The 113,476-nt window shown below is 42.0% G+C and overlaps 1 protein-coding gene across 3 annotated transcripts; it reads right to left on the bottom strand.

Moving 5' to 3' along the window:
- Positions 1-5,051: 5,051 nt before the first annotated feature.
- si:dkey-34d22.1 (discoidin, CUB and LCCL domain-containing protein 1) lies at positions 5,052-97,170 on the bottom strand. 3 transcript variants are annotated; one of them, XM_039739764.1, is made up of 17 exons: positions 96,918-97,168; positions 96,473-96,614; positions 84,175-84,399; positions 77,321-77,458; positions 62,469-62,520; positions 57,016-57,088; positions 50,624-50,757; positions 44,011-44,048; positions 40,423-40,617; positions 38,009-38,130; positions 32,870-33,038; positions 31,266-31,361; positions 28,685-28,783; positions 21,914-22,004; positions 18,231-18,268; positions 17,846-17,974; positions 5,052-6,415 (listed from the first exon to the last, which is right to left on the bottom strand). In XM_039739764.1, exons 2-17 carry the CDS (start codon positions 96,549-96,551, stop codon positions 5,946-5,948), a joined length of 2,148 nt encoding a protein of 715 aa, XP_039595698.1. In that variant the 5' UTR covers positions 96,552-96,614; positions 96,918-97,168; the 3' UTR covers positions 5,052-5,945. The 3 variants fall into 3 exon arrangements, with proteins under 3 accessions (XP_039595698.1, XP_039595700.1, XP_039595699.1); XM_039739766.1 differs by lacking the exon at positions 84,175-84,399 and having other exon boundaries at positions 96,918-97,170; XM_039739765.1 differs by lacking the exon at positions 96,918-97,168 and having other exon boundaries at positions 96,473-96,749.
- Positions 97,171-113,476: the final 16,306 nt, after the last annotated feature.

The following is a 113,476-nucleotide window of genomic DNA, read 5'->3' as shown; positions in this document are numbered from 1 at the left end:
CACAATCCTAATATCGGGCTGACCTTATTCAGGAACTACTGGATGGGAGGACTCAAAAATGGATGGAGGTCTCTCATTGCCAGCCAGAAAGCTTGTCGGAACATTATTGGTATTACATAAACTGGCTAAACGGTACAAGAACTACCCCTGAGTCCTCAACATTTTATAAACAAAATATCGTTTAGGCTGTTTGACTTGGAACATGATTGTATGGAGGTTATTTATATTGTTTGCTGCTGTTATTCATTTTTACTACCATGAACTTATTGGAATAAGTATTGCTTTGCTTTTAAACGTTTACCGTCTGCACCTCTTGGGTAATTGAGGTCAAGGACAGATTGAGACCCCCACAGGCCCCTGAGTGACGTAGCTCCTTAACAGATAGTCGATCCTGCTTTTAACAGTGCAGCGCGTGGACACTGCATCCCAGGATTTCGTTCTTTTGATTTCGTTGACATCATTTCGTCTGGCAGGTACTAAATAATTTCATCGGCTTGTTCATGGTCATTGCAGCATATGGATAAGCAATCTTTTAATTTGGGTGTTGTTAGTAGTTGGGCTGGAAAAAAGGCTCCTTGCTGCCAAGGTACCCTGGGTGTATACATCCATGAATACCCTGATGGTGAATCTGCCCTGAATGAGGTAAATATAGGGCACCTAGTTGTTGTCTTTGAGCAATGGAGTGTTTCCTGCCTTATGTTTTTATTTTCATATCATTTGTCATATTTTGTTAATTCTGGTGAATTATTTTTTATGAGTTTTTGTTCTTCTTTAGTTATAAGCCATAAAGCAGGTCTTTCGATCATCAGCTCCTCCACTGTACTCTGTCTTCTGCTCTTCTTTTCATTTCTTGGTATGATTTACTTTCTTTCAGATAACATAACATGATGTATTGTCTTGCCCTCCCTCCCAATTTCTTTCCCTCCAGTTTATCTGCCAGCACTATTTTCAACATCTACATCTCTTAGCAGACGTCCCATCCAGTTTTTATTGCCTTTTTCTCACTGTTTCAAGCATGCTCCTTTTTTCATCAGTCATTTCCACCACTTTTCTTTAGATAATTTATCCAGTTAGCTGGTCATTTCTTTTTCTATAGTCACAGTTCAAATGCTTGCGTTCTGTTTGCATCCTCTTTCCTCATTGTCCATGTCTCTGCTCCATACAGTGCAACACTCCATATTACTGTTTTTATTATTCTTACAGACATATTGAGAGCATGCCTTAAAAGCTTAAGTTTCAAGGTTTCTTTATTTGCCATTTGTGCATAAAACCAACAGTCAAAGCACATTGGAATTCTTGTGCAGAGTTTTTTCAGAGTCATCATAGTAAACATTTTAAAAAAGGCCTCCGTAAAAGGTTTGTATTACAGTATACTGTCTTACTTTGGTGTTTGCAATAGTCAACCTAGGAAACTGGGTGAGAAAAGATGTTGTGAAACAGAAGGAGGGTGGTTGACAACGGCCCTGCGTGCAGTGCATGGGTGGCAAAGGCTACTCTGAGAAACAATGGATTCTAACAGACACCAAAACCACCCCATTCTGCTGATCTGGCTGCATCTGAGTACCACGTGCTGCCCAGTATGAGATTCTAATTCTAATATTTTATCCAGATGGCATAGAACAGGTTGGTGAAAGCTAAAACAAGTGTGTTAAATGTAGAAAAATAAAACCTGTCCAGTTTTACTGGTGTTTCTTTTAATGGTTTAGTCTAAAAATATTTTACTCAGCCTCTATATACAGGCAGTATTGCAAAGTTGGGGGTTTGCTTCAGACCTCTGGCTTACTGCGCAAGTCCCGTGCACTACATTTTCTGCCATTGTAGTGGTCTGCTCACCAGAAAACATTTCAAATGCATCTTAATTTTGAGCACTCCCTTGAGTAAATGCATTGGCTAAATAAGCAGTAGGTGCTTTGTAAGCTGCAGTGATTATATTTATAGGTCTGTGGCTGTGATTATAACCTGCATTCAGAGACATGTGCTATATAGTATATGAATAAACTACACTGAAAATATGTGACAAGTTAACAAATCATTTAAATGAATGTGTGGGTTGGGTTTTTGGTAAAACAAAAAAATCCTTATCTTCATCAGCTACTCACAGAAGCTAAAAGAAACCCTGTGTATGACCCTTGCAAATCACAGGATACACCCTAAAGCAGTAAGCCTGTCAACTTTCAACAAGTGTGTGTTTTAGCATGGTTGGATATCACAGCTTTTGCGCACAAAATTAATTTGATGAACACAATAGACATTTTGAACAAGTGTCTTATTTAGCATACTGGGACAACACACTGTGGATTCAGAAAGTATTTAGACCCCTTCACTTTCGGCACACCTTACTGGGTTGTCCATTTCATTTCAAATAGATAAATTTGCCATTTTTGCCCATCAATCTACACTTACTGACTCGTAATAATAAAGTGAAAACGGTTTCAGAAAGGTCTGCAAATTCCTTAAAAACCCAGAACTGAAATTTCCCTTTCATATTAAGCATTCAGATGTTTTGCTGCACACTCTGAACTGTGGTCAAGTCTATCCTGTTTGTTTTATTTCTCCTTATGACGTGTCTAAAACGTGGCTGGAGTCCATCTCTGGCAAATTGAATTGACTGGACATCATTTAGAAAGGCACACTTGTACCTGTGTATAGAAAGTCCCACAATTCACACAGCATGTGTTATCAAGTCCAAGGAGCTCTCTGTAGACCACCACGATAAAACTTTGCTGAGACGTAGATCAGGGCAAAGGGGATAAAACCATTTTTAAATCTTCTGAGTGTTCCTAGGGGCACAGTGGCCTCTATGATTGTGAAATGGAAGACGTTTTGAACCACTGGGACTCTTTATAGAGTTGATGTCTAGCATTACTCAGTAACTGGGCAAGTAGGGCTTTGGTCAGGGAGGTGACCAATAACCCAACCCAACTCTAAGAGAGCTTCAGAAGTCCTCTGCTGAGATGGCAGAACCTGTCAGAAGGACGACCATTTGAGCAAAACTCTAACAATCAAATGGTACAGTGACATGACGGAAGCCACACTTCAGGTGACAGTTTGTTTGGACTCTGACAGCATGAGAGAAAAGATTCTCTGGTGTGAAGAGACAAAAAGTGAGCTCTTTAGTCAAAACTCAAAACACTCTGTATGACAAAGACTAGGCAATGCTCATCATCTGCCTAACACCATCCCCATGGAGAAGCATGGTAGTGGCGACATCAATCTATCCTCATAGGCAGGGACAAGAAGACTGGTCGGAATTAAGAGTAGGAGGAATGCAGCCAAATATAGAAAGACAGGTCCTAGAAGAAAAAAAACTGCTCAAGAGTGCACTCCACCACAGACTGGAGTGAGAGTTCACCTTTCGGCAACAATAACCTGAAGCATACAGCCAAAGACAACGTTGGAGTGGCTTCATGACAAGTCTTGACTATCCTTGAGTGGCCCCTCCAAGCCCAGACTCAAACTACGTTGAACATCTAAAGATGGCAGTTTGCAGGTGTTTCCTTTACAATCCAATTGAGCACAAGGGGATCTACAGGCAGAATGGAATAAACTACCAGGCGTAGAAAGCTTGTAAAGACGTATGAAGAAGACTCAAAGCGGGAATTGAATGAGAGATTTTACTTATTGATTTTTAATAAGTCTGAAAACCTTTCTGAAAATATGTTTTCACTTTGTCATTATGGGTTCTTGAGTGTACACTGAATGACATTTATTCACTTAAAACTAAATCTACAGAATAATAGAATGGCCAGAAAGTGAAGGGGTCTGAATGATTTCTGAATCCACTTCGCTTTTAACTAAGAAGCTTGATTGTCTCCTCTTATCTTTCAGAACTCTTTTGTCCTTAATAGCAATGCAAAGCTGAAAGGCTGATCAAACTGTGGACGTTGAAGAACTGCCCCGTACTCGCATACCCCAAAAATGTCTAATGGATAACGTCATCTAACCCACCACTGAAAATGTGTTACACTGAAAAGATCTTGGGGTATACAGGACAGTTCATGTTGCCCACTGTGGTCACTGTGTGGCAGTACATTGGACACATAAGGAATTACTGAGATTGTCGTGGGGGCATGTAAGTTCTTTTAGGTGACCAGATCTCAGAATGACAGAACTTTCACTGACTCCTTCTGTCTGGTTCAATTTTCTGAATCCATTTCTTTAAGCATTAGATCATGAGAAGTTGGAGTCCTCAGTCAAATTAACTCATAGTTTTAGGACTGCGGAAGGAAGATGGTAGGTTTTTAGACTGTGAATCCCAAAGATCACACATACCTGTAGAACATAGAAAACTGCACCCAAACACTGACTAGACTGTGTGTGTGAGACAACAACAATAACTGCAATAAAAATCCTCTACTTAACATCTCCTTCAAATTAGTATGGAGAAAGAGCGTTTTGTGCTGGCACACTGGGCACATCAGTTAACTGATTTTTTACTTTCTTCTATACAAAGACTAGAGAAAGTATTGTAATCGTCCAAAGATTCAATGTCAAGATTTTGATGAATCTCATCGTTTTAGACCTCCCCAAGTCTGAAAATACCATTTTTGGAATTATGTGTGTGTGTATGTAAACACAAAAACTTGAGTACGCTTTCACTTAGGTCAATCAAATTTTTCATAGAAGTATTAGGTGCAAAACGTAGATTTCTATCAATGTTTGGGCTATTCCCGTTGACCGGAAGTGGTACTTTTATTTCATGAAGGCCTCCCACTCAAGTTGGCCTTACTTAGCGTCCAAGGTAATATTTATGGCATCCCAAACATCATTTCCTAACATCTGCAGATCATATAAAGTGCACATATTAAAATTATGTCTTCTTAATATTAAACAAGATTTAAACACAGAAAGTGCAACTTGGATTTAACGTCTACAGGTTGGTTTGGCAGTCCAGACCAGCAGCTCACACGCCTTGCCATCCATTTCTTCCCTCAGCACCTCTTTTTTCCTTCCCAAAATGTAACAAACCTTTCAGCACGTGGCCGTCAATTCTTCCATTCATTTTCTAAACTCAGATCGTCAATGACAGAATAACAGTCTTCAGCGTCAGATGCAAACATGAAACAACCCCATATTTATTTGTTTGATTGTCCGTGCTTAGTGAATATTCTTTCTTGCAATGTGTGGTGCATTTATTAAAGAAGATTTCCTTTTTTTCAGGTGTTAAAAATAATTGTGAGAAACAACCATCAGTTTCCAGTGATGGTGAATCACCTCTAGGGGGCAATCAATCCTAATTCAGATATTATAGTCTCAAAAAGGAGGCTGACACTTTCTTTCCAGCTAAATGAGAATTCAGTCTTCTCAGTAACCTCAGGTTGGCACCTTTTGCGATGACATCTTACAATTTTAAAACCTTTCAATTACACAAGACACAAGCACACGCAACTCTAAGGTGCTCTTCATATTTGAACAGAGTTCCTAATCCAGTCTGGCCAGATCCCCATTCCTACCTTGTGGTCACTGTTTTTGGGATTAAGATAAAGACAGTGAAACCTGACAGAACAATAAGACATACGGGATTCTAAATAAAAACAAATCTGAGCAGTGCAATTGGAACTCACTGCACTGATCAGCCGCTCCCCATTATATGTCTCCTGTACTCCCACTCCCTTGTAGCGAGCTCCCCGAGAATTCCAAATCCACTTGCACTAAAGTGCTCTTTTTTATTTTTTCTCTTCCACATATAATTGTATCCAGAGGGCTAAAATCTGGATGTGCCGAGTTGATGCTGATAAAACTTCAAGTAGCTTTGCCCTTGCCGGGCAAATATGAAGGCAGGCAGCCCATCATTCTGTGAAATGTGCACCATAGGGCAAATGTACACCTGAGTCATTAGACGTGTTGTTGGGCTGCAAAGTCTTCTGTCCAAAAATGAGAAATAGCAGATTATGACTGGACTCCAGATCCTTTCAAGGTTCTTTAACATGTCTACAACTAAAGTCTCACAAAAGCACATGGTACATGTGCTCTGCAGGGTCCGTGGTCCTCTGGCACTGGGATTCTGCCTGTGGCTCTGCATAAATCACACTGGCCTTTCTGGCTGTGCCCCCAGAGGCCTGGGGCACGTTGTAGTCCACCTGTTCTCCTACGCACTCCAATCTTTGAATGGGGAAGTCGTACTGTTGTGCAATACTGTTGCTTGCACCTCCAGCCAATGTACCAGAGCACGGGGGCGCTATTTTAATCATGGAAGTTCCCCTTTTTCCTTCTCCACTGCCCGAGTCCTGAAACTGTTCACTGAAAGGGGTGGCATACTCCGGCTCAGGCATCAGGGGTTCAGCATATTCATGAAACTTTCCAGGAGTGTCATAGTGGTTGAGGATCATTGGGATGGTGTAGCCATCTTCAACAGTAGGCCGAAAAGTAGAGCTGGCTTTCTGCCCACCGGGAATTACATCAGCCTCTGCATACACTAAGGACAAAAATTAAAGAATTATTAAGCATAGGTTTTGTATACATAGGAATGCATTATTATCATGTGTGTTTAAACACTTGAAAGATCAGAATCAGATGCTACAAAAGCAGAAAAGATACAACAGTCACCAACCATGAGAAAGCATGATGCCTTTGCACTGCACCTAGGATGCAACACTTTGCTCTTAAAGAGAGCTGCAAAACACAAAATCTTAGACATTGTAGACAGTCCAAAGTTCTCTTTAGTGCAATAATGTGGATAACTGTCCCAACAGGACTCAAAGACTTCCAATTAAGTGTTCACCAAAGAAAAAAACTATGCTAGAATGTTGGTTTGAGGGCACCTTCATGTTTAGCATATGTCTTTTGCTGATCTGGTTCCCCCACCTCTGATGCCAGGGTGCCCGCAGCTATGGGTATCACCCAATTTCCAAGGCACTTAGTAGTTCGTAATCGAGGATAGATTAAGGCAAGTGAGGAAACAACGATGAGATAAAGGTGAAATGTGCACAGTTTGTATTCATTAAAAGCAAACAGTATCCAAAAGTGCAGTGCAAATAGATGTAATCAATAAATAACAGTTTATGAAAACGCCACAAGGTAGTGAATTGAGGAAAAATGAAGTCCAATAAATAGATAAAATCTGAGGGTTTAAATCTGTCCAAGAATTGGACATGTTACAAAACCACCAGTGCCGTTATCTCTCTGTCTGACCTGCTCTCTTATTAAGGCTACAACAGGCTACAAGATATCAGTGAACCGGGTCCCCTTTCAGCTCTCTGTCCCAGCCACCTCCTTCGGTACCAACTGGGTTTCTTCGCTCATGGCTCACTCTTCCCACCACTTTCTTCAGTAACCCACAGAAAACTCTCGAAGCCCTCAATCGCACCTACTCCCTCACACTCAAAAGACTAGAATGCCTCTGGAATAAATCTCCCTGTTCACTCAATCAGAGCTCCTCCCAACCAGTTTCCTTTTCTTCACTCACTGTATTCCCCTGTCGATTCTGCTTCCTCTTACCTTTTCTTTGTTTCTTCTTCTTTAACTGAACCACTCAGACATTTTATAAGCTAACGAGTGCAGGTGTCTCTTTCCCTTTCTCTCAACGGGCCGCTGAGTTGCTAATGAGGGATGGCTGCGTTGACGTCTCTTGCGCACATGAATGGCTAACTGCTCATTCCCCCATCAAGTGCTCCATGGCTGCAGGTCCTTCCCTACACATGTAAGTCTGAGCTGCACTATTTTATTAAATAGACATGCACTTCCCTGATACTTCCTTGACAACTTTCAAAAAGTATAAGCGATAACACAATTGGATAACATAACTTTAGCGAACACAATGAGTGTGTCGGACTTCTCTTATCTTTCAGCTAAGCTGAGAGGTTGACCAAACTGTAGGTGTTCAAGGACTGCACCCCTGACCACTTACCCAAAAAATCTCTAATAAATCTCACCTCACTCGGCCCTGAAAATGCGTTAGGATGAAAAGACCTTGGGGCATAAGGGACAGGTCATGGTACCCACCATGATTTCAGCTTATGACAGTGCCATGTTAAAAGTCACTGAGCTCTTCAGTACAACTCATTCTACTGCTTCTGTTTCTCAATGGAGGTTTCAGAAACCTGAAATCAATGATATGGAGGGGTGTCCATGCATTTCTGGTCATGCAGTGTCTAAATAGTTTGATAAAAATAAAAGAACTGTGTATGTAAGAAAATACTAACATAGGTTTCACACAACATTGTGCAATACCCTGGTGGCTGTTGATTTTCCTTTCAGATAGATAGATAGATGGATAGCGTCGGAGATGCCTGGGGTGGCGACCCAGCCGGGACACCTAGAAAGACTGGAAGAGGGCTTACGCTCACCTCAGACCACGTGGGGGCGACCACCCTGGTTCCTTTGGGGGCCACGGGCACAGAGCTTTGAAGCTCTACCCTGTAGAGGCCCGTGGTCACCGCCAGGGGGCGCCCCGGTGCCTAGAGAGCCCTGGACCTCAGCACTTCCGCCACACCCGGAAGTGCTGGGGAGAAGAGGATCGGGGACACCGGGTACACAGCTTCCGGGTACACAGCCGGTGCTTCCGCCACAAAGGGGCGTGTCAGCGGAAGGTCGCTGGAGGACACCTGGAGCACATCCGGGTACATATAAAAGGGGCCGCCTCCCTTCAGACAATGGCTGGAGTCGGGAGAGAAGGAGACAAGGTCTTGGAGGAGAGGATTGGAGGCGGGCTGAAAAAGAGAAGAAGGTACTGTATTGTTGGCCAGGACTTTGGGGACTTAAGGGTTGTGTGCACTATTGTAAATATGGACTGTGTAAATAAACTTGTGTTGGGTGACATTACCGTGTCCACCTGTCAGCACACCACCGCATAGAAGAGGGCACTTGCCACAACCATCTGGTAGAACATCTGCAGCATCTTGTTGCAGATGTTGAAGGACCCTAGCCTTCTAAGGAAGTATAGTCGGCTCTGTCCTCTCTTGCACAGAGCATCAACCATATTTTTAAATTGGACAGATATGCAGTTCTATACATTATCATCATTTGTATGGTGCTCTTTTTACTTTCTCATATATGAAGTATGGGGAAAGTATTGTAATTGTCCAAAGATTCGATGTCGAGATTTTAATTAATTCAATGTTTTAGACCTCCCTGAGTCCGTAAATACCATTTTTGGAATTATATGTACAGTATGTGTGTGTGTGTGTGTGTGTAAACCTGATAACTTGAGTATGCTTTCACTTAGGTCAACCAAATTTTGTATACAAGTATTAGGTACAAAACATAGATTTTCATTAACTTTTTCTGCTAACCAGAAGTGGTACTTTTTTATTCATGCAGCTGCAGAGTCCAGTTTATTCAAATTTACTTTTATAATTGTTCAATATATTATTAATTTGGTTTGATTTGTTGTTGATGGTTCTTTAATATACATAATATAAAAACAGAATCATTGTCTTGCAGTTTAATCCTTAAATAACCTTCCCCATATCTCAGTATATGAGAAAATGTAGTTTAGAAGCCAAATGACAAATGTCACATTTATACAGAAAGTATTCAGTATAAACGGCAAATAAATCTTAAAGGAATAATTAAAAATGCTTAAAGGAATACATACATTTAGCTTAAAGGAACACTCCAGCCAAAAATTACTTATATGTTGATTTCCCCATATGGTTTGTAGAAATACACTGCTCACAAAAATTAAAGGAACACTTTAAAGAAACACATTAGATACATCAGATCTCAATATGAAGTTGGATATCTATACAAATAACGACAGGGCAATGTCTTAGGAACAAAAGGATGCCAAGTCTTTTAATGGAAATAAAAGTTTTCTGCCTACAGAGGGCTCAATTGTGTAGACACCCTAAAATCAGAGTGAAATGAAGATGTGGCAGGCTAGTCCATTTTTTCAAAAACTTAATTTCTGCTACTCAAAATGCTTTTCAGTATTTTGTGTGGCCCCCACGAGCTTGTATGCATGCTTGACAACGTCGGGGCATGCTGCTAATGAGACGACGGATGGTGTCTTGTGGCATTTCCTCCCAGATCTGTATGAGGGCATCCCTGAGCTGTTGTACAGTCTGAGGAGCAACCTGGTGGCGCCTAATGGACCGAAACATAATGTCCCACAGATGTTCTATTGGGTTTAAGTCAGGGGATCGTGAAGGCCATTCAATTGTTTCAATTCCTTCATCCTCCAGGTACTGCCTGCATACTCTTGCCACATGAGGCCGGGCATTGTCGTGCATTAGGAGGAAACCAGGACCTACTGCACCAGCGTAGGGTCTGACAATGGGTTCAAGGATTTCATCTCGATACCTTATGGCAGTCAGAGCACCATTTCCTACGCAGTAGATGTCTGTGCGTCCCTCCATGGATATGCCTCCCAGACCATCACTGACCCACCACCAAACCTGTCATGTTGAACGACGTTGCAGGCAGCATATCGTTCTCCTTGTCTTCTCCAGACTCTTTCACGTCTATCACAGCTGCTCAGGGTGAACCTGCTCTCGTCTGTAAAAGTACAGGGCCAGTGGCGGACTTGCCAATTCTGGTGTTCTTGAGCAAATGCCAGTCGAGCTCCACGGTGCTGGGCAGTGAGCACAGGGCCCACTACAGGACGTCGGGCCCTCAGGCCATCTTCATGAAGTCTGTTCCTGATTGTTTGGGTAGAGACATTCACACCAGTGGCCCTCTGGAGGTCATTCTGTAGGGCACGAGCAGTGCTCAGCCTGTTCCGCCTTGCACAAAGGAGCAGGTATCGGTCCTGCTGATGGGTTGAGGACCTTCTACGGCCCTGTCCAGCTCTCCGAGAATAACAGCCAGTCTCCTGAAATCTCCTCCATGTTCTGGAGATTGTGCTGGGAGACACATTAAACCTTCTTGCTGCAGCACGTGTGGATGTGCCATCCTGGAGAAGTTGGACAACCTGTGCAACTTCTGTAGGGTTAAGGAATCGCCTCATACTGCCAGTAGAGATGATTACTCAAGCCAAAACTAGCACGAGTGGAAAACCAGCCAAAAAAGATCAAGAGGGAGAAACTTGAAATGACCTCCACATGTAAAACCAGTCCTGTTTTGAGGGCTTTCTAATTGTTGCCACTTTAGTGCACCTGTCGTTAAGTCCATGAACACCAATACAGCTGAAAGTGATTAACAATGACCTCAGCTGCTTAACCAACCAGAAAATTATCAGACAGGTTTAATTGATTTCATGCCAGGCCCAATAAAAAAAGTGTTCCTTTAATTTTTGTGAGCAGTGTAGCAGAAAACAATTTTAAATCTGTTTTCTTATTGAATTGGGATAACGACATTTCTGATAGGACAGGAGTCTATGGTGATAAAAAAATGTCCATGAAAAACATCTGATGTTATTCGTGTATCATAATTCAGTGTTTCTTGAACTTTCTGGTGTTGTGACTCATTTTTTTCTCATGTAAGTGTCTTCACGACCCACCACCAGCTCCACTTAGTAAATCAAGTGCGATCGTCAGAGTAGGGGAGAGGTAGGTCGTCCCCTTTTGTGAACTGAGCAGGATTGTCAGACTCTTTCCAAGTACCATCACTGGAGCTGCCACCTGATATGACGTACTGTGCAACTCACTCATGACCCAGCACAATCCATTTAATGAACCACTACCATTTTACACAATAGTAACTCACAACCTACTGACGGCAGCCCCTGAACCACTCAACCCAGTGATTTGAAAAACACTGTCAAAGTCCACGTGCCATCCAGTCGTATGCTCACAGCTTGCAATATGCATGCATTTTTTTGCTGAAATATTGTTAACTAAACACCTCTGGAAACTGAAAGTAGTTCACAAACAGACAGGCGGTTCACATGGGATCACACTTTTGTATTGAAGACATGACTCTTGACCAATGAGAATGTTATAAGTCAAGTCTCAGGGGCAGATGTGAAATATAAATCAACATGTAAAGGGCAAGTGTAAAAGTTAACCTGAAAATAACCAAGTGTCTGGGTGAGAGGGAGGCAGGATGGAGGTGTGCGCCTTGCTGGTATATCAAAGAAATGTGATTTGAAATCAAACACATGACTTTTGTGTTCCAACTCATCACTGTTATTTATATGTATTCATCATTTATTTCTTCAGTCAATCAAACACTTTTTTAATTCAAGTGATCCTTTTATGGTCGAAGATGGTGGTTCAGAAAATTGGCAGGTTCAGACTTGTAAAGTTTGTTTCAGCCTTAAAGACAACAACATGACCGAACTGAATTGATTTTGGCAAATGCATAAAGACTGCAGTGCGGTTAGGCAATGTGTGGTGAAACAGACTTCTGTCAGCATGGCGAGGACAAGCAGAGACAAAGGAACTCTTACAATTGTGTACTTCAGTCTTCTTAAGTGTATGGAAGAGCCGCTTGAGAGAATGTGTGTGATATGCAAGACTGTAACTTTTATCAGCTAATCCTAAACCTGCCATGACTCTCTGGCCTTTTCACTGAATTTCTACTGAACTTTTTTTTTTTTATTTATTATTTCACTTAAAGTGTGAACCCGTTTTGAATTTTCACTTTTGTTATTTTCTGAATGTTGCATTATTGTTTACTAGCTGTGCTACCTGTCTAAGACTGGCTGAAATCAAAGTAATCAACGTAGACCTCAACATTAATGTTTGCAGTGTGCAAAAATGCATTGTATTTGTCATTCCAACAGATGGTGCATCAGAAATATTTGTATTAACACACTTTATCACTACAAATGTTTGTGATGCATATGTCTCTGTTATATGCCATTTATGTCTGTGCGTGCACACTGACTTTTAGCAGTAATATAAAAGTTTATTAGGAGGACAAATGGTAATTGTGATATGAGTCAGCAGTCACCACACTGCTTACTAACAATTTGAAATAATGTCAGGGGAATCCAAAATGTGGTCAGGTAGCCAAAAGTTGGCCGTCTACCCCAATGTGATGGTGGCACTGGGAAGGCAGTAGAGGGTTACTGTACTGTATGTAACAGATGGCATCCTGCTGTAGGGTAGGCAGCACTTGTATTACAACATGTGTGATGTCCTTTAATTGCATAGTGAGGTGGATGCCAGGAGAATCTGGGGGACAAACAGATAGAGTCCCATTCTGGAGTATAAAGTTGCCTTAGTGTCACAGTTGGACAAATGATCAAAAAGACTGGAAAGCCATGTGTCCAGAATTTGACATTAAAGAGAGGAGAAGAGCAGTGATTGTGCATGTGGCTCAATATGGCTGCCGGGTAAGTAGATGAGCCACGCCTTAGCACAGCAAGAGACTCCGCTCCGTTTAGTTATGGCCTCGGGGGGCAGATGGGACTTTCTTTCTGTTAATTGTTTTTTTTTTTTTGAGTCCACATATTATTTATCGATCTCTTGTGTGTTTTGTTTTTGGTAAATTATTATTTTTGATAAAGAGAACAGCCTTTGGCTTAATTTCAATTAAGGGACACACACATATACAGTACATATTAAGAACCACTGGTCACGAACGTTTCGGAACAAGCACAAATCGGGATACGACCAAAAAGTTTGCCAAAATTTTGCATCTGTTCACGACCACACGCTCTGGTGGCGAACAAAACCACTGGCGGCCAGTTCCCCTATGTGCATTCGTAAGCGCCAATGATTTCCCATTCTCCGTTTTCCATTTTCTTTTGTTTGCGTATACAGGGCCTAACAAAGCAGCTGATGCTGCAAAATGAGTTACAGTGTTAACCAAGCAGAGGCCTCAAGTGCTGGAAGAGGTGGAAAAACTGTTGCTAGTGTGGTTGAACGAGAAGCAACTTGCAGGGGATAGCGTAAGCGAGGCGATCATATGCGAGAAAGCCAGGAAGATTCATGACGATTTGCTGAAAAAAAATCCATCTTCGAGTGGCGAAGGTGAGGAATTTAAAGCCAGTAGAGGATGGTTTGAAAAGTTTTGCAAGAGAAGTGGCATTTGATTTTATTCCCTGTGCTTAAAACTCATAAAAAAAGTGTTTACAGCGAGCGGTTCATAAGGGTCTAGCGCAAACTCTTACAATGTTAGTTTTCTCTGTTGTTCAAGGTTTTCTCAGTGTTATTCAATGTTTTTATATTTAGTTTACTATTACACTGTGCATTCCATGGTATAATTAACTATTTTTGCACTTAAAAAAATTTGTACTTAAAAAAATATATATTTACATGCAGCTTGTATGGTCTGGAACAGATTAATTGTATTTACATACAATCTAATGGGGAAATTACGTTTGAGTCACATCCAGAGTTTTGGAACAAATTACGGTCGTGACCAGAGGTACCACTGAGAAGCTGCCACTGAGACAGTGTGTTCTAAAAAGTAAAAAAAAAAAAGGGAGTGCTGTGGAGAGGGGCGGGCAGAGACACAACTGCCACTCTTAATAAGCAGCCTCTGGGGCGCTGGGCAGGAGGGACTTTTGGAAAAGGAGGTTCAGGTAAAAGAAGAGAGAGTGTGTTGGCCTCGTGGTGTGGGATGGTTTTTGAGTTCAGTGCTTGTTTTGTTTGTCGGCTTGTGAAGTCAGAAGAAAATAAATAAAACCATTGATTCGTTTTTTTTGGACAATTACCACCAATTGCTTGCGAGATTTATTTGCCCACCTGGGAGGGGATATTACAATATATATATTATATTTATATACACACCATACATGGTATGTCAATTCTTAATTAATTTTAAAATAGGCCTCCTCATTTTGTTTTCTTTTCTTCGAATACTCAGGAGAAAAAACCCCTTTGGCATCACAGGAAAGTCAACTGCTGGCCAAGAGGACGAGTAACTCATTTTAATTACTACTGGATAAACCCCTTGATTGTTTGTGCACTGGCCCCTCTGTGCTCGGCTGTGTATTTAAAGTATTTGCTTCCTTTCTCACATAAATGCTTCTATAGTGTTACATAAGCTGTGTTCTCTACTAGCGTAGGTCTGATGTAAAAAAAAAATAAATAAAACAAATAAAAAAGCCTTCTGTACTATACAAAGAGAATAAAGAAGCAATGTTTAAACTGTGAGAGAGAGAACTGAAGGCAGCGAAGCAGAATGGACGAAGAGCAGAATCAACGGGCTCAGCCACTAGGCAAGGGCCTTCTCAAACGCTGCCTTGTCTTCCACAACCACACAAACGTAAAGCGGCCTCAAGATGACCTCGTCATTTGGTCTCACTGTCCCCTTTTCATTAATCCAGGACTATCGTTCCCTCTGAAAAGCTTGTAAAGTAGAACCATTCATGGACCCTCAAACTGCAGATTTACCAGAGGCAGTACCTACATAAAGAGAAATCTGCCTGCACTGCTTATTGCCACATCTCCTCTAATGTTTCCAGCATTTTTAAAATCAGATTTTGCAACATAAATGAGGCTGCTTAGTGGCACAGTGGTGTGCGTGAGGTACATTGGTGATTCCATTTAGACCCCAGGTGGAGATGCACATGAGCAGGCCCGGCGATGAGCTGGTGCCGCATCCATGTCTGATTCTAGCTTTGCACCTGATGCTGCTTTGGCCACCTGATGACTGTGAACTGGATTAAGCCGGCCTGAGAGTGTTAATCTATATAAACAAAACTACAGTCTGTTTGTTTGCCTGTTTGTTTGTCTGCCTCATTCAAGAACCACTGAAAATTGTGCATGTCGGTTTGCCATTGTGCCAACTTAAAACATGTGCTATATGGCATATCAGGGAGAAGTTTATAATGGGGGGCAGCCCAAAAAACGGCACTAACACAGGGACTACAGTTCCCAGCAGGCAGATGGGAGGGCACTGTCATCAGCAAGTACGAACTTTTGAACCAGCCAAAGCGGGATCTCATCGTAGACTACAGGGACAGTTTTTAACCAATCCACCTTAATACAACGAAAAGTGTCTGTGTGTCTATCCGGTTGCTATGTCTCTGTCATTCCAACAGATTGCTCATCACAGACATTTGTAGTAATAAAATTAATTGAATTTGTCATTCCAACAGATGGTGCATCACAAGAAAATTCATTCATTCATTTTCCAACCCGCTGAATCTGAACACAGGGTCACGGGGGTCTGCTGGAGCCAATCCCAGCCAACACAGGGCACAAGGCAGGAACCAATCCTGGGCAGGGTGCCAATCCACCACAGGACACACACAAACACCAAGCACACACTAGGGCCAATTTAGAATCGCCAATCCACCTAATCTGCATGTCTTTGGACTGTGGGAGGAAACCCACGCAGACACGGGGAGAACATGCAAACTCCACGCAGGGAGAAGCCAGGAAGTGAACCCGGGTCTCCTAACTGCGAGGCAGCAGTGCTACCACTGTGCCACCGTGCTGCCCACCAAGAAAATGATTACAAAATGAATGTTTCTTACCAAGAATGTATTATAAAGTGTAATTGAATTGGTATGAAGTTTCGACAAGGCAAAGCTGTTTTGTGGATTGAAGTTTGTATTGTGTAAATAAAATGTACATTTAACATAAAAAAATCACAAACATTTCTAGTAACACATTTTATTACTACAATTATTTGTAGGGTGGCACGGTGGCGCAGTGGTAGTGCTGCTGCCTCGCAGTTCGGAGACCCGGGTTCACTTCCCGGGTCCTCCCTGCGTGGAGTTTGCATGTTGTCTGCGTGGGTTTCCTCTGGGCGCTACGGTTTCCTCCCACAGTCCAAAGACATGCAGATTAGGTGGATTGGCGATTCTAAATTGGCCCTAGTGTGTGCTTGGTGTGTGGGTGTGTTTGTGTGTGTCCTGCGGTGGGTTGGCACCCTGCCCGGGATTGGTTCCTGCCTTGTGCCCTGTGTTGGCTGGGATTGGCTCTGGCAGACCCCCGTGACCCTGTGTTCGGATTCAGCGGGTTAGGAAATGGATGGATGGACAATTATTTGTGATGCACCATCTGTTGGAATGAAAAATGTGTTTTCTTACTACGTACGTTACAAAATATATTCTAAAAGATGTATCTTGTGTGTCCATCCAGTTTCTATGTCTTAGTCATTCCAACAGTTGGTGTATCACAAACATTTGTAATAATAAAATGAAGCCCAAAGCTGCACTTTATTCCAAAACTGTTGAGTCAATCTTCATATATTTTTTCATGTGTAATAAAGCTGAGGCAACCTAAAATACAGGCAACATGGTGCTTCAAAAATTAAATTGAGAAAGGTGGCTTTAATGGGGGGAGAGGAAAATGCATCACTTACTGTAAGTTGACGCTCGTGAAATGTTGCATGTATTACTATCTCAATGTTAAGCCTTTCAAAAGTTCCATCGGGTTGGGATGGGATTGTAATGCCGGGGGCAGCAAAACCAAAAACCACTTTGTCATACAAAAAAAAACGGTTGAGCTGATTGTAGTGAATTTGGCACATTCTTTAAGTTTGGCCCCACTCACAGTGAAAGCTACATTTTACGGCAGTGATTTCATTGAAATGGTGGGTTAATGGGGTCCAACACAAAAGTGGTCCAGCACTCAAAAACATCTGTCTACCTTCACAAAATTTAGTGTTTACAATACCATTCAGGATAAAATATAAATTTTAAAGAATTTAATTGTTGAGTCGTAATGGGAGGTCAATAACCGTCAGGCAGTGTGGTGTAGTGGTTAAGGCTTAGGACTTTAAACCCTGTGGTTGAAGGTTCAAATTCCATTGTGTGAATCTGAACAAGTCACTTCACCTGTCTGTGCTCCAATTGGAAAACCAAAAGAAATGTAACCAATTGGATCATAAATTTTGTAAGGCACCTTGGATAAAGGCATCAGCCAAATAAGTCAATGTAGATACCACTAGACTATGCATTACTCCAAAACAGTTAAGTGGATGTTCATGGAAGTTTATACATACATTACAGTTAACTTGACTTAACATACCGAGGTTATGGAGTTTCATCAAGATTCGGGGTCCAACAACACACAAACTGTTAGTTTTGCCACAGAATGGCCACTTGTTCTCTTACCTGTCTGGGGGGTTTCCATATAATCACTTGGCCCGATCCTTTCAATGGAGTAGGGTGTCAACTCTGACTCTAAATGGGGTCGATTTTCACAGCAAAAGCTTGACGATTTTCCATTTGAGACCTTAATTCCTGCAACAAATCAAAGCCAAATCATGACTCATTACAGCACTCACATCTTTTCATGACTCTCTGTCCATAAAGTAGAATTTCTACAAAAGCCATTATAAAGATACTAGCCATGTTACCTGCCTGCAGTGATAATCCCTGTGATACCCCCAGGTTTTTAATGGCTACTTACAACTATTACATTTTCAGAAGGCACATTGAAGAAACCAACTGCTATGTTTCTTAATATGAAGGTAAACACTGGTGCTGAAGATCTCACCTCTTTGCAGGGGACATTGAAATTCCTTTCCATTTTGCCTGCCAAAAATATAGTAGACAACCAATCAGTTAAGTGCACAGAAAAAAACGACAAACAGACACACTCTTTTGGACAATGCATGCAAATTAAGATATTACTATGTATTATAGTCCCTGAATCATCAAGTATATAGCACCTTTCATAGGGAACCCTCTAGAACAGTGCTTTAATTAAAATGCCCTTGCAGCTACCAGACCACCCTGTGACACACTCAGGCAAATCAGCAGATGTCCAACAACCCGACTCCCTAACACACATTGACCATTATGATACTCAATGCGATCCACGATGAGTGCCGTGTGATGATGCCAGTCGCTCCTGCCTGAATGATAATGGCCTCAAAAGTCCAGTCAATAATAAGCCTGTAAACTCCACTTTCCCAATTATGCATTTAACTTTGTGTTTCCTTTGGCTTGTGGGAAAGCAGAGATAAATGCCTCTAATGGCAGTTAAAAATGCAGAGTTCCACCCTGCACGCTGATAAGGCAGGATAAACCCTTGGGTTCAAAACAAATGGCATTTGTGCCGAAAAGAGAATTTCACATTTTTAAATTGGAGATCTTATACAAGGCTCCAGAAAACTTAATTTCAGGATGTCTGTCAGTTCTCTTACAGCTAACATCGGTTCAACTACAATAATGACTGAAAGGAACTCCCACTTCAAACATTTAAAAATATTGCTAATATTTTAAAAAAATGACACATTGTGTATATTTATATTGCAATGATAAAAACACTTGTACCTAGAGACAGCGGCCAAAACTCCACAAAAACGATATACATAACAGGTGATGTGTGAGTAAGAAATGGTTAGAAAACAAGACCAATGAAACACCTTATTGGTCAGAAATGAGCTATGTGTGGGGGTCAGGAGTATCAGGTGCAAAAGGCCATGTACCATGGCACAGGGCATGCTGATCCCAAATGCTGTTCTGTAACACATTCGGTTGTTCTTTCTCAGAGCAGACACCCAGAATGCAAAATCCATCCATCCATCATTCCATTATCCAACCCGCTATATCCTAAATACAGGGTCACGGGGGTCTGCTGGAGCCAATCCCAGCCAACACAGGGTGTAAGGCAGGAAACAAACCCCGGGCAGGGTACCAGCCCACCGCAGGGCACGCACACACACATACTGGGGACAATTTAGAATTGCCAATCCACCTAACCTGCATGTCTTTGGACTGTGGGAGGAAACCGGAGTACCCAGAGGAAACCCACGCAGACACAGGGAGAACATGCAAACTCCACGCAGGGAGGACCCAGGAAGCGAACACGGGTCACCTAAGTGCAAGGCAGCAGCGCTATCCACTGCGCCACCGTGCCGCCCGAATGGGAAATCCATTCCAGACCAATTTACAGAAACACACCACGTGACAAAAAATAGCCTCTCCCAGAAGAAGTGGTCCAATGTCCATGAAAACCATCCCAGGTGGTCAACATGGACAGCAGTAATATATAATTAGCCTTCGCACAATGACTGCTAGAGGTTCATGCATTGGGGTCACCAATTTGATGGATTACATCTGAGCAGTAAGTGAATGGAGTCAGATGCTCTCTAGGAGCTACATTATTGCAGACAGGTGCTCACAAGTGTCCATACAGGATCAGGTGTGTAAAAGAAGCTGTTGTAGGTTTGCCCCTAAGGTGTCCACAAAGAGCTGCCTGTGAGGATTTGGACAGGGTTCTGGTCCTTTTACATGTCATTCACCAACAGACACTCCTATCTGTGATGGTGGTGTTGCCTCAGCATTGCATTACATTACTTCTATGACGGGTCTTATTTAGTGTTTTCAGTTTGTGCTTATTGACTTTATCTTTTGCGGTGGGCTGGCACCCTGCCCGGGGTTTCTTTCCTGCATTGCGCCCTGTGTTGGCTGGGATTGGCTCCAACAGACCCCCGTGACCCTGTAGTTAGGATATAGCAGGTTGGATAATGGATGAATGACTTGGCCTGTTTGAATTCGGCCTTGCTCTTTTGTTCTTGTCTCAGTTGAAGACCTCATGCCCGCTTCTGGATTCTGTTTGCATATTTCTTCTTTTGGATTTTGTTACACCCACTCCTTCTCATTTTTGAGGACTCTTTTGGATTATGGACTTGCTCATTAAAGCAGCTTTCTTTACTTTATCATCACTTGTCATATGTCTGCTTATCCAGATCTGCATTTCTGCCTGGATTCAGGCTGCCAGTTGTGTTTCACAAAGCGGTGCCCACTGCAGCAGTCATGGCATTTTCTGTAGAGAAGTCAGTGCTAAGGAGCTATGCTGCACATATTCTCTCCCCTATAAGTGTCAAGATACTTACCACTGCGTCACGTTTTTTCCTTGTGTTTATTTTTACATTTTGAAACAGTTCATAGTTTTTTTTTTTTTTGTTCGCCGCCATTTTGTGTCACATCTATACTTGCCACGAAGACCAATCCCAGATGTTACATGGGTTATATCATCAAAGCAATAGCATAAAGCTCACTTCTACAGAACCACAATTACCTGAGTTTGATGGATTACAACAAAAACCATTCCGCATTTATTTTCAATAGATTTCTCAGTTCCTGACTTTTTGCTTTAGTATTTCAATTATGGTGTTTTGAGTTATGACTTTGGGTTTGACGTTCATTCTATTAGCCTTCTGGTTACAATTTCTTGTTTGATCCTCTCCTGGTCATACCAGTAAGTTTGATGGCAGTTTTGTGCTGTAAGTGGTGGTGTGAAGTAGGGTGTTGTGTATCAAACTCTAATGTTCTTCTAATGGTTACTAGATAAGATATTTTGGTCTTTATGAGGCTGGGTGATCAATACAATTTCCAATATGACAGTTACATGAAGACTGACTGTTGGAAAACAGGATCGCCTGACAAACACTTCTTAGCCTATTAGCCTATCTGGAACTGTCCTCTTATATCAAGGTTTCAAAATGGGTTGTTCCTATCTGCATCCTAAAGCAGACATTGCTCACTTTGTCTTATAGTTTCTGTATGATGTACGGTCCTAGTAACTTTAACTCTTAAGCATATGTACTTGTCTATTCTAAAATTGCAATATAAAGTTTGTTTGTAAAATGCTTTGCCTATTGTGAAAGCTGCTCTACAAACTGAAGCCTGTTGATTGGCTTAGGAGGAAGCATTTCCAACTGACAATGCACATTGAACCCTAGTCTGATCTCGGGTCCTGTGCAGAATGTGAATGTTCTCAGTGTACTTGTGAGAGTTTCCTCCAGGGACTCAGGTCTTCACATACTGTGCAGTCCTAAGATGTGCTTCTGCGCTGCCACCATATTTGGCAAGTCTAAACTATGTGCGTGGTGTGAGGTCTGTGGTCCTGTTCCTTATGACCTGGACCACTAGAAAGCATGTAAAAAAATAATAAAAAAAAAAAAACAAAGAAAACAAAAGAAGCAGCATTAACTCCAGCTTGCATGGATATGAGACTTCCCACCAGAACAACAACAACACAGAACCCGGGATTACTTCATTTATCAATCATTCTTTCATACAGCATTATTATTGAGATAAAGAAAGTATTAAAACTATTAATATTGGAACAAGATGGCAAAGTCTACTCAGAACTGACCCATTTCAATTTCTCTCTGCTTAGTTCAAATGACTGATTATAGGTTTATTCTGCAGTTGCCAGACACTTACCTCTTCTTCCTGCAGACCCATACCAACAGGGCTAATGCGCACAGGCTAACCACCAAACCCACCACAATTAGAATCAGCATCAAACTGGGAGCTGCGGAACACAAAAGAGGATTAAAACTCAACTTGCTTGTCATCCCATGTGACATGCTGATGATCTGCACGGATAAAAGGCCCAAAAAAGGTTAGTATACTGATGATCTTTTAAGAATGAGAACTTTTTTGAATATCTCCTGAGGACCTTCTGCCCTCGACTGTCATCCTGAGCTGCTAGTATAACATTATCACTATCACCCAAAACTCTCCCAACATCCCAGACTCTGTTCCAACTCCATCATTAATTTACTGATGACACCACAATCACAGGCCTGATCAACAACAACGATGACATGGCTTGTAGAATAGAAGACTACCTTCTGATGCAGGTGCCTAGACAACAAGTTAGAAAATATATGCATGGTGTAACATTCAGGTGCCATCAGGAACTACATTAACAGATTAGCAAGTTGGAGAATTTGACATTTTTTATTTCTTTCAGAGTCAGTTGTTTTGTTTATTAAACATTTTTATAACAATCGGTCCCATTCAAAAATAACAGTAGAATGTCATCACATATGTTAAGTAAACTGTGTTAAACACATGCTTTTCAACAGTCCTTTACAATGGAATTTAAAGCAGAGCCCAAATATACTTGAGGTGGCTCAACAGCTCAACAAAGTGTAATTGCAGACTGCAGTACCTGTGCGGTCAGTCACATAACACCCGACATCATGAAACACACTCAACATCAGTCACAAAACACCCATCGCATTAGACTGTGGTTAAGATTAGGGCCCCATTACACTATGGTTAAGATTAGGGTTCTGGGAGGGTCATCTGTCTCAAAGGGTGTTTCGGGACTGAGATTGTGGGCATCACCTGACCTATGTCTCTGGTATTGCGGGCTGCAGTTACACCCATCTTCAATAGCTTTCATGCACAGCACACTCGAATTCAAATGATGTGAAAACGGTATTGACTGATGTGTGTTAGTGGTGAAGGGTCTTTGACTAATTGTTGTTCAGTTTTCTTAAGCATAACATTTTTAAAAGTACCTAGTAGAGCATTAAAGTCTCAGTTGAAGTCTCAAGGTAAACTTGTTGGAATAAAAACAAATTGCAGCCTTGCTGATAAACTGTAGTGCCAGAGAAATATTGAATAGTTATGTAATGTAAGGTTTAATATGTAGTTTTTTATTTTTAATAACAAAAGGGATCCCAAAATGATCACAATTCTAATAACCATTGTCACACATGTGCGCATGGGAAAGAGTTTATAGGTTTGAATAATTGTAATTGTCTGGTGGACCAGGGGCCTCATGTATGGTGCATACGTACAAAAATGTTGCGTACTCCCGTTTCCACGCTCAAATTGCAATGTATAAAACCTAAACTTGGCGTAAAGCCATGCACATTTTCACATTAGCTAAAACCCTGGCGTATGCAAGTTCTCCGCTCGGTTTTGCAAACTGGCAACACCCAGCGTCAAAACAATGCTTTTGTTCCAGTGTGGTTTCCCTTTCTTTTTTAGATCCACATCCCTGATGCGGCTTTATCATATACTGTACACTGAAATTAACAGCATATCATTTATTAGTTTAAGGCATCTGATTGTAATTAACCTGTAACAATATAATGGTCCACGGAATGGCCAAACTACTTCAAATACCATAGCTGCTTTAGCGTTGTTCCTCTCAATGCACCACTCAGACAATTTATCCCACTGTATCTGAGTGTGCAATCTGATTGGAAAGAGAATTATCAGTATACAGCATCAAGCCCATGCTGCCTCAGCCGTGCGCACAGTCTATTGAAGTGCTCTCAAACGGCAAACGCTTCAGGGCCTTTCCTGTAGGGACATCACGGTTCAGAAACAGTTTTATCCCAAGAGCTATAAATGCAATCAATCAGCCCATCAAGTGCTCCTTGTAGAACTGCTTGTACTTATAAGTACAATCACCTCACTGTAAACTTGCGATACAGTTATAATATTGCACAACCTGCGCCACTTTATAAAGAGCGTATTTACATATGATGATGATATCATTTGTAAGATGAAATGCAGCAAAATACGTTCATTACATTATACAGATAAAACGTTAACATCATTTAAATAATCTATATTGTTAATAATTAAACATGTGAGGAAATGGTGGCGCAGCGCTAGCGACGATCTGGTGCCCTATTCAGGCATTGTTCCTGCCTCGCGCTGTATTCTTGCTGGGGCTGGTGTGACCCTGGATGGATAGAAGGATTGAATAATCAAACACATACTACGAAGATATTTCAATGTTCCTTAAAAGTTTTGAAGAATCGGTGTTCTAAGCTTACAGATGGTTTAACATCTATTACAGAGCTGATTGTGTGCTGATTGGTTACTTGGAGAAAGAAAAGGAAGGACAGGAACTGGGGGTTAGTATGACTGGAATAGACAGTACTGCTGCAATCAATTATTTAATCGAAGGTCGTGCACAGTGCAGCAAGCATCATGTGGGAGGCAGGAACAATCTCTGGCCAGCTCATCACTATCACTGCACCACCGTGTTCCCATGTTTAATAACCTGCTTTAACTCCTATCATCATGAAAATGATATCAAGTATACATCTCAGTATTTTAATTATTCAGAGAGCTGTAATATCACAAATGTAATGAATTCTGTGTCCTGTCGGAGGAAGAGAAAGCCCGTTTAAGAAGCACGTAGTGATTCACACACATAGAGCTCATAGAAGATCAAATACAAAACAAAGCATTTAACATGCTACTTTAGTTATGATGGGATTTGTGAAACTAGTAAATTACGCGATTTTAAGAATAACTTTATGATGTTATACTTTAATGACAAAATAAACTACATGATTACAGAGAAAATTTTGAGATTAAAGCTGACATTTCGTGCTTTTTTCTCACTGTGTCCCTATTCTTTTTCTTTTCTCTGTACCCTAATAAGCTTTCATATGACACTCGAATGGTAGGCTACGACTCGCCTTTTCACGGCGACTTTGATATCTGACAATTTCTTTTTTATTTCGAGCACTGTGTGACTTTGTGAACTTGAGCTTTCGAGTTTCTCCAACACTCTATGTCACTTGATCAACTTCATTTTGTTGTTTATACCACTGTTTAAACCAACAAATAATACGTTTTTCCTTGCCTCCACACGGTATTCACTGAAATTCTTCTATTTTCCCCCGTGCTTTAGCCACTGCCTTTTCACAGAACGCTGAGCTTAAGGGCAATTTATATTGATTTGCATATTCAAAGAGGTGTAATTCTGGGAGGAGTTTAGGGAGTGGCAGCAGGTGTGTGCACGTGCGTTACTTTCACACTGACGGGGATTTATGGAGCAGAAGAACATGGAAGTTGGCGAACGCACAGATTTATGCATCTTGTGAGTACACACATTTCCGCTTTCATCCTTACGCCATGTTTTAGTGTGAATTCTATGCACGCCGTTATGCATGAGGCCCCAGGAGTTGGCGCTGTCACCTACCACTTTCTCTCTGTCCTCCTCTGCAGACCCACAGAAGGAAATCCCTCCTGATGACCTCACTTCTGGTTCCAACTCTAGTGGACACACCCCTTCCTGCTGCAACTCTAACCGCCATTTTGTTCATTGTTAATCAGTTCATTCTTGAGCTCTGTCTGAAATGACAATTTATACTCATTTTTTCTTGCTTCTTTTCATCTACACGGGGTGGCTACCTTAGACCTTTATCTTTGTGTTTGTGACTCTTTCACACCATCCAACTGGTATTCAGTGCAGTTAAATGCAATACAATTTTTCTCAGTCTTAGTAACAAAACCAAACTAGCCAGTCGCCCTCTAAATGCCAGCTCATAGCGACAATAAAGCGAAATTACCAAAAGAATAATAAGTATAAATACAAAAATTAGCACAAAATTACTATCAATATGACCCTATGAATGGGGAAAAGCAACTGAAATAAGTTCCCCAACTAGATAATAATATCATTTAAAACTCAGTAATTCATTCCGTACTGACCCCTACTCTCTCTTCTGTTTCTTTTTCCGGTTTCTTTGTGGTGGTGGCCTGCGCCACCTCCACCTACTCAAAGCTTCATGATGCTCCAACAATGATGGATGGATTAAAAGGCAGAAGTCTACGTGACCATCATCATCCAGCCCTTCCGTGAGAACACTAAATCCAAAGAGGACTGTTTCATTTATGTTAGGTAGGATGCCCAGAGGGGACTGGGTGGTCTCATGGTCTGGAATCCCTACAGATTTTATTTTTTGTTTTTTCTGTCCCCCCTGGCTATTGGACCTTACTCTTATTCGATGTTAATTAATGTTGATTTATTTTGTTTTCTTATTGTGTCTTTTATTTTTCTATTTTTTATTATGTAAAGCACTTTGAGCTACTGTTTGTATGAAAATGTGCTATCTAAATAAATGTTGTTGTTGTTGTTATTAACATTACATAAATAATGAAGAACTAGGAAATTAATTGGTTTATTGTGTAACAGAAATACCAAAGGTAAGAACGATCTTAAGGATTTTAATTCTAGTCTGAAGATCTTCTCAGGCATCGATAAACAGGACGTATGAATACTGCTAAGTAACTCTTTCAGCACCCGCAAGCTCTAATCCTGTGCTCTCCTTGCTATTTGCAGCACAGTCTTCCTCTTTGTGCAACATTGTATGGAAAATGACTTGTGCCAAAATTAAATGCACATTCAAATGGTCATTCAGTTTTGGTTGATTAATGTGTGGTCTAGAATTGAAATGCAGTCCACTCTAAGCAGGCGTTAAGTGAAGTGCAATACGTTTAGTCTGCTTGAAGTTACGACATGCGATTGATGGGCATGAATTAAAATGCAGTGCATTTTTATATAAAAATACACTTTCATATAAATTTATATAAAAATGCACTTTTATATTGCATTTTATCACAAAAATTGTGTACTGTAGTGAAAAGCAAGCAATCATTTTGATTGTCATGTTTTGAATTATGACATAATAAAAATGTGCCAAAATGAAATGCACCACGTGCATAATATGCATTATGTTGCACTATAGTTAACTTGTTGGATTGCATTAATTTTGGCACGAATAGTACACTACAACGCGGCCCTTGTTACTTGCATCTTCTGAGAAATAACAGGTATACTAAATTTCAACAAAAGTGGTCCACCCGGGGGGGGTGGCGAGTTGTTTCATGTGGACAAACAGGCTGACCGACAGACCATCATGGCTGTTGCAATTGGTGCTTCTTGCATTATATGGACACACACCTAAAAAAGGGGCTTTAAAGGGGTTTCTATTATTGTTTTTACAGGCACTTATTGGTATAAAACACAAACCTGTACTAAGGTTTTTTTACACAACAGTAAAGTGTCGTGATTAATGTACTACAGGCAGCCTTTATTTTAATGTGTCAATGGCACCTTACAAGGTTTAACAAGACTAATAAGACGTTTGTTTAGGTCCAGTTAGAGAGCGGTAACTGACTAACAGAGGTGCCTACTACAGATGGCCTTTGAAGTGCTTTCACAGTTTTTAACTTGTTGGCAGCCAAATTGAGCAAGAAGCAGGGGCAGACCACATTGCCGTCTACATCGGAGGAGGTCAGCACCATCACTGATGGCTTAGTGTGGGCACAACACCTCTTGACTATCATCACTACTACCATTACTTCTCTAGGCAGCTGTGAAGGCCCACAACTCCATCTGTGCTAAATAACGTAAGCAGATGTACAGAGGATTCCACCCTCCTTGGCCGAATTACATCCTGGTATGGGTGGTGAAGGCAGCATAGAATACTCCTGGCACACAGATCCCTTGTGTTTAGTACATATGAGTATAACCCATGCTGCCTTAGGCAGATAAACAGAGTGTGCATAAAAGGACTTGATTGTCCTGCACAGCCATTTTTCTCCCTGTCCAATTTAGGACCATTAGCACTTACATCATTAGATCAATGCACCGTAATCATGCTGACTGCTGCATAAGTGTGTATGTTGTGTGTGTCAGTATAACATACTGTATTTATACCACACACTAAGATATATACATACAGTATCTAACAACTGATTTAGGACCAGCAGCCATACCACATACATTTCAGAAGAGGTCATCCACCTGACGCTAAGCATTTTTGGGCCTGGCCAGTACATGGATGGAAGACCAACCAGGAAAAGTTTGAATTGCTGCTGGAAGAGTTGTTGGTGAGGCCATTGGTGTCACTTACCCTGTGGTCTTTGTGTGGATCCCAATGCCCCAGTGCGTGACAGGGACACTGTGCTGCAAAAATGGCACCATCCTTCAGATGAGACATAAAACCGAGGACCTGACAGTCTGTGGTCAGATCCTTGGGCATCCTTGGTAAAGAGTAGGATTTATTTCAACGTCCAGTCTAAATTGTCCTCCATGACCTAGACATCCAGGTGGATGCTGCACATTAGTGGTGGATGAAGTGGCTCTCCACTCACTGTGTAAAGCGCATTGAGTAGTGAGAAAATAAATGTAAGGAATTATTATGTTCTATTTTATGTATGGTGTTGTATTCATTGTCTATTGTTTATTTAATATTATTGTCAGTAGTATGTGGGAGACAAGCAACTAAGGATCTCATTGTACTTTGTACACTTGAACATGTTGTACCCCTCCCTGGAATAATGAATATTTCAACAGACACATCTTATAGATTCTGAAATTGTACCCCCTCACTCCTTCAACTACTAAGATGCAATTATGAACAATCACAAAAGTCTTACATTCTTCTGTATTCCTTATTATGATTGGGCCATCTGTGATGGACACAACATCTTGGTTTCGTTCAGTAGGTGCAGCCACCTCAGGGTTGATGGACAATTCTGAAATAAAACATGTTGGTGAAACAAAGGGTCAGTGGTGTGCCAGAGTCAGACTCACGTGATTCTTTGCAGAAAGAGCTGTGGGAATCTGACACGGAAACCTTGGCAACTTTTAAAAGAATTCTGGATGAGATATTGGGACAGCCCAGCTGTTAGCTAACCAAAGCCTGGTGTTCTTATGAGAGCAGGTGAATGACACTGGGGCCAGAGAGAGTGGTTTAACCAAATTAAAAAAAAGAAAATCACTAGTCATTTGTTTCTTAGGTGGCAGATGTCTGAAAGCACTGAAGATAAATTGCAGTCTTGGGACAAGTGGGGATCAAATAATTGAGCAAAATCTTTATTAAAAGCTGCCCCACGACTCTGCCCTGGATAAGCAAGTTAAAAAATGGATGGATAGATTGAGACAAGGCAGACATAGTCTTGAGTACGTAATGGGAAACTTGTAATTTTTAAACAAAAAATAATACATTTTTAAAGAGCCTGTTGTGGTGTGAAATTTTGCATATAAGTTGATACATATTTTGCATATCTTTATTTGTAAGTCAGACAAAGCAAATGTCACATTAGTGTTTCAGGAGAAACGATGCAGCGATGTTTTCATGTCTAACCAACCCCCCAAAATCTTCAGGACTGACTTAGGATGTGAATTTTATTGCAGCGTTTTTTTGGGAGACTCAAGGGATTCTGTGCAGGACGTTCATACGGGGCCACCCCCACAGGATGGCCATAAACTACCTAGCTGGCAAGTGGTCTTGATGCAGGGGTGAAAAGGCAGTATGTGCCTCCATTGGTCTGAAGTGTGGCTGTGTAGGATTGGTTCTGAATCAGAAGTCATTCTGTACCACAACACCCTATTGGTGTAAGGATTTGGACAAAGAATCTATAAATTGGGGCGCTCTACCACTTCCTCTCTCTCTCACACACCATGGCCATGAAGAGAAGAACAGAAGCCAAAAGCACAACTTGGCAGCCATTTACAGACAGGCATGCAGTGCGTCCTGAAGAAAGTTGACTAGAAATGATGACTTAACTGGAGACGTTTAACTGACCACACGTCTGAGTGCCACCTGAATCTTCACAGATAGCATTTATCAGGTTGTATGGTTGCCAATATCCATATGTACTTTGCTTATTGTTGTTATTTTATGAATATTATCAATAGTACATTATTGAAAGTTGTAATTTAACTCCTTCCTGTCTTTCACTCTAAGTAATTGCCTGAGGTTATAGATATAGAAGGGGAGGTGGGAAGAAGTTATAAAGTACAATACCTTATAAAGAATGCTAAGTCTGTGGGATTTGAGGCATTCTGATAAAGTCTACGCAATAAAGAATACAAAAATGGGAAAGCAGAGTAATAGAGAAGTCTGCCAAGACAAAACAGTCCTTTTTTAGGACAGACATACTCCAGCCACTGTAAAAAAACTCACAATGCTGAGGTGTCACCCGTTGCACGTCTGCACTTGGATTGCAATCTGGGTGGTTCGCCGTGTGGTGGGTACGGCAACACGCTGTAATCAGCGCATGCTCCCAACCTCAAAAACCGCATACTGCATCATCTGTCTCTTAAACAGGTCACGTCTGATACGCCATCAGCTGACACACTGAGAAACAAACTGCAGCAAGGATGATGCTATCTAGGTGGTGACCAACAAAAAACTGAAACAATAAAGAAAAGATAACAACATGGAGACAAATCCCCTAAACAGCACCAGAATATATTTAACCTGCTGGAGATCCTGTCAAACGTACCCCAATGGCAGGCAAATTTCTGTTTTCTTTAATAGCAGATTTTACATTCTTGAGAGGAGGAAGAGGAGAGGTTGGGAGCAGGTGCACCCTCCACAAAACGAACCACCCGGATTGGGACCCGAGTGCAGCCATGTAACGGGTGACACCTCACAACCACACTGGAGCAGTGTGAGGTTTTTTCAAGTGCATTGAAACATGAATAGATGAGTAATTTGGCCTTGTTATCAAGATCTCCATGTGTGTTGGCAAGGCTGCCATTAGTGTCATTTGCAGCCACGCTACAGATAAGAGCATGCATTTTGATGAGAACAGATGACTGACCCCTACACGGCTCATTAGTTAAGATTAATTAAATACATACAGAACAATACAGAATGGAGACCTGGGGCTCTGTTTCAGCGCTCTCTAATCAGCCACTAGGCCAAAACTCCTTGGACACCATGTCAAGTAGGACAGCAATGATATCTTTATCTTCAGTTCATTTGGTCCATGCAAGCTGGCCCTGAACCTCTGAGATCCTGACCTATGAGATTCCATCTGCAACTGGACGCAGGTTTTTGTTTTTAACAGGCAAACCACAGACTGGGAGGTTAGGCAGCACAACCAGGTCCACATTGCTCATCATTACTGACTCTTTGTACAACAACCTCAAAGCAAGTGTTCAGACATTCACTACTGCAGGTCAACTATATTAACAAGGATCAAGAAAGTAACAAGACTTCATTACCTCTGTCTGTATTCTTTACTATAAAGGAGCCATCAGTGGAAGGTGCAGCGTCTAGCTTTGTAACAGTAGTAGATACCACTCCAGAGCCATTGGACACTGCAGGGAAAAACAAAAAAACAGGAGGTTCTGTTAGTCAAACTGAGGGACTCAGAGGTTGCAATGTCAATGAATGTATATGAGGGATAAGACCTCCCAATAACCTGAGAGCATACTGATTATCCAATTACACAATATGAAGCAAGTTCAACCACAACAAAAGAATTCCTATAATTCCTATATGGATCTTTGGCTGCTGTGGATTGTCTACACCTTCCAAATCAAAGTTAAAATCTCCTTTGTCATTCACAAGTAAATCATTTCATCCACCCATTTTCTAACCTCACCTACTAATGTAGTTATCCCTGCAGCGTTTCATGTGAAGACAGCCGAGAGAGGTACATTTGAAGCAGATCCAAAATAGTGTAAGTGCGTCTATTGTCTAACACAGCTCCATGCTGGCAGACAATACGTGAACAGTCACGTGTACAACAGAGTGTGCCGTGGGTGGCATAATTGGCACATCTTATTTAAAACATTAGGCTATTCAGTACCTTTTGGATCAATAAGAGCTTTAATTTATGCATGGGTGTGCTGGTTTATATTATAGGCAAGGATGGCACTCGTTTAGTGCCCTGGGTCAAGGGGTAGATTATCCCAAGGGAAAGAAAGGTTTTCAAGGGGATAAAAATTACCCTGGTAGTGCTTGTGGTCTGGGGCCAAGAGCGGCATATGGGGGTGGCAATTGCGGCAACTGCCCCAGGCCACATGCCTAAGGGGGCCCCCGCTTTTATATATATTTATTTATATATATATATATTTGTGATACTTCTAAGAGGAACCCTTTTAAAATCCCTATTCAAGGTCAAATTCCGTACATGTACGTCTTTGAAAACATTCCATAGTCCACCTTCATCGCCCGAAAAGGGTTGCCAATATATTGATCGCTGGGTTGGCTTCTGTTTTGACTTGGGAACAACTGATGGCTTGTCGCTTATGACTCATTCGTGTACGGAGGGCCTATCATCGTTTCTTAGCCGAATCTTTGGTTCACTTTGCTACAGTAGGCCTAGCTGAAACAGTGCAGGAAGTGTTTGGTAGTGGAACGCGCAGCAAAGTTTTATTACTGGTTCAGCCGTATCGCTGTCGATGCAATGAGTGGAAGAGACTGTGGTGCATTTTTTAAAAGATTATATCATCATATTTTAATAAAGTCCACATGTTATCTTGTAAAATATTAGCTGAATATTGTAATGAGAAAATCCAGTGTATGTTAACATCCATCCATCCATTATCCAACCGGCTATATCCTAACCACAGGGTCACGGGGGTCTGCTGGAGCCAATCCCAGCCAACACAGGTGATTGTCTGTACAGTCAGAGGTTGCACTGCTGTAACAGTTTAGGATGGACATGCGCAAGAGCTGGCCAATCCAAGCTCATAAATTCGTCTTTTGTTTGATTTGGAGAAACCATAAATGCTATGTACATACAGTAAAGAGTCAAAGAATAACTAAATGACTGGGTTCATCAGAAAGATACATCACTAGCCTGGAACCTGACACCTACCTGAAGGACGTGTTGACCTGCTTTTAAGGGCAGAGCACCCTAGCACGTGAATGCGGAGGGCTGCCCGGTCGTGCCATTTCTGAGGCTGGATGAGAAGGTACCGTGTCAGGATGGGTGGAAAGAAATTGTTCCTGACTGTCTGCTCAGCATCAGTGTTTCCTTCAAAGACCTAAGAAATAAGAGAAAAGAAAGAGTCACTGGGCACCTTCTCGGGCTAGAAGCTGGTCCTCTCTCACCAAGCAGTTGAAACCTCCTTCAGGAGAGATGCCACTCCTCATGGCTGGGCTGTGCGCACAATAATTCTGTTAAAATAAATTCAGCTTCTTTGTTGGCTCACAGAGTACTGGAAATGAGTATTTGTGCTGTTCTGAATGAGATGTATTATTTGACACCTTAGTTACATGGATGTACTCAAGCAACTATTAAAATCAATAACATAGAATATTAAAAAAGAGGGCAGCACGGTGGCGCTGCTGCCTCGCAGTTAGGAGACCCAGGTTCGCTTCCCGGGTCCTCCCTGCGTGGAGTTTGCATGTTCTCCCCATGTCTGCGTCGGTTTCCTCCCACAGTCCAAAGACATGCAGGTTAGGTGGATTGGTGATTCTAAATTGGCCCGTGTGTGTGCTTGGTTTGTGTCCTGCAGTGGGTTGGCACCCTGCCCGGGATTGGTTCCTGCCTTGTGCCCTGTGTTAGCTGGGATTGGCTCCAGCAGACCCCCGTGACCCTGTGTTCGGATTCAGCGGGTTGGAAAATGGATGGATGGATATTAAGATAGAAAAATGACTAATCAGTAACAAGTGTTTTTGAAACTTATATCGAAATTCCATTGTATCCAATGCACTGTGTTCATTTATGTAAATCAGGGTCAGGGCTGCCAGAGGTCCCAATTTGAGCGGGACTGTCTCAAGTTCAACAGACAAATCCTGAGTCCCGCATTGCCTCTGAAAATCCTGATTGAATGAAAATTGTATGTAGAATAATTCAGTTTTTATATTGAATATCTAGTTAAAGGGGCTCATTAAATCTTGTAGGGAGCTTGGCGTACTACCTTTCATGAATAAAATTTGTAACTGTCAGCTGAATCCGAGTGTTTGAATCATGTGTGTTCGTGTACGTCGTGGGCTTGTGTCGTCGTTCGTTTGCTGGGAATGATCGTTCCAAGTGTATCATTTTAATTATTCTGTGACTATTTTATGTATCCCTTCTATATAGCTTAGGTCAGCGTTTCTCAACCTTTAAGTATTTGCGAACTGAGTTTGCATAACAGTTTTAATCGCTCCCTTCTAACGTTTTTTTGAAACCTTAATAAAACGTATTCCTGTATTTTTTGCTGCCGATACAGCGCTACAAGTTTTATTATACCTACTTAACTTTTATCGACATTTCTCTAACTCTATATTTATTTTCTAGTATCAGAATGTAGTTTAAGTTAATTTGTTTTGGTTTCAATAGATGTATTTTTCATATTTGCGATTCTTGTTTTCTTTTTTTCACATCTTCGCACCCGCTTTTTTGCCCCACAGGTTGAGAACCGCCGGCTTAGGTGTCACCCGCTGCACTCTGGTCTCAGTCCGTTGTGTGGTGGATGCAGCAACCTGCTATCAGCGCATGCGCCCAACCTCCTCTCCCTCTTCTATATATGTACTTACTTACATATACTTATATGTTTAGATTACACATCTTTATATATGTCCAGTTAGAATTTAATTAAAATGACCTATTTTTTTGTCTAACTTCGTTTGTTAATGTCTTTTTTATTTTGGTCGTTCGAAATGGTGCCTGTCCCGATCTGTGATTTTGGAAATCTGGCAACCCTGATCAGGGTCTTTAGAGTCCCAAAAGTTTTACAAGTTTTTAAAGATCCAAAAGTTTTAAACTAAAGTAACATTTTTAATCGTTTTAATTTGTTTAATGAATAAAATGTATATTGAACCTCTGTGAGTTTGTACCAATCAGTCCCACTTTGCTTTCTTTTTTCTCTTATTTCTTTCTAAATGTTTCATTATAAACAGGGGTCTAAAAAGGCCGCGAGGTGGTGTAGTGCTTAGTTGTGTTTCCCCCACAGATCCAAGAGATGGGATTCAAACCCCAGCCAAGCTACCGTCTATGAACAGCTTGTAGGTTCTCCCTATGCACATGAATAGGTTTTCCTCGAGGTTACCCGATTTTCTCCTTCATCCACAGAATGCGGTGTTAGGTATAAATTGGCGAGTGAAGGTGGGTGAGGTCATGATGGACACGTTCCCCAAGGTGTACTTTAGAATTTGTACCTAATGCTCTCAAGGTAGGTTTATGTTCCTCCATGACTTCAAATTGGATTAAACAGGTTCAACAATGGATGGCAGGATGGTGTCAGAGTCTTCAAGAGGTTAAATGAATTTCGGTACTGCAGTGTATTCAGAAAGTAATGAGACGCCTTCCCTTTCTGCACACTTTTTTGTGCTGATGATTAAATTTTAAATGAATTAATATGCAATTTTTTGCCCATCATTATACACTTGATTACCCACAATAAAAAAGTTAAAGGATGTTTTCAGAAAGGTTTTAAAATTTATTTAAAATGAAAAACTGAAATCTCTCCCTCATGGTAGTGTTCAGGCCCGTTGCCGTGACACTCCAAATGTGTCTGCTTTAATTATCCTTGAGACGCGACTAGAATTCAATCTGTGGTGAACTGAATTTATTGGACATCTTTTAGAAAGTCCCACACCTGTGTATAAGGGGTACACAATTCATACTGCATGGTAGGACAAAAACCAAACCAGGAAGCCCAAATAACTCACTGTGGATCTGCGCAATCAAATCACAAAGTTATAAAGCCATTTCTAAAGATTTGAGCATTGCAGGGAACTCAGTGACTCTCAATAATTGTGAAATGGAAGACGTTTGGCCCCAACAGGACTCTTCCGGTCAAGCAAAGTAAAAGTGCGAGAAGAGCTTTGGTCAGGGAGGTGTTCAAGAGGCCACAGTGACTTTTTTTACGGACTCCGTAAAGATCACCCACCCTGTAACCTTCTATTAAAAATTCTGTAATAAATAAGCCCAGGTTAAAATAGTCTGGTGTGAGTCGTCATGTCAGTAAAATCTCGTCATTTCAGTGATTTGCACGGGGCTACAATTACTGAGGTCCTCCAGTAATAATTACAATAATTATAATTACAATTACAATAGTCCACGTGTAAAACAAATCCCGTCTGAATAGAGTTTTATTTAAGCACAATTTTCTGTTATCACTTACTGCTCTGTGGTTACGACAAAAACACAGCAGCTGGGATTGCAACTTGAACTAACAAGTATGACCTTTTATGTTTAGGTCTTATTTTAAAATATTTCTTCTCACATTTAATGTCAGAAATGGTTCGCGTCATTGTTATTTTACAGGACTCATTAGTGTCATCACTCCAGGGCATAAATTATGATCTCAAGATGCAGGCGTCCTTAATATTCTGAGGATAAATAAAACTAGCGTAGGAGTCTTTACCTTTGGGACCCCCCCTCCAAACTCTGGCATGACGTACCTCTACGGATATTAGAGACGCCCTATTGACCTGAGCATTTAAATCAAGGTTCAATATGTTGGTGAAGTTTATTCTTCTTAGGGTGGCTGCTGGGGATGTTTCCTATGACATGCGTATGTTTCTTTTTAATTAATTGTAGTGTTTTTCTTTGCCTTTAGTAGGCCTTCTTCATTTTATTTCTCCCTCAGTATCCATGATGGACTTTGAAATTGATGCATTGTTCTGTATGATGGACTCGTTTTCCTAAGTCCTCTATCAAAATGAAATCTGCCTACCGAATGTTCAGTACAGTAGGGTATATATGGCATGGCAGTTTGTGTCTACATTGCATTTCTCTCTTTTTTTTAGTACATATTTATTGTTATTCTACAGCAGAGGTGGGCAAAGTCGTTCCTGGAGGGCCGCAGTGGCTGCAGGTTTTTGTTTCCAACCTAATGGCCTAATAAGAAGCACTGATTGCTCAAGTAACACCTCTGCTTCATTTCAGTTGCTCGCTCCTTAAGATTTTGAACCCTTATCGCTTATTTTAGTCTTAAACAGCTGTATTCTCGGCGTTTAATGGCTCCTTATTAGCAATAAGATGCAAATGACAAAAGAAAACAGCATTTCTCCATTTACTGTGTTTCCATTGACACCTGTGTGCACTTTTTGGTTTAATTAAATACTTGGAAGGAAAGTGAAGAGAAAAAAGTGAAGGACTGAGAATTACTCCTCCAGTTTAGTCTTCATATCGTTTGGATGATATCTTTAGAAAGGAAAAAAAATCTATTATATGAGAATGACCGGACATGGCAGAGTTAAAGCAACTAACAAGCCATGAAATGTAATTATTGGCAAGGATTGTTTTCTAATTAAGCAACTGGGTTGGATCAAAAACCTGCAGCCACTGTGGCCCTCCAGGACTGACTTTGCCCATCCCTGTTCTACAGTGTGCTGAATGGGCTCAGTTAAATCAAAAATGTGCATCCAGAAACAACGGTCCAAGGGTGCACAGCCCAAGCATCCCGAGACATGCAGTTGAAGCTGAAAACCTTGACAACGTTTAAGAAGAATCTTGATGAGATACTGGGAAAGCTTAGATTTTAGACGTTTAAGAAAAGCTTGGGTTGCTGCTGGAAGAGGTGTTGGCTGGGCCAGCAGGGGGCGCTTGCCTGTGGTCTGATTGTGGATCCCAATGTTCCTGTGCAGTGATGGGGATTACATGCTGTAAAAACTGCACCATCTTTCATTGGAGATGTAGAACTGAGGTCCTTACGCTCTGTGGTCATTAACGATCCCTGGACATCCTTCATAAACAGCTGGGTGTATCCCAATGTCCAGGCTAAATAGCCCTTCATGGCCTAGTTATTCCAGCCCCTAATCATCCCATCTCTAATTGTCTCTCTCACTTTACCACTTGAGCATACTGGCACAAAAATGGTTGCCGTCACATCATCTGGGTGGGTGCTGCACATTAGTGGTGGTTGAAGTGGCTCCCCACCCACTATGTAAAGCACTACATTGATGTAAAGAATTATTGTTAATTATTATAGCTAAACAAACGGGCTTAATGAAGTGAATGGTCTCCTCTCGTTTATCAAACTTGTAACATTCTTGGTTCAATTTAAGAGACTCCCAATACCTTTTCCTCTTTGTTGCCACTGCTTTTGTAGACCTTCCAGTTTCTTCTGTCTTTGCTCCAGGAGATCTTATATCTGGTTACATAGAAGTAATGGCCGTCTCCTGACCCCTGGGTGATGATGCCTACATTAAACAGAAGCCCAAATGTAAAGTGGAATTTCACCCACTCAACTATAAAATGCAATGTCAAATTTACAATTTACCAGAAAGGCAATTTTATTACATGACAAAAGGTACAGGCAGAAGTACAACGTGGGAGGCCTTAGTCGAAAAGAATACAGAACTGAGGAGCTGCCACACCTCTTCTCATGTCCATATTCAGTGAGTCAGTCAGAGGGGACATCAGAGAAAGCAAAGACACAGGCTGCTGCACACTTAGATGATGGCACAGTAAGAAAGGCCTGCATGTTGCTCACTTTTATGTGCAGGTTTAGTGACATTGGACCCCCCTCCCCAATGGTTTATTTTTTCCAGGATGGCTGCTGCCTGGAGTTTTTGTTTTCCTCTCCTCCGTTGTCAACCAGCCATAGTACAATAATTACATAATTAATAGACTGATACACAATTAATCAGCTTAAACTGTCATATTTCCTGTGTTTTTAAACAACTCTTGTGTCTTTATGTGGACTCATTACATAATCATTCATTTGTACCATTATATTTGCGTCTGTCTGTTGTGACCGCCAGAGGGCATTGCAGCACCAGAATCTCCGGACACAAACGCACAGACACAACAAAAGGTTTTAATTGTTCAAATACCCTGCACATAGGTTTCAAATGGCACAAGTAAGCACAAAATACTCTTCAAACTCCTTTTCCTCTCTTCCGGTACTCCAGGCAAGCGTCGTCTGCTTCCTTCCAACTCTGGCTCACTGGACTGGAGCGGGGCTGCTTCTTTAATACAGGACCCTGGAGTACCTCTAGTGTCGTGAAAGTGTCCCTTGGAAGCATTTTTGGGTAAGACTGAAGCCCAACAAAGTAGGGATCAGTGATCCCCACAACTTCCACTCGCAGACCCCATGGAACCCAAAAGGGCTGCCCCACGGGACTGCAGCTCCCAGCATGCCCTGCAGGGTGTTCATGTGGGAATCCTAGACTGGGTAGACTGCCACCCAGTGGTTTGGGGAAGAAACCAACCTGAATAAATTGTCTTCCCCTCTCCTTCTATTCTAATGGACTCCCACCCAGGTAAGGATCCATATTTAGTCTCAGCCAGGATGCCAGTCCCTGCACACTGTGAACTTGTGCCCAGTAAAGGGCACTATAGAAAAATCAACTGAACTGAACTGAACTGAAAGCTTTTAAAAGTGTGGTTTTAGTCTTTAAAAATTTTTAAGAATTATTGGTCATATTTTAGTTTAGGTATCCATTATACTCTTGAAATACACATCTTAATTGTTCATTTTTTTATTATTTGAAGTTGAAAAGATGGTTAATGGCCAATAATGTAAGAATCTCACTGTGCTCCGCTCATGTGACAATAAGCCTGTAAACAGCAGATACCTAAATGAAAGTATTACTTAATTATAAAACTGAATACCTAAATGAAAGTATTACTTAATTATAAAACTGAATTTTTAAAAATATGTTAAATAATAAAAAAGACAACAGCATTATAAAAATGTAAGAGTTTCTTTCATTTTTAATAGTTTTTTATGTTCTGTCATGGATGGGCTGGATGATGTTCCCTTTCCTGGCTGGGAGGCCAATATAATGGATTGTCTTTGCTTGGAGGGCTGGCATGAAGGTCCAGTATGACAGAAGATGCAGCAGGACTGGCATGTCAGAAGGAATGGAGAAGATTTCCTTACTCAGCTGGGAGGCCAGTGTAGTGGGTAGGCGATATAGAAGAATCCCGACCAGGATGGTTAGTGTTCCCTTTCTCAACTGGGAGGCCAGTATGAGTGAGGGACAGTGGGAGAGAGCTCTCTGTGCTCAAATTGTTCCCCAGCACACCAAGTGGCAGGTGAGCTCCTGTCTGGACACCCGCCGGGCAACATAGGAGTTGTGGTTCTACAGGGCTGCCCTGTCGGGAACTTATTGGTAGGTGAATCTACTGTTCCACCAGACCAAAAAATGCTTTCTGGAGACAATGGTTTGGCACAGGCAGTACACCTGCCATTGGGTTTAAAAGAGGGCCCTCTATGTCACCCAGAGGGTTCAAGTTAGAAGGAGAAGGACAAAGCTTGCCTGGAAAGAGTGGAGAAGAGAGAATGAATTATGGTTGTACTGACTGTGGGAGGAAGAAGCCTGCTGAGAGGCATTTTCTTTAAAATAAAAAAAAAATCTTTTGAATCCGGACTGGAGACAGAGCAGTTGTGTCTGGGGTTGGGGGGTCTGTAACGCAACTTAGTGGCCAAAGTATACATTATTGATTCAAGAAAGAAAGAAAGCTGAAGTTGGACTCCAACTGACCTGTTACATTTTTTTTCTCTCCCAGATCGATCTCAAGTTGCACGAGTTTATCCGTACTTTCTGCTGCCCACGGAGGACCCTGGGTGCCTGGGTCAGCATTCTCTGGTAACCAATTCACATAGTTTCCTAATTTGTCCACCTCCGTCCAAACAGATGAGGCATTGAAGTGAATCACAGGAAGTGTTTCTGTACACTCTGGAAGGTGAGGGCAAAAGATGACGAGCAAAAAGAAAAGAGGAAAGAGCAGCGTTATCCCCAACGGGCACATATTTAAATCTGACCAAAGCCCACTCACTCTCACTCCCTGCCCTGTTTCTACTACCAGGTCTCAGTTGGTTGAAGACAATTCTGGCAGTAAGGGCACTAAACAGGAATCAGCCCAAAGTGTGATGGTACAGTTACATGTAACACCTACACCTGGAGCTAGACTGCAGTGAAGAAGGGGTGTAGAAAATCAAGCCATATGCACTGCAAGTCTAAAATCTCCCCTTTCAAAAGCAAAGTTTTCACAAAATCATTTTACAAGTTTTACCTCAATCATATCCTGGATAAGGTTCAGAAAAAAAATCTCACTGTGCTCCTCACATGTGACAATAAGCCTGTAAACAGCAGATACCTAAATGAAAGTATTACTATACTATATTATTATCAAGGACGCTATTCCCCTTGAAATGGCCAAACGAGTCATGTGAGTGTTCAGAAATCGTCTCAAAGAGTGTATCGCTAATGATGGCCACCACCTTGAAGACATCATTTTTAAAACACAATGAAAAAATCTATTTTGTATACCCTTTATTGTGTCTTCTTTTTGGCTCACCCTGTATAAACAATAACAAACCATAAAACAAAATTTTATTTTTCAAAATGAAATTGTTTATACATCTATCTCTATCGATAGCACCACATGCGTGTACAGTAATAACGGGAATCTCTGTGTATAAATTCAAAACACAAGGCATTAAGATATTTATTTTCTTTTCATATAAAATTAATTGAACAAAATGAAAGCTTCTTCAAATCATCATGCAATATGCATACGAGAAAGGTATGCTATGTATTATTGTACATGGCATAAAATTATTGTGTGTCTGGCAACGCTGCGCTGCACGTACTCTCAGTGGACGACTGAACGGGACAGTCGACGTGACTAAGACAAGAACGATCACGTGAGCCTCGGTGGACCGTGTGGCAGTTACCAGATTCTAATTTTGTTGTTTCCCCCAAGATTAATATACTTCATTAACCTATATCACTGCTATTTTATTATTGTTATATATGTATGTAATTTTTTCATGTAATGCGGGAGCCTCTTTTTGTGGACCTTGGTTCAAGCTGCACCATTTGCAGTTTTGCACCATATGATCCATGGTAAATATGGTGATGGTCAAAATTTCTGTGGTGCCCGCCCTTTCCTTGATGCCCTAAGCACTGTGCTTATTTTCTTAATGGTTAATCCAGCCGATTGTCTTACAAAAGGTGGAGCTGTGTATACTATATATATATAAACTGCTCAAAAAAATTAAAGGAACACTTTGAAAACACATCAGATCTCAATGGGAAAAAGAAATCCTCCTGGATATCTATACTGATATAGACTGGGTAATGTGTTAGGAACGAAAGGATGCCACATCGTTTGATGGAAATGAAAATGATCAACCTACAGAGCCCTGAATTCAAAGACGCCCCAAAAATCAGAGTGAAAAAATTATGTGGCAGGCTAGTCCATTTTGCCAAAATTTAATTGCAGCAACTCAAAATTGTACGCAGCACTTTGTATGGCCCCTGTGTTCTTGTATACAAGCCTGACAACATCGGTGCATGCTTCTAATGAGATGACAGATGGTGTTGTGGGGGATCTCCTCCCAGATCTGGACCAGGGCATCACTGAGCTCCTGGACAGTCAGAGGTGCAACCTGGTGGCATTGGATGGACCAAAACATAATGTCCCAGAGGTGTTCTATTGGATTTAGGTCAGGAAAGTGTGGTGGCCAGTCAATGGTATCAATTCCTTCATCCTCCAGGAACTGCCTGCATACTCTCACCACATGAGGCCAGGAATTGTCGTGCACCAGGAGCCACTGTACCAGCATAGGGTCTGACAATGGGTCCAAGGATTTCATCCTGATACCTAATGGCAGCCAAGGTGCCTTTGTCAAGCCTGTAGCGGTCTGTGTGACCCTCCATGGATATGCCTCCCCAGACAATCATTAACCCACCACCAAACTGCTCATGCTGAATGATGTTACAGGCAGCATAATGTTCTCCATGGCTTCTCCAGACCCTTTCACTTCTGTCACGTGCTCAGGGTGAACCTGCTCTCATCTGTAAAAAGCACAGGGCACCAGTGGTGCATCTGCCAATTCTGGTATTCTATGGCGAATGCCAATCGAGCTGCATGCTGCTGGGCAGTGAGCTCAGGGCCCATTAGAGGACATGGGGCCCTTGGGTCACCCTCATGAAGTCTTTCTGGTTGTTTGGTCAGAGACATTCACACCAGTGGCCTGCTGGAGGTCATTTTGTAGGGCTCTGGCAGTGCTCATCCTGTTCCTCCTTGCCCAAAGGAGCAGATACTGGTCCTGCTGATGGGTTATGGACCTTCTATGGCCCTCTCCAGCTCTCCTAGAGTAACTGCTTGTCTCCTAGAATCTCCTCCATGCCCTTGAGACTGTGCAGGAGACACAGCAAACCTTCTGGCAATGACATATTGATGTGCCATCCTGGAGAAGTTGGACTACCTGTGCAACCTCTGTAGGGTCCAGGTATCCTCATGCTACCAGTAGTGACACTGACTGTAGCCAAATGCAAAACTAGTGAAGAAACAGTCAGAAAAGATGAGGAGGGAAAAATGTCAGTGGCCTCCACCTGTTAAACTATTCCTGTTTTGGGGGTCATCTCATTGTTGCCCCTCTAGTGCATCTGTTGTTAATTTCATTAACACCACAGCAGCTGAAACTGATTAACAACCCCCTCTGCTACTTAACTGACCAGATTAATATCCCATAAGTGACTTTATGCTATACTCTGATTAAAAAGTGCTCCTTTAATTCTTTTGAGCAGTATATATATATATATATATATATACTAGATGTGTAAGCCTGTGCTGTAAAAAGCCTGGGGTCCTAGAAGCAACTGAAATTGTCAGAAAAAAAATTGAAATGTAGAAATGTCTTGTAATTGAAAGGAACTACTCTGGGCGTCTCATAGTAGGTTGGACCCTATTTAGCCTCCAGAACATGAATTCAACATGGCGTTGGAAACATTCCTTCGAAATGTTGTGTCCTATTGATTCTTAATCAGATAATCAGTTTGTTCAGCTTTTCTGCATGGCACTGACATTCACTTGTTTTTTCTAAGTAATGAACCAGCAATGACCACCTGGGAAGCCCACACTGTCATCATTCTGGGGTACAAACTGCCCCCCATCCTAAAACTGTTCTGCACCAGGCCTCCTCTCAGGTTCTTTCATGGCAACCTGATTGTCCCCCATCCTGACCTTACTGCGTCTAATAAGGATTTGCAAAAAGTGACATTGGGCTCCGTAAAGATTCCTAATCCTACCTGACCAGCAATGACTTCAGCAAGTCTTACCTCTGTTGATGATGAGACGTTTTTCAGAGAGTGAACCCCTGTTAACCAAAAAGAAAAAAAGAAAACAAATATCTTAGCATAATGCCATGCACTGACATGCTCATCTTGTTCTGTCAAGCTAATTGTCTAATTTGACAAACAATATGAATGCCACTATACGTATAAAACTGACAAGCATCATCACCACAGACTGATTGCTTTGTTTTGCGCTGGAGCTTAAAGGTTACACTTCACTGTCCTCTCATCCTAACTACATCACATGTCCAGATTATGGATTAGCAGGCCAGTCGGTACTTGACCTTACTGCCTTTAGATATAGAGTGTGCAGTTTTTGATGTCCTCAACCACTTTGCTCTGAACGTTTTCTAATGTGTATAACTTTCTAAATTCTGTCCTCATTGCTACTTGATCGGGGCCGAGGGGTGATGCAGCGATTAGCACTTCTGCCTCACAGTAGCAGATTTATGGTTTGATTCCTCTGCCATATCTTTATTTTTGTCAGTGTGTCCCAACTTTTTTTATGCCCTGCATGCCTAGAAAAGGTTTGATTTATGCTCACACCGCCATCAAAAATAATATCGCATTTGAAGAAGAGGAAGTCAAACGTCTAATTTACGAACCTCATACAGTACTGTGGGTGAACAAACTGCTGAACTCAAAACAATACGCTTTTAACTCAGTGCATATAATTTAAGTATAAATGGGGGCTGGGGTTTCAAGTATGAAGCGCTACAAGGAAATGACACAACGATCAAGAGGTTTGGGTGCTGGCTCATCTCTAAGCAATAAAACACATTAAATGAGCTTTGTCCCCCCGATAACACCTGGACTGCTGTTCAAAAACAGCACAGCACAGTTAAAATTGCTGCGCTACTGCCGGGACCGCCAGCAGGAGAGATGGACCGAGTATAAACAGCAAGTGTTGCATCCAATTCAGTCCCCCGTGTCCAACCCCGTGCAAAAAATGGTAATCAAACCCCAATATCGGTGACATTTCATTATCAGGACTTGCACAGAAATGAATACCAGACCTCTCCTGTCTCTACATTGTGAGGTCCAAATTTCCATCCATCCATTATCCAACCCGCTACATCCTAACTACAGGGTCACGGGGGTCTGCTGGAGCCAAACCCAGCCAACACAGGGCGCAAGGCAGGAAACAAACCTTGGGCAGGGCGCCAGCCCACTGCAGGGCACACACACAATCACACACACCCACAAACACACAAAGCACACACTGGGGACAATTTAGAATCGCCAATCCACCTAACCGGCATGTCTTTGGACTGTGGGAGGAAACCGGAGCACCCGGAGGAAACACACGCAGACACGGGGAGAACATGCAAACTCCACACAGGGAGGACCCAGGAAGTGAACCTGGGTCTCCTAACTGCGAGGGAACAGGGCTACCCATTGCGCCACCATGCCACCCGGTCCAAATTTCATTCTCTTAAAAAAAGTTATTTGCCATAACAAACAAACCAATAAGAACATGCATTTCTGAGGCTCCTTCACAGGTGACAATAGCGCATGCAATGCTGGATTCTTTTCATATCATCAAACAGGAGGACCAAACTAATAAATGACCTACACTTCACGGCAGATTGTAAGACACCGATTGCATCAGGATAAAGTCAGACAATGCACCTCATTCAATTTTGGTGAATTGTGATGCAGCCTTCCTCTTTGCTGCGCCCCCTGAAATGCCATCTTACGCTATCTGGGGGGTACGGGCACCCCAGGCTCGGAACGCCTAATCTATGGGTAGTCTGCAGATTCCCCCCAAACCTGTCCAGGGTTTTTTTCACTGTAGTCCAGAGAGCTGTGGGGTTGTATAAATAGAAACTCTGAAATGCCTGAGTGTGGCTGTTTGCATGACTGGCACCCTGTCCAGGGACAAGTCTGCAGAATAGGTTCAGGTGACTGAGACGGGATTGACCAGGATCCAAAACTGATGGGTAAAATAAAAATTGACAAGGTAGCACAGTGGCACAAGGGTTAGGACTGCCACTGAACGTCTTCACATTCACATTCCGGCCTGTTCACCATCTGTGCTTGGCATTTGCATTTTCTGTCCATGTTTGTGTGTATTTTTCACTATTTTCCTTCCACATCTCAAAGAGGTCCACTTGTGAAAGCTTAAACAGAAATAGCATAGAGTGGGAGCAAGTGTGAGCATGCCCCATAATAGACTGGCATCCCATGTGGCGTTGGTTCCTGTCTTATGGTTCATCATACAGCAACAACAACAACATTTATTTCTAGAGCACATTTTCATACACATAATGCAGCTCCAAGTGCTTTACATGATGAAGAAAAGAGAAATAAAAGACAAAGTAAGAATTAAAATAAGACAACACTAATTAACATAGAATAAGGGAGGACAGAAAAAACAATTAAAAAACTCCAGACGACTGGAGAGAAAAAATAAAATCTGCAGGGGTTCCAGACCACGAGACCACCCAGCCCCCTCTGGGCATTCTACCTAACTTAAATGAACAGATAGAGATAGACATAAATCATAATCCTGTAATGCAAAAAGCAGAAGCAAAAATCTGAAAATAGGATGTTAAACATTAAACAGTCTGCTGCACTGGAGTGGCTTCCATGATATGCAATTCTTAAAACTTTGCCCCAAACTTTTGTCACACTTCAGCAACAAGATTTAGTTCAGTCTACATGCAGTTTTTTTTCTTTTAGGAATAATCCATATTTCTAGTCCAACCTTCCATGGTGTGCGGGCTGCCAGATTACTTCTGTTTGAAGTATTTTTGATATTTGAATCAGGCAAGTGGAACAAGACGGAGCTGTTCATACAGGCTCAATCTACCATAAATTTCATAACATGATGTAACATAGTATTGACCAACATGCTTAATCTACTTTAGGACTGTAGAAATACTCCCTGTCTCTGGGATAACATAACAAAACATGACATAGAATATACAGAATCATTCTCTCAATCCAGTTCATGACTGAAGGGGGCTGGAGTCTATCCCAGCACCACTGGGTCCAAGGTAATAAGTAACCCTCGATGGGGCACCAGACCATTGCAGGGCTCAATCACACACATGTGGGACCACATTTGAAATTGCCTCTTAACCTAACATGAGGTGTTTTACCGCCGCAGGAACTTTTTTCAGGAACCAGGGACTTTTTTGAAACTCAAGAACTTTTGTACATGCCCATCACCGAAACTCAGGCCATGTGTAGTCGCTGGTATTTTTTTTTTAAGCTTCTGCTCCAGAGTATGTAGTTTTTATTCATCCAGGAACTATTGATGGTGGGGCACGGGTGATTAATTGTGCTAAGTGGTTGACCACAAGAATTGGCGCCATCTTACAAATCTGTTAGTAGTTGGGACTTATCAGTGAAGATGGAGCGCCATGCCACGCACCTCCCCAAAGCAATAGTCTCTTCCTATGACTACACCGCACTTTGCTCTGCCATCAGTCTTCATGGCCACCTGCGTGGTGCCCCATGCCATCCACCACTTCAAAGCTGTAAGTCCCACGTGAACTCACCAACGCACCGCAGTACACACCGCATCACTCTTCATAGCTGGCTCCCTGGTGTGCCACGTTACACACCAAATCAAAGTAATAAACTTCTGTAGCAAGAAGGTTATTTGTGACAAATATAATTTGTGAAGTTTATATCACAAATCCATGCAATTCAAATGAGAGAGAGACAGAGAGAGACTGCCAGGGAGCCTGAGAAATGACAGCTGTAAGTCAGGTTAGGGAAAGCAGAAAACATGTGAAGGACGCAAGCAGGTTTGGGAAGTGCTGATATCTGCTTGACCGATATGGTTATAAAAACTCCGTGTTTATTAATAACCAGCCAGTTCTGACATGAATTCTACGAATATGTAATTATGTGAGTGTTAATAATGATGAGGATCCAGCACAACGTCAGAAGCCACCTAGCTGCAGGATAGGCCATCTGATTTGTCAGCATTCTCCCACTTGGCTTGGATGTCCCTATGCTTCCCTCTGGCATGAATATGTATGCATACAAGATTATGCATTTTATATTAGGAATGAATGTTATCTTTTAAAGCAAGTTAAATACATATATCTCTCTTTGTACCATATTTCTCTCATGTATTTATTTTCCGCCATGGGTACAAAAGGTACAGTATTTGGGTCTAGTCAATTCTGCATCAAGAAACACATCACAGGTAAGAAAGAGCGCCCCCTGCTAGATACATCTCCCCCATGAACTCCTGACCACACTGCACTTCGGACCACATCACTCTTCATAGCCGACTCCTTGGAGCGCCATACCATGCACAACATCAAAGCAATAAGTGCCACATGAACTCTCCAACGTGACACACTACACACCTCAACACTTTTCATAGCCTCCTCCCTAATCCGTCACACCACACACACCACATTGTAGAAGCAGTAATCTCCCCTGTAAAGTCGCGATAAGAAATAAGGTTGGGACCCTGTGAACTCCTGAATGCACCTCACTTCATACCACATCACTCTTTCCTGCGCATCTCATATCTTGCATAAAAATTACAGTTCCTGTTGTGCTGTTGGAACGCAGCACACAAAAATACCCAGGGGCCACAAGTAGCCCAGGGCCTGCTCATTGGTTCCTAAAAACAAAGCTCCTGTGGTGGGAAAATGCCTATGAATGTCTTTGGGATAACATAACATACCATTCCCTAACCCAGTTAATCCAGTTCATTGTTGCAAGGGACTGGAGCCTATCCCAGTAACATTAAGGAAGCAGCACTGAACAAGGAAGCAGTCTATTACGGGGTTTTGCTCACAGACACACACGCACAACTCTTACTCAAATGGGGCCAAACTCTGAATCATCTAATACAGTATGTTAATATATTAATATGCAAGTCTTCAGAATGTGAAAAAAAAATCGGAGTATTCAAGACAAAAACCCTCATAGGGACTGAAACAACATGCAAATGATTCACAAGCAGTAGCCAGGTGCCTGCTCTCTAATGGAATATTTTAAAGACCCTTAGAAAATAACTGCCTAGACAACAAAGAGAGACATTTGGGAAAAGACACTTTACAGAGCACAAGCAATGGGATGGATGATGGATTCAAGGCTAATTCATGCCAGCTGATAAAAAATGCCCGATAGATAGATAGATAGATAGATAGATAGATAGATAGATAGATAGATAGATAGATAGATAGATAGATAGATAGACAGATAGATAGATAGATACTTTATTAATCCCAAGGGGAAATTCACATACTCCAGCAGCAGCATACTGATAAAGAACAATATTAAATTAAAGAGTGATAACAATGCAGGTATAACAGACAGACAATAACTTTGTATAATGTTAACGTTTATCAAGGGGGTGGAACTGAAGAGTCGCATAGTGTGGGGTCTCCTCAGTCTGTCAGTAGAGCAGGGCGGTGACAGCAGTCTGTCGCTGAAGCTGCTCCTCTGTCTGGAGATGATCCTGTTCAGTGGATGCAGTGGATCCTCCATGACTGACAGGAGCCTGATCAGCGCCCATCGCTCTGCCTCCTCTAGGGAGGAATATGACTTTGAAACCCAGTCGGGGAGAAATGCTGGCGGAAACTTGAGAGGGCCTCTCTACCAAACCATCACTCACTTTATTCAAAGGCCATGCAGGAGCAAAGACCAAGCTGGACCACAGACTAATAAGACAGAGAGCCACCTGGTAGGAAGTATACAGCCACAAGATGAACTGCTACTTAGGTTGCAATTATATTTTTGTCTCCCTCATTTTGCTGTATTACTTTGGGTATATTATTTATAAAGTATAAATAAATTTGTTAACTTTTTTCCTTGCTGTTTTTGAACTCTGTCTAATGTAAAAAAACGGGGAAGTGATGAACAACAACAACATTTATTTATATAGCACATTTTCATACAAACAGTAGCTCAAAGTGCTTTACATATTAAAGAATAGAAAAATGAAAGACACAATTATAAAACAAAATAAATCAACATTAACATCGAATAAGAGTAAGGTTCAATGGCCAGGGGGGACAGAAAAAACAAAACAACTCCAGACGGCTGGAGAAAAAATAAAATTGAATGAATAAAAATGAAGTACAATTGCAGTTAATCCTGACAGTGTGGTAAGATTGCGGGATGTGGGGCATGCTGTTATGGTCTGAGTATAAAGAAACTAGGGTCACCTTAACACAAATAAATGTGTCTTGACTTTATAGTAGTGGTCACAAAACATTGTCACATGCCATGTACATCCGCATTTGGAATGGGAGGATGTGGCCATTGGCTTTATGTTAAATTTTACAGTTCACTAGTAACTTACAGTAAGACATTTTGCTCACAAAAGTAGACCGTTTCTGTTTTTTACAACTTGTTGGTGACCCACAGTGGAAATAAATCTACAAGTAAAACAATTGTAAAAGGCGAAGGTCCCTTACTGAGGAGGAGGAGGAGGTTGGGAGCATGCGCTGATTACAGTGCGTTGCCAACCCACCACAAGACAAACCACCTGGACTGGAAAATGGTGGAGAGTTAGCAGTTTCCACCCTATCACATTTGTTCAACAGTCTTTGATGTTATTTCACATAAGAATAAAAAAAAAAACATTCTGGGTTAATTCACTAAGGTTACTTACGTTTTGGACAGAATTCCGTTGGCAAGTGCAGACTCATAATGAGTAAGGCTACGCTCTCGGGTCAGGGAGATATAACCTCCTAGCTCATCCGAGATCACTCCTGCGTGGATGGCGGCTTTGCACAACACTGAAGTCTGCAGTAAGAGAAAAATGAAAGACCCAGCAGCTGTCAGCCCTGTTGATTTCAGCAAGGCACAATTTCTCATACGTGCCTTGATGTAGTTTTACTTATTTACTCCATTTATCAAAGAAAGTGTTCCAACATTCGTCATTTCAAACACAATACAGAAATATTTTTTTATTTTATTGATTTTATTGTAATCATTCCATACAAATAGATCAATTTTTACAAAAAAATAGGATTGAAAACAAATCAACCCCCAACCCTGAACACAATGCAGAAATCTAAGTAGACCTGAACTGTCCAGTCATGAAGATCAGTCCACGTGCAAAAACCTGGAATAGCTGGCTTCAGAAAATCCCATAAATTTCATTTACCTGTAAAATGCTGACCTCCTCCTGAACATACAGATTCAACTGTAATTCTGTCAAAGATACTTTTATAAAAACACTTCTTGATCATCACCTCTCGTGTGGCCGAGCCTCAAACTGTCCGGCACCAACAATCATGCCACGTTTGAAATCACTAAGCCCACATTTATTCCTCATTCTGATGTTTGATGTAAACATTAACTGCAGCTCCTCACCTGTATCTGCATGGTTTTATACCACCTAATTGGCTGATCAGATAATTGCCCAGATAAGCGGGTGTACAGGCCCTACTCAGTGAGCGCACATGATGAGTTGATGACAAAGCCATTTTTCCCTGAAACGTTTCCCAAGCATCTCTAACCTTTCAGTCCTGTTCTCAAGTATTTTACTGAAGGTTTCACAAATTTTTTCCAGATGCCAATTTAAAGACGTAATCTGTCATTAAACGAGGCCAGATGTGTCACCCATGCTCTCTTCTCTTTATCACCTGAACACATTAAACCTTAGAAGCTCCCAATCGTAGGTTCTGAAGGACTTTGAGATGTTCGCAGTCGGAGCCAGGCAAAAATCTTTCCTTCACGATAATGTACTTTAAACAATGGATTACTCTTAAATGCAGTGGTGGACTTTCATTTTTGGGGTCCTGAAGCTTGAAATATTATGGGGGCCCCTTCATGACTAGCAACAAGGTCTGGGTAACCACCATTATCTTCTTCAATGGGGTTGTTCTCTAGCAGATCACCTCAAATGTTTAAATAATTTAGCCACTACATCCCAGATTTTAATTTAAATTGCTGAACTGGATTATCTCACATGTCAAAGTCAAAATTGTGAATACACATTTCCTATGCTTTATATACTCACCGGCCACTTTATTTGGTACACCTGTTCACCTGCTTGTTAACACAAATATCTAATCAGCCAATCACATGGCAGCAACGCAATGCATTTAGGTACATAGACGTTATCAAGACAACCTGCAAAAGTTCAAACCGAGTATCAGAATGTGGAAGAAAGGTGACTTAAGTGACTTTGAATGTGGCCTGGTTGTTGGTGCCAGACAGGATGGTCTGAGAATTTCAGAAACTGACAATCTACTGGGTTTATCATACACAGCCATCTTTAGGGTTTACAGATAGTGGTTCAAAAAAGGTAAAATATTCATCGTCAGTTCTCTGGGTGAAAATGCCTTGTTGATACCAAAGGTCAGAGGAGAATGGCCAGACTGGTTCAAGCTGATAGAAAGGCAACAGTAACTCAAATAACCACTCGCTACAACCGAGGTATACAGAAGAACATCTCTGAGACAAACAACACATCAGACCCCGAAACAGATGTGCTACAGCAGCAGGAGATCACATCGGGTGCCACTCCTTTCAGTGAAGAACAGGCAACTGAGGCAACAAATAACACAGACACACCAAAATTAGACAACAGAAGATTAGAAAAACGTTGCCTGGTCTGATGAGTTTCAATCTCTGCTTTGACATTCAGATGGTAGTGTCAGAATTTGGATTCAGTGTCAACAACATGAAAGCATGGATCCATTCTGCCTTGTATCAGTGGTTTAGACTGGTGGTGATGGTGTAATGATTTGGGGGATATTTCCTTGGCACACTTTGGGCCCCTTACTTAACAACTGAGCATCATTTAGATGCCACAGCTTACCTGAGTATTGTTGCTGACCATGTCCATTCCTTTATGACTGCAGTGTACCCATCTTCTGATGGCTACTTCCAGCAGGATAAGGTACCATGTCACAAGATCAAATCATCTCAAACTGGTTTCTTGAATGTTACAATGAATTCACTATACTCAGATGGCCTCCACAGTCACCAGATCTCAATCCAGTAGAGCACCTTTGGGATGTAGTAGAACGGGAGATTCACATCATGGATGTGCAGACGTCAAATCTGCACCAACTGTGTGATGCTATCACGTCAATATCAACCAAAATCCCTGAGGAATGTCTCCAGCACCATATTGAATCTAGGCCACAAAGAAGTATGGCAGTTCTGAAGGTAAAACGGGGTCCAACCCGGTAATAGCAAGGTGTACCTAATAAAGTGGCCGGTGAGTGTAGTTTGAGTTATAGGGGGATGAAAATTAGGGAAATGGTGTATACATGCATGATGCATCACAGAATGAAGTCATAAAACATAGAAAAGACCACCGTCAGTATAATGTTTTATTTTAGAAACCAATGAAGTTACAAACTACGTGAAGCACATGTAGCGGAAGATAGATGGCGCTATAAAGCGCTAACCCGACACAGACAGACGCTAGAGGCACAAGTCCAAAAAGCACATGTGAATTTATTTATATACAGTCTCCCCAACAGCCCAATCACACACTTTCCTTTCTTTATTTTACTTTCATATTCTCTTTCTTTATCTCTCAGTCCTTTTCTTTTCTCCCCCACCACCAGATCCCAACAAGGCTGCACCAAACTCCAACTCCCATGAAGCCGTGCGGGAGTCCGAGACACCACTGAAACCCAGGGGGGCTGCCATCTAGCGTTCCGGGGGAGGTAACGTTCTGAACACACTTGCTTCCCCGGTCCTCCCAGCGTGGAGGCGTCCTGGCCAGGCAAGGACCCCGGCCATCCACCACAAACTCTTTTCTGGTTATTCTGCCAACATTTTCACAAACAGTTTTGTCACATGAGGGCTTCCTTGCCATGTCATTCTCTAATGACAATATGCACTCTTCAGTAATGGCAAACCAGTATTTCTTCTTTATAAAGGATAGCTTTGAAAAATTCCTTACTGCTTCACAGCTCGTGTGTAAAATTTTTTAAAATTATTTATGATCTTTATATATAATACACTACTGTGTCTGTCCGTTTGTCTGTCCAGGATTTAAAATCACCTGTAACTTGCAAACCATTCGACCTACTGACCTGAAATTTGGTACACATATACTACGACACGTCTACTATCCGCTTTTGGGGTGATGATTGATCTCCAAGGTTATTCCTCTTTTTATTTTTATTTTATTTTATGGTAGAATCAACTCTCAGCAGCGGCCAGCAGGGTGACCAAGCGGTGCATGCATACGGGCACCATTCTCATTCCCTACCACCTTCGCCGTCACTTGCCCTTCCTCTTCATATCTTAAATCATTCTTGAGGTAGATTGAAGACTTAAGTGCCAGCTTAAGTGAAAAATTAAGGAAAACGTACCAAGTAATTGCAACACAAACACAGACTTAATCAGTTTTAACACAAAACGATGCCGACGAGAGACGAGAAGAAGCGGGCTGCTAGGGTGGAGAAAAGAAGAGCTGCTCAGGAAGCAGTAAGCGCATCAACCTCTGAGCAAACGAATGCTAACACCTACAGAGAAAGAGGATAAAAATTAGCAATGCTCAAGTCAAGTGTATTCACTGCACGTTAACATGCAGTGCGCCATTACTGGTTATTTTATCTCTATATATAAAGGAGAGTTGGGATCCGAGAAACTGTGTTTGTGTGTTTGTGGAGGGATTGAGAGTTAAGGCGGATGGGGGAGTCACGTGATCATCTCCCCTCCCATTCACGTCATTTCATTCACTTCATTTCGCTCTGAGCTGAGCTCCGCAGCCGACGCGGTCTTGCCGTTCTTAGTGTTTAGTCCTTTCTCCTTTACTAATTTACTGTTTAGTACACGCGGTACTTACACAGTCATTTATAAAAGGGGAGAAGACTCCGTGCAAGAAATGGGTATTGAAACTACCTTGGAAGACATGCAATCAACGAGGCCATTAAACGGATCTCAAGAGAGGTCTTCTAGGTTGGGAAAAAAAGCGCTTGGCTGCCAAAACCAGGCGATTAAACGAATCTCAACAAGAAACGACTTCTACGTTAGAAAAAAAACGATTTGCTGCCAAAATCAGGCGGTTAAACGAATCTAAAGAAGACAGGATTTCTAGATTGGGAAAAGGACGATTGGCTTCCGAAACCAGGCGGTTAAAAGAATCTGAAAAAGACAGGACGTCTAGTTTGGAAAAACCACGAAACTAGCCGGTTAAACGTGCAGCGAAGCGCGCCAGGTCTGCTAGTCTCTATATATAATCATTTGGTTCTTGATCTTTGTTTGTCCGCGAATGAATTAGAAGAAGAAGCACTAGATGGCAGTAGAGAGACAGCTAAAACATAGGCATTGCATTAAGAATCTCCTCCAGGCTTATACTACTGAAGACTGTAGTACTCCAGTCACACCTCAAAACGCAGACATTCCAACTAAACAAATTGTTGTGCTTTAAATTAACTAAAGAGATCTTCATTTAGATCTTGATCTTTGTCCACGAATTCCATACATGCGTAGACCACCTTCCAGTTTAGTATGTTGTTGTTACTCACTCAACAATGTGCTGGAATAACGTAAGGAGTGGTGCACAGTGTTACGCTGGTTAGCTCCTGAGGCCTGGCTAGAGAATGAGATTGCCGAAGATAAAAGGTACGTGCCTATGTAACATATGAATGAAAGAAAGACCGTGGGTAAAATGAATGACAACGTAACCGCACGTTCCGGAAATCATTATTGTTACGTTGTAGCCTGCGAGTGCTGTGCGTCTCACAGTTGTACCGTGGCTTGCTCACATGTCAGTGAAGTGATCCCTATTTATGCTTTAAAGAGCCTGGATACCTATGTGTCCCCCTTTAATAACCATTGCTCCGTGTATATTGCCTTACTCTTTGGATTGCCACAACGCAACCTGCGAGATTAGAGAAGGATTGAGAAGACATCGTGAGAGGAAACAATAGCGTCGTGAAAACGAGACGGTCTGTGAACGGACAGAAGCAGAAATGCTCCTACACCACCATATAATTATTATTTGGACAGTGATTCCGAGTATGCCGTTCCTATGGAATCAATGTCCAAGGGTTTTCTTTTGTAATTTTGCTTCCCTTATAAAAAATCATAATGCTGTGCGACGAAGGGCCCAGTTAACGACTGGCAGCCGCGTTTAAACAGGGAGCCCTTCACAGACAACTTGAACACGCGCAACGTAGTTGGGCGCACATGGCTAGTATTAAATATTTTTAGAATAAAACATCTTTCATTTGACCGTATTTTTAGTTTATGGCTTAGCCTATATGACACTTGAATAACCCTTTAATTTATATTTCAACTATTATTTTGTATTGATTCAGACTATATTTATAATATTATTTTTTAAAAACCCATTCTCATACAGTAAGTACCCAAAGTTTTTAAGCAAAGTGGACTCAAATTCCCTTCTGGGGCCCTGAAGCTTAAGCTTCATTAATTTAAAGGTGGATCCTCCTCTGCTTAAATGTGTGACACTGTCATCCTATCTAGCGCTCTTTGACGTCTTACTGACTTCTGCTGTTATATTACTGATCTCTATTAAGGCTCCAATTAAAGGCTAACTTTTATTAAGCAAAAAAATCAATGGATTGATTGATTGATGAGAATAAAAGGTGATAGTTGAGGGCAGGGGACTATAAATATAATATAAATACTCTTAATTATCTTTCTCAGAGCTGCTTCAGGGTTGAGGGGCTCGGGACCAGGCACCCGTCTATAGCATGGCACACTCACGCAGGGGTCAATGTCCTGTTAACTTAACCTTCAGATCATTACCATTTGGAAATCCAACGTAGAAATGCCAACCCCACACCAACTCAAAACAAAAAGGAAATTTGCCACAGTAGCTCTCCCTTTAGCTAAAATAAGCACAATTAAGGGGCTAACTGATGAAATCATCTACCGCCAGCCATTTATGTTAGTTATTTTTCATCTGATGTGATGTGTTTCATTACAAATCACCACTCAACATGAGTCACCATTCAGATTTCATAACCTTTAAGCTCTTTAAACAAACACGGTCATTGACATCCTTCTCATAGCTCACATAGAGAATAAAAAAAAAAAGAAAAGACTTTTACTCACGTCGCGGTATCCTGGATTCAGCATCCCCCACACATCACCACTGACGTTCCCACAGCCAGCCGGACAGTATGCGCTGAAATGAGAATTGCAGTGTTATTGAAGTAGAATGGCTGGGCATACTGGGCACACGTCTGACTCAGTCTGGACCTGAGAGAGAAAACCAGACAAATTCTTTGGAAAAACCCACACGTTTACAGGGAAGAAAGTGCAAACTCCACCCAGACAGAAGATCTCAAAGCCTAGTCCTGTAGCTATCAGACCTCTGAGACACCACTTTTAGCACAGTTTTTCATCCATCCATTTTCAAAGCCCACAGGATGGTGAGGCTTGTCTGGTAAATTATCAGGGATGGGATGTAAGTTCATCAGAAGTTATGATCACACCTTTAGTCATTCACACAGAGAAAACTGAGAACGGACGTATAGCCTAACACATATGTGTGACAGTCTGGGTCGGCTCCACTCTCCTTAGCAGCTTCTGGGACCACTTGGACCCGGAACCGCTGATAACGTACCCGAGGATGAGCCGGGCAAATGAGGATGAGGACACAGAAACAGTCAGCAAGGGGTAGTACAAAAAAAACAGTTTCCAAAAGTACAGTGCAGATCTTCAAATAAATAATCCTAAAAAGTGGACATTAAAATGTCAAATGAATAACTCCAAAAAAAACAACGTTAAAATCATAGCAGAAATATGTCCATTAGTGTCATTAGCAGCTTTCTAAAAACCAATGTCTCCTCCGTGTACCCAGAATGTCATCCTACAACCTGAGGAGACGTCTTTCCGACAGGCATGGCCACCCCTTTAACTGGGCTCAGGCCCCTGGTCCTCCGACTCCCACTGCCACTCCTCGGCCTTAAGTGGGAGCCTTCCTTGAACGGTCACTCACTCCTGCTCCCCAAAACGGTCACCTCTTGAGTGACGGCCACACGCTCCTCCTTCTGGGACTCTTCCAGACTGCCTGCATCCACTCCTTTCCACATCGGCTCTTCTCCCAATCCTGGATTCTGACTGCCGTCCCATTAACTTCCCACTCTTGTTCATTTTTTTCGCTTTCTGTTTTTTTTGACCCCTGATTTCATCAATGCATGCTCCCTTTATAGCACCTGCTCCGAGGTGTGAATGAAGCACTTGACTATCCCAGTTGCATTTGCATGGGAATGAGCGATCAGCCAAGCACCCCAATCAAACTCACATATGCATGTCCTGCACCACCCTGGAGCCTGCGCACTCTGGGATTCCCGATTATTTATTTGAAATTGTGCTTCAACACAGACATCTCTTATCACAATATGTCTTTGGAATGTGTGTGTGTGTGTGTGTGTTGAGTAGGAGCTGAAGAAACCTCTTACTGGCATGGGGAGAACATGCGGACTGCACACAAGCAGTGACCAGGCCCAAAATGAACCCAGGATCTCGGAACTATAAGGGCGGCCTAAAAGAAACAACCAGCCTGCTTTATTTTGTTGAGTATAGCACCTTTTCTGTTAAGGACAGTCATGTAATGCTTTTCATTAGCATCCATCTATTCATCCAGCTCCTGGACTTAGTGATTCCATTGTAGGGTTAAGTGGATACAAAAGGTAAGACACAATCCTGGACAACAACAACAACTTATTTCTATAGCACATATTCATACAAATGATGTAGCTCAGGGCAGCACGGTGGCTCAGTGGGTAGCGCTGCTGCCTCGCAGTTAGGAGACCTGGGTTTGCTTCCCGGGTCCTCCCTGCGTGGAGTTTGCATGTTCTCCCTGTGTCTGCGTGGGCTTCCTCCGGGTGCTCTGGTTTCCTCTCACAGTCCAAAGACATGCAGGTTAGGTGATCCTAAATTGTCTCTAGTGTGTGTGTGTGTGTGCGCACCCTGCGATGGGCTGGCACCCTGACTGGGGTTTGTTTCCTGCCTTGCAGGATGTGTCGGCTGGGATTGGCTCCCCGTGACCCCCGTGACCCTGTAGTTAGGATATAGCGGGTTGGATAATGGATGGATGGATGATGTTGCTCAAAAGTGCTTTACATGATGAAGAAAGTGAAAGGCATTCTACCTAATCAGTCCTCATTATATTCAGGATTTACATGGAAGAACCTGAAGATGACGGTCATGTGGACTTCTGGCCTTTAATCCATCAATATAGGGACATCATGGTGCTTTGATCAGGTGATCGCCACAACTGAAAACCGGAAAAACAGGACAGCAGTCCATTGAAAATAACTTCACAGACATTTCCACACTCGATAATACGATTACAGTTTGGAGTATTCGGTTTGGTGCATTTGGGGAATGGGAATACAGCACTTGGAGAGATGAGTCGTTTTTGCTCCTGCCAGCACTCTCATGTATCCAAGTCTTGGAAAGCCTGCATAAAATACCAGCTGTTATGAAAGGCACTATATACTGAACGGTCTTTCAATGTACAGCTATGTTTGGAACGGTGGCTGATTTAACTCAGAAGGGTCTTAATAAAACTAAAAGATGCTGACAGCTTTGAAAATATTAAAAGAAAGGTCAATTGTGCTGTGTTGAGACATGATGAGACCACCAAACCCATATTGAGCTATTAAGCTAGACAGGCTAATTACATGCAAAACGGGAAAATTCTTCCAGCCTTAAGCATTACATAGGATGCAGATGCAAGCAATTATAATGTGCAACAGGACACAGAAAAGAGGCACAGCTACTTCCTTTTGCATTTACCCCGATGTAGTAGATAAGAGAGGCACTTAAAGGCTACAGCGCTTTTGGCATGAAAATTCTGGTGGGGTGGCATGGACTGGGGTGAGAGAGAGAGACACTATCAGAAGGGGCGGAGCCATCCAAAGACACCGCGCAGAGGGTGTGTGTGTGTGTTTGAGAAAGTGTGCACACTCGTGTGTGTGAACGTGGGAGAGTGAGTGGCATCAACTCCCCGCCAGTTTGGCTTTTTACTTTTTTGTCCTCCATGCCCCTCTGACTACAGCACCGAACTTCTTCTTATAATCATTAGAGACTTAGCAGTATAAAACAATAATTAAAAGGCTCTACTTTAACTGTTACTTGTCTATCTGTATAAAGGAAGTGCTTATTGATTTAATCTTATTTACCATTTTTGTTATTTCATTTATTTATTTTTAAGGCATTATTTTTCTTTTTAATTGCACTGTTTTCTTTAACATCTTGTAAAAGCACTTTAAGAGACATGCATTGTATGAAAATGTGCTATACAACTAAAAGTTGGTGTTGTTGCCATTGTTTCGAGTAAGAAGGACAAAGTGACAGAGAGATGACCAAGCACCAAAAGGGCAGAACTTACGAGACCCACACCTCAGCTTAAACTAATTGGCCTGCTGGTTGGTCTTGGAAGGACTCTGGCTTGGATCCACCGACCAGGTTGGGGTAACTGAGTGCAGATGGTGTTACCTCTGACCACCCAGGAGGGATGTGACCCTGGGAGAAATGGCAAGTATTCTCAAGGGACACTGAGATACTGTACAAGTTTGGAGTCCTCCATTAGCATATTATGGAGGGTGGGAGGAAGCAGGAGTTCTCCGTCAAAAATAACAAGTAAGCTACATACAGACAGCGCTGGGAATTGAATTCCAGTCCCGTGTGCTGTGAAATAACTACCACACTACTGCAATAAAGACGTATTTCTCTCTATTGTAATAAAAAAAATCTTGGGAGATGAGACTTTTTATCCTGCAGTGAGACTTTTTTTGGAATTAAGTCCCATGAGACGAAGACTTTTAACATGAGATTCTTTCAAGTCACATCATACTTACAACCTTTGGAAGCAAGTCCCACAAATCGGTGACTTTTGCCATTAGATTCTTTCAAGTCACGCCCTCCTGTCAACCATTTTCAAACAAGACCACGGTCCTCTCACCTCTCAGTCTTGTGAATGCTTTTGTCAGACACAGTTCGTGCACTCTCAGCTCTTATACATTTTAACGTTTTCCTCACCTTAAGTTCCCAATTAAATAAGACTTATTATGTCCAAATCTTATTGAAGAATTTCATCACGAAGGGTTATCAACAGTAAAAATGAATACACGGGCAATCCTAGCAGCTAGAAACGAGGAAGTCAAACAAATTTATGCGTATCAATAGACTATGCTGAAACAGTTGGTGCTGATCATGCGGAAGATGAAAACAACAACTTACAATATCCCGTAGCATATCTACAACAACAACAACAACAACATTTATTTATATAGCACATTTTCATACAAATAATGTAGCTCAAAGTGCTTTACGTGATGAAGAAAAGAGAAATCTACAACCATTAACACCGCCCGGTCATTCCACCACACAAATTACTGTGGAAAGAAAGATGTATCCAAGAAAGGTAATGTAGTACATCTTCAGGGGATAACATTAGACACCAAAGGAGATCTTGATATGGCATTCGTATTAAAACGTTAACAGTTTCCCGTTAGAATAGCTTCTGCAAAGACAATTAACAAATCTCAGAGCCAAACATTGAAAAAAGTCGACTTACTTAATAGAGAGAAACGAATATGTTGCGTGGATGCAAATGTAACACTTCATATGAAAATTAAAATGTTTAAATTGTACATTCACATCTCCATACACAGAACCGCAAAGCGTAGCCCTGGCCAGGGGGTTGGCAAGCAGAGTGAGCAGGGGGCAAAGCCACTCTTTAATTGAAATGTTAATGTCAATGCCTTTAAATGTAAACCTGTGGCACCACTGGGCAGGTCTGACCATCTTATTGCCATCTGCTCTCTTATTATCCATGCCAGAAGTTCTTGTTTGTGCTTTTGAGTGGTTGTTGTTTTTTATAATATTTATATTTACCTGAGCTTCTGTAACTAAGCATTTCACTGCATTTTTCACTTTGTGTATAGCTGTATGTGACAAATAAAATCTGATTTTTGATCTCATTTGATTTTGTTTTTTTACAAAATGTTTGTGACAGTAGTCACTAAGGAAAACTGACATGCAGAAAATTAGCACTGGTGAAGGGCTTTTTGATCATATTCACATTTAAAGGGGCTCTCTAATATATAATGTTGAATTTATGTTTTATGGGTTTATCCAGAATATACATCCTCAACACTGCAACTATCAAAGGGGGTGTGGGATGGGAGCCCCCCTCGATGTCTATAGTGTGTACCCCAATCTTGATTTACCAAAATGACACTCCATGCTGTGCATAAGGTAGGTGTAATGGAAAAGTACAGAGCTTGTGCCACTTCAGTTACATAACAGCATCCCTCACTTAACTTTAATAATGTTGGTGCCCTTAATTTGACTGACCGGCTCTGTTTTTGTAACTTGGCACAGGCATTGTAAGTTGCTTACTACAGTGGGCTTGGTCAGTGAAATTCTGAATTGGGGACAAAAATTTTCCCTCTGATCGCACCTGCACTTTATTCCACCCTGGGCAGCACTGGGTACCCCTGCTAGTTTGAAATAAAGATTGATTGACTGACCAACAGATACCAACTTACCTAAAATGCTGCTCATGCAGATGGCTGCCACGTTTCATACAGGATATCAAATCTGGAAAACAATGGAGCATATTTAGTTAAGTGCTGAGCACAAACTGACGCCCTAAGTAGAATCATCTTGGGGATGTGACAGTGCAGGTCAGCTCCTGGCTCCCTCTTCTACTATGGGAGCCTCTTGAACCCGACACCATCAGTACCGTAACCGAGATGAGCTTGGCAGATGAGGACAAACACACACGAAGCAAGGGGGTGGTGTAAAAGTGATCAGTGCTTTTATTAAAAACTCAACAAATCCAAACAATGTCCAAATTGTCAATGCTCCCACACCACACACGATGACGTGAATGTGGCGATTATTTATTTAAAACGTAAAACAGCCGCAGACTCATTTTACCACGGGGGATCTGAGGTCTACATAGCAGTAATAAACAGTCCACAACCATGTGCCAGCTAGGCACTGTAACATCAGGCAATATCTGTTAAGCACTTGAAATCAAAACTATTACCCATAATGCTACTCCATTGTTACTCCTGTAAACCGCTAGCTTTAGTGTAGTAGCAGCAGATGTAACGTAGGCTAGCATACTGGAAATTATACAAATGTAGATTTCTAAATACAACTGCAAGTGCAGAACGAGCTGCTTCTTCATGCTTTCATTGTTTTCTTTTCTGAGCTCTTGACTGGCATTGACTTGAAGTCATCTCTCTGCTCGTTAATCGAAATTTATTTCAGCAGGTAACTGTCAGCGGTGTTACATTGAGGAGTCACAAACACAGCAATTGCTCCAATTGAGTTAAGCTGCAGACGTCCAGATCTCTGCTCCATTGAGGAGGTTGTCGCTTTGCATTATACGTCAGTGATGTTACACAATATTGTTAAGATTAGGGGTGTGGGAGGAGTTATCTGACTCAAGTCAAGTAAATCACGTGACGAAAATGTGCAATTCAATTGGCTCTCCAGTCACTGAGGTCTTTGAACCCCCAAATGGACACCCCACCCCTACCTCCTGTATCAGTTCTCCAATCACAGACCCCACACACAATGCATGATCCGCTCACAGGAAGGGACAGCTCTGGAACACAGTTAGAACAATACAGTCATAGGTAATGTGAGGCTAAAAGAAATGGCAAGCTACGTTTGTGAGAAGATAAACTGTACAATATGCTTTCAAACTAAGTGGTTTGCCATCACATTAACTGAAAAGGACCTGAAAAGATCTGAAATTAAGTGAGTTGTTAAGGAAGAGCCACAGGAGATGTAATATTCCGTACTCCCAAAACAGTAAATGTGCTAACGCTGACACATTTCCAACAAAATCACAGGCAAGACTTCACAGCGCCCAACATCTCACTGCACACCTAAGCAAATAACTAAACTTAGTTAACACTACTGTCTAATAGGCAATGCCAAACATCTAATACATGAATATGGTCAAAGTGTTTTAACATGTAACATATACACAGACTGCACTGCTTGTCTAAACACTATTTGAAGCCATTATACCATGCAGTGATGCAACAGTCAAAATGACAGCAAGATCTATAAATGAATCATTAGGCTTCAGTTACTGTCCTCATGAATTGACAACGGCAATGTTATCGTTCTGTTTTCTTTCAGCTTTTGTCTAGTTTGTTTTTCTCTCACTCCTGTCCTTCCATAGTTATTGTAAGGAATTCATTTAATGCATGCGTAGAAACGGGGCGCTGCAACCCCGAATGTTTAAAAGTGCATGAACTAGAGGAAATGTAGGAAAGATCCATTTCCCCTTGGGACACAGTTTTATCTATCTATCTTTCTATCTATCATAGAGTGCCTTTTATCTATCTGTCTATCTATCTACCTAGCCAATACAAATTGGGCGCGGGTTTTTAAGAAGAAACCCTGTGGACAGAGCCTTTCCAGCTGTGGATTTTGCCACCATTCACTACAACCTTTTTAGCAAATTGTCCCAAGAAGTGTGAGCCACGTGTTCTACATTAAGTAACATTAAAAAATATTGGTTGGAACATTCCTTTAATGAATCCTGCGATGGGCCCTTCTTGTGCCCAATGCTGCCAGGCTATGTGCCAGCCTTCGAGGACTTTAAACTGGTTAAGCAGGTTAGAAAATGGACAGACGAAATGAAGTTAACTTTATTTGCTTGATTGTACAATTAAAGAAGGTTTGGCTTGTATGATTAGCTGGTGTCACGCATGCGTGCCAGTGGAACATCGTCTGGTATCATCTGAGGTATGTACTACCACCCTAGGTCGAGAGGGGGCACTGACAATAACCTTGTCCTCTTCTGTCCCCTTCTCTGTGCTGAGAAGACTCCCAATGACTGCATTTTGACTCCACCCCCTCCGGTCCCCCAGCTATATGCCCTGCGGTACCCAGAAGGAGGTGTCACTTGATATAAGAGCACCCTGCAGGACTGAGCTCCTAGCACAGAGACTAAAGCACAGGGAGGTTCTCTAGCCTAAGGCAACCCATTTTTTATTTGTCTGTAGTGCCATCAAGTGCGTATTTTGTTAATAATTTTCAGCTGATTAAAGGAGGATGACAGGGTTGGCATTCCAGCATTTGAATTTGTGGACCTTCAATTCTTCCATCAACCACACTGGTCAAGCCCAGAAAGGACCAGTCTGCTTCAGTGGTACTGTTAGGCTTCAAGTACAAAGGATTACATGCCCATGTGTGACATGTGTTGGAAGATATCAAGCTGAGAATGCTCACACCTATCATCCTTTGCCAAATTTTACATACAATACATGAACACAGATCTTCTTATACCAACGTAATTCAACTGAGGGTTGCAGGGAGCCAGAGTCTATCCCAGCAGCACAGGACACAAAGCAGGAAACAAGAACCCTAAGCCAGGTGCCAGCCCTTCACAAAGGCAAACACATGTACACTCCCTCAGATTGGCGACAGTGCCAATCAACCTGACCTGCACGTATCAGTGGATGGGAGAAGAAAACCAAAATAGTGCATGCATAGCTAGGAGGACGTGCAGACTCCACAAACGTGACATGTACGCCAGGATGCTGAATCCTTGAGGCAGCAGCAATAACCACGCTACTACTTTAGTTACATTTCAAGGTCAGGTTCATCAAATACGGTGTTATTATTCCAAAATGGACACAGAATGACACACATTTAAACTAAACATGTATTAAAATCCCCACTTCTTGAATTGTTCTGGGGGGTCAGTTGATAAACACGCTAAACTCAACTTTTGTAAATCCAATCCGCAGCAACTTCCGGGATATGGGGAAAGACTTTTTTGAGGGGTTACAGTAAGTGGCCACATTCTCTTGTGAAACACGCATAGGAATTCCTCGCCAGTGTCCAGTGCTTCCTGCCATTTCCACCCACCAGACATATTTGAACTCTGAGTCACCAACTGCTGTCTGGCTTCCCAGAATCAATCAATTAGATATTCTGCCTGGAGAGACATGTTTGTTACAATCATCTCTTGGGGGAGACTGTGGCAAAATGGTTTGCTTTCCTGTGACTAAATGTGCAAAGATGTTTCCTGTAGCCCCAGCAACTGCTCTTGTCCCACTATTTCATTTTCTTTGGGCAGAATCTATTATGTGTTGAGCTCGCTCCATCTGTCCTCCATTCATCCATTCACGCGCTGTTTCCAAATGCCCACTTTGAGTGATAACGTTTGGCCGAGACTTTCCCCAATTCATGTAGTGTTTCACTGGAGCCTGTCATATTATTTATCTTGACTTTCAGAAAGCATTCGATAAGGTGCCACATGAGAGGTTGGGTATCAAACTAAAAAAAGTGGGAGTTCAGGGTGATGTTTGTAGATGAGTGCAGAATTGGCTCAGACACAGGGAGCAGAGGGTGATATTGTGAGAAACCTTATCAGAATTGGCTGACATTAAAAGTAGTGTGCCTTAGGGGTCAGTGCTAAGACCGCTGCTGTTTTTAATATACCCTATATGGACAAAAGTATTGGAATACCTGACCATTACACCAACAGGGACTTTAATGACACTGCATTCAAATACATAGGCTTTAATATGGAGTTGGTCCCACCTTTGCAGCTATAACAGCTTCCACTCTTCTTGGAAGGCTTTCCACATGATTTGGTAGTGTCTCTGTGGGAATTTGTGCCCATTCAATCTATAGAGTATTTATGAGGTCAGGCACTGATGTTGAACGAGAAGGCCTGGCTCACAATCTCCGTTACAATTCATCCCAAAGGTGTTTGATGGGGATGAGGTCAGGGCTCCGTGCAGGCCAGTCAAGTTCTTCCACACCAAATTCATCCAACTATGTCTTGATGGACCTTAGCTTTGTGCACTGGGGCACAGTCATGCTGGAACAGAAAAGGGCCTTCCCCAAACTGTTTCTAAAAAGATGGAAGCATAGTGTTGTCCGAAATGTCTGGGTATGCTGAAGCATTAAGATTATCCTTCAATGGAAATAAGGGGCCTAGCCCAAACCCTGAAAAACAGCCCCATACCATTATCCCTCCTCCACCAAACTTCACAGCTGACACAATGTAGTCTGGCAGGTAACGTTCTCCCAGCATTCACCAAAGCTGGACTCACCCATCTGACTGCCAACAGAGAAGTGTTGATTTGTCACTTCATAGAACACATTTCCACTGCTCCACAGTCCAGTGGCGGTGTGCTTCACATCACTCCATCCAACGCTTGGCACTGGACTTGCATGCTGTTGCTCGGCCATGGAAGCCCATTCCATGAAGCTCCCTCCACCAGTGGAAGTTTGGAACTCTTCGGCAATGGAATCAGCAGAGCGCTGGCAACTTTTACACTCCATGCACCTTAACAGTCATTGATCTCGCTCTGTGATTTTATGTGATCTTCTGCTTCATGCCTGTTGTTCCTAAATGCTTTCACTTTCCAGTAATACCACTTACAGTTGATCTTGGAATATCCAGCAAGGATGACATTTCACAAACTGCCTTATTGCAAAGGTGCCATCCTATCACAGTCCCACCACGCTTGAAGTCACTGAGCGCTTCAGAAAGACCCATTTTGTTTCAGAAATGAGACAGCATGGCTAGGTGCTTGATTTTATACATCTGTGGCAATGGGTCGGATTGAAACAATTCAATGCTTTTGTCCATATAGTGTATATAAATGACCAGCCATTCACCGAAGCTTCTCCCTCGGAGTAGTGAAACAGGACAGCGAGGAGGGCCCCGATCAGCTCTCTACTCCTGACATCACTCTTCTCCCTCCTCTCAGCCCACAGCCTCCGTCTCGGATTAGCGCAAATATATCACTCCCACAAGCGAACTATGATTCTTAGTGCAATTAAAGAAATGATAGAAAAAAAAAGATCTAAATCCGTTAAGCAGTTCTTTTGTTTGCTAACTAAACGGAGTTAAGGTTACGTCCCAAGGCAGACGCGTGAATGAGGAGGGCCTTGCAGCCCGATGAGTCTCTCTCAGGTTTGTGCTAATAAATCAGTACCGCAAGCGAACTACGATACTTAGTGCGATGAGAAAGTCGCAAAATCAACGGAATGTTCAAGCAAATTCTAGAAAAAAAACCTGATCTAAATCCGCTAAGTAGTTATCTCGTGAAAAGCGGACAGACATTCAAACGGGTCTAAAAAACTATAAGAAATTTTGCACTTGGACCACGAAATTTTTAAAACCGTTTCTTAGCGAGCACCTATGAGCCAAGGGTAACCTACATTCCAAATTTCAAGTCCCAAGTCCTCATGGTTCGGGAGATTTCATGATTAGTGAGTCAATGGTATTTGGCCTTTATATATATTTAGGTTTGGATTGTAATATAAGTATCAAGCAGGTTAAGTTTGCAGATGATACCAAGCTAGGCAGATTGGCTTGACAGATAATCTTGAATCTGCTGAACCATCACAGAGGGACTTGGTCAGCATACAGGCTTGAGAAGATTCGTGGCACATGAAATTTAATGTCATTAAATGTAAAATATTACATGTAGAAAGTCAAAATGTTAAGGATGAATATACAACGGGAGGTCTAAAAATGTAAAATACACCTTATGAAAAGGATTTAGGAGTCGTAGCGGACTGTACACTATCAACTGCCAGACAGTGTTCAGAAGACGTTAAGAAGGCTAACAGAATGTCAGGTTATATAGCGCCTTGATGTGTGGAGTTCAAGTCACAGGGGGTTCTGCCCAAGCTTTACAACTCATTGGTGAAGCCTCATCTGGAGTCCTGTATGCACAAAGCAAAAACTGTTCACAGAAGTCTACAGAGAGATCTTTGTACTCTATGGCTCGTTTATTGTCCTGACAATATACACATATACACATGATATCCAATATGGTGTTCCACAAGGTTCTATCCTAGGTCTGCTGCTCTTCTCAATCTACATGCTTCCGTTAGGTCAGATTATCTCAGGGCACAACGTGAGTTACCACAGCTATGCTGATGACACACAGCTGTACTTATCAATAGCACCTGATGACCCCGATTCTATTGATTCACTAACACAATGTCTGACTTGTATCTCAGAATGGATGAATAGTAACTTTCTCAAGTTAAATAAAGAGAAAACTGAAATCTTAGTGATTAGCAATAATGGATACAATGAGGCTATTAGAAATAAACTGGATACATTAGAATTAAGTCAAGACGGAGGTAAAAAGCTTAGGGGTAACTGTTGACTGTAATCTGAATTTTAAATCACATATTAATCAGATCATAAGGACAGCATTTTTTCACTTAAGAAACATAAGTAAAGTTAGACCTCTTATATCACTGAAAGATGCTGAGAAATTAGTTCACGCGTTTGTTTTCAGTCGACTAGATTACTGTAACGCACTCCTCTCAGGACTACCCAAAAAAGACATAAATCGTTTGCAACTAGTGCAGAATGCAGCTGCTAGAATCCTAACTAGGAAAAGAAAATCTGAACACATCACACCAGTCTTAGCGTCACTACACTGGTTGCCTGTGTCATTCAGAATTGACTTTAAAATTCTGCTTATGGTTTATAAAGCCTTAAATAATCTTGCCCCATCTTATATATCAGAATGTCTGACACCTTATATTCCAAATCGTAACCTCAGATCCTCAAATGAGTGTCTCCTTAGAATTCCAAGAACAAAACTTAAAAGAAGTGGTGAGGCAGACGGCCTTCTGCTGTTATGCACCTAAAATCTGGAATAGCCTGCCAATAGGAATTCGCCAGGCTGATACAGAGGAGCACTTTAAAACACTGCTGAAAACACATTACTTTAACATGGCCTTTTTATAACTTCACTTTAACTTAATCCTGATACTCTGTATGTTCAGTTCATCATAATAACTATTCATGGTGGCTCTAAAATCCGTACTGACCCCAACTCTCTCTTCTGTTTCTTATTCCTGAGCCACCTCCACCTACTCAAAGCTTCATGATGCTCCAACAATGATGGATGGATTAAAAGGCAGAAGTCTACATGACCATCATCATCAAGTCCTTCCTTGAGAACCCTAAACACAAAGAGGACTGTTTCATTTATGTTAGGTAGGATGCCCACAGGGGACTGGGTGGTCTCATGGTCTGGAATCCCTACAGATTTTATTTTTTCTCCAGCCGTCTGGAGTTTTTTTGTTTTTTCTGTCCCCCCTGGCCGTTGAACCTTACTCTTATTCGATGTTAATTAATGTTGATTTATTTTGTTTTCTTATTGTGTCTTTTATTTTTCTATTCTTTATTATGTAAAGCACTTTGAGCTACTGTTTGTATGAAAATGTGCTATATAAATAAATGTTGTTGTTGTTGTTGCTGACATGTGGTGTAAATTGTGGACTTTATAATAACAGGTACACGTGTGCCTTTCTAAATGATGTCCAATCAACTCAGTTCATCACAGATTGACTCCAATCAAGTTTTCGGCACATCTCAAGGCGAATTAAAGCTAACAGGATGCACCTGAGCACAAGTTAGGGTTCATCAACAAAGGGTCTGAATGAGAGGTTTCGGAAAACATGTTTTCCCTTTGCCATTATGGATTATTGAGTGTAGATTGGTTACCAATGTATCTTTCCATTTAAAATTCAATCTACAGCACAATAAAGTGTGCAGGAAGTGAAGGAGTCTCAGTGCTTTCTCAATTCTATTCTGTGTAATACTCTGTTTTATTCAAAATGGACCGCATTGGCGCCTCTGATGCACACCTCTTAAAATGAATAACTGTCTATCCATCCAAGTTTTGAATGCACTGTATATCTTACTGACATGTACATTAAATATATTATAAAAAATAACAGACAAACGTCACATTTCCTTAATAAATACAAAAAGAATTCAAGCACAGCTTACCAACATACAGTAGGAGTGTGCAATACAGAGCATGCCCTCCATTTTTCACACATCTTACATGAAGAAAAAAATTTAATTTCCCACACATTTCAGTGTTAATTTACAAATTAAATAGAAACTTTAAAGACGTAAGTGAGTCAGGTATTCAGTTGGTGGTTTTAAACATAACTTGTAATTAGAAAGCCATAATTTGCTTTATGGTTGCAGTGAAGTCTCATGTAATGCCATCCTTTGTGAAAACTGTAGACTTGTAAGTGCTGTTGCCTCAGGGCACTGACTGAATGAACAAACAAAATGGATAATGACGGTAAACATGTTTTTCAAGTTTTCGTTTAATTAGTGAATGCTGGTACAACTTTGCTGAAATGTTAAAGCATCAAAAATGGTTTCTCGTGTTGTAGAATAACTAAGTATGTATCTATTTGTGCTGCATAAATATGGCAATGTTACCAGCTGACTGGTTTGCTGAGGTGAGAAGTCAGAATTTCCACGTTCCCAGTCAGAATTTTCAACTGGAAAGCGCCCTTAAGTCAGATATCCAACTCAGGTACTCAGGGATGGACTGTCAAGCCTGAGTTTGTCCGATTTCAGTTCAAGACGTCAATCCAAAATGGCGACGTACACTGCTAAACTTTAGTGAAAGCTGTAGTATTATACTGTTTGTATCTCATTAAATCAGTCGTACACACGCTACTGTCCAACCTCTACCTGTGGACATCTTGCTGCAGTGTTTGGATTCACCAAATACTGTATAATGTGTTGTTATCAACTACTGTTTATTTGGATGGAGAAAGCACAACAAAGGTTTGCCTGGGCACGTCCATATTGGTTTTATTGGAATGCGGTCAACTCGGATGTAACATCATTCCCAGCTCCGACATCCGTCTTCTGAGGTAAATGGAACATCCGCACTACTATGTTTTAATTTAAGAAATAGTGTTGTTAAGTGAAAATGATCTTCATCCACACTAACGTTTTCACATTGCTTAGAAAAGTTCCTCCTGCCCACACTTAAACAACCAAAAAAGCGTACGACATAGCGCACACATCTTTGAAGAGATAGTATTGCAATCAGCCACAGGATTTATCACAAAACTGCAGCGACCAGTAAACTATTTGCCTTTTTGCACATTTATGCAGCGTTCAAGTTGTGCAAAAAGTAAATTAGGCGCACACAGTTAAGGAGCGCAACAAACACCACTGGAAAGCAACTCCTCTGTGTTTGCTAGAAACTCTGCTAAAAACACATTACTTTAACATGGCTTTCTCATACCTTCATTTTAGTTTAACACTGATATTCTGTATATGCATTTAATTATCAATAGCATTCATGGTGGCTCAGGAATCCATACTAACTCCTACTTTCTCTGCTGTTCTTTTCTGGTTTTCTGTGGTGAGATCTGCGCCCCACCACCATCTGATCAAAGCACCGTGCTGTCCCTACATTGATGGATTGAAGGCCAGAGGTCCACATGGCCATCATCATCAAGTTATTCCATGTGAAGCCTGAAAACCATGAGGACTGATTGAGATCATTGATGTTGGGTAGAATGCCTAGAGGGGACTGGGTGGTCTTGTGGCCTCAGAACTCCTGCAGATTTTGTTTTATTTCTCCAGCCGTCTGGAGTTTTGTTTTGTTTTTACTGTCCTCCCTGGCCATCTGACCTCACTTTTATTCTATGTTAATTAGTTTTGCCTAATTTTTATATATATTTTTTCTTTTTTGCTCCTCCTTCATCCTGTAAAGCACTTTGAGCTACATCTCTTGTATGAAAATGTGCTATAAAAATACATGTTGTTGTTGTTTGCTATGTTGGAGTATGTTTTTCTTCAATAAAGGGTGGCCAGTCAGGAAATGAGACATTGTAATGAGCAGGATCCCATCAGGGAAGGGCCACATAATCAGCACAAACCAATCAGAGTGTGGGTAAAGTCTGGTTTATCATAAATCTATCCAAGCTGGTGTTTCCAGAAGAAGGTTTATGGATGTGATGAGAGAGGACATGCAGGTGATGGTGTAACAGGACAAGATGCAGAGGACAGAAAGATATGGAAGAAGATGATCTGCTGTGGTAACCCCTAACGGGAGCAGCCGAAAGAACAAGAAGAATAGAGAACCTTCAATAGCTAAAAATGCAAAGGTAGGGTGGACAAAAAGGCAAACCCCTAAGACTAATATCTTTGTTTTTAAATGAAAATGCAGTAGTGTGAATGAAGCCTAAAGGCAAAGAAGAAGGTACCAAGCACATGTCTCACTGCAGTCGTGTGCAATCCAGACAAAGAAGATGCTACGGTTTAGCCGGAGTTTTCTCCCTGACTCAAGTAAAGTTTGATTTCATTTTCAATTTTTGTCATTGGCAGAGTGCTCTGTCCTTTTCTGTGTTATGTTTTGAGTATCACTTTGTTTATTTGTTATGTGTGTGTTACTTTCACTTTTGTGGTAATGCATTTATGTTTACTTGTGTGCCCCATCCCCCTAAAATAGTATGTCAGGAGAGGAGCCACCATGATGATCAGCTGGAGGACCACCCAGTGTAGACAGTCAGGCCCTCCGGACCTTGCAGAGTAAAGTGAGCATTTTTTGCTACTGGTTATTGGATTTTCCTATTGGTTTACGGATTGGACTTGCTTACCTAAGGTTGCATTTTTAAACAAACAACCCCATTTGGCATTAGTTTTTTTTTTTTGTTATCTTTGCTTTAATTTTTCTTGGCAATTTTTGTTTTTCTTTCGTAAGAAATAGTTTTTTTATTTATAAAGACTCGCCATTGGCCTAGTTTTTTAAGCTAGCGGTTTTAACAGTTTTGTCTCCTATGAAGGCCATTTTTGATACATTTTGAATGTTAAGGATATTTTGTAAGTTTAAAAGCCAAATCGCCTTTTTTGGGCCTGTGCAGGCCGAAGGCTTCCCGTGGAGTTTGGGGATTGGGCTATCTGGGGTGAAGCCTATTTTAGGTCTGCTAGGGAAGATGGCCTGGATTAGGGATCTTTTAGAGGCCTCACATAACTTTAATATTTCAGGTGAACATAACATAACAAATCATAACAAATTTAAGAGGGTCTATTGGTCATGTGTACTCACCTATAGCCACCATTAAGCAATAGAACATCAGGAGAAAGGGCAACAGAGCACAACCCAATACCAGCATGACAAGAATTATTTGACACACATGATGGCTGGTGGTGGTGTCCGTCACACCGTCTGTCTTGACTAACTTATCCACATAGGCTTGATGAGTCAAAAGATGAATTCATAATGTCACATTGCAGTGGGCTGATGGCATTGCTGAAAACATTCTGGACCTGGAGATACCCCCCATTAGTGTTAGCACTACAGAGTGGGCTTTTCAAGAAATTGAAAATCTTTAATGGACAAGGCTGCTGGTTTAAAAGCATTTTTAAAGTAGCAAAAGAGGCAGCTGGAGAATGGCCAGTAATCCAGCTGGTCAAAACAGGAAGCAAAATCTTTGTCTACAGGGTTATGTGGTAAGGCTGCAGGAGCAAAAAATGCTGCATGGAACTTATAAACTCACAAACAAGTGCCTCCTGATTGAAAAGAGCAGAAATGGACCTCAGGTGATGACAGAACACTTCCTGTTCTTAGTAATCGCAAGTAGGAAGTGTAGCCAAGAGCGAGGACAGATGAAAAGTATAACATTGCAATTGTGATGGTAACAACTTCCTGAGACAGCACATTGCAACCAGCACTATTGTCATTTGGGTCACAACTTGCTATCACTACCTATTGAAGACTAAGCAATCATGGAAGAAGGACTCGCTGTTCCATGTAATCCTGCACTCATTTCTGAAATGAAAAGTCACATCTTCATACGAAGAATAAATGAAAGATGAGCCTTATGTTTGCATCAGATGTAGGACATTGTGAAGATCAGCACATTGCTCCTGGAGGAACTCATTTGCTTAGAGAAAAACTAAACACACAGAAGAAGCCCAGAGGTTAGTTCCATTTGACCATGGATGCAGAGTCCGACTGGCTATTGTCTACATGTACACTGTTCTTTCTGTGTTGGTTTTCCTCCTGGTACTTGGATTGTCCCCCTACATCCCCAAACACATACTGGATTAGTTAATTGGGGGACTCTAAATGTGATGCATCCCAACCAGACATGTTTCCTACCTTGCACCCAGTGCTGCGACTCTAAGCTGGATTAAGCAGGTCTGGGAATGTTATGTTATGCATAGCACTTTATTTTCCCAGAAGATTTGACTGGATAAATGTTAACCGCAGACTAACAAACACAAACATGCAGAGGAGCTCAGAAGACATGTGGCTTAAATCGCAGTGTAAAAAAGAGTGGGCGAGGATGAAAGCATCTGACGCAACCCAGTATACAAGTACAGAGCAGCTGCCACCCAGACACTGAAGGATAAATGGATGTGTTAAAGAACGTTCAGGGTTACTCATATAATAAATTGATGGAATGAGATGAATAGTACAAGTGCTGAGGAGATACACAAGACATTGCTTAACACAAAGGAAAATGAATAAGGAATTAATGAAGCCCTACAGAAGTACAAATGGAAAAAACGTTCACTCAAGAAAATGCCAATCTGTTCATCCATCCATTCATCCTTTTTCTCGATCACCTTTATTCTGCATCCTGGAAATGGTACCCATCCATCACATCCATTACCAGAGATTCAGACTTCACTTTTTCACATGTTGTTATGTTGCAACCTTGTGCTAAAAATCATTTAGATTCACTTCACTTATCAAGCAACACTCAATGACAAAGTGGAAACAAGATTTTAGAATTTTTTTTGCAAATTTAAAAAAATACAAAACTGAAATATGACCTTCACATTAGCATTTAGACCTTTTTCTTGGACATTTGAAATTTGGCTCAGGGTCATCCCATTTTACTGTGTCCAATTCAATTGACTGAACATGACTAAATAAGGCCCATAGCTGCGTATATGTAGAAGGTCCCACAGTTGAGCAAAAACCAAGACATGAGGGTAAAAGCATCGCCTAAAGATCTGTGGCAAAGATCTGAGGAAGACTACAAAAACATTTGTGTAGCACTGAAGGTCCATGAGAGCACAGCTGACTTCTTAACACTTAAATGGAAGGAGTTTAGCAAAACCACAACTCTTCCTAGAGCCAACCAAATTGAGCAAGCATGGGAGAAGGGCCTTGATAAGACAGATAATTAAAAACCCGATGGAGCCCCAAAGAACCTATGTGGAGATAGAAGAAACTTCCAGAAGAATTATGATCACTACAGCGCTCTACCTATCTGAGTTTTATAACAAAGTGGCTAGAGAGAAACCTCTCCTTTGTAAAAAAAACACACGTGAAAGCCCACCTGGTGCTTCCATAAAGGTACCTAAAAAAACTCCCAGACTGCGAGAAATAAGATTTTTTGGCTTAATGAAACCAAGATTAGCATCATGTCTGGAGGAATCTAGTCACCACTTATCACCTGTGCAATGCCATTCCAGTGGTGAAGCTTGGTGGTGGCAGTATCAGGGACTGGTAGACTTGAAGGGGTTGAGGGAAAGCTGAAAATAGAAAAGTACAGAAATATCCTTAATGAAAACCTGCTCAGAGCACACTGGACCTCAGACTGGGCAGAACGTTCGGTTCCAGACAGGACAGCGACATGAAGTATAAACCAAATACCATACAGGAGTGGCTTGGGATCAACCCTGGGAATGTCCTTGAGCTGCCCAGCCACAGACTATACTTGAACCCAGCTGAACATCTCTAGAGAGACCTGAAAACAGCTGCCCATTGATGGTCTCCATCCAACCTGACAGAGCTTGAAAGGATCTGCAAAGAAGAAGGAAGGCAGGAAATCCCCAAATCCAGGTGTGGGAAGATTGTAACATCAGACTCCTGGGGTGGAATCGCTTCCAAAGGGGCTTCAACGAAGTACTGAGTACAGTATAGGGTATGAATACTGGTGTCACTGGAATATTTCAGCATTTTATTTTTGATAAATTTGCAAATCTTTCTGAAAACATGTTATCACTTTGGGTTATTGAATATAGACTGATGGGCTAAAATGGCAAATTTATCAATTTAAAATTAAATCTACGCCACCAGAAGGAGTGCAAAAAGTGCAGGACTCTGAACATTTTCTCAATACGCTGTATAATCACCAAAAATCAAACATTACAATTGAAAGAGATCAGATATCAACCAAAATGTACACAAAAACTGAAAGTTGAGCCTTTAACCAAACGTGTTCAACAATCTGCATCTGAAAAATAAACCAGGAAGTTGGGATTCAGCCAACCAGCTCATGGATTGTTGGCCAACACTTCACAACACTTTAGCAAATGATAAGAATTTACAATACTTTTTCAAATCCCTAATATGGCCTATTTTTAACAAAACTATTCCAGATAAAGAGTCTAAACATACATGTTTTCTGAAAAGCTCAGCGTGTGGTCCAAGCTGGGGATCAGCATCTCGAACAAACTGCATAACATCATCAACCGACCAAAGATTGGGATCCCTGCTTAAGGAACGTGGGCTGTCTCGTGAAGTCCCTAGGCTTCACTGTTTGCATATTTACATACAATTTATAAAGTACAAAGTCCTACCATGATGTCTGTCAGTGGCATAAGAGATGAGGAATCCCCTCCCAGACCGATGGTAGCCGCTTGTGAAACGAATGGTCACTTCGCTGGAGTTTAGTATCATCTTCTGCTGGATCATGTGCATAGTCCCACAGAAAGGACCTGATAAAAAATTGCATTTGGATTAAAGATCATTCAGTTCTGTAGTCCACCTGGCCCAACAGAAAAACATCTGCAGTCTAACATGTTAAAATAGACGTACTCTGTCTAAACAATAAGACTTAGAAATGTGGACCAGAAAGGTCTGTGGCTGAGGTTAATCAGACAGTCAGGATGTAAGAACGGGAAGTGGTGACTGAGAGTTTGTTTGACTGGAGACAGAGATGAAGCACAACTAAGATGAGTAGAGGCGTCAGAGAGGCAGTCAGTGCGTTTACATGCACACACACATGACAGGTTTGAGGTAAACAACCAGATTAAGGCAGAAATCTGGTTTCTTAATAATCCGCATTTACACGCGCAAGTAATCATCTGGAGTTCTTTGGTAAAACGCTCCAACGTCATTCAACTATGCCAAAAAAGAGTTAAACGTCATCATCGACCACCATCAGTTCAACAATAAGCATTACGCCAGTGGTCATTTTCTTGAGTTTTTAAACATGTTTAGTCAAATTGACTCTTTTGACTCTTTACTTATCAGTTTCTAATGTCGGATTGTTCGCAGCCCACTCTTTTCTGCTTGGCTGTGCGATTGAGCCCTGACCCGGTACTTGGGCCTCCTGCCTCACACCCGGTGCGGCTGCAATAATAACAATGCAGGTATCTTTACTTTAAAAGGACAAGTACTGTGTTAGATTAGTCGTTACTTTAAAAAGTAATCAGACTGCGTAACACAAGTTACTTTTAACGTGTTACCCTGCTGCTCTCGAGACTCCGATGCAGAGTTTAGCACTGCATGTTCATCTCATCAACATAAATTTAGCCATTTCTGAAATACTGAGGTAGATTATTTTAGCCAGGAGAAGGAATAATGCAATCAACCGAACATTTGCCTCTAGAAATTTATTTTGTGGACACTTCTACACATGGTTAGGCATATTAAGAAGAAATGAACAAGATTATTATATCATTGTGATTGTATTGATGACTGGGCAGCAGTGTAATTTGAGTTAGTGATAAGGACTGGATGACCGTGAGACATTAAAATAAGAATGGTGGCACCACATTATTATTATAAACGGAGGCCCATTCAGGTTAGCAACAGCAACTGAGCAGCAGAGTACGGATGAGAAGAGATGGGTGATTTTTGAAAACCAAACTGAGGTGTGATTAGGGTTAGTACTGGGACATGGGAGACTGATGGTTTAGGGGAAGGGGATCAAAACAAATCCTTTATATTATGCAATTAAAATTAAGTGATTCTTAAGGATTTTAAGCCCTGGCAACAAACATACTTTATACTTTTATAAGAGAATACGTGGGTAAGTCCTTCACTCAGGATCTAACAATTTATAAAAAAACATCCCTATTATTAAAAAGAAACATCCCTATTATTAGTTGGCAAATCATTAAATAAATAAATAAATAAATACAAAACCACAAATAAAGTCATAATTTAACATACACAATCAGAATGAACTAAGAAGCACTTAAAAATATAACAAACTGCTCTTTTACAGAATCCATCCATTCTCTAACCCGCTGAATCCAAACACAGGGTCACGGGGGTCTGCCGGAGCCAATCCCAGCCAACACAGGGCACAAGGCAGGAACCAATCCTGGGCAGGGCGCCAACCCACCGCAGGACACACACAAACACACCAAGCACACACTAGGGCCAATTTAGAATCGCCAATCCACCTAACCTGCATGTCTTTGGATTGTGGGAGGAAACCCACGCAGACACGGGGAGAACATGCCAACTCCACACAGGGAGGACCCGGGAAGCGAACCCGGGTCTCCTAACTGCGAGGCAGCAGTGCTACCCACTGCGCCACCGTGCCGCCCCCTTTACAGAATATTTACCACAAATAGTTTAAAAAGAAACGTAAAAAGTTTCTAATTTAGAAATCCAATGTTAGTTTGTTCTCATTTAAGCTCCTTGGAAAACCCAGTGCCTAACGTATCAATCCACAAACAACCTCAGTCTCCTCGAGCAGCAGCCGTTAGGTTGTAATCCTGTTACTTCTGGACAATGCTGTAACGTTACATAATGTTTATATAAAAATCAAATCTGTCTGTTTATTTCATAATGCCGCATACATCTTGGAGAAATCTTGCTTTTAGTTTCGACAATATACAGCATTTCACATTGTTTGACAGTATAGGAGATAACAAGTTTTAGGTTCAATCCCTGCTTTAAACAGAACATAAGCCTCTAATCTGAAATATTTGTTCTTTATATAATCTAATTGTATAAACTCTTCCGATTGGAAGTCATTTCTCGGTTCAATTTTATGAAAGTTCACCCTACTCTTTAAGATTCTTATCTGTCAGTGCGCCCCAGGGCAGCTGTGGCTACAAAGTAGCTTATCATCACCAGCGTGTGAATGTGTGTGTGAATGGGTGAATGACTGTTGTGTTGTGAAGCGCCTAGGGGGGTTCTTGAACTCTAGTAGGCGCTATATCAAATGCCGGCCATTTACCATTTACCATTTCTCTTACATGCCTATAGGCCTAGGATTTGGAAACAAATGATATTCATTTTGGTATTCAAATAAATGACTTCTAATACTTCTACATAAAGGGCAGCACAGTGGCACGGTGGTAGCACTGCCGCCGCACAGTAAGGAGACCAGGGTTGCATGGAGTTTGCATGTTCCCCTCATGTCTGTGTCAGTTCTCTCCGGGTTCTCTGGTTTCGGGCCAGAGTCCAAAGACATTGCAGGATTGGCGATACTACATTGGCCCAGCGATGGACGGGCATCCTGTCCGGGGTTTGCTCATCCCTTGCACCCTATGCTAGCTGGGATAGGCTCTGCCAAGTGACCCTGTTAAGGACTAAGCAGGTTAGAAAATGACTGACAGCTTCTATATAACTTTTGTTTTGGGGCTGAATAAATAGTCACAAAAGGAATTATATTGTCTGATGTTTCCGACTCAAAATTGGTATTAACATTATTTTTAAACTGAAGGTTAGGAGCTACATTTTTATTAAATTTGAGAATGTTTGTTATTCTTATCAGCTTTAAGAGATATTGTGGAAGTTTCTCTGACTAGAAGGTTCAATAATTTATAATCCATCCATCTATTATAACCCGCTATATCCTAACTACAGGGTCACGGGGGTCTGCTGGAGCCAATCCCAGACAACACAGGGCGCAAGGCAGGAACAAACCCCGGACAGGGTGCCAACCCACCGCAGGGCACACACACTAAGCACACACTAGGGAGAATTTAGGATCGCTCATGCATAATTCCCATCCAAATTAGATTCAGGAACTGCTTTCATTTTATTAACCTCACGGTTAGTTGAAAACACTTCTTTCAGTTTAAGGATACCAAGTTCCTGATTCATCCCCCCGGATCACACATCACACTTATTATAGGATGTCTAAAATTGATAAAGTTGGGTTAGACTGTTGTACATTATATTAGTCTTTTAGTCATTTTCTAATATTTTATTATGTATTATCTTCTTCTTCTTCTTCCGTAGCCATTCCCATTTTTATATGGGGTCATGGTTTGTTTTTTTTGACTACACTTCTCCATTAGAGTTATACGGTTAGATGAATTTCCTGATACCAACCCTGCCCATTTAGCTGGGTTATATTAACCTTAAACTTTGTTTTACAGGTCTAAGAGCCAAGGATGGAGCTGGAGCGAGAAGCCACCCAGAGGACAAGCTATTTCTTTAAAGCCGGGCCCTTGACTGGATTTCAGTGATTTGATGTTTAGTCCTGGTGAGTGGCGACCATCAGGTTGGAGTTATAAATGAGATGCAGAGCCACAGGATAATAAATGAAGTCCATGCAGGTAGAATTAGGAATCGCATCTGGAAGACAGTGTAAGTTTACAGCCTGGCCTGAGAGACAGTATCCTCCGTTAAGTCAAAGGCTTTTGATTTGCCTTTTTTGAAACAGCAACACAAAATCACCTTCCTGTGCTTTAGATGGATGCTGGCAGCTAAATTCCAGTCATACTTGCCAGCACTCTGACAAGACAGAGGCTATTTTTATCATAAATTACAGAAGACGTCTCCAGATATATGAATGCCATTACTTCACCCCATGAAATGTATTCATCTCTTATTAAACAGGGAGGGAGCTGAAAGAGAAATAATACAACTGCCAATGTTCATTCAGGGCAAATTAATTAACAAGACGCACAAAGGCACCTCTGTGCATTTCTACAGAACACATTTGCAAATGACACCCACACTGTCGATCCAAGACATGACCTACCAAGGCTGCAGTTAAACAAAGATGATAATATTATCGAGTAGAATATATTAAAATAATTTGCAGTGATGTCACCATCCTAATATTGATTATAAGAAGGACCTGTTTATTGTTACAGAAGGCATTTGTGTAATAAAAACCCTTTGATTTGAACATGGGACTGTTTTGTGCATTTGTGTTGGGGGTTCAGTGAAGCCAACCAGCCATCACAATTGATATTTACTTAAGTAAAAAAAGTGCAAGAGTTCGCTGTCGACACTGCTATCATGGGCTGCATCAGGAGTGGGTAGGAGAAGGAGTACAGGAACCTAATCAAGGACTTTGATAAATGGTGCGACTCAAACCACCTACACCTGAACACCAGCAAGACCAAGGAGCTGGTGGTGGATTTTAGGAGGCCCAGGCCCTTCATGGACCCCGTGATCATCAGAGGTGACTGTGTGCAGAGGGTGCAGACCTATAAATAACTGGGAGTGCAGATGGATGATAAATTGGACTGGACTGCCAATACTGATGCTCTGTGTAAGAAAGGACAGAGCTGACTATACTTTCTTAGAAGACTGGCGTCCTTCAACATCTGCAATAAGATGCTGCAGATGTTCTACCAGACGGTTGTGGCGAGCGCCCTCTTCTATGTGGTGGTGCGCTGGGGAGGCAGCATAAAGAAGAGGGACGCCTCACGCCTGGACAAACTGGTGAGGAAGACAGGCTCTATTGTAGACACGGAGCTGGACAGTTTGACATCCGTGGCAGAGCGACGGGCGCTGAGCAGACTCCTGTCAATCATGGAGAATCCACTGCATCCACTGAACAGGATCATCTCCAGACAGAGGAGCAGCTTCAGTGACAGACTGCTGTCACCGTCCTGCTCCACTGACAGACTGAGGAGACCCCACACTATGCGACTCTTCAATTCCACTCTGGGGGGTAAACGTTAACATTATACAAAGTTATTGTCTGTTTTACCTGCATCGTTATTACTCTTTAATTTAATATTGTTTTTTATCAGTATGCTGCTGCTGGAGTGTGTGAATTTCCCTTTCTATCTAGCTATCTAAGTAAAATAAAATGAAAGTAAACGACTGGAAAAGAAGGCAAATATATATAGTGTCATCAACAGGATCTTCACTCTCCACTCTGTTATCCTCCATATTCCTCATATTTAATACACGTCATCATGTTTCTCATCATATAAAATTTATCTAAACTGGTCTAATAAACTGGGTTGTCAAGTAGACCTTCAAACCACAGCAAGTGAGTCTTCAATTCTCTTCAGCTTTTATTTCCACTCATAGCTGAATAACTTGTTCATTCTTTTGCATATCCAAGTGTAAAGGCCACCTTGCTAACCTGAGTAAATGTGTAATTGTATGTTTTATTTATTTTTTTAAATGTATTTATTTGGTAACAGGAGACTACCACCTAGGTGTCTGTCCAGAATCCAAAATGGTCGACAATATCCCAAACCAACAAGAAACAGACTTTTATAAGGTGACCACCATTTAACAAAGGAACAGAGAAGCCAAAGAAAAGCCTTTCTGTGCAGACCTGTAGCCGTGACTGTCTCGCAGGGTGGCTCATCCACTTTTCCCTCTCCTTATATCTCTCAAATCTCTCTCTCTATCAGTGTCAGCTTCTTCTGTTCACCTCCAGCTCACCGCTTGACTCTTAAATCATTGTTATCTCAGGATACCATCCAGGTTATGTGCTAAGAGAGTCAGAATCAAGTAGACAAGTACTGGGAGCGCCAAGCCAAACCCTAAGGCCTCCATGGCAATTTCCAGATGTCTTGCTCTCTGCCTTTGAGGTGTCTCTGCTGCCATCCGCTGGCCTGGAGGAGTTCTACACCTTAGCCTCGCCCTTGTCTTTTCTATGGTACTGTACACTGAAAAATTTGAACTTTCAGACACTGCTTATGGTGACAGAGCCCACCTCCTCGTGGTAGCCTCTGTTTGCCCACACTGACTCAAACAGCTTTGTTCCGACTCCCAGTGTGAGTGTCCATCTCTCTTAGAGGTCCATATTTGGAATGTCTCTATAATAAGACAAGTGATCCCACTTGCATGAGATCGCCAACCTAAAAGACAGCGGCTATTCAGTTGGTGAAACTCTGAAGAAGGAATTGAATAAAACCCAAACAGAGGTGACAAAGTTTCAGTTAAATGCGAGATGAACTGAATTAATTATGTTCTGTTTCCAACTTGAAAGCAAACTAAACGTAACTAATTATGGGCTGTTTCTACCTGAACCTTTCTTGAAAGAACAAATATGATGACTTGCACAGTTTGAATTAGTAGAACCAAAGATGGAATGAATCGTTCATCTGGGACAGTGAAACCAAAAGAACTGAGAAAGCCTTGATGGTTGCATTTCATGAAACATAAACCTCTTTAATTCATAGTTAGTTCTGCTGAATGGAATAATAAACAAAAAACAGGGAAACCAAAAACCATGAAACATGGAGCTTCTGTGTCTTACCCAGGGTATTTCTGTTGTTCCCAGCCATCACAATCCATAGAGAGCCATTGGTGCAGTTTGGGGAATATTCCAAGTCAAAGTCCCCGAATTTGAGGATGAAGCCCAAGCCATCTGGGGCTGACAACTGCCATTCACAGTGTGTGTTGTTGCGATACGTGCCAGGAAAGTTGAGAGAGGTTAGGGTGCCACTATGGGTTCTCAGAATGGTGTAACCACATCCATCTCCTGCAAAGAGAACGTAATTGTGACAAATGCAGTGGTGACAGATCCAAAAGAGTTTAGGTGATTGGTAAAGGTGTACTAGAACAACATCATACACAGGAAAGCAGTAGCATAATTTGGGTGTTACGTGAAAAGCAAAGACATAACTGGACACCTGTCCTGCTTGGTGAAACATCTTGCGATGATGTAGTCTACAGATTGTTCTAAATGAAACAAAGATTGAGTTAATGAGATTTGATTGGTCCAACCACCCAAATATCCATCTGTCGCTATGTCTCCAAATCAAGCTCTTTAAGATATACCTCTGGAGGATCTCATCCATCTATTCTCCATCCTTCTTCTACAGCATAGCTGGTCGATCCATTACTTGTCTCCCAGTAAGACACCCCATCCAAGCCTCTCCAATTCCTGCAGCATTCCTGAACTTCTGCAAGAATCACTCCAGCTCCCTGATTGCTCAGCTGGAGTGGCCACCTTCAGTCCCCTTAGCGTCAGCCGCACACTGTCCTCTCGACTGCCAGCCTCTGTTCTCTCTCTCTCTCTCATTCGTTCGCTTGCTCTGGCTCTCTCCACCTTCTTGTCTGCTTCTCTCTCTCCTTTCATTACCCTTCTTTTCTTCCTAATGTTCTTCCTTCTCCCTTTGTCCTGTGCAGTCTCCTCTTTACACTGCCTCTCCAATTGGGTGCAGATGCCTACACTTTTTGGGGCAAAATTATTTATTTAAAATTCCCACAGGGCCACAGACCCCTTATCACACACAACCCCAAACACCCCCACTGTACAAGGTCCCAGTTGCACTTGAAGGCTCCAACCTTCTCCCAACCCAGTGCAACTGGTGGCCGAGGTCTGTGGCATGGTCCTACACTGCACTAAAAGCAATAACAAAAACACTAAAACCAGACCCTTCCTTAAAACAAACTCAAACCCCTTTGCAAAACATGGACATTAAAAGAACAATTGTTCAATAAATATACAGTCCATTAAAAGGCTCAATTCTAAAATGTCCTCCTCTGGCTTGAGTTTGTGGGATCGTTAAAAGTCAGGCACCTATCCTGCTTGTTGGTTCTCCACCCACTATTCGTTCCTCACTGCCACACCTCATTCCACCGCTGCCACCAAGTGTGACCATGCGGGTTGCCTCCATGCTCCTGTTGCACCAAGGGTCCAACCTGCATTGGCACATTTGGTGGCAGCGGTGGGATGAGCCAAGGCAGCGAGGACTGAAGAACTGGAGAAGGAATCAGCAAGTGGGATAGATACTTGCCTGTGTTTTTAACCTCGATTTTAAAGGAATATTTATAGGATGACTTGGTTTTAACCTCCACCGTCACTTGGTTTTATTGATTACTAAGTACTGCATTCAAATTTTTATTAAGAAGAAAATTAAACCTTTTTAAACTGTGGGACAATATGCCAATAATTATTTGTTAAGGATCTCTTTGTATACCATGTTGTCAGTTCGGCCCTCCGGTTGTAATATGACCAAGCTGTGCGCTGAGCTTACTCTTGAGCATGTAACTTACAGTTGGCCATATGAACAGTAATCTTGTTTTAAATCTCACAGCTTGGATTGCTGCTGTCATAATCGGTTTGAGTTTCATAGTTTGTTTCAATTACGTTAGTATTTGTAGGACTTGTGTTGAAGAGACATTCGGCATCTGTCAAGCGTTGTAAGTATACAACCAGTTTCATCGATAACTTCACATCCAGCTTTTGAGAGTTTAAACATTCATAAACATCAAAGTGTCCACTACTGAAATCGTCACCTGTGAATCTAAGATGTTTAAGAGGCATTGGCAGTTGTCACAAGGTGTAAAATATTTGGCCATTTCGGTACACTTGAAAGCGACAACCGAACAATTCAGCGGTAGCCATCAACTCACATGCAGAACCATAGGTGAAGGGCTTAAGCATTTCACTCTTCTAGTGCTCCTGTGTAGTATAATTATCTCCTGTACCGTCATCAGTCCACACCTTGAACCTGTCCCAGTCATTCAATACATAAGACACAATGTTTCTCCAGATATCAAGAGTGAGCCTGATATGGCCGTGCAATATGTAACAAAGAGAATGGAAGAGGTAGGTGGTATCTCCGGGCATGGAAACCACTCGGTAAGTGACAGTTCTTTGATCGATAGAATTTCTTGAAGATGGGCCCATAAGTAACAAAGACTGTTGAATAGTTCAATATGGCGGCCGACAGTGGCATCATACTACCGAAATAAGTACGTATATTGGTTTCAGTTAGTGGAGGGAAGCCGCCTACCAAATTTCGAGAAGATGGGGCCATAAATAAGAAAGTTCAACATGGCGGACATTGTTGACCGTTATGACCATTATGCGTAGAATTTCGAAATGAAACCTGCTTAACTTTTGTAAGTAAGCTGTAAGGAATGAGCCTTGCAAATTTCAGCCTTCCAACCTATACGGGAATTTGGAGAATTAGTGATGTTGGAAAATTCAATATGACGGCTGACAGTGGCGTCATACCACCGAAATAAGCACGTACATTGGTTTCAGTTAGCTAAGAGAAGCCACCTACCAAATTTCGTGAAGATGGGGCCGTAAATAAGAAAGTTCAACATGGCAGACGTTGTTGACCGTTATGACCGTTACGCGGACAATTTCGAAATGAAACCTGCTTAATTGTTGTAAGTATGCTGTAAGGAATGAGCCTGCCAAATTTCAGCCTTCTACCTACACGGGAAGTTTGAAAATTGGTGACGTTGGAAAATTCAATATGGCGGCCGACAATGGCGTCATACCACCGAAATAAGTACATACATCGGTTTTGGTTAGCGCAGGGAAGCCGCCTACCAAATTTCGTGAAGATGGGGCCATAAATAAGAAAGTTCAACATGGCGGACGTTGTCGACCATTATCGACCGTTATGACCGTTACGTGTAGAATTTCGAAATGAAACCTGCTTAACTTTTGTAAGTAAGCTGTAAGGAATGAGCCTGCCAAATTTCAGCCTTCTACCTACATGGGACGTTGGAGAATTAGTGATGAGTGAGTCAGTGAGTGAGTGAGGGCTTTGCCTTTTATTAGTATAGATTTATTTATGCACTGCACTATTTGGACAGGGCAACATGGTAGTGCAGTGGTAGCTCGCTTCCCAGGGCCTCCCTGCATGGAGTTTGCATGTTCTCCTTGTGTCTGCGTAGGTTTCCTCCCAAAGTCTAAAGACATGCAGGTTAGGTGCATTGGCAATCCTAAATTGTCCTGTGTGTGTGTGCCCTACAGTGGGCTGGTGCCCTGCCCAGGGTTTGTTCCTGTCTTGTGCCCTGTGCTGGCTGGGATTGGCTCCAGCAGACCCCCGTGACCCTGTGTTAGGATATAGCGGATTGGAAAATGACTGGCTGACTATTTGGACAGTGTTCATTTGATTGATTTTAATAAAACCACTTGTTCACTTTTGCCCCTGCCCTTTGCCTGGATGCATGTGTCCTCATATGCCCAGTTCATCACAGTTTCATGACTACTGTATTGATGATGGCGGATTTGAGAGGCTCCCAGGCACAACAGGAGTGCAGAGCCAACCTGCACCGTCACAGGAACATGACAAAGAGTACAAGGTATTCACTTGGCCACAATATATTATTTGTATTTGTGAAATGTGCTGGAAAAACAAGTCCAATCCATGGAGACCCCACCTCACAACTTACAGGACTTAAAGGATCTGTTGTGAACGTTTTAGTTCCAGATACCACAGGACACCTACAGCGGTCTTGTGGAGTCTATGCCTCAATAGGTGGCACGAGGTGGGCCAAGACAATATTAGGCAGGTGGTTTTAATGTCGCGGCTGATTGGTGTATATATTACATGGAGTATGCCAACCTGCACACACTCAGGGAATAGATGACATGGCTAGCAAGAATGGGAGGAAAATCCAGATCGGTAATCCTGGCCCTATCAGTCACAGAATAGCAGTGAATTCTAGAAATCTGCCCACTCTGCAGTGCACCCTCAACATTCAACAATAACATTATGTGCCAAAATCAAGCAGAAAAGTCGTTACACTTTCTTTCAGCAATCCAACATTTAAAAAAAAAAAATTGAAGACTACAATTGCATTGTTTACAAATTATTCTTTTTCTGTCATCTTTTCTATGGATGTAGACAGCAAGTTTCCAATAATTATCATTTGTTCATCACTCAGTACATTCAGTGCATTGAATAAAATGATATAGTTACTTTATGAAGAGCACGGTCTCATTCTGAGATACTGTAAATTGGCCCATTATAATCTGTAATGACAAATACGACTTTTCAGGTAAGGAAGACAGACTTTTCGAGATGAGGTGACGACGTGGGGCATGTTGGATAGCACTTGCGATTAAAGAATTTCTCTGTGCTTAACCTATGAACCTGCTGGACATCACGCAACCGTTGCTCTATTTTAGTATGCAACGGAGTCATTTTAATCAGAAATGGAGATGGCAGAGACAGGTAATGTCAGGGTCGATACGGCTGCCAGTCTTTGTTAGGTGGCACGTATGTGGTAGAGCACAATACAAATATAGGCAATAAAGAACAAAGTACAATCAATTAGCCTGCTACTTAAAACACGGGAAGCAAAAAGTGCATCTATCTGTCTATATACATTGTGGCAGACCGCCAGAATGCCCCTATAATGGAAGGTCCGGAGGAGAGAGAGCATATCCAGACCATTATCTCCTCTGGGGTGCTAGAGGGTTAGCCCCCTTGGCGTGCAGCGGTGCCACGGGTTTGGAGCATGGAAGTTTGACGCCGCTGGGGCCCGTGCCCACTGCCAGGGGCTGCCTGGAGAACTGCTGAGCCCTTGTTTGCAGCACTTCTGCCACACCCGGAAGTGCTGCCAGAAGTAGGCCAACGAGCACCTGGAGGACCTCTGGGTGCATATAAAAGGAGCCAGCAGCCACTACTCTGACGCCAGAGTCAGGAAGAAGAAGGACAAAGCCTGTGAGGAGAAGGATTGGAGGCGAAAAGGACTGTGTTTTGGTGTTATAGACACTGCGCTCTTGTGGGGAGTGAAGAAAGTGCTTCCCCATGTAGCAAAAATAAACGTGTGCCATGGAGCATTTGTGTCTCTGGCTGTCTGTGTCGGGGTGGGGCAGCTGGAGGTCCCCGGTATTCCACAACATTTACATTTATTTGTTTAGCAGATGCTTTTATCTAAAGTGACCTACAAATCGATTAACCTTGGGAACTGTTTGGGAACAAGTGTGATTGGACAAGAATACAAAATTGGTCATCACAAGTGAAGAGCTCAGAACAAAGTACAAGCGAGTTAAACTTTGTAAGTTACAAAAAATGAACGCATAATATCAGTTAGACAGAAAATCACTAAACAATAGAGTCTTCAAACGCTTCTTTAAACACACTAAGGGAGTCAGAAGTGTGAATGGAGGTGGGCAGCTCATTCCATGGAGTTGGCATCACCAGACACCATTCAACAGCACACCTGAGTGGGCAGAAAGGAGCAGAGGACCTCACCAGAGTCTCCATATGTACAAATGCTGACCCGTTGACTGCTCCATAGATAAGCATCAAGGATTTGAACTTACTGTGTGCTGCAACAGGGAGCCAATGTAGTGATCTGAAAAGACGAGTGACACGTGCCCACCTTGGCTGTTTGAACACCAGATGTGCCAATGCATTCTGAATCATCTGCTGTGGCCTGGTGACCCATGTAAGTACACCTGCCAGCAGACAGTTGCACTAATTCAGATATGACAAGGCCAAGAAGTTGTGCTGCATACTCCGTCAGATGCAATCTGATCTTGTGGATGCCGAGATCCTAGCTGAGACCATGTGGACCTCTGGAGGGAACGACAGCTACAGTCGCATATCATCAGCACAGCACTGACATCTATCTCATATCTTCCTTATGTGGCTTATTCACATCCATCTGGCAGCTATGGAAATGTTTTCATTAGTAAAAAAGACTTGTCAGGGACTTCTATAGAAATCTTTATAGCCAGCGGGGCATTCTGCATTTGTGCCCAGGGAGCTGTGGCAGCAAGAGGCCTTTTCAACAATACCCCAATCCTCTACTCGATGAAACGAACGAGTACCTGTGAGGTGCAATGACCAAAGTGGACCAATGGGCACAATAAAATGATTGAGTACCCGACCCACCACCACCACCCAGTCTCACACAAAAATCAAAAGTGAGAAGTGTTGTGTGGCGTTAAATAACGCAGTGTCGCAGTGTGGTCAATTCTACTGTATGTTAAGGAGGTAAGTCACCCAGGGGCATGTGGGGCGTCTTGTTTATAGCTGAAGAGCCTCTCTTGAGCAAGAAGTCTATTAGTGCAGTGGTTCCTAACGTCAGCCCTGAGGCCTCCTGTGGTTGGAAGTTTTCATGCCAACCAACTTCTGCTTTTAATTCAATCCTGACCTTTCAAGCAAGCTGTTAGTTCCCAGTTTGTTAGTTTGCTTTTTTTTTATAAATAGTTCCGGATATGCTAAATATACTGCTCAAAAGAATTAAAGGAGCACTTTTTAATCAGAGTATAGCATAAAGTCAATGAAACTTATGGGATATTAATCTGGTCAGTTAAGTAGCAGAGGGGGTTGTTAATCAGTTTCAGCTGCTGTGGTGTTAATGAAATTAACAACAGATGCACTAGAGGGGCAACAATGCGATGACCCCCAAAACAGGAATGGTTTAACAGGTGGAGGCCACTGACATTTTTCCCTCCTCATCTTTTCTGACTGTTTCTTCACTAGTTTTGCATTTGGCTACAGTCAGTGTCACTACTGGTAGCATGAGGCGATACCTGGACCCTACAGAGGTTGCACAGGTAGTCCAACTTCTCCAGGATGGCACATCAATACGTGTCATTGCCAGAAGGTTTGCTGTGTCTCCCTGCACAGTCTCAAGGGCATGGAGGAGATTCTAGGAGACAAGCAGTTACTCTAGGAGAGCTGGAGAGGGCCATAGAAGGTCCATAACCCATCAGCAGGACCAGTATCTGCTCCTTTGGGCAAGGAGGAACAGGATGAGCACTGCCAGAGCCCTACAAAATGACCTCCAGCAGGCCACTGGTGTGAATGTCTCTGACCAAACAATCAGAAACAGACTTCATGAGGGTTGCCTGAGGGCCCAAATGTCTACTGCCCTGTGCTCACTGCACAGCACCGGGAGCTCAATTGGCATTTGCCATAGAATACCAGAATTGGCAGCTCCACCACTGGCGTCCTGTGCTTTTCACAGATGAGAGCAGGTTCACCCTGAGTATATATGAAAGACGTGAAAGGGTCAGGAGAAGCCGTGGAGAATATTATGCTGCCTGTAACATCGTTTAGCATGACTGGTTTGGTGGTGGGTCAGTGATGGTCTGGGGAGGCATATCCATGGAGCGACTCACAGACCTCTACAGTCTAGACAACGGCATCTTGACTGCCATTAGGTATCAGGATGAAATCCTTGGACCCATTGTCAGACCCTACGCTGGTGCAGTAGGTCCTGGTTTCCTCCTAATGCACGACAATGCCCGGCCTCATGTGGCAAGAGTATGCAGGCAGTACCTGGAGGATGAAGGAATTGAAACAATTGAATGGCCTTCACGATCCCCTGACTTAAACCCAATAGAACATCTGTGGGACATTATGTTTCGGTCCATTAGGCGCCGCCAGGTTGCTCCTCAGACTGTACAACAGCTCAGGGATGCCCTCATACAGATCTGGGAGGAAATGCCACAAGACACCATCCGTCGTCTCATTAGGAGCATGCCCCGACGTTGTCAAGCATGCATACAAGCTCGTGGGGCCACACAAGATACTGAAAAGCATTTTGAGTAGCAGAAATTAAGTTTTTGAAAAAATGGACTAGCCTGCCACATCTTCATTTCACTCTGATTTTAGGGTGTCTACACAATTGAGCCCTCTGTAGGCAGAAAACTTTTATTTCCATTAAAAGACTTGGCATCCTTTTGTTCCTAAGACATTGCCCTGTCGTTATTTGTATAGATATCCAACTTCATATTGAGATCTGATGTATCTAATGTGTTTCTTTAAAGTGTTCCTTTAATTTTTGTGAGCAGTGTATTTACAGAATGAAGCCAAAATGTATGCATGTTAGGTGGATAACAACTCATGATTTTTTATAACCCGATTATTTCAGCTTTTATTTACTAATACGCACACAAGTTGATGCAAATCCTGGTCTCCTAACTGAGAGGCAGTAACAATGCCACCTGTGCCAATGTGCTGCCTGTTTATCTCTCTCTAATATATACAAAAATCTTGGGTCAAGATGTGACCTTCTCGGAAAGACACTTTGACGTCCCGCGAGAACAACCAATTTAAAACAAGATCACGGACATCTAACCTCTCAGTTGCTGGAATGCTTTTGGCAGACACACTTCATGTGCTCTCAGCTCTTAAAAGTTTTGTACGTTCTAAATGGCACGTCAACGATTAAGCGAAGAAGAAAGAGCAGCGCGTCGAAAAGAGACCCAAAAGCATTGGAGAGAAAAGAAGGCAAAAAAGAACAAAAATAATCGATGTAAAAATTCTGAAAATAAGGAAATTAATAATCAGCCCGGACTTGAAAACCTCGTAGGTCCAATCGGGGTCAGAAATAAAAGACTTTATAAAGACGTTCAAAAACGTTGGCGCGATACACATGAAGAGCAAGTTACATATTAGGAAAATAGTAAGAAAGAAAAAGAAAGTTAAGATCGCATTAGCACAAACAAACGGAAATTATTACTCGGTGAAATAACGGAACAGCAAAAAGAGATCGAATATACGGACATAAGTGATCTGTCCGAAGTATGTAGATATTGTAAGGCTTTACACTTTGAGTCGGAGACTTGTAGATCGTCTAATTCGTGTTGCCATCAGCGAAAAGTAGTGTTGCCTCCCAATGAAGAGGCGTATCCACGAGAATTAAAAGATTTATTGTTTGGTGAAAGTGAAATCCACAAACACTACAGGCAAAATATCCGAATCTACAATAATCTTTTTGCGTTCGCATCATTCAATGCTCAAAATGTTGACTTACACAATAATGGACCATACGCTATGAGAATCTGAGGTCCCGCGTCAATTAAAGCTACGACAAATTTCATTTCGAAGAACCAGAACAATTCGGTCAGGTGTATACTTATGATCACGGAGAAGCGATGCAACATACAATCGAAAGAGTTTGTAACAATTCACATGAATATAGCAGCCTCTTTAAATTGTATATCCGGATAACCAAACCCGGGGGTAGACAAGCGAGTCGAGCAGGGGGCGGAGCTCTCTAGTATTGTTAAAAAGAATAATAGCAAGCAATCTACATTGCTGCTGTGTCATATTTCTGTTTTATTTTTTTATTTACATTTTTAGGAATATTCACTGTTACTAGCAAAGCGAACCCACACTTGTGCTACAGACTGATATACAGCCAGTATGATGAAGTAATTTTTTATGAACACTTATTTATTAAACAAGCAAATGCAGACAGACAGTGTGCATAAATAACTGATACAATGAAGTAACTGCCCTCCCTCAGCGTCCACTCCCGACATCCCCCAAGCCCCCAATCCCTTTCCCCAACGCTAAAGAAGCCAAAGGGGACAAGTGAGGAAGGTGGCCACACCGAGTGGTCCTCAGAGTCCTAGAAGTTCTTTCTTGATCAGCACTGTACTGTCGCACACTCGAAAGCCAATTCGGAATGATTTTTAACCCGCACTGCCACTTGCTAATGTCAACCCCGGATGCCCCCCATTAGTCCCTGTTGCCAAGCACTTCAATGGGGTTAAATAAAGAAAAGCGGCTTTGAAGGCTGAAGATGCTAAACAGCCTGTGGATGTCCAACAGGTTATTAAAACAGATTTAGCAGCAAGAGAGTCAAGAAAGCAAAGCCTGAATTAGCGGGGTGTTCATGTAAATGTAATAATTTACTTGATGATTTTTAAAGTCTAAATATTGTTGACAGCAACAGAATTTGTCATTTTTCACCTGCTGGTAGAGGTCCACAGAGGGCTAGACCCTTAGTAAAAGATCAAAACTAGCATCATATTCATAATCAGTGACCTTGAAATCATCTAAAATGATACCCCACATGCTTATGTTTGAAATTTGTCATTTTCTAACCTTCTGGTGGGAGTGGCTCTCAGAGGGCTAGGACCACCAATAAAGAATCAAATACCAAAAACATTATTGTACTTCTGATCAGAAACCTCCAAACAGCAGAACACAACTATGTTACCTATCCCCATTTTTGTGAAACATAGTAACTTGGACCCCTTGTATCCCATCGGGCGTGGACCCCTTGGGTTGGTTAATATGGCGTACACACCTTCAAGTCCTTCGGGTCACTTTTGCTGAAGACATTGAATTGTTTGCCGTTTATCATAACGATGTATTTTATGTTCAAAATATGGTCCAAAAAGTACCTAGATTTTTTTTTTCGGTTCTAGAGGGCAAAAAGGGGGGGTGGCTAAAAAACGTGATATTTTGCAAAACTAGACATGAAGATGAGTCAAATGAAATATCATATGTGGGGTTTTGTCCTACCAATGAGTCAGGAGGCACCAGACAACAAAACCAGAAGTGGTTTCCAAACATTCATTCTTACGAACGCTATGACCTCTGTTGGAGAAGATTTGTGGAGAGGAAAGAAGGATTAAGCAGAAGAAAATGGTAAGGCAGGAGATGGATTCTAATAACAAGAATGGAAGACAGAAAAGTGGAAACATTGGGCCAAAAAGTAGCTATGAATGGACATTCCCAAAAACATGTGAAGAAGGGTTTGCTGCAGGGTTTGAGGTGAAGCCCATAATAAATCGTTCACGTGGAGCAGAATATTATTCAGGTACAAATGTAAATTGAATATTTTCAAGATTAGGATTCCTAGTTGAGATAGTAAAGCTTTTAAAAAAATAACAGACCATTGGAGAGGGGGGTCATGGAGAGATCAGCTTGCCAAAGGGATTAAATAGACAAAGTAGGACGTGAGGCAACTCACAAAAGTGCAATGTGGGCCGAAGCTGGTGTCCTGGACTGGGGTAAGCTTATGCAATAAAAAAGAACAGGGAAGAAGAAATTTCAGAGATGGACCTTAAGGACCAAAGTCATCAAAACTGGCTCAGAGTGTGCAGGAGATGCCTTGCTTGGACCTCAGGAAAACAGACACTGGGTTATGCGCCATTTAATGAATCATGGACTTTTTGCTTTATAAGCTCCTAACTCACAATCTCTTTTTATTTAACCAGAGGGGCCCTTTTTTAAACTGCAGTTATAAAACTTACGAGAGTTGATTTAGCACCAAGTGAGAGAAAAATGATGCCAACAGTGCTGATCTGACAGAGGCAATTTTAGGTTGTCAGGTGCATTTGTTTGTCGTGGTACATGAAGAATTAGATCACTATTCATTCATACATTGTCTAAAACGATTAAATGATGTCAGGGAGCCACAGCATGCCAGGATGGCGTGCCATTTCATTGCAGGGCACACTCGATTTCTACTACAGTTGATAGTAGTGTCACCTAAGATGGAATGGCGACCCGTCCTGGTTTGGCTCCTGCTTTGCATCCGATGTCGCTAACTCTGCCCCAAAAAATGGATGAAGTTGGAAAAGTAGAGAGCAGTGACAGCAGTATATGGCGACAATGACATCGGAGGACAGTGCTCTAGTGCTCAGCCTTACAGCAGCAAAAGGAACCAGACGGAAGGGCGAATCTATCCATCCATCCATCCATCCATCCATGCGTGCGTGCGTAGTTAAACGCTACAGTTTTAACATGGTGGAAAAGTGTGAATACAGCAACTTTAAAAATGATGCTCTGCACGGTCTTTACGTATTATAGCGCCTTATACAGCCAGCACTTTTCCAATGCGTGCGTTACAGGATTTTAAAACATGGACGATGGATACGGCTTTAAAAAGCAGCATATTTTTCACAACACAAAATCACTCAGCGATTTCTGTACAAATTAACCAACAGGTTCAGACACTCCATGGCTGGGCACATTAAACACACAGCGACAACTCGAGCACCAAAAAAAGTGCGCAAATAATAAAAGTGGTAAATGCGCCGTCTGAACTTCACCGCTGTTTTCCCAAATAACCCAAGAAACGAAATGACTTACCTATCTGTCCACGAACAGCGATCATTCGGAACAGGAAAAATAAGAAGGGGGTGAAGAGAGTCCATTTTCGTACGATCATTTCAGTTGAGAAGTACGGGACTCGAGTAGAGGAAATCGAGAAAACTGCGCTTCATCCACCAGGCTGAAAAAAAAGAATCTCGGTCAATTATTCACGATGGCACGCGGCCCTGCCTTTGGGTTTCACTGATTGGACAACCGTTGGCTAGTCGGCATTCCATTGGCTGCTTGGGAAATCGCTCAAAAAGTCAGCCTCTGAGAAATCCTTCTCCAAATAAGGACGGGCTGCCACGGAAAATTGCAACTATAACTTTTATTGTTTATTTATGTGGAAGAATGGATATCAGACGAGTAGTAGAGTTCACAGGAGACACAAGAAGCTGAATCATGTCTTCAGTTTAAACGTGCATTATGTTCTCAAACTTACTCATGATTTTGACGCTGTTTCAAGGAATCGTCATCGTTAGTTGCGGAAAACCGAATGCGTCTTTTCATAGCTGTATAGTGCCTTTCTTTGTAAACAGAATGTAGCTTGGCGTTCTGCCCGTTTCTGTGTGAAGTAGAAATGTGGAGTTTTAAACAGACGGTTAGACAACTAGGCCAACTGATGCCAAAGCATCAATTATCAGAGTAACGACGTGATAAAAGGTTTGATCTGCAAACCGTTGATGTTTTTTATTACAATTCTGACTGACTGCAAAATTCTGACACTGAGAAGAGCGTAAGTCGTACACGGCCTGCTGGGTACAACTTCACCACCCCTTTTATTTTCCTGCCGATTTATTCCTGTTTTACTTTTACTGATTTATATCTCTTTGGGTATACTACTCAGAAAAAAAACACTAATAAGAATCCCGCCGTACTTGATAAAAATGGGAGAGTATTCACGATCATTTAAAAACTGCAAAGCGTCTACCTACCCAGACAGGATAAGCAATTTATAGTAGGGTCACCCCGTGAGTCAAGAGAGGACTTAAACCTGTAATTTGGTGGTTTTCAGTCCAGTATTATACAAAGACTACTTCGTATAGACTGCACACCTGAGCTGATGAGATCATGTCAACCATCTCCGCCTCAAGGCGCGTCCCGACGCGCAAATGAACGGCGAGCGCAGAAAGAGCTTAAATAAAGAAGAATAAGATAATACAACACCAAGAACGATAGGACAGCTAAGGTTTAGAAAATGATAACTAATAAAAATGCACAGAAATCAAATGCAGTATCTCTACAAATATTATTGTATACAATACACAGCCTTAATAACTATTAGAATTAAACCTGCAAATATCAAATCGACTATGTTAAAGCAGGTGGCTGTTATATGAAAAAAGTAAAGATGTAAAGGATAAAGTAAAACAATCAAAAGTGTTTGTAATTCTTAATCCTTGGGCACACAACAAAATGTGGTACTAGCAAGTGAAGTGACTACTGTACATATTGGTGTCCTCAGCAGGTTGTTGTTTTCTGTTATCTCCTGCCTCTTACTCCTCACACCTCTTAAATTATTATATTATTTCTTATCTTGTTAAAAAATGTCTACTTATTTTGATATTGCATTCCTAGTTTTGATCAGTTTGTTGGTCTTGTGGTGCAGGGAGAATCCCACCAGCTCAACATCAACAAGACAAAAGAGTTGGTGGATATCAAAGAACCCCTGATAGCCATTGATGTGGCGGTGATACAAAGCGATAAGGACCTGGGCGGTCCACATGGACAGCAAACTGGACTGGTCTGACGACACGGTGGTGCTGTGTAAGAAGGGCCAGGGTGGACTGTGTCCCAAGGAGACTCCGGACTTTTGATGTGTCCACCAGGCTGCTGGGAAGATTTTACCAGTCCATAGTAGCCAGTGTGTTGTTCTGCAGGAGAGAGCACAGACTCAACGTATACTACAGTTACTTCGGTATAAGATTTATAGTAGTAGTGTGTGCAGTTTTGGTCTCCAGGCTACAAAAAGGACATAGCAGCACTAGAAAATGTCCAGAGAAGAGTGACTACGCTGATTCTGGAACTACAGGAGATGAATTATGAAGAAAGACTACAAAGAGCTGAGCCTTTACAGTTTGAGCAAAAGAAGATGAAGAGGTGACCTGACTGAAGTGTTTAAAATTATGAAGGGAATTAGTCCAGTGGGGGCGGCACGGTGGCGCAGTAGGTAGCGCTGCTGCCCAAAGTTAGGAGACCTGGGTTCGCTTCCCGGGTCCTCCCTGCGTGGAGTTTGCATGTTCTCCCCGTGTCTGCGTGGGTTTCCTCCGGGCGCTCCGGTTTCCTCCCACAGTCCAAAGACATGCAGGTTAGGTGGATTGGCGATTCTAAATTGGCCCTAGTGTGTGCTGGGTGTGTTTGTGTGTGTGTCCTGCGGTGGGTTGGCACCCTGCCCAGGATTGGTTCCTGCCTTGTGCCCTGTGTTGGCTGGGATTGGCTCCAGCAGACCCCCGTGACCCTGTGTTCGGATTCAGCGGGTTAGACAATGGATGGATGGATGGATTAGTCCAGTGGATCACGACGGTTATTTTAAAATGAGTTCATCAAGAACACGGGGACACAGCTTGAAACTTGTTAAGGGTAAATTTCACGCAAACATTAGGAAGTTTTTCTTTACACAAAGAATGATTGATACTTGGAATGATCTACCAAGTAGTGTGACATTCAAAAGTTGACTTGATGTTTTTTTGGAAGAAATAAGTGGATAGGACTGGCGAGCTTTGTTGGGCTGAATGGCCTGTTCTCGTCTAGCGTTCTAATGTTCTAGTATGTTTTTATTCTACGGTCTTATATTGTACCGTGTGTCAATATCTATGCATGTTTTTCCCGTGGTATGCATTTGGGATTACTTATTCATGCAATTATCTAATCAGCCCAGCATGTGGCAGTAGCACAATGCATCAAATCATGCAGATCCAGGTCAGGAGCTTCAGTTCTGTTCACATTAAACACCAGAATGCATGGAGACAAAATGTGGCCTCAGTGATTTCGACCATGTCATGATTGTTGGTGCCAGATGGGGTTGGAATGGGTATTATTGTAACTGCTGATATCTCTTTGGACTTTCACGCACAACTGTCTTACAATTTTACTCAGAATGGTGCAAAACAAAAAAACATCCAATGATCGGCAGTTCTGTAACTGGGAATGAGTTGTTGATGACAGAGAATGGCCAGACTGGTCTGAGCTGACAGAAAGGCAATGGTAACTCAGATAACCAGTCTGTACAACTGTGGTGAGCAGAAAAGCATCTCAGAATGAACAACACGTCGAACCTCAAGGTGGATGGGCTACAACAGCAGAAGACCACAACAGGAACAGAAAACCATGGCTGCAATGCTCACAGGCTCACCAAAACTGGACAGATGAATGTATCCTAGTCTGATAAATCTTGATTTTCATTGAGGTATGCTGAGATGGTAGGGCCTGTTAATGCCAGTCACTCGAATGTCATGACCTATCTGAGCACTTTTGCTGACCATGTACATCCCTTCATAGCCATAATGTACCAATGACTGCTTTAGCATGATAATGCACTGTGTCACAAAGCAAAAGTCGTCACCAAGTCATCTGGCTTTGTGAACATGACAGTAAGTTCAATGTTCCTGAATGACCTTCCTAGTTGAACACCATTGGGATTTGGCAGAACAGGAGATTCTCAGCGTGAACGTGTGTGATGTGCTTATATCAACATGGACCAGAATCCCAAAGGAAGGCTTCCAACATCTGGTGACATCTGTGTCATGAAGAACTGGGGCTTTTCTGAGAGTAATAGGAGACCCCCCCCAACATTAGCAGAGACTGTTATTTGTACTCCCCTCTATTCCCTGCGCCTTGTGACAGTACAGTATCTCCATTGATTGTATCATGTCTGCTATAATATCAATGAACTGGATGGTTTAAAATCTTCAGTCGTTATTTTTGGTATTATTCTTGTCACTCATCATTTTTCATTATAAACTAACCAGTAATGGCGCACTGCCCATTATCACTTGACTTGAACATTCCTAGTTTTCATCCTCTCTATCTGTACGTTTAGCATTTGTTTGCTCAGAGGTTGATGTGCTTTGTGCTTCCTGAGCAGCTCTTCTTATCTCCACCCTAGCGGCCCACAGCATCTTTTCGTGTTAAAACTGATTACGTCAGTGTTTGTGTTGCAATTACTCAGTACGTTTTCTTTAATTTGTCACTTAAGCTGGGACTCAAGTCTTCAATCTGCCTCAAGAATGATTTAAGACTGGGGTGGGCAAAGTCAGTCCTGGAGGGCCGCAGTGGCTGCAGGCTTTTGTTCCAACCCAACTGCTTAATAAGAAGCGCTGATTACTCAAGTAACTCTTCTGTTTCACTTTAGTTGTCTCGCTGGTTAAGATTTTGAACCCTTATCGCTTATTTTAGTCTTAAACAGCCGTGTTCTCGGTTTTTAATGGCTCATAATTAGCGATAACATGCAAATGACAAAAGAGACCAGCATTTCTCCATTTAGCTTGTTACCATTTACTCCTGTGTGTGTTTATCATGCACTATTGGGTTAAATTAAATACTTGGAAGGAAAGTGAAGAGAAAAAAGTAAAGGACTGAGAATAACTCGTCTCTTTTAGACTTCAAATCATTTGGATGATATCCTCAGAAAGGAGAAACAAATCTAGAATATGTGAATGGCCTGATATGGCAGAGTTAAAGCAACTAACAAGCCATAAAATTAAATTATTGGCAACAATTGTTTTCTAAATAAGCAATTGGGTTGAAACAAAAACCTGCAGCCACAGGACTGGCTTTGCCCACCCCTGATTTAAGATATGAAGAGGTAGGGGCAGTGACAGCGAAGGTGGTAGGGATGACAATGGCGCTCGTACGCATTTACCACATGGCCACCCTGCTGCCTGCTGCCGAGAGCTGATTCTACAATTAAATAAAAATAAAATGAGGAATAACCTTGGAGGTCAATCGTCACCCCGAAAGCGGATAGTAGACGTCACGTAGTACAGTATATGTGTGCCAAATTTCAGGTCAATCGGTCAAACGGTTTGCGGGCTACAAGTGATTTAAACTCCTGGACAGACAAACAGACGGCCATGCTAGTGTATTATATGTAAAGACTATTGTTAATTTTTGTGTTATGTATTGTTTGTGTTGGATAATGTATTCCTTTGATTCTAGGCACCAGTCAGACTATTTTAGTTCTTGTAAATAATCAGTTTGACTATAATTAGAACCCCTTTGACCTTTCTTTCCTTTTCCTTTTTTTCATATAACAGTCACCTGCCTTTTTGCACTCACTTTCTATAAAATGATTCACCCTTTTAATAATCAATTCAGGTTATGCATTCCTTTATTTTTGAAGAAGTTCAGTTTTGTAGTCAGATTATTATTGAGCCCTTTTTTCAATTAAACAATAGCAATGTTGAAAATATGAACATTCTATATCATCAGCAATAAAATGTGCAAAGAGTGAGCAACTACCTTTTCCTTGCACTTCATGAGCAAGTGTCCATTTAATAAGCACAAGTCCGGCCATAAGCACACATTTGAAGTTAGGCACGTTCGCCTTATTGGTTTTCCCACTACATTGAACCCTCTGGTGGCAGGCCTACGTCAACTGGCCGGCTATTCCAGCTGCCTCCTCCGTTTCTTCCAGTATAACAGGAAATTTCTTGGTGTTGGTGAGGAGAAGGAAATGCCTGACCTGGGCTTTGAATTTTGAGAAGAGTTCCTTCCTCATTCTCTTACATGTTGGAAAGGACAACAGGACTTGAAGCTTTGTCTTTTATTTCCTTGTTCATGTTTATTTAGTTAGAAGGCCCTTTCATCCAAGGTGACATACAAATCATAAGCACACAAATATAAAAAAAAAACTGGGAACTCATGCAAGTCCAGCAGCAGACGTGCAGGTTAACTGACTTAACCCGTGATAAGCCTGGTAAAAAGACCTAAAAAGGACAGATTTCGATAAATAAATGAGGGCATTAGTGGAAAAAAAGGCAAGAAATCAGGAAGTGCTGTGCATGAAACACCTCCGAGTCAACCACAGAGGGTTTAGGCATCTGGTTTACATTAATTCTAAAAAGCTGCATCTTTTTAAACATTATGCAATGACTCAACTTTTTGTTTTTTGAGGTGGAGGCTGTGGTGCACTGACTGAAATGTGCTGAACAGAAGGTTTACTGTCTCTCAGCTTTGACTTGGTCACACATCTGTGCTCACTGCACTGAGCGGCAGCGGTCTGAATGGAGAATAGAATGAGGAGAAAGGGAAGAGAAGTCCAAACCAGAAGATCCAGAATCGAGATCAATATAAGCTTAGTACATCCATCCATTATCCAACCCGCTATATCTTAACTACAGGGTCACGGGGGAGCCAATCCCAGCCAACACAGGGCACGAGACATGAAACAAACCCCGGGCAGGATGCCAGCCCACCGCAGGGCGCGCACACCCACACACCAAGTACACACTAGGGACGATTTAGGATCGCCAATGCACCTAACCTGCATGTCTTTGGACTGTGGGAGGAAACCCACGCAGACACGGGGAGAACATGCCAACTCCACGCAGGGAGGACCTGTGAAGCAAACCTGAGTCCCCTAACTGTGAGGCAGCAGCGCTACCCACTGTGCCACTATGCCGCCCAGCTTAGTACATGAAACCCAAAAATCATAGCTGGGAACACAGTAATAAACTCAAAACACGAGCACGCAAACTGAGCAAAAAACGCAAACCGAAGGAGAAGGTCCAAAAAAGTTTGTCACCAGAGATCAATTAGGGTTTTTGGATTTGTTGTGGTCCAGATCACTCAAAGGGATCCCAAGAAATAGCTCAGCAGGTAACAAGGGCACATCATTTTAATTTCTGGCAAACAAAAAAAGAGTGCACAATGGCAGCACATAAACAAAAATGCAGGCTAGCTGGCCACGTAAGTTGCCTTAACTGGCTTATTTTTTAATGTGCTCATGTAGTTATAGAGTTCCAACCAGAAGGGGCGGGGCCTTCTCTGGGTGCTGGGGGCGGGTCAAACACCTCATTGAGTGCCTCCTCAGAGCTGTGGAGGGAAGAAACAAGACCATTAGTGACGGCGGCCGCTCCTGCCCTGGCGTAGTATTGCATACCTTGGAAGAGCCATGAAGGTGATCCTCAGGCACCTCAGGTTGTATCCACAAACTTCGACAACCAGGAAATAGCTTTTATACCATCGTGTTCAGCTACATCCATGCTATTACGTTTTTATTTAAAAACACAGACATTAGTTTCTGTACTCGTCTTTTGTTCAAACTACTCTAGAATTTTTGACCCCTGAAAATGGAGACTATTTAAAAATGCTCCCCAGAGATGTCTACTTCTGAAAATGCCGGCTCAGCATTTCAATGTAGACAAAGACTTCTGAAAGTGTAGACTCTAATCCGGGGGTCCTCAATCACGGTCCTGGAGGGCCGCAGTGGCTATGGGTTTTAATTAGAACTCAGTCCTTGCTGATAATGATAGTTGGTGTTTAACTCTATGCCTTGTTAGTGCCATTTCTTCATCAAAGACAAATTTGAGTTACTTTGTAGATAAGACGTCCTCGGTTACAGTCCCGGAGGTCTGCTTTGGCTGCAGGTTTTCACTTTAACCAATTTGTTAATTAGAACCCTTTTATTTATTATTAAAGCAATATGTTTTTTGGGCTTAATTTTAGTTCTCTTGCCTGTTACCATTCAGAACCCTTAATTGCCTATTTTAGATTTTAGCAACTGCATTTAAGTTTTAATTGTTGCCTGCTTTCTTACTCAGACATTAGTTAATAATGAGATGCAGAAACCCAATAAACCAGCAGCTCTCCAGCTAACGTGCTTACCATGAAGTATCTGTGACAAAAATATTTAGAAATGAATGACAGGGGAATTGTAAGGACCTTGAAGTTTAAATCTATTCTGGTCCACAAAACACTTGGATGATGTTCTCACAGAAGAAAACTCTACACTACAATTCAAATTACTCTTGGATGAATGCAAGCATTAACAAGCTAAATAGTTCAATACCAAGTTTTATTATCAGCATGGACTGCTTTCTAATTAGGAAACTAATTGGAATAAAAACCTGCAGCCCTCCACGACTGTGGCAGAAGACCCCTGCTCTAATCACACTCTGATTGGTTCGTGCGCATTACAGGGTACTTCCGTGATTGGATCCTGCTCATTTAATTTAGTCAGCAGTTCAGTAACAATTCCTCCTCATTGTCAGTCCAAACAAATCAATCTGTTTCTTTGAATGAATGAATTTTGTGGAGGAAACGCCCTCTTCCTGTTTCCGCCAATGTACACATGCCCAGAGTAGGCAAACGGCTACTGTGAATGCCGTAATGGTGGGACTGGCATCCAACTGGGACAGAGAGTGATTCTTTGCCTGCACGGGAGGCTGCACTGAAAGGATCTGGACGGGCAGGCATCCCGGCTGGGTTGGTTGCTGGCACCTTTCCTAGTCATGAGGTCATAACAGAAGGATAGACAGAGACTACTTCTAGGGGCCATGTATTCCCCCTACTCACAGGGTGGCAGCATTCCTCTGGTAGAACTCTCATTTGTACACCCCTAGGGCATACTGGGAGCTGTAGTCCTAATAAGCAGCCCTGCTTGGGAACTTTTGTGCCACCTGGGTAAGCTGCAGGTGAATGCTATCCCTACTTCGGTGGGCTTCTGCGTGGCCCAGAAGTGCTTTCGAAGGACAGTGCTGTGGCACCAGAAGTACTCCCAGGTCTGGCATAAAAGAGGCCTCCACATTGCTGTCTAATACTGCATTGTATTTATCTCAGATGTCAGAGCTTAAATGACACCACCCCAGAGTTGACCACGTTCCAGTAAAACATTCGGAAAGCTAATACAAACGCCTCGACAAAAAACTTTGTTGTGCTCTTTCAGAATGCAGGTATCTACTGACCAACGCCTTACGCTACATTTTCAACATCCCAACTCCGTAGCAACATGTCCACAGTTAGCAGCTGGACTTTTATCTGTTGACTATGACTGATTTAATGAGACATGAATAGACAGAAGTAGTAATAAACATTATAATACGGTACTACGGCTTTAATCTTCTGTCGATGCACACTGCAGCCATCTTGGATTTTTGAGGTCGGGGTTGGTGAGGCTCTCTTGACTTTCCAAGTGGGAAATCCAACTTGTGGGGGCATTAAAGTTCAAGCTTCCTGCTGGGAATATGGAAATTCTGACTTCCCAGTTCAAATGGAGCGCAGCATAAGTAGGGCCATTTGTAGCCTTTGTAGCCCAATACATTGTTTACATTTATTTAATTAGGAGGCATTTTTATCCAAAGCAATTTACAAAATATGTCAACATAATGGTGTAACATCAGTAGGTGGGACTGTTCGGGAACAAGAGTGACAAGACAAGGGTTCAAAATTGACCATCACAAGTGAAAAGTACAGAACAAAATGCAAGTGAGTGACAATGCCTAGGCTACATAAGCCTAACAGCTAATATCCCAAATTCACCGAATATGAGAGCCGTCAAAAGCTGCCTAAACACATTGAGGGAGACAGAATGAGGTGAGCAGCTCATTCCACCAGTTAGGAGCTACATATGACGAGAGTACGGATTGAGATTTTATGCCACACAGAGTTGGCATGACCAGGCACCATTCATCAGCAGACATGAGTGGGTGAGAAGGAGCAGAGGACCTCAAAGGTGTCTCCAAATACATGGGGTACTGACTTTTTGACTGCTCTGTAAGTAACTGTCAAGGAGTTGAACTTAATACATGCCACTACAGCGATCTGAAGAGAGACATGTGCCCACCTCAACCTGTTGAGCACCAGATGTGCCACTGCATTCTGAAACATCTGCAGTGGCTTCGTGACACATGCAGGTACTCCTGCCAACAGAGAGTTGCAGCGGAGCAGACGTGACCCAAAGCCAAAGACCAAAGTCTACACCAGGAGTTGTGATGCATGTTATGTTATCTACGGTATTATCTTGCTGTACAGAATGAATCTGCAGGACCTTGATAGCACATAAACATGGTCAGCAAAGGACTCACATGATGGACTGGATTCAGTTCAACCAAACCTCCTATGAAGAATAAAAACCTTGGACGACGTTTTCCCTCACCTGGACGCGGGTCACCGGGGCACCCCTCTGGAGCCAGGCCTGGAGGTGGGGCCTGCACCCATGGGGTGAGACAATGTGGGTCCCCCTTCCCATGGGCTCACCACCTGTAGGAAGGGCCAAGGAGGTCAGGTGCAGTGTGAGTTGGGTGGTGGCCGAAGGCGAGGACCTCGGCTACAGAAACTGGCTCTTGGGGCGCGGAATGTCACCTCTCTGAAGGGGAAGGAGCCCGAGCTAGTGTGCGAGGTCGAGAGGTTTCGGCTAGATATAGTCGGGCTCACCTCCACGCACAGCTTGGACTCTGGAACCAATCTCCTTAAGAGGGGCTGGACTCTCTACCACTCTGGAGTTGCCCCCGGTGAGGTGGGCATACTTATTGTCCCCCGACTTGGAGACTGTTCATTGCAGTTTACCCCGGTGGACAAGAGGGTAGCCTCCCTCAGCCTTCAGGTGGGGGGACGGGTCCTAACTGTTGTTTGTGTGTATGCGCCGAACAGCAGTTTGGAGTACCTACCCTTTTTGCAGTCCCTCGTACTGCTGGGAGAGGACGGTTTGTCATAAATCACCTTCCCAAGGTTGTGTATTGACTTGGCGGATGTTAGTGATAGTGAGTTGAGCTGAACAGAGATGGAGTGATAGAGAAACAGACACGCTGGCATAACAAGAAGCAGGCCCACCACCAGAAATATTTGGGCCCCAGACAACTGGGTACGTGTGGGCCCCTCTGACTTCCGCCGGGTCCCCACATGCCAAAAAAAAATCAAGCGTGAAGGGGCCCCCTTCTGTTAGGGCCCCAGACCAGAGTCCCGTTTGTTCCCCCTCTGGTGGCGGGCCTGCAAGAAGGTCTGTATTTGCCAGGTTGAGCTGGTTGATGATGGTCTTCCTTCATTCAAGTTGCAATATCGATGAGACATGCAGAGATTCAAATGGATACTGTGGAGTGCTGTGGAGGGAACAACATGTACAACTGAAAGACATTATATAAATAAAATATATTATTATTATTATTATTATTATTATTATTATTATTATTATAACTCAGTTCATTGGCATAGCACCGGTAAGAGAAACCATAGGACCGCATGATATGGCCAAGAAAGGAGGTGTCAAGAGACAAGAGGAGAGGGCCCAGCACTGATCCCTGGGGCACACCCGCACATGCCTGGTGCACCCTTGACATCTCTCCTTTCCAGTAGGATCTGCCAAAGAGGTAGGACTCAAACCACCTTAGGGTTAGTCCTAGTGATGGCAAATAGTAATTGGTGGATGACCATGCTGAAGGCAGACGAGAGATCTAGCAGGATGAGGACAGATGACATACTAGTAGCTCTAGCCAGTCATAAATCATATTTGTTTTCAGCTCCAACCCCTCTTCACCCTTTTTCAGTGTGGGGGATGACAGCCCCAAGTGGTCTTTAAGCTCACTTATGTCTAGTAATCCTGCACAAAGGTTGTAAATACGATGTATATTGCAAATCAGTGGAAGATGATTAAGAGGGGTATAAAGCAAACCAAGAAGAGGTGAGCCGTTTGTGCTGCTCTCAGGCTTAATCTGGCCTGCTAATCACACATTGTTTAGGCATGGCTTCTTTACAGAGTCCAATATTTAGTCTAATTTAATGTCAAACTAATTTTCTGATGTACTCAACAATTATTTTATTCTATTGCATAGAGAATATACGAAAAAACATCTTTGTCAATGGTCGCAGTGTCCACTGCTGTGCCACATCCCTAGATATGCTAATCACTTGCCTTTGGCAATGCGTGGGTTTCTCCCCACGCTTAAAAAAGACATGCAGGCTGGAGGACTGGCATTGCTGAATTGGCTCCTGATGTGTGTGTGTGTTCACCCTGCAGTGGTCTGGTGCCTGATTCCTGTTGGAATAGGGTCAAGCTTCCTCACGCCATGCTCTGAATAAGCCATTTTAGAAAAAACAATGGATGGATGGATGAATTTGTAGTTGTAGATTACTTCTTTATAATTTTGCCTCTGTTTCCTCATTTCTTTTTTGACACTTATTCCTTTATTGGGTAACACTGGCTACTACTACTTCTTCAGCAAAATGGCAGCTTAGCTGCATCTATTAGTGAGTTCCTGCTGTATAATAGACCTTAATAATGGCTTTGTGTGGTCTGGAAGCTTACAATGCGCCAGTCTATGTTAATGCACAGTTTAGGTTAGTTTGACTCAAACCTTTATTAGCCCAGAGGGAAGTTATTTCATAATAAAGTCACTTACTACTATGTAACAAGACCATTACAGAGTTTCTCTGTGTGTGTTATGTGTAGCTATATGTGACGAGCTTGTAAAGCACCCATTCAAGTGTTACAGTTTTGAGACCATGTGATCACTTGCCCCTTTTCCTTTGCTTATTGGCCTTTATAAAAAAACGGGTCTCTTTGTTCACAAAGAGATGTACAAAAACCATATACTTTATTACAAGGACTGTACTGCACAAACTAAATCTAACTATTATACTCTCATTATTTCTTCCAATGAAGGCAACACCAAGTCATTGTTTTCACTACTTAACAATATCACACAACCCTCGGATTCTTTACCTTCTCACCTTTACTCAGCTGAATTTTGCAATTCCCTTATGTCCTTTTTTAATGAAAAAAATCCAGAAGATTCATCAGTCTCTGTGTACGGATTCCTCCTGTACTTCATTTGAATTTCACCCACCAACTCACTCTTTTTCCTCTTTTCAGCTTCCTACTTTCTCAGAAATCTCAGATCTTGTCTGCAAGTCTTAGCCATCCACCTGTCAACTGGACCCCATCTCTACAGTTCTGGTCAAACCCTGCCTCCCCTCTCTGGTCCCCCTTATCTCTGCTATAATCCACTCTTCTCTCACTACTGGTACTGTTCCTTCATCTTTTAAAACTGCTGCAACAACCCTAATACTGAAAAAACCTGGTGCCGATCCGACTAATTTCAGTAATTTTCATCCTATTTCTAATCTACCTTTCATTTCCAAAATTCTTGAAAAAATAGTGGCTATTCAAACTCATTCTCATTTATCTCAAAATAATCTGCATGAAAAGTTCCAGTCTGGTTTTCGTCCCCTCCAGAGTACAGAAACGGCACTTATCAAAATTACTAACGACCTCCAAATGGCAGCTGATTCTGGTTTAATTCCTATTCACACCCTCCTTGATTTGAGTACAGCCATTGACACGATTTGTCACACTGCTCTTCTCAATAGATTATCTTCGATTGGCATTACCCACACTCCACTAGACTGATTCAGATCCTACCTCTCAGGCCACACTCAGTTTGTTCAGCTTAAAACTTTCACATCCCAACCCACCGCTGTTACTTCAGGTGGGCTCGGTCCTGGGGCCCCTCCTGTTCATTATTTACCTCCTTCCTCTTGGAAATATCTTTCATAAATATAACTTTAGCTTCTACTGCTCTGTCTCACTAGCACACCGGCTGCTTCCTTTCCACCTCCTCCCTTACTGATTGCATAGCAGAAATCAAATCCTTGTTTTGATCAAACGTTCTTAAATTAAATAGTGACAAAACTGAGGTTCTCCTCATTGGTACAAAATCAACATTATCCAAAACTGATTATTTTTCCTTTGTTACTGGTAATTCCTCTGTCTCCCCTTCCTAACAGATTAACAGTCTGGGTGTCATCCTTGATAGTACTTTATCCTTTCAGTCCCACATCAATAACATCTCCCAGTCTGCATACTGTATTTCCACTTGCCTAACATTAATTGTATTCGCCCCTCCCTCACTCCCCACACCACTGCTATCCTTGTTCATAGCCTGGTCACATCTCATGTGGATTATTGCAGTTCCCTTTTCTTTGGTCTTTCTCGCAAATCTCTTTATAAGCTTCAACTGGTCCAGAATTCGGCTGCCCCTATCATTACTAGAACCCCCTCTATTCACCATCTCACTCCCGTCTTGCAGCAGCGTCACTGGCTTCCAGTTAAGTTCCAAATTCAATTCAAAATTCTCCTACTAACTTTTAAGGCTATCCACAACCTTGCCCCTCCATATCTGTCTGACCTCCTCCATGTTGCCATTCCCTCCCTCTTCCTCCATCCACTTGACTGTCCCCTTCCTCCATCTTACCACTATGGGGAGCAAAGCATTCAGTTGCTCTGCTCCCCAGCTTTGGAACTCACTACCATCTGAGCTTAGAAATATTGAATCATTTTCACGTTTCAAATCTAATCTTAAAACTCATTTGTTTAAGACTGCTTTTTCTCTTTGATTACAATTGCTCTGTCTGATTTTAACTTTTGTATTTTACTCGGGGAGAACATGCAAACTCCACGCAGGGAGGACCCGGGAAGCGAACCCGGGTCTCCTAACTGCGAGGCAGCAGCGCTACCACTGCGCCACCGTGCCGCCCTATTATTATTATTATCATTATTATTATTATTATTGTTTCTGTTTTGGCTCCACCTCCTCTTCACCCTGCTGTCAGTCACTTTCATTTGTTTACTTCTCAGAGACCTAAAATGGCTGTGATCTTCTGTGGAGAGTTGGAATGTTCCTTTAAGAAAAGCATCTCATCTGCTTTAAGATTGAAATGATTTACTAAATCAGTAAAAAGAGAATCCTTCATGTGCACTATGTCATCGTGACTTGACAAGTAAGGCTGGTTGACAACCACACACGCTGACAGATGCATGAGTGTTTCTTCTACTGTAGGTGCCATCTAATGCAGTAGTCAGTGTCTGTTGTTGGCGATGTAATATAAGTCACAGGTCTGTACAGTGCAGGCATGACCACACACTTAAACTTGAGCTTGAAACTACTCATTTATGTACTTACAATACTGCCATTTGCTCTTTTTATATATCAATTGTATTTAATTGGGCTTGTCATTTTTGGACTCTATTGGTCAGGATTCCATAACCTAACATTAATAAAAATAAATATAAAACCCGGGCAGCCCAGTGTATATGTGTTTAAGAATACTACATAACAGTTGAAGATGTCTGGGTTCAATTCTGGCCCAGTCATTGTGGGGTTTGTATGTTCTCCAAATGTCTAATAAAGTATGTCAGCAGGCTTAACTGGTGACTCTAAACTGAGTGACCAACACCAAGTGTGAGTTGGCACACTGATGGAATGGCACCCTGTTCAGAACTGGTGCCTGCATTGCTGCCTGGGTAGGCTCCACTTGTTATGTGTTGTAGCCTTCCTGGAGTCTTTGCCCTATTTTTTGAAGGTTTTCTTAGTATATTTACAGTTGTTTATTACTTTTAACATTAACGATACATTGTGACAGCCATTGAGGTATTTTAAATGAACGTCTGTTCACTGCTGCTGCCAGCAACTACAATCACTGTGCCACCAATACTGCAACAGAAAAAAGAAATTGTAACACTGTCACCGACATTAGGTAATCATGTCAGCTACATAAGGTAATGTTACTGTGTCACATTTGACCAAATTAAAGGAGCATATTTACTCATCTCTTTCTTTAGTCCATGTTAATGTTCACCGCAGTGGGCTGGCACCCTGCCCGGGGTTTGTTTCCTGCCTTGCACCCTGTGTTGGCTGGGATTGGCTCCAGCAGACCCCCATGACCCTGTAGTTAGGATATAGTGTGTTGGATAATGGATGGATGGATTTTAATGTTCATTAGGTTTGGTGCAATTCCACAGTCTTTTATGCCAGCTTTAGTTAAGAAATTGCAACTTGATTAATTCTATTTAGAAGATTCAGAAAGCTAAAACTCCAAACAGTCAGCCATCTTACCTGAGACAGCCACAGGATTAACTTTTTTAATCCAAACTCAATTGAACCCTGGTTCAGATAGTCATGCTGTCTATGTCTGATTCCGGCCAGCCAGCCCCTTTTATAGTAAAGGACTGAACACTCCCTGGCTGCCACTGCGCTTCCCCAATCCTGATCACTACTGACATCCCCAGTCTGCTAATTCAAATAACAGGTCGCCTTTTATAAATATACAAACGAGTGCTGACTATCAGAAGTAAAATCCAAATTAAAAGCACAATTATTGGTCAGATTGCCGGCAAGGCAGACAGGAGGTACAGCAGTAGGCCTCAGGAGAAGAACACAAATTTAGTTCTTCAATAGAAATTCAGGAAACATCTTCAGTCATAAATACTCAGGTGCTCCCTCAAGTGGCTTCAGGCAGGCAGTACACTGGAATACTCCATTACTTCTCTCTAGCCATAAGTTGTTATTATTATCAGTCCTTTTTTGTAACTACTTTTCTGTCCATCCATTCATTTCATTAACTGTTTTTTATTAATTTGCTTATACTCTACCTTTCTCTTTTATCAGTTGTAACAATGATGCGTCATTTTTCCTTCAGTAATTATTATTATTTTAATCAACCTGCTCTTGTTGTCATGAAAGTGAGGAGTTCCAAAGCACAGGTACCAAAACAGTTTCCAAAGTTGTCCACAAGAAGACGAAAACCCCAACTAGAAACCAAAATGGACCTTGAAAAATCTTAATAAAATAAAAAGTTTCTTTCCTAAAAGGCTCTGCTATACATTAAACACCAAAGAGCACAAGAAATTGCCTGAAAGGGCAAAGCAATCCACAGTAAATAAAGTCCCAAACACAGAATCCAAAGGCTGTGGTCGAAACAGAGCATAGGTTAAAAATATCAATAAACGCATCCCAATACAAAATGCAGAGGCGCAGTCAAAAACAGGACAGCACAGGATCAAAATTCCAGAAAATCAAATGGCAACAGCAAAGACAGAAACTCGTAATAACTCACCACTCCCTAGCATATTCAAAATGAACCGCCAGGAACAATGGAAGTGCAACTGGGTGCAAGGCAGGTCCTGGTGATGATTGGCAGGTGGCCCCGCCCCTTGTGGAAGAGACACAACCTAGGCCTAATCTTACAGACAGACCTCAATATGTGCGTCTTGGGAACTGCAGGTCTGAC

The sequence above is a fragment of the Polypterus senegalus genome, chromosome 17 (genome assembly GCF_016835505.1).
Source record: "Polypterus senegalus isolate Bchr_013 chromosome 17, ASM1683550v1, whole genome shotgun sequence".
NCBI lineage: Eukaryota > Metazoa > Chordata > Cladistia > Polypteriformes > Polypteridae > Polypterus > Polypterus senegalus.
This window is presented reverse-complemented; position numbering and strand designations above follow the sequence as displayed.

Excerpts from the sequence above, each read along its gene's own strand:
- si:dkey-34d22.1 (XM_039739764.1), bottom strand. The coding sequence starts at position 96,551 with ATGATCGTACGAAAATGGACTCTCTTCACCCCCTTCTTATTTTTCCTG. Across the intron at positions 50,758-57,015 it reads TGAATCCAGGATACCGCGAC|ACTTCAGTGTTGTGCAAAGC; the intron begins GTGAGTAAAAGT and ends CTCTTACTGCAG. Across the intron at positions 38,131-40,422 it reads AGAGAAAAAAAATGTAACAG|GCATCATCACCCAGGGGTCA; the intron begins GTCAGTTGGAGT and ends TGTTTAATGTAG.